Below are 110,466 nucleotides of genomic sequence, written 5' to 3'. Positions count from 1 at the left end.
CGCATATGCTCTATTCACTGCCCGCACTGCACATGCTCCGGTCACCGCCCGCACTGCACATGCTCCGGTCACCGCCCGCACTGCACATGCTCCGGTCACCGTCCGCACTGCACATGCTCCGGTCACCGTCCGCACTGCACATGCTCCAGTCACCGCACGCACTGCACATGCTCCCCTCACCGCCCGCACCGCACATGCTCTATTCACTGCCCGCACTGCACATGCTCCGGTCACTGCCCGCACTGCACATGTTCCAGTCACCGTCCGCACTGCCCATGCTCCAGTCACTGACCGCACTGCACATGTTCCAGTCACCGTCCGCACTGCCCATGCTCCAGTCACCGCCCGCACTGCACATGTTCCAGTCACCGTCCGCACTGCCCATGCTCCAGTCACCGCCCGCACAGCACATGCTCCAGTCATCGCCCGCACTTCCCATGCTCCAGTCACTACCCGTACTGCACATGCTCCAGTCACCGCTCGCTCTGCCCAAGCTCCAGTCACCGCCCGCACTGCACATGCTCCACTCACCGCCCGCACTGCACATGCTCCAGTCACCGCCCGCACTGCACATGCTCCATTCACTGTCTGCACTGCACATGCTCCTGTCACCGCCCGCACTGCCCAAGCTCCTGTCACCACCCGCACTGCACATGCTCCAGTCACCGCCCGCACTGCACATGCAGCAGTCACCGCCCGCACCGCACATGCTCCAGTCACCGCCCGCACTGCACATGCTCCACTCACCGCCCGCACTGCACATGCTCCAGTCACCGCCCGCACTGCACATGCTCCATTCACTGTCTGCACTGCACATGCTCCAGTCACCACCCGCACTGCACATGCTCCAGTCACCGTCCGCACTGCACATGCTCCAGTCACCACCCGCACTTGCCAAGCTCCTGTCACCACCCGCACTGCCCAAGTTCCTGTCACCACCCGCACTGCACATGCTCCAGTCACCGCCCGAACTGCACATGCTCCGGTCACCGCCCGCACTGCGCATGCTCCATTCACCGTCCACACTGCACATGCTCCAGTCACCGCCCGCACTGCACATGCTCCATTCACCGTCTGCACTGCACATGCTCCAGTCACCACCCACACTGCACATGCTCCAGTCACCGTCCGCACTGCACATGCTCCAGTCACCACCCGCACTGCACATGCTCCTGTCAGCACCCGCACTGCCCAAGCTCCTGTCAGCACCCGCACTGCCCAAGCTCCTGTCACCACCCGCACTGCACATGCTCCAGTCACCGCCCGAACTGCACATGCTCCGGTCACCGCCCGCACTGCACATGCTCCATTCACCGTCCACACTGCACATGCTCCAGTCACCGCCAGCACTGCACATGCTCCATTAACCGCCCGCACTGCACATGCTCCATTCACTGTCTGCACTGCACATGCTCCTGTCACCGCCCGCACTGCCCAAGCTCCTGTCACCACCCGCACTGCACATGCTCCAGTCACCGCCCGCACTGCACATGCAGCAGTCACCGCCCGCACCGCACATGCTCCAGTCACCGCCCGCACTGCACATGCTCCACTCACCGCCCGCACTGCACATGCTCCAGTCACCGCCCGCACTGCACATGCTCCATTCACTGTCTGCACTGCACATGCTCCAGTCACCACCCGCACTGCACATGCTCCAGTCACCGTCCGCACTGCACATGCTCCAGTCACCACCCGCACTTGCCAAGCTCCTGTCACCACCCGCACTGCCCAAGTTCCTGTCACCACCCGCACTGCACATGCTCCAGTCACCGCCCGAACTGCACATGCTCCGGTCACCGCCCGCTCTGCGCATGCTCCATTCACCGTCCACACTGCACATGCTCCAGTCACCGCCCGCACTGCACATGCTCCATTCACCGTCTGCACTGCACATGCTCCAGTCACCACCCACACTGCACATGCTCCAGTCACCGTCCGCACTGCACATGCTCCAGTCACCACCCGCACTGCACATGCTCCTGTCAGCACCCGCACTGCCCAAGCTCCTGTCAGCACCCGCACTGCCCAAGCTCCTGTCACCACCCGCACTGCACATGCTCCAGTCACCGCCCGAACTGCACATGCTCCGGTCACCGCCCGCACTGCACATGCTCCATTCACCGTCCACACTGCACATGCTCCAGTCACCGCCAGCACTGCACATGCTCCATTAACCGCCCGCACTGCGCATGCTCCATTCACCGTCCACACTGCACATGCTCCAGTCACCGCCTGCACTGCACATGCTCCAGTCACCACCCGCACTGCCCAAGCTCCTGTCACCACCCGCACTGCCCAAGCTCCTGTCACCACCCGCACTGCATATGCTCCAGTCACCACCCACACTGCACATGCTCCATTCACCGCCCACACTGCACATATTCCACTCACCGCCCACACTGCACATGCTCCATTCACTGCTCACACTGCACATGCTCCATTCACCACCCACACTGCACATGCTCCAGTCACCGCCCGCACTGCACATGCTCCATTCACCACCCACACTGCATATGCTCCACTCACCGCCCGCACTGCACATGCTCCATTCACCGCCCACACTGCATATGCTCCATTTACCACCCACACTGCATATGCTCCATTCACCACCCACACTGCACATGCTCCATTCACCACCCACACTGCACATGCTCCAGTCACCGTCCACACTGCACATGCTCCAGTCACCACCCGCACTGCACATGCTCCTGTCAGCACCCGCACTGCCCAAGCTCCTGTCACCACCCGCACTGCAAATGCTCCAGTCACCGCCCGAACTGCACATGCTCCGGTCACCGCCCGCACTGCACATGCTCCAGTCACCGCCCACACTGCACATACACCAGTCACCGCCAGCACTGCACATGCTCCATTCACCGTCCACACTGCACATGCTCCAGTCACCGCCAGCACTGCACATGCTCCATTAACCGCCCGCACTGCGCATGCTCCATTCACCGTCCACACTGCACATGCTCCAGTCACCGCCTGCACTGCACATGCTCCAGTCACCACCCGCACTGCCCAAGCTCCTGTCACCACCCGCACTGCCCAAGCTCCTGTCACCACCCGCACTGCATATGCTCCAGTCACCGCCCGAACTGCACATGCTCCGGTCACCGCCCGCACTGCGCATGCTCCATTCACCGTCCACACTGCACATGCTCCAGTCACCGCCCGCACTGCACATGCTCCATTCACCGTCCGCACTGCACATGCTCCAGTCACCGTCCGCACTGCACATGCTCCAGTCACCACCCGCACTGCACATGCTCCATTCACCACCCACACTGCATATGCTCCACTCACTGCCCGCACTGCCAATGCTCCATTCACCGCCCACACTGCATATGCTCCATTCACCACCCACACTGCACATGCTCCATTCACCGCCCACACTGCACATGCTCCATTCACCGCCCACACTGCACATGCTCCATTCACCGCCCACACTGCACATATTCCACTCACCGCCCACACTGCACATGCTCCATTCACTGCTCACACTGCACATGCTCCATTCACCACCCACACTGCACATGCTCCAGTCACCGCCCGCACTGCACATGCTCCATTCACCGCCCACACTGCATATGCTCCATTTACCACCCACACTGCATATGCTCCATTCACCACCCACACTGCACATGCTCCATTCACCACCCACACTGCACATGCTCCAGTCACCGCCCACACTGCACATACTCCATTCACCGCCCGCACTGCACATGCTCCATTCACCGCTCACACTGCACATGCTCCATTCACCACCCATACTGCACATGCTCCACTTACTGCCCGCACTGCACATGCTCCGGTGACTGCCCGCACTGCCTATGCTCCAGTGACCACCCGCACTGCCCATGCTCCAGTCGCTGCCCGCACTGCACATGCTCCATTCACCGCCCGCACTGCACATGCTCCAGTCACCGCCCGCGCTGCACATGCTCCAATCACCGCCCGAACTGCACATGCTCTATTCACCGCCCACACTGCACATGCTCCATTCACCGCCCACACTGCACACGCTCCACTCACCGCCCACACTGCACATGCTCCATTCACCGCTCACACTGCACATGCTCCATTCACCACCCACACTGCACATGCTCCACTTACCGCCCGCACTGCACATGCTCCGGTGACTGCCCGCACTGCCTATGCTCCAGTGACCACCCGCACTGCCCATGCTCCAGTCGCTGCCCGCACTGCACATGCTCCATTCACCGCCCGCACTGCACATGCTCCAGTCACCGCCCGCACTGCACATGCTCCAATCACCGCCCGAACTGCACATGCTCTATTCACCGCCCACACTGCACATGTTCTATTCACCGCCCGCACTGCACAAGCTCCAGTCACCACCCACACTGCACATGCTCCATTCACCACCCACATTGCACATGCTCCAGTTACTGCCCACAGTGCACATGCTCCAATAACCACCCACACTGCACATGCTCCATTCACCACCCACACTGCACATGCTCCAGTTACTGCCCACAGTGCACATGCTCCAATCAACACCAGCACGGCACATGCTCCATTCACCACCTGCACTGCACAAGCTCCAGTCACTGCCCGCACTGCACGTGCTCCAGTCACCGCTTGCTCTTCACATGCACCAATCAACGCCTGCACAGCACATGTTACAGTCACTGCCTAGAGTGCACATGCTCCAATCAATGCCTGCACGGCACGTGTTCCAGTCACCGCCTGCACTGCGCATGCTCAATTCACAGCCCACACTGTGCGTGCTCCATTCATGGCTCGCACTGCACATGCTCAATTCATCACCCACACTGCGCATGTTACAGTTACTGCCGGTGAGCTACTCAGAGACCATCATAGAAGTGGCCAACAGCAGAGGCCACCGCATTGGTCAGAGCACAACAGTGGTTCACTGTGGTTTATTTTACTTGTAAATGTGCACTTTGTTACTTTTTGCTAACACTGTAAATGTTGACACACAAGAGATAGAGAGGAGCACATCAGGAGCGTTGGTTTAAAAAGCACATCAAAAACCCAGAGTCGGAGACCGGAGACAGAGCAAGAGAGAGAGAGAGAGAGAAAGGAGCATGGCAGGAGTGGAGCAAGAAAAAATCGAAAAGTGGCAATAGAGTGATGTCACAGTCAACAAAGAGAGCAGGGAAGAAGCTACCTGTTTGGTGAGTATCTGGTAAGTGATTCAGGTCCATTCTAATCCTAATGTTTAACATAGTAAAGTAACTAGTGGTAAGCTTAATAAAATATATATAAAAAAGGAAAATAAAATAAATAATTGAATAAAATAATTAAGTAATTAATTAAAACACATTAAGGATGGCAGGACAGGTGATGTGTCACGGCTGCAGCATGTGGGAGCTCCTGGATGCCAGTGTGATCCAGGGCAAACACGTCTGCAGTAAGTGTCTGCGGCTCGAAGAGCTTCGGCTCAGAGTCATTGAACTGGAGTTCGAGCTGCAGACATTGCGACACATCAGGGAGAGGGAAAGTTACCTGGACATTTTGTACCAGGAGGTAGTCACATCCCTTAGGATAGGGTCTTCTGATTTGGAAGTGGTCAGGGACAGGAGAGTGTGGCTGCAGCTGAGGCAGGTAAGGGGACCCAGAGGGCAGGAGTGCAGGAGCCTCAGCCTTTGCGATTGTCCAACAGGTTTGAGGTTCTTTCAGCTTGTTTGCACGAGAGTGGGGGCTGCAGGATGGATGAGCAACCTGACCATGGTACCATGGTACAGGACGCCATTCAAGTGGAGGGAGAAAAAAGGAATGTAGTGGTAGTAGGGGACAGTATAGTGATGGGGATTGACACTGTTCTCTGCAGCAAAGAGCGAGAGTCCAGACGGCTGTGTTGTCTCCCCTGTGCCAGGGTTCGGGACATCCGCTCAGGGCTGGAGAGGAACTTACAGTGGGAGGGGGAAGATCCAGTCATCGTCGTCTATGTAGGCACTAACGACATAGGCAGGACAAGGAAAGAGGTTCTGCACAGTCACTGTGAGGAACTAGGCGCCAAATTAAGAAGCAGAACCACAAAGATAATAATCTCTGGATTATTACCTTAGCCAAGAGCAAATTGGCATAGGGCAAATAAGATTAGAGAAATTAATGCCTGGCTCAAAGACTGGTGCGATAGAAGTGGGTTCCAGTTTGTGGGGCACTGGCACCAGTACTGGGGAAAGTGGTGGCTGTACCGCTGGGACGGTCGACACCTGAACCATGCTGGGGCCGGTGTTCTAACGAGCCACATAACTAGGGAAGTAGAGAGGGTTTTAAACTGAATAGTGAGGGCAAGGGATCAAATTTGGGAAGATATGGTATATCAAGGAATAGAGGCAAGGTAAGAGAGAAAGGTATTAATATGGGAAATGATAAACAGACTGTGACAGGAAGGGACAGAGTGTACAAATGTAAGAGTAAATCAACAGATAAGGCTAGAGGTTATAAAAATAATAAAAGGACACAACTAATGGCTTTGTATCTGAATGCACATAGCATTTAAAACAAAACAGATGAATCGAGAGCGCAAATAGAAATAAAGTACGATCTGATAGCTATAACAGAGACATGGCTGCAGGACATATAAATGATGTGTTAGCAGAACACCTGGAAAGCATAAACGGGATTGGACAAAGTCAGCATGGGTTTATGAAAGGGAAATCATGCTTAACAAATCTACTGGCGTTTTTTGAGGATGTAACTCGTAGACTAGATACGGGAGAACCAGTGGATCTGGTGTATTTGGATTTTCAGAAGGCTTTTCATAAGGTCCCACATAAGATATTAGTGTGCAAAATTAAAGCACATGGGATTGGGGGTAATGTACTGGCATGGATTGAGAATTGGTTGACAGACAGGAAACAGAGAGTAGGAATTAACAGGTCTTTTTCCGGGTGGCAGGCAGTGACTAGTGGGGTACCATAGGGATCAGTGCTTGGAACCCAGCTATTCACAATATATATTAATGACTTGGGTGAGGGAACTAAATGTAACATTTCCGAGTTTGTATACGACACAAAGTTGGCGGGGAATGTGAGCTGTGGGAGGGATGCAGAGGGGCCCCAATGTGATTTGGACAAGTTGGGTGAGTGGACAAATGCATGACAGATGCAGTATAACGTGGATAAATGTGAAATAAAAACAAGAAATACTGGAAATACTCAGCAAGTCTACAGCATCTGTGGAGAGAGAAGCAGAGTTAACTTTTCAGGTCAGTGACCCTTCTTCAGAACACCATTGGATAAATATGAGGTTATCCACTTTGGTTGTAAAAACAGAAAGGCAGATTATTATCTGAATGCTGATATATTGGGAAAGGGGGAGGTGCAACGAGACCTGGGTGTCCTTGTACACCAGTCGCTGAAAGCAAGCATTCAGGTGCAGCAAGCATTTAGGAAGGCGAATGGTATGTTGGCCTTCATTGCAAGAGGATTTGAGTACAGGAGCAAGGATGTCTTACTGCAGTTATACAGGGCCTTGGTGAGACCACAGCTCGAGTATTGTGTGCAATTTTGGTCTCATTATCTGAGGAACGATGTTCTTGCCATGGAGGGAGTGCAAAGAAGATTTACTATGCTGATTCCTGGGATGGCAGGATTGACGTATGAGGAGAGATTGGGTTGACTAGGCCTATATTCAGCAGAGTTTAGAAGAATGATGAGGTGTCATAGAAGCATATAAAATTCTAACAGGACTAGACAGGCTAGATGCAGGGAGGATGTTCCCAATGGCTGGGGAGTCTAGAACCAGGGGTCACAGTCTCAGGATATGGGGTATGTCATTTAGAACTGAGATGAGGAGAAATTTCTTCACTCACAGGGTGGTGAACCTGTGGAATTCTCTACCACAGAAGGCAGTGGAGGCCAAGTCATTAAATATATTCAAGAAGGAGATAGATATATTTCTTACTGCCAAAGGGATCAAGGGATATGGGGAGAAAGCGGGAACAGGGTACTGAATTAGGTGATCAGCCAAGATCTTTTTTGAATGGCAGAGCATGCCCGAAGGGCCAAATGGCCTACTCCTGCTCCTCTTTTCTGTGTTTCTATGGGACCTGAATATTGAATAATGAATGACATTTAGGAAGGACAGGAAGCGAGGAAAAGGTGGAGGGGTAGCTCTGTTAATTAATGATGGTATTAGCGCAATAGAGAGGGATGACCCAAGTTCAGGAGACCAGGATGTAGAAGCAGTTTGGGCAGAGATGAGAAATCATAAAGGCAAGAAGTCACTTGTGGGAGTGGTGTACAGGCCACCTGACATTAACCACAGTGTTGGACGGGGTATAACGGAAGAAATAATGGCAGCTTGTCAGAAAGATACAGTGATAATTATGGGGAATTGTAGCAGATATTTTGCATCAGTCCTCACTATTGAGAATACCAGTAACATCCCAGTATTAGCTGTAAGTCAGGAAATGGAAAGGAGGGAGGGACTCAAGAAAATTACAATCACCAGGGAAGTGGTACTGAGCAAATTGTTGGAGCTGCGGGCTGGCAAGTCCCCGGGTCCTGATGGACTTCATCCTAGGGTGTTAAAAGAACTGGCTGGTGAGATAGTTGATGTGTTAGTTTTAATTTTCCAAAATTCCCTAGATTCGGGGAAGATTCCGTTAGAAAATAGCGAATTTAACTCCTTTATTCGAAAAGGGAGGGAGACAGAAAGCAGGAAACTACAGGCCAGTTAGCTTAACATCTGTCTTAGGAAAATGTTAGAAGCTATTATTAAAGTTGTTATAGCAGGGCATTTGGAAAAATTCAAGGTAATCAGGCAGAGTCAACAAGGTTTTGTGAAAGGGAAATCATGTTTAACCAATTGATTGGAGTTCTTTGAGGGAGTTACATGTGCTGTGAATAAAGGGGAACCAGTGGATGTATTGTACTTAGATTTCCAGAAGGCATTCGATAAGGTGCCACATCAAAGGTTATTGCAGAAAAGTAAAGCTCATGGTGTGGGGGGTAACATATTGGATAGAAGATTGGTTAGCTAACAGGAAACAGAGAGTAGGCATAAATGGGTCATTTTCTAGTTGGCAAGATGTAGTGAGTTGTGTGCCGCAGGGATCTGTGCTGAGGCCTCAACGTTTTACAATTTATATAAATGACTTAGATGAAGGGACCAAAGGTATGGTTGCTAAATTTGCTGATTATACAAAGATCGGTAGGAAAGTAACTTGTGAAGAAGACATAAGGAGGCTACAAAGGGATATAGATAGGTTAATTGAGTGGGCAAAGACATAGCAAAAGGAGTAAAATGAGGGAAAGTGTGAAATTGCCCACTTTGGCAGGAAGAATAAAAAAGAAGCATATTATCTAAATGGTGAGAGATTGCGAAGCTCTGAGATGCAGAGGGATCTGGGTGTCCTAGTGCATGAATCGCAAAAGGTTAGTATGCAGGTGCAGCAAGTAATTAGGAAAGCTAATAGAATGTTATCTTTTATCGTGAAGGGAATTGAATACAAAAGTAGGAGGTTATTCTTCAGCTATAAATGGCAATTGTGAGACCACAACTGGATTACGGTGTACAGTACTGGTCTCCTTATTTAACGAAGGATGTAAATGCGTTGGATGCAGTACAGAGAAGGTTTACTAGACTAATACCTGGAATGGGCGGGCTATCTCATGAGGAAAGATTGGACAGGCTAGGCTTGTATCCACTGAAATTTATAACAGTAACAGGCGACTTGATTGAAACCTATAAGGTCCTGAGCAGTCTTGACAGGGTGGATGTGGAAAGAATTCTCCCTTGTGGGAGAATCTAGAACTAGGGGTCACTATTTAAAAATAAGGGGTCGCCCATTGAAGACAGAGATGAGGAGAAGTCTTTTCTCTCAGAGGGTTGTGAGTCTTCGGAACTCTCTTCCTCAAAAGGCAGTTGAAGCAGTCTTTGAATATTTTTAAGGCACAGGTAGATAGATTCTTGATAAGTAAGGGGGTGGAAGGTTATTGGGGGTAGGTAGAAAAGTGGAGTAATCAGTTCTGCCTTGAACTTATTGAATGGCAGAGCTGGCTCGAAGGGCCGAGTGGCCTACTCCTGCTCTGAATTCGATTGATCGTATGTTCGTATGACACGTGACTCCAGATGTGTGAGCTTCCACTCTTTAATGACAAAACTGGAAAAGGGGAATGAAGTGGTGAAGGGAAAAAGGGATGTTTGAAGGGGGACAGAGAGACCGCTGGACCGTAAGAGTGGACCGATTCAAGGTTGTGTCTTCAATGGAAATGTTCTCACAGGCAGATCAGCTTAGCCTGCTGCGCCCTGAATAGTTTCACTCTCTAACACGGTCTGGATGAGAACATCCTAAGAGAGGAGCAGGTTTAGCTAAATGGCGTGCCTCAGGAACTGGAGCCGAGCGGTGCTGAGTCTGCACAGGAGACAGAGCTATTATTGGAGCATGGCTCACAATGCACAACTTTGCATAACGAGCTCCACCTCATGCCTCCACACTCCTCCATATGGAAAGCAGGAGACTCAGTCACTGATAATTTAAAAATCAAAAATGTCATTACAATTGTTAAATTGAGAAAAACTTTCAGTTCAAAACTTTAGTGAACTTTGTTTCTTGGTCACATTTTGTACAGCACATTTGTATTAAAAAATGTAACACATTATAAACAGGAGTGGTAAGATTTATTGAGAAATGTACATGTTCAAAAATGTACAACATTTATAAACTTTTAAAAAGTGCAAAATTGAAACCTTCCACAATTACTTAAAAAGTTTCAGTAAAGTGCATGAAATAAGCAATTATTCAAAGATGTTATAAATTTACAAACAACTCTTTGCCAACTCTACCCTTGGAAGGCAAGGAGGAAAAAGTGGAGGTAAGAGAGACCAGAAATAAAATCACTTCCTCTTGAAACTTTGAATGATTAATTTAAAATGGATTTCAATCAATTCGATAAATGCAGTTGTTACAACCAGGTGAGAAAGGGGTCTAGGTTTCTCTTATAGCCTTCACCTGGTCTTACCGTGACAGGGTTTCATTTTAAACACACTTTTTTTTTTAGTTCCCCCTTAGTGAATCCTTGTTCACTAACTTCCAATTATAATGCAAGAAACTAGCCAAACAGGTTTTCTTAGGTTTAAAAAAAGTTTGAACTTTATTAAACTCTAATTCGGTTAATGCCTATGGATACACGACGCGCCCAGGCTAGCATGCTAATGTGCAGATAGAGACTGAAAAGAGCAGAAGAAATAAAGTGGAAAAGTTTGAGGCTGAATGTGTTAGAGAACGGACCTTTGTCTCCACAAGCACTGTTTGTTAGTATGCAAATGTTTTTCAGCTAAGTGTCTAACAGCCCTTGTAACAGGCATTCTCTTCTTCCCAGCAACAGTTTAAAATCAATATTCATATGTCAAAATTAATATACCTCATTCTTGGCAGGTGGGGGCCTGCATGACACAGTTGTTAATTTACACATTGCTCAGATTAATAACTTAGGCGCTAATACATTTAAATTACACCCGGTTACTCTGTGCTGATTGGTGGGCAAATTTTACTTTTGGATTTTTGCAAATGAGTTTGGGCAGAAACTTGATCCATAAATTCAATTTGGAAACACAACGCGATTACAGGTATAAATTGAACTCAATTTCCCAATTATGCCAGAAGGGGTAGCCAGGCCCGGTTGTGTGTCACAGAGTCTTATCAACTGGACTGGCGTACTGTACAAGCCTGGCCTTTTGTCATTAAACTGCACAGAATGTACTTCCATTGCTGAACCAGAACAGTTTCCTGCTTTTCCCACTTGGAAGCATGTTTTACTGGAGCAACAAAAAAGATTTTCAACACTTATTTGGGGGTGAGGAGGAGAGTGAAATTATTTAGAATTTACAGCACAGAAACAGGCCATTCGGCCCAACTGGTCTGTTCTGGAATTTCTGCTCCACACAAGTCTCCTTCAACTAACCCCATCAGCATAACATTCTGTTCACTTCTGCCTCACTATAAAGTGCAGATATCAAACTTACATATCACCACATACTGAATGCGATTATCTCTCTCACTTCAGGTGCAACGAGGCAAATGACAGCCTCCCGTTAGTGTTTGACACTCAGGAACAAACACAATGCAAAACTAGCTGCTCTTATCTTAGAATTATTAAAGAAATCCTGAGTACACATAATCATGAATCATTGTAAACATCAGGTGATTTCACCTGCATAGTCCTGAAGGAATTCCAGTCAAAGCAAAATGTTGCCTCATACCCCTGAAAAAAGTTATTTGATCCAACCAGGATTCTCATCTGCCCTGGCTCAGTGGTACAATATCTAATTGCACAAATATAACCCTAATTTGGGCAGTGGAAGGACTTGCCAGAGTAACACAGCCCCTGCCAAACCTGGATTATCTTCAATGCAATGACCAAGATGTCTATCACTGGGCCATGTACTGACCATTGTCCTCCCACAGCAATGTTCACATATCAGACACTAACAAAGTAATTAATAAGGAACCCAAACCACAATCCATCTCACTCTAATTGTGTGGGAAGAGGCACCATTGCCAGTTTCATCCAATTTCCCCGAGGTTCCTGTTGGCTAAGTGAGAGCATTCATTTTGTATTAAAATACTTGAAACTGTATGCTGAAGAAATATAAAATATTAAGTAGCTATAGGTTTATAGTATCACCCTTACTCCTTCACCCAGTAATAAAATATCTAGATATATATCCATTTAGATTTAGGTTCATTTGCATAGATGTTACTTTTCTACATTTAATTGAGAAAACAATCAAAGCTGTCTAAAGTTTTAAAAACACCAAAAGGAAAAGTACTGAGATGACTAAGTGATCCCACATGATTGCAGCTCAATTACTGGAATATAACATATTTCACAGTTTTCACAGGAAATTCCCATTCTCTCTACTTGAAAAGCTTCATCTTGGGTCTGTGGCTACTGGCAAGGCAATGGAACTGGAGCTCATCTTTGGGATCAGAGTTGCCGCCCATCCTGTCAATAGATAAGAAAGTGAAACCATTAGTGCTGCTTTTTGGGAAGCAAGAATAATTATCATCTTGTTTAAACTTCACATCATAAAATGTCTTCATAAAATATTTTTGCATTTATAAGTCTTTCAGCCACCCAATGTGAGCACAAAATCCAGGCTGACACTTGCTCTGTTGGATTTGTCGTCTTTTGGATGAAATGGTAAACCGAGGCCCCATCTTCCCTCGCATATGGACAAAAAAAAATCCCGTGGCACTGGTCCGAAGAGGAGCAGTGGAATACTCCCTGGTTTGCTGTTCAGTATTTATCCCTCAACCAATATCATTATGAACAAATTATCACGTTGCTGTTTGCGGGGGCTTGCTATGCAAAACTGGCTGCCGCATTTCCTGCATTATAACAATGACACGTCATCAACCTGAAACGTTAAATCTATTTCTCTGTCCACAGCAGCTGGCAGACCTGCTGAGTATTTTCCATATATTCTGCTTGTATTTCAGATTTCCAGCATCTGCAGTATTTTGCTTTTGTATTACTGACACTTATTAATTAGTTTTCGCCATCCATTCATGACATAAAGACCCTGGGCCTTCAATTAGCATGGCTGTTACCAGGTGCTCTCAAGGTCCAGAGGCACTAATTGCCTTGTATTCTGTTCCCACACAATTCAAAAATTCCTTCATGAGGATCACCCAATCCCCCTTGAAAGGATAATGGATGAATTGAACAATTCGGTGACAGTTGCAGATAATTTCCTCTTCGGGCTATGTATAACAAAATTGTCAATGCATTGTGCATCCCTGCACCTCCCCCACTTCCCAAACCTCAACACTTTCCACCACCATTGGCGGCCATAACGTCAGCTGTCTCGGTCCAACGCTCTGAAATTCCCTGCCTAAATCCGTCGGCCTCATCACCTCCCACTCCTTAAAACCCAACTCTTTGTCTAAGCTTATGGTCACCCATCTTTAAGAAAGAGATATTTGGTTTGGTGTCTATTTTTGTCTGAATATATCAATGTAAAGCACCTCGAGATATTTATCTATGTTAAAGGTGCTGGAATAACACACACTGTCACTGTTGAGTGAACTTCCTTTATTAACATGATTTTGCTGCCTCCATTTAACATCACATCCAATGCACTGTAGCACAGCTTAAGTTACATGCTCAAGTGTCGAGTGGGATTAATCCATGACCTTCAGACTCACAGCTGAAGTATAGCTCTCATCAGATTGACATCGGAAGCATCGCAATGTGGTGAGCAAATGGAGGACAAACTCATGACAAGACAATCTCTTGCATCTACAACCGTGAGGTTCAATAGCAATAATGGAGATACGTAACACAAGCATGGAAAGAATGCAGCAAGTACAACCTGCCAGTGCTGTCTCCACCTTCCTACCTCGTTGTTAGTGAATCACCTGATTTCTGCACCACTCTTTAAAGTGTGCTGTGGCTACTTCCACAATCTGCTCATCGGTCTTCCTGCAGTATACTTGGATCAGCTGCTCTTCAAAACCTCTCCGGCAGCAGCTGAGATACCTGGATGGGCACGAGAGAAAAAGTTGATATCAACAAACTGACAGGGGTGAACTCTCTGGTACAATGGAGTGAGCTACAGCACCACATTACAGTGAGTTAGGGCTCTGTTAACATGATCTATGAAGTGATGCAACATCTCAAAAGGCAGAGACTACCAAGGAGCAAATCAAGAGCAAGAATATCCTCCAAACGGCTGCCCCGTAGCTGCACTAGGAGTCAGCCACATCCCTGGCCCCATGACTGGAGAGAGTTAACTTTTTAAAGTAACATTTGTTGCTTCTTCAGGTGTTATAGTATTTACCTGGTCTTTAGGGATTTTGATTGCCTTTGTGGGGTTGGCCTTGGAATAGAACCAGAAATTGTCAGTGGGATCTTGCCCCTTCATCCCGTAGCCCCAAAAGAAACAACCTAAAAAAGCAGAAACAGATGTTGAAATCTTTTAAACATTTCAATCCAGATAACTGCTGGTGCTTCATAAATGGACTATTCACATTTCCCGAGTGGGACTTGAACCCACAATCTTCGGACTCAGGTGAGAGAGCTACCCGCTAGGCCATAACTAAGACCACTGGACTGAAATGCACCATTGAGTACCAGCCCTGTAATGGTAACTTCCTGATGGCCAGACAAAGTAAAGTACTGCTTCTCCTGAGAGAAAGTACTGACGATTTGAGTTATCAAGAAGGTGTACCCATTTGTGAGAATAGCTGTGAAGAAATAAGGGAAAAAAATGCACGCCCCATACCACCTCACTTCTGATTGAAGGAAGATTTGAGAAGACATAACATTAGGGAGAGAGGATCAAATAAAAGACCTAAGATAAGCTTTAAATTTATACTGGACCAAATCATGAAACTTCTGAAAACAAAATAATGCAGCATTAGTTATTTTTTGATTTGTGGAGAGAGGCTGCCTTACAAATGTTTGAATCATACTCAAGAACAGACCTTAATGAGGACAAGGAAAGGCAAATAAAGTTTCAATTAAACAAGTAAAAAATTGAACTGCTGAGATCTCCAGAAAGGATGGGGTATGTATCTCTTTGGTCAGGTGTACCTTTATGTAAAACTACTTCACTTTGCCCAGAAGAGTAGAACCAGGGGACAAAGCCTGTGCTTGAAAGGGAGGTTAAATTTAAAACTAATTAGCAGAACATTATTTCTTTGGAACGTTCTCCTTAAGGAGATGATGCAATCAGTTAGTATTGATACAACAACAACAATGTTATACTTATGTAGCACTTTTAATGTAATAAAGCATGCCAAGATGCTTCACAGATGCGTTAGGGAACAAAATTTTTGTAAAGCCCTAGAAGTGTAAGCCTGGATCTATCTCTACAGAACTGCACAAGAACACAAGAAATAGGAGCAGAATGCTCAGCCATTCAATACGATCATAGCTGATCCTGGGCATCAATTCCACTTTCCTGCTCGCTCCCCATATCTCTTGATTCCCTGCGAGACAAAAAATCTAGCTATCCCAGCCTTAAATGTATTCAATGATGGAGAATCCACAACGCTCTGGGGTAGAGAATTCCAAAGATTCACAACCCATTGGCACCAACGACGTAGGAAGGAAGGGTGGCACAGATGTTAGAAGTGAGTTTAGGGAGTTAGGCTGGAAGCTGAAAGCTCGGACGGACAGAGTTGTTATCTCTGGTTTGTTGCCGGCGCCACGTGATAGTGAGGCTAGGAATAGGGAGAGAGCACAGCTGAACACGTGGCTGCAGGAATGGTGTAGGAGGGAGGGCTTCCAGTTCTTGGATAATTGGACTGCATTCTGGGGAAGATGGGACCTGTTCAAACAGGACGGGCTGCATCTGAACCAGAGGGGCACCAATATCCTGGGAGGGAGGTTTGCTAGTACTGTTCGGGAGGGTTTAAACTAGTTTGGGAGGGGGATGGGAACCGGACTTGTAATCCAGGGACCAGTGGGTCCACTCAGAAAGACAAAGAGTGTAGTGAGGTATTGGGGAAGGTAGCACTGTCACAGAGGACAGATGGGCACGGAGAAGGGTTAAAGTGCGTATACTTCAACGCAAGAAGCATCAGGAATAAGGTGAGTGAATTGAAGGCGTGGATGGGCACTTGGGACTACGATGTTGTGGCCATCACTGAAACGTGGATAGGTGAGGGGGAGGAATGGTTTTTGGAGGTACCTGGTTATAGATGTTTTCATAAGATTAGGAATGGTGGTAAAAGAGGTGGGGGGGTGGCATTGTTAGTTAGAAATAGTGTAACAACTGCTGAAAGAATTTTCGAGGAGGATCTGCCGACTGAGGCACTGTGGGTTGAGGTCAGGAACAGGAAAGGAGCAGTCACCTTGATGGGAGTTTTCTATAGGCCCCCCAATAGCAGCAGGGAGGTGGAAGAGCAGATTGGGAAACAGATTTTGGAAAGGAGCAGAAGTCACAGGGTAGTAATTATGGGGGATTTCAACTTCCCAAATATTGATTGGCAACTCTTTAGATCGAATAGTTTGGATGGGGTAGTGTTTGTGCAGTATGTCCAGGAAGCTTTTCTGACTCAGTATGTAGACTGCCCGACCAGAGGGGAGGCAATATTGGATTTGGTACTAGGTAATGAACCAGGGCAAGTGATAGAGCTGTTGGTGGGCGAGCACTTTGGAGATAGTGATCACAATTCTGTAGCATTCACTGTGGTAATGGAGAGGGATAGGTATGTGCAACAGGGCAAGGTTTACAATTGGGGGAAGGGTAGATATGATGCTGTCAGGCAGGAACTGAGGAGCATAAGTTGGGAGCATATGCTGGCAGGGAAGGGCACGGTCGAAATGTGGAACTTTTTCAAGGAGCAGATAGTAGGGGCCATTGATAAGCATGTCCCTGTCAGACAGGGAAGGGATGGTCATGTGAGGGAACCGTGGTTGACAAGAGAGGTTGAGAGTCTTGTTAGGAAGAAGAAGGATGCGTATATAAAGTTGAGGAAAAAGGGCACAGGCATAGCTCTGGAGGGATACAAGATGGCCAGGAAGGATCTGAAGAAAGGGATTAGGAGAGCTAAGAGAGGGCATGAAAAATGCTTGGCGGGTAGGATAAAAGAAAACCCCAAGGCCTTTTACGCGTATGTCAGAAATATGAGGATGACTAGGGGGACCATAGGTCCGGTCAAGGACAATAGCGGGAGACTGTGTGTTGAGCCGGAAGAGATAAGTGAGGTTTTGAATGAGTACTTCTCTTCGGTATTTACGAATGAGAAGGGGTGTATTACTGAAGAGGACGGTGTGAAACAGACTGGTAAGCTCGAGGAAGTGCTCGTTAGGAGGGAAGATGTGTTGGGGTTTTTGAATAACTTGAAGATAGACAAGTCTCCCGGGCCTGACGGGGTATATCCAAGGATGTTATGGGAAGCAAGGGATGAAATTGCAGAGCCGCTGGCAATGATCTTTTCATCTTCTCTGCTGACGGGGGTGGTACCAGGTGATTGGAGGGTGGCAAATGTTGTGCCCCTGTTCAAGAAAGGGAATAGGAACAACCCTGGGAATTACAGGCCAGTTAGTCTTACTTCGGTGGTAGGCAAGTTGATGGAAAAGGTGCTGAGGGATAGGATTTATGAGCATCTGGAAAGACACTGCTTGATTCGGGACAGTCAGCACGGTTTTGTGAGGGGTAGGTCTTGCCTCACAAGCCTGATTGAATTCTTTGAGCAGGTGACCAAGCAAGTGGATGAGGGTAAACCAGTGGATGTGGTGTACATGGATTTTAGTAAGGCATTTGATAAGGTCCCCCATGGTAGACTTATGGAGAAAGTCAGGAGGCATGGGATAGTGGGGAATGTGGCCAGTTGGATTAAGAATTGGCTAACTGATAGAAGGCAGAGAGTGGTCTTAGATGGTAAATACTCAGCCTGGAGCCCAGTTACCAGTGGCGTGCCGCAGGGATCAGTTCTGGGTCCTCTCCTGTTTGTGATTTTTATTAACGACTTGGATGAGGAAGTCGAAGGGTGGGTCAGTAAATTTGCAGATGATACAAAGGTTGGTGGAGTTGTGGATACCGAGGAGGGCTATTGTCGTCTGCAAAGGGACTTGGATAGGTTGCAGTGCTGGGCTGAAAAGTGGCAGATGGAGTTTAACCCTGAAAAGTGTGAGGTCGTCCATTTTGGAAGGACAAACATGAATGCAAAATACTGGGTTAACGGTAGGGTTCTTGGGCATGTGGAGGAGCAGAGAGACCTTGGGGTCTATGTGCATAGATCATTGAAAGTTGCAACTCAAGTGGATAGGGCTGTGAAGAAGGCATATGGGGTGTTAGCGTTCATTAGCAGAGGGATTGAATTTAAGAGCCGTGAGGTGATGATGCAGCTGTACAGGACCTTGGTAAGGCCTCATTTGGAGTACTGTGTGCAGTTCTGGTCGCCTCATTTTAGGAAGGATGTGGAAGCCTTGGAGAGGGTGCAGAGGAGATTTACCAGGATGTTGCCTGGAATGGAGAATAAGTCTTACGAGGAAAGGCTGAACATTCTAGGCCTCTTCTCATTAGAAAGGAGAAGGATGAGGGGTGACATGATAGAGGTTTATAAGATGATCAGGGGAATAGATAGGGTAGACAGTCAGAAACTCTTTCCCCGGGTGGAGCAAAGCGTTACAAGGGGTCATAAATTTAAGGTGAAGGGTGGGAGATATAAGGGGGATGTCAGGGGAAGGTTCTTTACCCAGAGAGTGGTCGAGGCATGGAATGCCTTGCCCGGGGAAGTTGTTGAGTCAGAAACTTTAGGGACTTTCAAAAGGCTTTTGGATAGGTATATGGATAAAGGAGAATGATGGGGTATAGATTAAATTGTCCTTGACAGAGGACAAAGGATCGGCACAACATTGTGGGCCGAAGGGCCTGTTCTGTGCTGTATGTTCTATGTTCTATGTTCTAACCCTCTGAGTGAAGTAATTTCTCCTCTTCTCAGTCCTGAATGACTGAACTCTTATCCTGAGACTGTGTCCCCTTGTTCTAGATTCCCTGACCAGTGGGAACAATCTCTCAGCTTCTACCCTATCAAGTCCTTTCAGAATCTTGTATGTCTCAATTAGATCGCCTCTCATTCTTCTAAACTCCAGAGAATATAGGCCCAATTTACTCAGCCTCTCATCATAGGACAACCCCCTCATCCCAGGGACCAATTTAGTAAATCTTCGCTGCACTCCCTCCAGTGCCAGTATATCCTTTCTTAAATGTGGAGACCAAAACGGCACGCAGTATTCCAGGTGCGGTCTCACCAAAGCCCTGTACAATTTTAGTAAGACTTCTTTATTCCTGTACTCCAATCCCCTTGCAATAAAGGCCAACATGCTATTTGCCTTCCTAATAGCCTGCTGCACCTGCATGTTAACTTTGTGTGTTCCTTGTACGAGTACCCCCAAGTCTCTGTGAAATTCAACACTCAGCAGTTTCACACCTTTTAAAATTATTCTGCTTTTCTATTTTTATGACCAAAGTGAACAACTTCTCACTCCCTACAATATACTCCATTTGCCATCTTGTTGCCCACTCACTTCACCTCTCTATATCCTCCCTGCAGCTTACCTTTCCATAGAGCTTTGTATCATGAGCAAACTTAGATCCATTGCTCTCTGTCTCTTCATCCAAGTCATGAATATAGAGTGTAAATAGCTGAGGCCCTAGCACTAATCCTTGCGGCACCCCGCTATTCACTGCCCGCCAACTTGAAAATGTCCCATTTATGCCCACTTTCTGCTTCCTGTCTGTTTCCCAATTCTCTACCCACATTAATATATTACCCCCAACACCATGAGCCCTTATCTTGCCTATTAATCTTTTATGTGGCACTTATCGAGTGCCTTTTGAAAATCCAAGTTTACTACATCTACTGGTTCCCCTTTATCTACCCTACTAGTTACATTCTCAAAAAATTGTAATAAATTTGTAAAACAGGATCTCCCTTTAGTGAAACAATGCTGACTTGTTCTAATCATACTATGCTTTTCCAGGTGCAATGTTAAAACTTATTTAATAATAGTTTCCAGCATCTTCCCAATGACTGATGTTAGGTTAACTGGCCTGCAGTTCCCTGTTTTCTCTCTGCCCCCTTTCTTGAAAAGTGGCATAACATTTGCCGACTTCCAATCTGACAGGACCATTCCTGAATCTGAGGAATTCTGGAAAATCATAGCCAGCGTATCCACTATCTCTGCAGCTATCTCTTTTAGAACCCTAGGATGTAGGCCATCTGGTCCAGGGGACTTGTCAGATTTTAGTCCCTCAAGTTTCTCCAATACTTTTTCTCGGCTGATATCGATATCCTTAATTTCTTCACTTTTTTAGCCCCTAGGTTACTGCCTATTTCTGGTATGGAACTTGTGTCTTCGACTGTGAAGACAGACACAAAATATTTGTTCAATGCCTCCGCCATTTTCTCATTCCCCATGATGATTTCTCCTGTCTCTGCCTCTCAGGGACCCAAGTCTAGTTTAGCTACTCTCTTCCTTTTAATATACTTATAAAAGCTCTTATAAAAAACTGCAGGGTTTTTATCCAGGAGAATCAAACGAATAAACCTGCATCCAAATGTCCTTATGAGATTTTGGTAAGAAAGAACTTGCATTTATATATATATAAAGAGAGAGAGAGAGAGAGAGCTATCCATATAGAATCATTGAATATATATACATCATGTCTCAAATCAATACACAGCTAAAAAGTTACTTTTGAAGAATTTTCACTATTAGAATATAGGAAACACAACAACAAATTTGCACATAGCAAGATCCCACAAACAGCAATGAGATGAACAACATTTTATATATATATATATATATATATATATATATATATATATATATATATATATATATATATATATATATATATATATATATATATATATAAGCACCTTTAATGTAAAAAAACATCCCAAGTTGTTTCACAGGAACCTTGTAAACCAAATTTGACACCAAGTTACATAGGCAATATTAGGTCAGATGGCCAAAAGCTTGGTCAAAGAGGGAGATTTTAAGGAGCATCTTTAAAGGATGAAAAAGCAGTATAAAGTCAGAGAAGTTTAGGGAGGATATTCCAGAGCTTAGTGCCCAGGCATCTGAAATTAAAATTAGCGATATTCAAGAAATATAGAAACATAGAAACATAGAGAATAGGAGCGGGAGTAGGCCATTTGGCCCCTCGAACCTGCTCCACCATTCATTATGATCATGGCTGATCATCCAACTCAGTAACCTGTTCCCACTTTCCCCCCAGACCCTTTGATCCCTTTCACCCAAACAGCTATATCTAACTCTTTCTTGAAAACATACAATGTTTTGGCCTCAACTGCTTTCTGTGGTAGCGAATTCCACAGGCTCGCTACTCTCTAGGTGAAGAAATTTCTCCTCATCTCAGTCCTGAAAGGTTTACCCCGAATCCTTAGACTATGATCCCTTGTTCTGGACTCCCCCACCATCTGGAACATCCTTCCTGCATCTACCCTGTCAAGTCCTGTTAGAATTTTATAGGTTTCTATGAGATCCCCCCTCACTCTTCTGAACTCCAGCGAATATAATCCTAACCGACGCAATCTCTCCTCCTACGTCAGTCCCGCCATCCCAGGAATCAGTCTGGTAAACCTTCTCTGCACTCCCTCTATAGCAAGAACCTCCTTCCTCAGATAAGGCGACAAAACTGCACACAATATTCCAGGTGTGGCCTCACCAAGGCCCTGTATAATTGCAGCAAGATATCCCTGCTCCTGTACTCTAATCCTCTCGTTATGAAGACCAACATACCATTTGCCTTTTTTACCGCCTGTTGGACCTGCATGCTTACCTTCAGCAACTGGTGTACGAGAACACCTCGGTCTCATTGCATATTCCCCTCTCTCAGTTTATAGCTGTTCAGATAATAATCTGCCTTCCCGTTTTTGCTACCAAAGTAGATAACTTCACATTTATCCACATTATACTGCATCTGCCATGCATTAGCCCACTCACTCAACTTGTCCAAATCACCCTGAAGCCTCTCTGCATTCTCCTCACAACTCACCGTCCCACACAGTTTTGTGTCATCTGCAAATTTGGAGATATTACATTTTGTTCCCTCATCTAAATCATTAATATGTATTGTGAATAGCTGGGGGCCTAGCACCGATCCCTGCGGTACCCCACTAGTCACTGCCTGCCATTCGGAAAAAGATCCATTTATCCCTACTCTTTGTTTCCTGTCCACCAACCAATTTTCTATCCTGTCCACCAACCAATTTTCTATCCATCGCAATACACTACCCACAATCCCATGCGCTTTAATTTTACATGCTAATCTCTTATGTGGGACTTTGTTGAAAGCCTTCTGAAAGTCCAAATAAACCACACCCACTGGCTGTCCCTCATCAACTCTACTAGTTACATCCTCGAAGAATTCTAGTAGATTTGTCAAACATGATTTCCCTTTCGTAAATCCATGCTGACTCTGTCCGATTCTACCACTGTTCTCCAAGTGCTCTGCTATAAAATCTTTGATAATGGACTCCAGAATTTTCCCCACGATGGACATCAGGCTGACTGGTCTATAATTCCCTGTTTTCTCTCTACCTCCCTTTTTAAATAGTGGGGTTACACTGCTATGTCCAGACTGGCCAAGAGAGTGTAGGAAAATGGCGCACTGACACAGAACACAAAAGTCTGAATGTATCAAGCCTGTGTCCTCAGTACCTTGCTCAACGGCAGCGAGGCCTGGACAACGTATGTCAGCCAAGAGCGACGTCTCAATTCATTCCATCTTCGCTGCCTCCTGAGAATCCTTGGCATCAGGTGGCAGGACCGTATCTCCAACACAGAAGTCCTCGAGGCAGCCAACATCCCCAGCTTATACACCCTAGTGAGCCAGCGGCGCTTGAGATGGCTTGGCCATGTGAGCCGCATGGAAGATGGCAGGATCCCCAAGGACACATTGTACAGCGAGCTCGCCACTGGTAGCAGACCCACCGGCCATCCAAGTCTCCGCTTTAAACCCTCTGCAAGTGCGACATGAAGTCCTGTGACATTGATCACAAGTCGTGGGAGTCAGTTGCCAGCGTTCGCCAGAGCTGGCGGGCAGCCATAAAGGCAGGACTAAAGTGTGGCGAGTCGAAGAGACTTAGTAGTTGGCAGGAAAAAAGACAGAAGCGCAAGGGGACAGCCAACTGCGTAACAGCCCTGACAACCAATTTTATCTGCAGCACCTGTGGAAGAGTCTGTCACTCTAGAATTGGCCTTTATAGCCACTCCAGGCGCTGCTTCACAAACCACTGACCACCTCCAGGCGCTTACCCATTGTCTCCCATGACAAGGAGGCCAAAGAAGAGAAGATGATTAGCTACCCTCCAATCTGTAGGAACTGTTCCAGAGTCTATAGAATTTTGGAAGATGACCACCAATGCATCCATTATTTCTAGGGCCACTTCCTTAAGTACGCTAGGATGTAGATTATCAGGCCCTGGGGATTTATCGGCCTTCAATCCCATCAATTTCCCCAACACCATTTCTCTACTAATACTGATTTCCTTCAGTTCCTCCCTCTCACTAAACCCTGTGTTCCCCAACATTTCTGGTATGATATTTGTGTCCTCCCAGAACCAAAGTATGCATTTAGTTGGTCAGCCATTTATTTGTTCCCCATAATAAATTCCCCTGTTTCTGACTGTAAGGGATCTACAATTGTCTTCACCAATCTTTTTCTCTTCACATACCTATAGAAATTTTTACAGTTAGTTTTTATGTTCCCCGCTTACTCTCGTACTCTATTTTCCCATTCTTAATCAATCCCTTGGTCCTCCTTTGCTGAATTCTAAACTGCTCCCAATCCTCAGGTCTGTTGCTTTTTTCTGGCAAATTTATATGCCTCTTCCTTGGATCTAATGCAATCTCTAATTTCCCTTGTAAGCCATGGTTTGGCTACCTTTCCTGTTTTACTTTTGCGCCAGACAGGAATAAACAATTGTTGCAGTTCATCCATGCGCTCTTTGAATGTTTGCCATTGCCTATCCACCGTCATCCCTTTAAGTAACGTTTCCCAATCCGTCATAGCCAACTCATGCCTCATACCTTTGTAGTTTCCTTTATTAAGATTCAGGACCCTAGTCTCAGAATCAACTACATCACTCTCCATCTTGATGAAGAATTCTACCATATTATGGCGCTCATCCCCAAGGAGTCTCACACAACTAGATTGTCAATTATTACTCTCTCATTACACAATACCCAGTCTAGGATGGCCTGTTCTCTAGTTGGTTCCTCAACGTATTGGTCCAGAAAACGATCCCATACACACTGCCTGAATTCCTCCCCTACGGTATTGTGACTAATTTGATTTGCCCACTCTTTTTGCAGATTAAAGTCGCCCATAATTACAGATGTTCCTTTATCGCATGCATCTCGAATTTCCTGTTTAATGCCATTCCCAGCATCACCACTACAGTTTGGGGGTCTATATACAACCCCCACTAACATTTTTTGCCCCTTAATGTTTCTCAGCTCTACCCATACAGATTCCACATCATCAGAGCTAATATCCTTCCTCACTATTGCGTTAATTTCCTCTTTAATCAGCAATGCAACTCCACCGCCTTTTACTTTTTGTCTGTCCTTCCTAAATACTGAATATCCCTGGATGTTCATTTCCCATCCCTGGTCACCTTGCAGCCACGTCACTGTAATCCCAACTATATCATACCTGTTTACATATATTTGCGCGATTAATTCATCTACTTTATTGTGAATGCGCGTTAAGGCACAAAGCCTTAAGGCTTGTCTTTTTAACATTACTTGTCCCCTTCCCACTAATTTTCTCTGTGGCCCTGTTTGATTCTGGCCCTTGATTTCTCTGCCTATCACTTTTCTTATTCCCCTTACTGTCTAGAAGAGGCTAGAATTAGATGAGTGCAGGTATCTCCAATGGTTGTAGGGCTGAAGGAGGTTACAGACACAGGGTGGGGCAAGGCCATGGAGGAACTTGAAAACAAGGATGACAATTTTAAAAATCAAGGCATGGTTTGACTGGGAGCTAATGTAAGTCAGCGAGCATAGGAGTGAAGTGAAACTGGTTCAAGTAAGTTGTTGTAGTATTGATTTATATACATGTAAATGAGATAGAGATTTTTCAGAAAACAGCATTTTGCAATATGCTATATATGTAATTGGAAAAATGGCCTGTAATAAGTGCAGCATGTTTGGGAGGAAAAAGTTAGCTTTGGATCAACATTACCATAGCTCTCCGCCACAGGATTTAGTGTCATTTTTGGGTCTGTTGCTGACTACTTGCTAGAGATTGACTGATGTGATTAGTTAACATCTCCATCATTATTACCGTTGTATTGTGTGACTATCAGGATGGGGGAATGTGAACTCGATGGATCTGCGTCTTTCTTCATCTAGCAGTTACTACAATAAAGTGCTCCTTTCTTATACTTACAACTGCAGCATCCCTGCACTGCAGCTGTGTGTGTGTATATGGTCTATTGGTCAGGTAGACCTCAAGGTGAACAACACCTCTTCGGTGTCAGCTTCATGGTGAAGAAGACCACTGCCACTAAACTTTCATGCCTACCAATCGGCCTTTCCGAATGCATCATGTCCCTGCACCTGCCCCTCCAAGACCAGCAGCATGCAACCTTCATCAGCGTCTTGCTCCAATCCTGAAGGCTAACCCAGTTGACAAAGGTAACTTCCAGACAGATCTCCATGAACTCATCCAGAATGCCCCTCCCAAGGACAAAATTGTCATCTTTGGTGATTTCAATGCCAGAATGGGCTATGACAGCCTGGCATGAAAGGGAGTGCTCGGAAACCATGGAGTTGGAAACTGTAATGAAAACGGACGTTTATTCTTGGAACTCTGTGCAGAAAAGCAGTTGTCCATAACCAACACCTTCTTTCAGCAAAAAAGATCGCTTCAAGACCATATGGAGGCATCCCCACTCTAAACATTGACACCTGATAGATTACATCTTGGTGTGCCAATGTGACCTAAAGGACGTCCTGCATACTACAGTCATGCCCAGTGCTGACTGTTGTACAGCCCACTGGCTCGTTCACTCAAAGCTGACTCTCCACGTCAAGCCTAAGCCCACGAACAGGCCTAGAGACAACCCATCAAAGAAATTTCGAGTCAGCAACCTGTAAACTTCATCTTGCAAAAATAGATATCAAGCAACCTTCGAGACTGGACTAGAACATCCTGATCTCACTGCTGATTCCACTCCAGAAGAACTCTGGGAACACATCAATGCTGTAGTACTGGATACTTCCAACGAGGTCATCAGACCCAGCACCAAGAAGAATAGAGACTGGTTTGATGAAAATGACAAGGAAATTCAAGATCTGCTAAAAATAAAAAGGTCAGCTCATCAGGCTCACCTGGATTAGCTGGCCAGCCAAGAGAAAAAGACAGCCTATCATCAAGCATGCAGCACCCTTCAATGTAAACTGAAGAACATCCAAAATGACTGGTGGATCGCACTTGCGGAAAAAACTAAACTGTACGCTGATACTGGTGACATAACAAGTTTCTATGAAGCACTAAAAATCTGTCTATGGACCAGCACATCAAACCAAAAACCCTCTGAGGATCGCTGATGGCAAGACCCTACACACGGACAAGGAGTCAGTCCTGGATCGCTGGTCAAAGCACTTTGAAACTCTCTTCAGCACCAAGTGCACAGTGCATGATACTGCCATCAATCGTATCCAGCAACAGCCTGTCAAAGAAGAACTGGATGAGAGCCCAATTCTGGAGGAAACTGTGACCGCCATCAACCAGATGAAGAACAACAAAGCCCCCGGAGTCGATGGAATTCCACTTGAAGCCTTGAAGCATGGTGGCCCTGCCCTATACACCAAGCTCCATGATTTTTTCATGGCCTGCAGGATTCCACGGGATCTTCGTGATGCCATTATCATCACCTTGTACAAAAACAAAGGAGAAAAATCAGACTGCTCCAACTACCGTGGGATCACCCTCCTTTCTTTTGCTGGGAAGATCCTGGCTAGACTATTTCTGAACAGGCTTGTGCCTACCATTGCGGAAGAAAACGTCCCAGAGAGTCAGTGTGGTTTCAGAGCAGACAGAGGCACCACAGACATGGTATTTGCAGTCAGACAATTTACAAGAAAAGTGTTGTGAGCAAAACAAAGGCCTGTACATCACTTTCGTAGACCTGACCAAGGCATTCAACACTGTGAGCAGAAATGGACTTTGGAAAACTCCTGAGAAATTTGGATGCCCACCCAGGTTCCTGGCACGGTGAAGCAATTTCATGAAAATCAGTACGGACAACTCAAGCAAAACAGTGACCCTTCTGTATCTCCAATGGCGTGAGGCAGGCTGTGTGCTGGCCCTGATCCTATTCACCATCTTTTTCAGCTGCAGCAGGCAACAGAAGACCTTAAGGAGGGAGTTTACGTATGCTTCCGGACTGATGGAAGCCTTTTCAGCCTCTGGCATCTTCAGGCTCACACAAAGACACAAGAAAAACTCATCCATGAACTTCTTTTCGCCGATGACTCTGCTCTCCTGACCCACTGTGAGTCAGACTTGCAACGTATAGCAACACATTTTTCCGAAGCGGTACAGCTCTTCCGACTAAAAATCAGTTTAAAGAAAACTGAAGTTTTGCATCAGCCTGCACCCCAAGAAGAATGTAGACGACCAAGCATAGTCATTGAGGGAACCAAGCTGAATGCTGTCAAGCAATTTACTTATTTGGGGAGTGACGCCACCATAGTTAAGAAAGTGGACAATAGGCTTTCAAAAGCAAACAGTACATTCGGCAGACTCTGCAAACGTGTGTGAAGCAACCACCGCCTCAGAGCACAGACCAAACTCAAAGTGTACGAAGCCGTAGTCCTCACCACTCTTCCGTATGGAGCCAAGTCAAGGGTCCTATACCGTCGTCATGTATGCCTTCTTCCATTAGCATTGCCTCCGCAGCATCATCAAGATCTGCTGGCTCCACCACATCACAAACATGGAGGTCCTGGAAACAGCCAACATCACCAGCATCGAGGCCATCCTCCTGCAAAGCCAACTACATTGGGCGGGTCACATTGCCCGGATGGACGACAGTCGCCTGCCCAAGATCGTGTTGTATGGAGAGCTGACCATGGGTAAAAGGAACAGAGGGGCCCCATACAAACGTTTCAGGGACTCCCTGAGGAAGTCCTTCTCTATGTGCCACATTGACCATCACCTGTGGGAAGTGCAGGCCATAGATTGTGATGCCTGGAGATGTTACATCAGGAGGACTACAGACACCTTTGAGATTGAGCGAAGAACCAGCATGAAAGAGAAATGGAGGAGAAGGATCGATCCATTTGCCCCCAGCAGTGACTACACCTTCACTTGTACACACTGTGGGAGAATGGATGGGCCTGACTAGCCACCAGCAGGCCTGCAACCAATGAGTACAACCTTCCCAAAATCTTAATTCGCAAAGAGATGCCAAGAGAGTGTGTATGGGTGTGTGTGGGTGCTGGTCTTATTTTGGAATGTACTGAAATAGTGTGACTAAGCTTCAACTGGTATTTTAAAGACTTGAAGTCAAACACAGCAGGATGAATTGAGTCAAATCGCCCGAGTGGCAATTCTGTTCCACTTGAATTGGAAGGGAGAATATTGGCAGATTATTCAGCTGCGTCTTAGACAAGCTAAACAGCTCTTCAGCCAACGCCCACATACATACATTATACAACAGAGATCAATGAGCCAGAAGAACCTGAGCTGATTTTCACTCTATCGAGCTCAGATGTACAGAAGTCAATCACAGTGCTTCAGTTGATACAATCAGCTGATTCATTTGAGCCCAGGGTTTGAACCACTGACCTTCTGGGCTGAAGCTTAGAAGCAGTGTCCATATGCACTGGCCAATTTTCTTGGGTGGTGCAGAGGGAAGAACTCTAATGCATCCTTAACCATCCAATACTTACATTTACTTTGAAATCTTCTGCATGCAAAGGTGTCGATGGGATTGCTGCGGCCAACTCTTCACACAGGAGCTCGATCTCGTGCTGAAAGGAAAAGCAGATTGTGACAGTTTGTCCTAAAATTGGTTTTATACAAAAATAAACCTGCCTTACAATAAAACATCTGTCACAATGTGTTGATAATAAAAAATTAACAATGCAAAAGTCAAGTTGTAAACGTTTTTTCAGGGTTTCCTTAATAGATTAGCAAACTGATCCATGGAGTACCTGAGCCATATAACAACATCCTACACTTAACATAGCACAATGTCACAGAAGTGTTAATAGGCAAGCTTTGACACCGAGCTACATAAGAAGATATTGGGACAGATGACCAAAAACTTGGTCAAAGAGGTAGGTTTTAAGAAGCATGTTAAAGGAGGAGAGAGATACAACAAGGCAGAGAGTTTTAGGGAGGGAGAGCACTACGAGAACAGCGTGGAAGGTCAAAGAGCACAGTGGGGATAAAACAGCGGTGGGGATATATATATATACATATATATACACTTAGAGAGAAAGAGCACTGAAAGGGGAAACCAAGAAAAAAAAATAAAGGAGTAACATCACAGGAAAGTAAGTCAGTGATTGGCTGGTGAGTATTTCTCTTTTTCTTTCTCTAGTCTGGGGCATTTTATTTTCAAATTAGGAGCCGGAAAATTAATAAACAGTGACTAACTTAATAAGAGTAGTAGCACAGAGCACATCTAGAAGTATTAATTAAAATTAATAGTTTAAACAAGGTACCAAATAGATTCCTGCGCCATGTGGGAACTCCATGTCTTGGGTGATCACATGTGTAGGAAGTGTCTCCAGCTGCTTCAACTTGAGCGCAGAATTTCCGAGCTTGAGGGGCAGCTGGAGTCACTGCGGAGCATCAGGGAGCAGGAGGGTTTCCTGGATCATACTTTCCAGGAGGTGGTCACCCCACAGGCAATAAGAGTTCTGGATACGATGTGGGTCTGGAAGACTAGGAAGAGACAGGAGGTGCAGGGGTCTTCAGGGTGTGTGCCACTGGAGACTGCTGAGAGTAACCATACCCTGAAGGAGTGCAGTCCAGACTATGGCACCAATGAGCAAGGGACTGTACAGGAGGGAGCAGCAAAGTATAGAAATGCAATTGTTATAGGTGATTCTGTAGTCAGGGGGACAGACAGGCATTTCTTAACCACCATTGTGAGTCCCGCATGGTGTATTGCCTCCCTGGTGCCAGGGTAAAGGATATAACAGAAAGGGTGCAGAATATCTTGCAGGGGGAAGGGAGCGTGTCAGAAGTTGTGGTACATATTGGTACCAGCGACATAGCAAAGGCAGGTATTGAGGTCATACAGTCAAATTTTCAGGAGCTAGTGAGGAAGTTAAAGAGTAGGACCTCAAAGGTAGTAATCTCTGGATTACTTCCTTTGCTATGCACTAGAGAGAGTAGAAATAGGAAGATAAGGAGGATCAATGGGTGTCTTGAAGCAAGGTGCAGGAGGGAGAGCTTCAGATTCTTCATGCAGTGGGATTAGTTCTGGGGCAGAAGGCACCTATTCAAAAGGAATGGGCTGCACTGTGTAGTTAGGGAGGGTTTAAACTAAATTGGCAGGGGGATAGACACCAGTATATAGAAGTAGAAAAGAGAAATAAGGTGTATAATCTGAGAGGGTTGGACAGTACTGGAGAAGGAAGCAGTTCCATATTAGGTAGGAGTAGACTGAGAAGGGCGACGAGGAATGCAAAAACAGGATTTTAATGCAGATATGTAAATGCACAAAGTGTAGTGAATAAGGTTGGTGAGCTACAAGCACAAATAGCAATAAGGGAATATGATGTAGTGACAATAATGGACACGTGGCTTAAAAATTGTGAGGACTCGGCGCTTAATATACAAGGATATAAAGTGTTCAGAAAAGATAAAGAAGGGAAAAATGGAGGTGGGGTGACTACTATAGTGTTGAAACGAGGAGATGTCCTTGAGGGGGCAAGGACAGAATCCATTTGGTTGGTGTTGAGAAGCAAAAAGGGTATAATTATGCTCCTAGTGGTATTATAGAGGCCTCCAAATAGTGAGGGAGAGAAAGAGAGAGAGAGAGGAGCAAATTTGCAGGGAAATCACAAAGATGTGCAAGAACTAAAGAGTGATCATAGTGGGGGACTTTAATTACCCAAATATCAATTGGGATAATTTTAGAGTAAAGGGAAAGGACGGGGAAGAATTTCTGGATTGTGTTCAGGAGAACTTCCTTGATCAGTATGTTCTCAGCCCAACTAGAAAAGGGGCATTGCTGGATCTGGTGCTGGGAAATGAGGAGGGCCAAGTGGACCAAGTATCTGTGGGGGAGCATTTGGGTTAAGAGTAATCATCTTATCATAAGGTTTAGAATCATAATGCAGAAAAGAAATGAATGATATGAGGTAGAATGACTAGATTGGAAGAGGGCTAATTTCAGTGTGATGAGAAGGGATCTAGTCAGGATAAAATGGAGTCAAAGACTGACAGGCAAAACTGTAGAGGAACAATGGATTATCTTTCAGGAAGAGATGCTTCAGGTACAAGTTAGGAACATTCCAACAAGCACAAATGGTAGGGAAACCAAAAACAAGGCTCTTTGGAGGATGAGGGAGATAGAGATTATGTTGAAACAAAAAAGACATTGTCTGGTGCATGCCAGGTGAATTCTTCAAGTGAAAACTAGGCCAAATAGGTTGAGAGGGGAGGTGAAGAGGAAAATAAAACTGGCAAAGAGAGAATATGAGAATAAAATGCCATTCAACATAAAAGGGAACCCAAAGATCTTCCACCGGCATGGAAGTGAGTAGTAAGAGGAGGAGTGGGGCCTATTAGGGACAAGCGGGTAATATATGCTTAGAAGCACAGGGCAAGGCTAGACAGCTTAATGAGTACTTTGCATCAGTGCTTACTAAGGAAGAGGAATCTGACAAAATATCGGCAGAAGCGGAGAGAGTAGAGGAAATGGATGGGGTAATATTGGCTCAAGGACAGAAACCAGCAAGTCATGGTAAATGGTTGCTTTTCAGGCTGGAGGATGATAGACAGTGGTGTTCCCCAAGTGTCAGTGCTAGGACCACTGCCTTTTTTGCTATATATAAATGACTTGGATCTTGGAATACAGAATAATACTTCAAAATTTGCCGATGATACTGTTATGAACACTGGACTTTGTAACATGATTATGTTTTAAAAATCGTGATTTAAGGTGAAGTCCAGAAGGTCAGGTGTCCTCACATCCACTCTGCTAAAGGACAAGACAGAAATCTTGGTTTTCAGGACAACAGAGAACACAGATCAAAGAATTTTTATGTAAAAACAGAGACCGCAGGGGTAACCCCTGAAGAACAATGGGTTTCACCCTCCCAGACCTTCGGATCGTAAACAAGGAGTCAGTATCTCCTGTACACGGGGGAATTGAAACCCTGGAAAAGACCAAGAGGAAACTCAATAGAGATCTTTAAAATGATGGAGGCGTTCAATAGGGTGGATATGGAGAAACAACTTCCAATTGTGGATCAGTCCAAAACGGGGCGGTGGGGGGGGGGGGGCATAAGTATAAAATAGCCACTAACAGATTAAGTAAAGAATTTAGTAGACTTTCCTTGCACAGGGAGTGAGGAGAATGTGAAACTTGCTGCCACATGGTGGTTGAAGCTGATTGCAATAAAGCATTTAAAAGGAAGGAGGGAATAAAGTAATTTTGTCAACTTGGGTTTGACCTATTCCTGAAGATTTGATCATGTAATATTTGATCACATGGCATTCAACTATATGATACCACTCATGGGATGCTTGCTCGCATGACATTTGATCATGTGACATTGCCCACTATTTACAAATGTCATTGCATTTACATTAGTTGAGTATCTCAGTAACACCAAGCCCTGAATAAAATAATTGATGTTTTGTTTCATAGTGAAATGAATAACATAATTTATAAATAAAGAACAGAAAAGAATAGAAAGATTGAAGTAATATATAAATAAAAACTATCATGTGTACAAGGATGTTTCCCCTGAGTTGCCAGCTGCAGATATCGGGAGACCAACCTTCCATTTTGCTAACTCCCGCCCAGGTGGGAGAGTTGGGAACCCCAGAATACCGGGGTCAGAGTGGGTGAGGTCATCACAGTGGAGGGAGACACGTGTGGAGTATAAACATCAGCATAGACCAGTTGGATCAAACAACTTGTTTCTGTGTTGTAAATACTGTATCATTCTATGTAATACTTACCTCTTGAATTGCATTTGCTGCTTTACGCCGAGTATGCCCGATGTATTTGTACAGCTTGCGACAAATGATTTTGTTCAGGATTTCCTGTGCGCGTTTCAAGTCAGGGTTAGATGAATCCAGGATCTGTTGAAAGATATTGTCTGGAAAAACAACCATGAAGCTCTGGTCAGCTAAAACTATAGGCCGTGAAATTGGGCTTCATATTGCCACTGGTGCAAGTACTACATTAGAACATAAGAAATTGGAGCAGGAGTAGACCATTTGGCCCCTCAAGCCTGCTCTGCCATTCAATATGATCATGGCTGATCTGATTGTGGCCTCAACTCCACTTTCCTGCCTGACCGCCACCACCACCAACCACCGCCCCCCCCGCACCCCCACCACCCTCACCACCCATAATCCTTGACTCCCTTGTCAAGCAAGAATTGGTCTAACTCAGCTTTGAATATGTTCAATGACCCAGCCTCCACCACTTTCTTGGGGAGAGAATTCCAAACACTAACGACCCTCTGAGAGAAAAAATTCCTCCTTATCTCTGCCTTAAATGGGAGTCCCCTTATTTTGAAACTGTGCCCCCTAGATCCAGATTCCCCAGTGAGTGGAAATATCCTCACAGCAACTACCCTGTCAACACCCTCAGAATCTTGTATGTCTCAATAAGATCACCTCTCATTCTACAAAAATAATTTAGGGAGCTAGGCAGCAGATTAAAAAGTAGGATCTCAAAGGTTGTAATCTCTGGGTTTCTTCCGGTGCCACAGGCTCGTGAGTGTATGAATAGGAGGTTAGAGCAGATGAATGCATGGTTGGGGAGATGGTGCAGGAGGGAGGGCTTTAGATTCTTGGATCACTGGGCCTGTTTCTGGCGAAGGTGGGATCTGTATAAGATGGATGGGTTGCATCAGAACCAGAACGGGACCAGCATCCTTGCTTGGAGGTTTGCTCGTGCTGTTGGGGAGGGGGAGGTGGGGGGTTAAACTAATTTGGCAGGGGGGTGGGATACAGAGTGGAGGTACAGTAGGGGGTGATGTACAATCAAAAATGTGAATCTAAGTCAGTCTGGAGGACAGAGTAAATGTAGACCTGTTAAGGCTCAGGCAAATAATGCAAGGCTGGATTGTATCTATTTTAATGCAAGGAGTATTACCAGTAAGCAGATGAATTTAGGATGTTTATTAACACATGGGAATATGATATTATTGCTATTACTGAGACATAGTTGAGGGAAGGGCAGGACTGGCAGTTTAATATCCCAGGGTATTGAATCTTCAGACGTGATAGGGGAGGGGGTAAAAGTGGAGGTGGCATTGCACTGTTGATTAAAGAGACAATTACTGCAGTAAGGAGGGATGATATCTTAGAAGGTTCCTCTAATGAGGCAATATGGGTAGAACTTAAAACAAAAAGGGGGCTATCACTTGGCTGGGAGTGTACTACAGGCCTCCAAACAGTCAGGCAGTGGTAGAGGAGCAGATAGGTAAGCAAATCCCAGAGAAGTGCAATAATAATAGGGTAATAATAGTAGGGGATTTCAACTTCTCCTATATTAGAGGGGATAGTATTAGTGCAAAAAGCTTAAAGGGGGCGAAAAATTGCATTCAGGAGAGCTTTTTGAGCCAGAGTCTGACAAGAGGAGGGGTGTTACTGGACTTAATCCTAGGGAATGAAGCCAGACAAGTGGTAGAAGTGGCATTTTGGGGATAGTGACCATAACTCTGTAAAATTTAAGGTTGTTATGGAAAAGGACATAGAGGGACTGGAAATAAGTACTGAATTGGGGGAAGGCAAATTCAGCAAATTGGATTCAAAATTGGCTTAGTGGAAGGAAGCAGAGTGTGATGGTAGAGGGTTGTTTTGTGAATGGAGGCCTGTGACCAATGGGGTACCGCAGGGATCAGTGCTGGGACCCTTACTGTTTTTCGTGTACATTAATGATTTAGACGTGAATATAGGAAGTATGATCAGTAAGTTCGCAGACGACACGAAAATTGGTGGTGTCGTAAATAGAGAGGAGGAAAGCCTTAGACTACAGGACGATATAGATGGGCTGGTAAGATGGGTGGAGCAGTGCCAAATGGAGTTTAATCCTGAGAAGTGTGAGGTGATGCACTTTGAGAGGTCTCACAAGACAAGGGAATATACAATGGATTGTAGGACCCTAGGGAGTACAGAGGATCAGAGGGACCTTGGGGTGCTTGTCCATAGATCATTGAAGGCAGCAGCACAGGTAGATAAGGTGGTTAGAAAGGCATACGGGATACTTGCCTTTATTAGCCGAGGCATAGAATATAAGAGCAGGGAGGTTATGATGGAGCTGTATAAAATGCTGGTTAGGCCACAGCTGGAGTACTGTGTACAGTTCTGGTCACCAGACTATAGGAAGGATGTGATTGCAGAGGAGATTCACTAGGATGTTGCCTGGGCTGGAGCATTGCAGTTATGAAGACGGGGTTGTTTTCCTTGGAGTGGAGAAGGCTGAGGGGAGACCTGATTGAGGTATACAAAATTATGAGGGGCATTGATAGAATAGATAGGAAGAAACTTTTTCCCTTAGCGGAGAGGGGCATAGATTTAAAGTAAGGGGCAGGAGGTTTAGAGGGGTGTTGAGGAAGACTTTTTTCACCCAGAGGGTGGTTGGAATCTGGAACACACTACCTGAAGAGGTGGTAGAGGCAGGAACACTCACGACGTTCAAGAAGTATTTAGATGAGCACTTGAAACGCCATAACATGCAAGGCTACGGACCAAGGGCAGGGAAAGGGGATTAGTTAGGATGGGTGCTTGATGGTCGGCGCAGGCACGTTGGGCCGAAGGGCCTGTTTCTGTGCTGTAAAACTGTATGACTATGAAACACCAATGATAATAGGTCCAACCTGCTCAACCTTTCCTCATAAGAAAAATCCCTCATCCCAGGAATCAACCTAGTGAACCTTTTCTGAACTGCTTCCAATGCAAGTTTATCCCTCCTTAAGTTAGGAGATCAAAACTCTATGTGTGGTCTCACCAGTGCCCTGCACATTTGTAGGAAGACTTCCCTATTTATATACTCCACCTCCTTTGCAATAAAGGCCAACATTGCATTTGCCTTCCTATTTACTTGCTGTACCTGCATGCTGACTTTTTATGAGTCATATATAAGGACACCCAAATCCCTCTGTACCACAGCATTCTGAACTCTCTCCATTTAAATAATATTCTGCGTTTCTATTCTTCCTGCCAAAGTGGACAACCTCACAATTTTCCACATTATATTCCATCTGCCAACTTTTTGCCCATTCACTTACCCTATCTATATCCCTTTGCAGACTCTTTGGCTGAATTTTAAGAGCCCGCACCAATCTTGACAGCGAGCTCAAAAATGGCCGCCCGCCCACCAAAGCGCCACTGCGCTCTCCCTGTGCGGCGGCTCATTTAACTAGCCGTGGCGGCCCATCCCCCCAATCACTTGGAGGGGGCAAGCTGTCCGTCCCCGGCAATGGTGTCAGCTGCCTGTGCACAGGTGCTGGCGCCGTTTTTAAAGGGCAGCCAGCTCTGCTAGCTCATTTAAATTTTTAAAGAAATATTCCCCCAAAATAAACTTCTCATGCCCCTTTCCTACCCCCAAAAACAATGACATTAACTATTTGTCCTCTCCCCCGCCCCACCCCCCCCACCAAAACACTTACCTTTTAGATGTGACCTTCCCCCCCCCCCCGCCTCCACCCCAGACTGCACAAAGTTTGAAGTTCACCCCTTCGCACCATCCCCTATACCCATTATGTTTGTTTGACCCCATCTCTGCAACCCCACCCCCCTACCCCCAGCACTGAAAATATTAACTCCCCTCCCCTCCCCACCAGTGTCATACTGCCTTTCCCCAGTCGGGGAATTGAAGGTGCAGGAGCGCCGGTCGCCCTGCCGAAGATCGCGGTGGGCCTGCAAGGTTGCAGGTAACTCCATTTAAATGTATTTGTTTTATTAATTTGATTATTTAAATTCAGGTCCCGTCGCTCAGCAGCGGGGTTGGGGGGGCGGCGGCGGGGGACGGCCACTGAGCCTCACCACTGCCGGGTATCGGGCCGGACCCTCCCAGCATCAAGGTCTGTGGCGGGCCTCTTCTGGACCCATCTTCAGGCTCCCCCAGTCACGGAACACGACGTCAAGAACTTGGTAAAATCGGCCCTTTGTATCCTCCTCACAGCTGGTTTCCTATCTATCTATAATTGTGGGGAGAAAAAGCAAGGAAGCTGTGCTCAACCTTTATAAATCACCAATCAGGCCTCAGCTGGAGTATTGTGCCCAATTCTGGGAACCACACTTTAGGAAGGAAGTCAAGGCCTTGGAGAGGGGATTTACAAGAATGGAAATACAGATGAAAGTCTTCAGTTATGTGGAAAGACTGGAGAAGCTGAGATTTTTCTCCTTACAGCAGAGAAGATTAAGAGGGGATATGATTGATGCATTCAAAATTGTCAAGGGTTTTGATAGAGCAAATGAGGAGAAACTGTTTACACTGGCAGGCGGTTCAGTAACCAGAAGAGACAGATTTATGTTAATTGGAAAAACAAACAGATGGAGATAAGAATATTTTTTTACACACAGCAGGTTATGATGATCTGGAATGCATTTCCTGAAAGAGTGGTGGAACTAGAATTAATAGTAACTTTCAAAAGGGAACAGAACATTTCCTTGGAAAAGAAAAATGTGCAGGGCTACGGGGAAAGAGCAGGGGAGTGGGACTAATTGGATAGATCTTTCAAAGAGCTGGCATAGGATTGATGGGCCGAATAGCCTGTTGGGCTATACAATTCTAGAAGTCAAAGAACAGCTTTAGATCGGAATGAATCATACAACAATACTCACCTGTGAGTTTGGTATAAGCCACCATGTCCTGAATTGCTGAGGAGATTGTATAAGATTCCCCATTTGCACCGCTTATTGTGATATGCCCATCTGCCAGCAGCAGTGCATCTGTGATCCTGAAGGATTAAACATTTTTAGAAATGTGTCAGCAGCATTTTTCGCACTGCGTCTTCAAAACAAGAGAACTTCTAAATTGTTTGCATAGTCATCTAATGGTTCAGTGGGTACATTCAGTACCACATGGGGACAGACTGAAGCCCAGGGAAGCTACCACAACAGCAATGGTCTGCAATTGGCCTGTGTCCTTAGGACAAGGAAGGGGAAAGTTAAAGAAACTACAATCTGCCAGGGTTCCTAAACTTGATCAACAACCAAGAAACTGTTGCTGCAATTTAACATGTCGCCATCAGACTTTGGCTTTGATTGTGATGGAATATAGATATAATTGGCTTAATTAGGTAAACTTTAGATATAGTTAATATATTATACCTTTTAGAATTAAAGATTGAATAAATGGTCAGTTTTCAAGACTCACTGACATTCCCCTTAATAACGTAGAGTTAAAAAAATTCAAGGTCCTTGTTATGAACCAGAAACAAGTTGGGAAATCCATTTGTGTCTCTGTTGCCAGGGACTTGAAAAATAAACACACACATTGAAATATCCTGTGTGACATCAGAAAGAGGTAGCAATAAACTTAATTAGTTTATGGGGTTGTTGATGCAGACAGATCAACTCAAAAGGTTGCTTTAAGGTACCATAAAAAAGGCATTTATAGATAATAAAACAATAAGTGGAATGGACTTACAGAAACAAGAGGTCAAGTAAACACAATTATAAACATTTTGACCAGATAAATGCTCACAACTTCAAGAATAGGAGATTTCCAGTAAAACATTAAGTAGAGAGTTATTTAATGATACTGCCAAATATGGATCTTGAAAGTAGGAAAAACACACAGAAAGGTAACACCTATATGCTAAGAGGTCATATGACAGCTTAGAAACAGTATAAACATGAGAGGTTTTGAAGCAAAAAATTAGAAGTGTTGAATTCCTCAAACAATACTTCTCACCCCATGGTTTACTCGGGGGGTTTAAGGTAAAAGTTTACTTTGAATTTTGATGGATATTCTAAGATATTTTGCACTAACATTAGCAAGGTTAAACTTTTGGATTCTATGTTAGAAATAAGATTATCTGTTACATCTCTTAGTAATATTTGATACTGTGATATACTTATCCACTTAGAAGTGTATTGCATGTTAAATGCTTTAATAAATATGTAAAAGTTAATAAATTATCTCATGTAGTATTCTGTATACTACAAGAAACCCCTCTCTGTGTCTTTTTAAGTGGAAAGATACGTATTGAAGAGAGTTTCCCAGACCCTTATAATATCTGGGATATTTATGACATAGCCATTATTAGCAAAAATAGGCTAGCCGAAAGATGGCAATATTCTCTGTTAGCTTTCTTTCTTTGAGGGAAAGCTAGTTCAATTCTTTGGACCCAAAGAAGTGTCTATAAGAATTTGCCTTGTTTAAACTTAATGAAAGGAGATTCGGAGGAATGAACTCCTGATTTGGTTTAGCCCCTATGAGGAGTTAAAGTCATAAATAATTTCACCATGTCTCTTGGGCAGAGTCAATGGGCTGCCAACACTTACTGTCTTGAGTTCACATCTAGGTTTAAGGTGCTAGAGGATGACTGAAAGCAGGGACTCGTACTTGGGCATGAGCCAGTACTTTCAGGAGAAAAGAAGAACAGATTACATGGGGTGAGAAAAAAAAAGTGAAAAATAACAGAGACAGTTCCCAGAGAGGCACGACTTCACTGCAGCAACACTCACATCCATTCGATGGCGTTGACCACAGCATGCTGGTAGGCTCTGCAATGCAGAGTGTAGCATGTGTGAAACATGTCATACAGGTTGACAGCTTCCTGCAAGGAAAGACAGAAAACTGGAATAAACCCTTGTTCATCACACTATACGTTAGGAACAAAGTCCTTGGACAGACAGCCTGCAGTGAGACATACCAACGAGTAATTCAGTTAAAATTGGATCACAAGATAATTACTGAGATGGAAGCTATTCAGTTTATTCAGTATTATGTTAAAGTCCACGCTGCTCCCATCACCCCCACCCCCACCAACCCCAAATCACAATTTCACAATTATTTCTCGGTTTTCCCCTCACTAAATTATCTTGGAGTCCATTTCATGTGTTGATCAATTAGAATTTCCTGACATCAGTCCTAAATTAACCTTTTACTCATTGTATATGTGGCCCCTTGTCCTACTCTTGCAATTTAACTTAGTGACTTTCTGCATTTGTCTTTTCCATACCATTTATAATGAAATAGACCTGCATAAAATCACCTCCTGGACTCTGCCAATCAGAGCTCGAAAATCCAAGTATCTCCAATGTTTTCCTGTAAGATAGACTGGAGAATTTTATTATGAGGAAAGATTGGATAGGCAAGGGTTCTTTTCTTTGGAACAGAGAAGGTTGAAGGGTGATTTAATTGAGGTGTATAATATGATGAGGGGTCGAGATAGAGTCGATACGAAAGGCTCAGTCCCTTTAGTTGAGGAGTCCATAACCAGAAGGCATAAATTTAGAGTTAAAGGTAGGAGGGTTGGAGAGGATTCGAGGGGAAGTTTTTCACCCAGAGGATGGTTGTGATATGGAACTCACTGCCTGACAGGGTGGGAGAGGCAGAAACCCACATAGCATTTAAAAAGTGTTTGGATGTGCAATTGAAGTACCAAAGCTGGAAATTGGGATTAGGCTGGATTTGTCCTTGTGGGCCACTGCAGACATGATGGGCCATATTACTTCCTTCTGTGCTCTAAATTTCTATGATTCTATGATTTTTACGATTCTATAACTTCTGACACCAACGATTAGCCTTGTGGCCCTTGCACTGTGCATCATTAGACGTGTTGCTTACATTCATTCGTGGGATGTGAGCGTCACCAGCAAGACCAGCATTTAATGCCCATCCCTAATTACCTTCAAGAAGGTGGTGCTGAGCCGCCTTCTTGAACTTCTGCAGTCTACGTGATGTAGGTGCACCCACAGTGCTGTTAGGGAGGGAGTTCCAGATTTTAACTCAGTGACAGTGAAGGAATGACAATATAGTTCCAATCTGAATGGCGTGTGACTTGGAGGGGATCTTGCAGGTGATGGTGCTCTCATGCATCTGCTGTCCTAGTTCTGCAAGATGGTAGAGGTTGCGGGTTTGAAAGGTGCTGTCGAAGGAGCCTTGGCAAGTTGCCGCAGTGTGTCTTATAGAGGGAACATACTGCTGCCACTGTGCGCCAGTGGTGGAGGGAGTGAATGTTTAAGGTCATGGAAGGGGTACCAATCGAACAGACTGCTTTGTCCTGGATGGTGTCGAGCTTCTTAAGTGTTGTTGGAACCGCACTCATCCAAACAATTGGAGAGTATTCCATCACACTCCTGACTTGTGCCTTGTAGATGGTGGACAGGCTTTGGAGAGTCAGGAGGTGAGTTACTCACCGCAGAATTCCCAGCCTCCAACCTGCTCTTGTAGCCACAGTATTTATATGGCTGGTCCAATTAAGTTTCTGGTCAATGGTAAGCCCAGGATGTTGATGGTGGGGGGGTTCAGTGATGGTAATGCCGTTGAATGTCAAGGGGAGATGGTTAGATTCTCTCCTGTTGGAGATGGTCTTTGCCTTGCACTTGTGTGGCGTGAATGTTACTTGCCACTTATCAGCTTGAGCCTGAATGTTGTCCAGGACATGCTGCATACAAGCATGGACTGCTTCAGTATCTGAGGAGTCGTGAATGGTGCTTAGCACTGTGCAATCATCAGTGAACATCCCCACTTCTGACCTTATGATTGAAAGAAGGTCATTGACGAAGCAGCTGAAGATGGTTCGGCCTAGGACACTACTCTGAGGAACTCCTGCAGTGCTGTCCTGGTGCTAAGATGATTGGCCTCCAACAACCACAGCCATCTTCCTTTGTGCTAGGTTTGACAATGTCGTGTTGCAAAAGTTATTAATCCTTCATTAGTGCATCGGAATGCAAAGCCCATCAGCATTCTTGATATAATGTGGACCCAATAGATACTTTGACATGCTCATGCAATACGAACGTAAGAACTGTAAATATGAACTTATGAAGTATAAACCCAAACGGACACTTTCCTGTAAAACAAATGGAGTTGAGAGGTCAGATGACCTTTCCTTTTCTACCAATAAACATGTAACTGCAAGAACCCCAAGCTAATTTTTATGTCTGGACAAGACTTGGCAAAGTCATTGAAATGCAAACGACCTTTCTGAACATATCCTTAAGAAGTCATTAAAATGCAAACAACCCTTCCTGTGGTAATGGCTACATTTCTCCAACTAATTAAAAAACATTGGGTTCACAATTCTGTTGCAGACTCTTCGACTCCAAACTTGAAATCCAGAAGCTGGGTATGAAAAGTTCTATTTTTATCAAGATGGTGTCCGGATACCAGGACTCCATTGTCTGACAATGGCTTAACCATCAGAAACTATTTATGAGGACAATGGAAAGCAATGCTCTGGTCATATGACAGAAACTAGGTTTCTGATAAGGGGTTTTTAATAAGGCATATTCTCAGCAGACAGAAACAGAAATATCTATGCCAATAAAGAGTAAAGATCATGCCCAAGACCACTGGCTTTAAGCCACATGTGGGCAAAAACTCGAGTTAGCCTTGAACTCTCCACCTGAGGAGTCATACCAGGGCTTTGCCATTGAATCTTGACTGGTGTATAACAAGAGAAGTCTGCCACTGCGAACATAAAACAACAGCAAATCCTAAACCTCTAGAGCTTTTCTTCAAGGGACAAAAAAGAATTATAGGCCTGCATCGTTTCAAGTCTTTACCCGGGGGGAAAGCAAGTGTAACAGAGAACTCTGGAAATCATAAGACCTTAATGCATGCTACTTTTATAATCTTGAGTGGGTGTATATCTGTATGAGTATGAGAGTGGGTAGAGTTGTGTATATTCAGGTGTTGAACAATAAACATTTATCTTTCTTTTAAAACTTACAAGAAAACATGTCAATTATTTGTTCCTGACAATTAAATCACTCAGGAGTAAAAACACTTTTTTTAAACACGACTTCTTCGGTCAGTGGAGAGATGGAAAAGGGAGAGCCATCCCTGTCATCGCTCTCATCCATAACAGTATATTCTCACACTCAATGCTAAACACCAGCACACATGGGTAAACTGGGCTCCTATGAACTGAAACTTGTGCATAAAATAATAAATAACAGACAACAAAAGCTTGCATTTATATAGCCCCTGTAACAAAGTGAAATGTCTCAAGGAGCTTCAGAGGAGTGTTATTGAACAAAATTTGACAGCAAGCCACAAAAGGACAGGTGACCAAAAGCCTGGCAAAGGAGGTATGATTTAAAGGGCGAGAGAGAATTAGAGAGGTGGAGAGGTTTAGGGAGGGGATTCCAGAGCTCAGCAGCTAGACAGCTGAAGGCACAACTGCCATTGTTGGAGCAATTGAAATCAGGGAGGTGCAAGAGGCCAGAATTTGGAGAAGTGCAGAGATCTTGCAGGATTTTAGGGCTGGAGGAGGTTACAGAGAAAGGGAGGAGGAAGTTCATGGTGGGATTTGAAAACAAGGATGAGAATTTTAAAATTCGGGTGCTGCCAGACTGTGAGCCAATGTAGGTCAGCAAGCACATGGGTGGTGGGTGATCGAGACTTGGTGGCGTATATGGCCTCTGGATTATATATGCGCTAAAATCACTTCAAATGTTGATCAATACTACTCACACCAAGCACTTTCATCATGAACTAAACTACCAGATAGGTTTATTCATCGACAGCAATTTATAGAAGCAGGTTATAACAGCAAACTACAAGATTTCAATCCAAATTTCATCAACCTTTACTCAAATTATGAAACTTTACATTTAATTTAGTCCCCATCCAAACAAAACATCTCAAAGTTCACACAGGACATGCCAGATTGGATATTTCACTGAGCAATCCTGGCTCATCAACTGCCTCATAAAATAGAAATTGACTAACAAGAGGCTAGATCCAGAACAATGGTTAACATGCATGCTCTGACTTGAAAGACAGGAACTACCATCTGTATCTTACACAATTAAAAAAAGTGGTCCATCAAAACTAAAGTTCAAAGAAAGAAACAAAAAAATGATTTGCATTTACATACTGCTTTTCACGACCACCAGACATCTCAAAGCATCTTATAGCCAATAAAGTACTTTTGAAGTGTAGTCACTGTTGTAACGTAGCAAAAAAATCACAGGAACAACAGAAACAATGCAACCAACACAAAATGTGATTGCCTTCCCTGCCTGGTGAACTGATCATTGATAGTAGACATAAATAAGTTCTGATGAAAGGTCACAGACCTGAAACGTTAACTCTGTTTCTCTCTCCACAGGTGCTGCCAGACCTGCTGAGGGTTTCCTGTATTTTCTGTTTTTATTTCAGATTTCCAGCATCCACAGCATTTAGCTTTTGTATTAATAGCAGACGTCTGTGATATTTGTTATAAACAATCTCTCTCATTCGAAGTGACTCATACCCCTGAGAAAAATCAGTGCCAAACGCCCGACCCTCCAGTCAAAATCAGTGCATTTAACTTGATAGAAGTTGCCCAGCAAGTAACCATTTTAAACTTGGCAAACCGTTTTGGATACTGTTGGGGGAGACGACTTACCAGGGGTAGGCAATGGGATACAGGTCTCTGGCGCAGAGTCTGTCCCTGTTGCTCAGAAGGGAAGGGGTAAGAGGAGCAGAGCATTAGTCATTGGGGACTCCATAGTTAGGGGAACAGATAGGAGGTTTTGTGGGAACGAGAGAGACTCACGGTTGGTGTGTTGCCTCCCAGGTGCCAGGGTACGTGATGTCTCGGATCGTGTTTTTGGGATCCTCAAGGGGGAGGGGGAGCAGCCCCAAGTCGTGGTACACATAGGCACCAACGACATAGGTAGGAAGAGAGATGGGGATTTAAGGCAGAAATTCAGGGAGCTAGGGTGGAAGCTTAGAGCGAGAACAAACAGAGTTGTTATCTCTGGGTTGTTGCCCGGGCCACGTGCTAGCGAAGTGAGGAATAGGGAGAGAGAGGAGTTGAACACGTGGCTGCAGGGATGGTGTAGGAGGGAGGGTTTTGGTTTCCTGGATAATTGGGGCTCTTTCTGGGGTAGGTGGGACCTCTACAAACAGGACGGTCTTCACCTGAACCAGAGGGGTACCAATATCCTGGGGGGGGGAGATTTGCGAGTGCTCTTCGGGGGGGTTTAAACTAATTCAGCAGGGGGATGGGAACCTAAATTGTAGTTCCAGTGTGCAGGATGTTGAGAGTAGTGAGGTCAGGGATAAGGTTATAAGGACACAAGAGGGCACTGGCAAGCAAGAGCTTTGTTTAAAATATGTGTACTTCAACGCCAGGAGCATCCGGAATAAGGTGGGTGAGCTTGCAGCATGGGTTGGTACCTGGGATCTCGATGTTGTGGCCATTTCAGAGACATGGGTAGAGCAGGGACAGGAATGGATGTTGCGGGTTCCGGGATTTAGATGTTTCACTAAGAACAGAGAAGATGGTAAAAGGGGGGGGGGTGTGGCATTGTTAATCAAGGAAAGTATTACAGCGGCAGAAAGGACGTTTGAGGACTCGTCTACTGAGGTAGTCTGGGCCGAGGTTAGAAACAGGAGAGGAGAGGTCACCCTGTTGGGAGTTTTCTATAGACCTCCAAATAGTTCCAGAGATGTAGAGGAAAGGATAGCAAAGATGATTCTTGACAGGAGCGAGAGTAACAGGGTAGTGGTTATGGGGGACTTTAACTTTCCAAATATTGACTGGAAATACTATAGTTCGAGTACTTTAGATGGGTCTGTTTTTGTCCAGTGTGTGCAGGAGGGTTTTCTGACACAGTATGTAGACAGGCCAACCAGGGGCGATGCCACATTGGATTTGGTACTGGGTAATGAACCCGGCCAGGTGTTAGATTTAGAAGTTGGTGAGCACTTTGGTGATAGTGATCACAATTCGGTTAGGTTTACCTTAGCGATGGGCAGGGACAGGCATATACAGCAGGGCAAGAATTATAGCTGGGGGAAAGGAAATTATGATGCGATTAGGCAAGATTTAGGATGCGTAGGATGGGGAAGGAAACTGCAGGGGATGGGCACAATCGAAATGTGGAGATTATTCAAGGAGCAGCTACTGCGTGTCCTTGATAAGTATGTACCTGTCAGGCAGGGAGGAAGTTGTCGAGCGAGGGAGCCGTGATTTACTAAAGAAGTTGAAGAGCTTGTCAAGAGGAAGAAGAAGGCTTATGTTAGGATGAGACGTGAAGGCTCAGTTAGGGCGCTTGAGAGTTACAAGCTAGCCAGGAAGGATCTAAAGGGAGAGATAAGAAGAGCAAGGAGAGGACACGAGAAGTCATTGGCGGATAGGATCAAAGAAAACCCTAAGGCTTTCTATAGGTATATCAGGAATAAAAGAATGACTAGAGATAGGTTAGGGCCAATCAAGGATAGTAGTGGGAAGTTGTGTGTGGAATCGGAGGAGATAGGGGAAGTGTTAAATGAATATTTTTCGTCAGTATTTACAGTGGAGAAAGAAAATGTTGTTGAGGAGAATACTGAGATACAGACTACTAGGCTAGATGGGATTGAGGTTCACAAGGAGGAGGTGTTAGCAATTTTGGAAAGTGTGAAAATAGATAAGTCCCCTGGGCCAGATTGGATTTATCCTAGGATTCTCTGGGAAGCCAGGGAGGAGATTGCAGAGTCTTTGTCCTTGATTTTTATGTCGTCATTGTCGACAGGAATAGTGCCGGAAGACTGGAGGATAGCAAATGTTGTCCCCTTGTTCAAGAAGGGGAGTAGAGACAGCCCTGGTAATTATAGACCTGTGAGCCTTACTTCGGTTGTGGGTAAAATGTTGCAAAAGGTTATAAGAGATAGGATTTATAATCATCTTGAAAAGAATAAGTTCATTAAAGATAGTCAGCACGGTTTTGTGAAGGGTAGGTCGTGCCTCACAAACCTTATTGAGTTTTTTGACAAGGTGACCAAACAGGTGGATGAGGGTAAAGCTGTGGATGTGGTGTATATGGATTTCAGTAAGGCGTTTGATAAAGTTCCCCACGGTAGGCTATTGCAGAAAATACAGAAGTATGGGATTGAAGGTGAATTAGTGCTTTGGATCAGAAATTGGCTAGCTGAAAGAAGACAGAGGGTGGTGGTTGATGGTAAATGTTCATCCTGGAGTATAGTTTCTAGTGGTGTACCGCAAGGATCTGTTTTGGGGCCACTGCTGTTTGTCATTTTTATAAATGACCTGGATGAAGGTGTAGAAGGGTGGGTTAGTAAATTTGCGGATGACACGAAGGTCGGTGGAGTTGTGGATAGTGCCGAAGGATGTTGTAGGTTACAGAGGGACATAGATAGGCTGCAGAGCTGGGCTGAGAGATGGCAAATGGAGTTTAATGCGGAAAAGTGTGAGGTGCTTCACTTCGGAAGGAGTAACAGGATTGCAGAATACTGGGCTAATGGGAAGATTCTTGGTAGTGTAGATGAGCAGAGAGATCTTGGTGTCCAGGTACATAAATCCCTGAAAGTTGCCACCCAGGTTAATAGAGCTGTTAAGAAGGCATATGGTGTGTTAGCTTTTATTAGTAGGGGGATCGAGTTTAGGAGCCACGAGGTCATGCTGCAGCTGTACAGAACTCTGGTGCGGCCGCACCTGGAGTATTGCGTGCAGTTCTGGTCACCGCATTATAGGAAGGATGTGGAAGATTTGGAAAAGGTGCAGAGGAGATTTACTAGGATGTTGCCTGGTATGGAGGGAAGGTCTTACGAGGAAAGGCTGAGGGACTTCAGGTTGTTTTCATTAGAGAGAAGGAGGAGAGGTGACTTAATAGAGACATATAATCAGAGGGTTGGACAGGGTGGATAGTGAGAGCCTTTTTCCTCGGATGGTGATGGCAAACACGAGGGGACATAGCTTTAAGTTGAGGGGTGATAGATATAGGACAGATGTCAGAGGTAGTTTCTTTACACAGAGAGTAGTAGGGGCGTGGAACGCCCTGCCTGCAACAGTAGTAGACTCGCCAACTTTAAGGGCATTTAAGTGGTCATTGGATAGACATATGGATGAAAATGGAATAGTGTAGGTCAGATGGTTTCACAGGTCGGCGCAACATCGAGGGCTGAAGGGCCTGTACTGCGCTGTAATGTTCTATGTTCTATGTTCACTTTCCATAACAAAATATTAAAAGTAGAGCATTTCAGGATTTGCAATGAGATAGATCTCTGAACCATTCTAGCTGCCATCAATATGCATCAGAGCAGCCATCGCCAACCTCAGCCACAAGAGCTATAGATAATCTCCAAAAGGTTTTAAAACCATTCTCCGATGTACCCACTATATATGGGTTCAGTAAGATATAAAACAGCCCAGACAAATCAATTTAAAATCTCACAGCAGGATTCATATGGTTCATTTTCTAGTCCATGGCATCAGCTCATGATGACCTTGCAACTACTCACAGTATCTATTATTTATCTCTCTATGTAGATACACATCTGTATCCTCAATTAGATCACAGTTGTGATAACCCACAACCTCTACCACCCAGAAGGATAAGGGCAGAAAATGCATGGAAGCACCACCACCTCCAAGTCACACACCATCCTGACTTGGACATATATCAACATTACTTCATCATTACTGGGTCAGAACCCTCTACGCAACAGCACTGTGAAAGTACCTTCATCATACAGACTGCAGCAATTCAAGAAGGTGGCTCACCACCACCTTCCCAAAGGCAATTGAGGCTGGGTAATAACTGCTGATCTTGTCAGCAATGGCTACATCCCAAAAATGAATATAAATAAAAATACAATATGCCGGGAAGTTGTAGATCACTAATTCTGGCCCACCATTCCTTATGCTATGATGGGCCATGCCTTCCAAGAGGTTCCCAGAGGCAGGTTGATGGGAGGAAAATAATTGAGAGTGTTGTATTGAATTGCTTAATATCAGTAGAGGTGCTACAATAGACTTTAGTATACCTGAGCTAAGATGGTGAAAATCAGGCAGGGTTTATTACTGAACAAAAAACAAACTAAACAAGACTTTCCATTCAATCTCACAACGCACATCACCTTATCTCGAGTGCAAATCAGCTTCATTCCATTAACTTCACAAACTCGAGCAAACTTGATGAAGCGTTCAGAGTCAAAGCTATTCCAGATTCCCAGGTGGTAGCAGTCCCTTCAGAAACAAGACAGGATACCATCAAGCCCAACCTTCACACCATTGAGTCACAGAATCATTTACAGCACAGAAGGAGATCATTCGGCCCATCAAGTTCATGCCGGCTCTCCGCAGAGCATCTTAATTAACATGGCGACACATTCTGCTGAATCATCACGTGATCCCCAAATGAAGAGACCTATCAATGGCTTGCAATTCAAAATTGTAAACAAGCTGCCCAGAAGAAAAAAAAATACATCCTGATTTCACTCCTGATTTTGGGGGAGGCGGTGGCGGAGTGGTATTGTCACTGGACTAGTAACCCAGAGACCCAGGGTATTGCTCTGGGGACATGGGTTCAAATCCCACCACAGCAGAAGGTGGAATTTGAATTCAATTAATAAAAATCTGGAATTAAAAGCTAGTCTAATGATGGCCATGAAACCATTGTCGATTGTTATAAAAACCCATCTGGTTCACTAATGTCCTTTGGGCAGCACAGTGGCGCAGTGGTTAGCACCGCAGCCTCACAGCTCCAGTGACCTGGGTTTGATTCTGGGTACTGGCTGTATGGAGTTTGCAAGTTCTCCCTGTGTCTGCATGGGTTTTCGCCGGGTGCTCTGGTTTCCTCCCACAGCCAAAGACTTGCAGGTTGATAGGTAAATTGGCCATTATAAATTGCCCCTAGTATAGGTAGGTGGTAGGGGAATTGAGGGATGGTGGGGATGTGAGAGGGTAATGGGATTAATGTAGGATTAGTATAAATGGGTGGTTGATGGTCGGCACAGACTCGGTGGGCCGAAGGGCCTGTTTCAGTGCTGTATCTCTAAACAATAAACTCCTAAATGGCCTACATATAATTTTATTATGCCCCCATGTACTTGATTTCCCCACCAGAGGAATTAATTTCTCTGCACAAAGAAAGACTTGCATTTATATAGCACCTTTCACTACCTCAGGGCATCCCAAAGCACTTTCCAGCCAATGAAGTTCTTTTAAAGTGTAGGCACTGTTGTAACTTAGGAAATGCAGCAGCCAATTTGTGCACAGCAAGATCCCACAAACAGCAATGTGATAATGACCAGATAATTTGTTTTGAATGATGTTGATTGAGGGATAAATATTGGCTAGGACATTGGGGATAACTCCCCTGCTCTTCTTCGAAATGGTGCCATGGGATCTTTTATGTCCACGTGAGAAGGCAAATGGGGCCTCAGTTTAAAGTCTCATTCGTGAGTCAGCACCTCCGACAATGCAGCACCCCCTCAGTATTGCACTGGAGTGTCATCTTTGATTTTTGTACTCAAGTCCTGGAGTGGGACTTGAACCCCCAATATCGATCCTATCCAATCATTATCATTTTGAACACTTTGATTAGATTAACCCTCAATATTCTAAACTTAAGGAAATGCAAACAAGGTTTATGCAACCTGTCCTCATAACTTAACCCTTTGAGTCCTGATATCATCCTGCTGAGAAGTGGACGAAGGTGCTGAACCAGATTCAAATATATTCACAGCAGCCTCATGCGGTACTAAGCCATACAGACCAGATGGGCACAGGTTGGATCACCAATTCATGCTCAATTAATTGATCTTAGCCAAGGCAACAGTTCAGGCAAAGTTTCCCCTTCCTGGCATTTCAGCTGGTGGGAAGTGCACATGTACACATAGCCAAAGAGTTCAGTGTCAAGCTGAGCTGTGATGCTCTGTATAGTCAAATAGTCTGCCAATATTCACACAGACTACTTAAGCGAGACACCAGAGGGTTACCAACGCCTATAAAAACTGCACTCCAGTGAGAGTCAAAACACCTTCAGGAGAAGGAGGGAGAAAATTTGAACAAAAGTATAATTTTTAAAAATTATTTATATATTTTTTTATTACTTATATGGCAGGAGAGTTAATAAACAAGGAAACAGATTTAAATTAATTGACAAGAAAGCCAGGTGGTTAGGATTGTCAACTCAGGAGTATTTCTTTACTCTGCGAGTTCTGATGATTTGGAATGTATTGACTGAAAGTGTAGCGAAGGAAGAGTCAATAATCATTTTCAAAAGAAAATTGGATTAATTCTTCAAGAGAAAAAAAGTTCAAGGCTATGAGGAAAGAGCAGGAGATTAGGAATAATTGGCAGCATTTTCAGAGAGTTGGCGCAGGCACAATGGGCCGAATGGCCTCCTTTTGTGCTGTATGATTCTGAGGACCTTAAACACGGAGTACTAGCATCCAGAAACTTCCACACTTATGTTAAATTAACTTTGTAATGAACCTGGTGAGCTCTTGCTGAAAAGAGACATGGATTAAAGAATGTTCAAACCCTAATTGATCAGAGAAACTGAGAGACCAGGCTTACCTGGCAAAGTAATCCCACTTATCAACATCAATCCCATTTCTTTCATTGGCAACGATTTCGTACAGAAAGCCCTTCTCTTTGGGCCGGCCTTTGTATGGCCACTGAAAAGGCAAGATACCAGAGTTAGCTATAAAATGCAGCTCACAGGACAGAGTGAACATTGAGAGACATCACTTGGCCTCTTCTTGCTCTTTCCCTCTTCCTTCAATCTCCACACAATGTACAAGTGTAGCTGAAATGAGATAGCTCGCCCAGTAGGCGGGGCTGCTGGGTCAGGATGCGGCACAGCATTTCACCTAACAGATTGTCAACAGCTGCTCCATTATCCCATCATACAAACCAATCACCAGCCCTTCTGTCCTCCAAGTTTACCAGTTTCTTCCCTTCCACATTTTCGCCGAATAGTGAAAATATGTGTTGGGGCATAATCTCCGGACACTGGCCCCCTCACACCTGAGTAACAAGCCTTCACATAAACTTTGACAACTGTAGGAACTAAAGGATTAACTGCGGCCATGTTTATCTGTTAGGGTGAATCTGTAAGTTATGATCTGATAAAACTCACATGAGATGCTATGTTTTAAATTAGAATGTTTTGAAGTGATGTGTTTATGCTCGGGAATAGTTACACTTTGTGTGTGTATATATATATATATATATATATATATTTATATACATATATATATAAATGTATTAGATTAGAATTAAGTTGTGGACTTTGTCTTTAGAATCATGTTGTTAAATGTGAAATGTATATTGATATACTATAGTGGGGAGATGGTGGGAGACGTTGTTTATTCTAACAACCATCGCAGAAGTAGCATTGCTATGAGACTGGATACCCATTCTGCACTTCGACTAAGACAGACTCAGTCACAATAAGGGATAGATTTGTAGGCCTCATGAAGGATGATGATGCAAATAAAGATATCCAGAGACCATTCAAGACTTGAACTGACAGCAAACATTCCCCATTGTGTGACAATGACTCGGGCCATCAAGCAGTCTGCAGAGATGATGTACAGAGGGTAGAGTCATATCTGCTGTAATCTGATTACTATAAACTAATCACGAAGGGACAATGTACAGAAGGTGAGGTCTTACATGACCAAAGGGTTAAGGTGGACTATAACCTAATATGGAAGGAAGGAATCCGCGGAGGGGGCCATCAATGGCAGGTGCTGGGACACCTTGGGGCACACGGATTCAAGAAGAAACCAACCTACAGTCAACAGAACACCTCAAGCAAGAAGACGCCACTGCAGCAGCTCGGAAGGCAAGGACCGAGGACACTCTATATTCTGCTGTAAACTATTGCCCGTTGGTTAAGTATTGTTGTATATTCTTGCTGTACTTAATAAACTCTCTATCTTGATTAAGAAATCAGAGTTTGTATCTTGTGGGTCAAAAGCTAGTCAACATCCCACCTAAACACAGAAATCTTACACAAGCACCAGCAGACTATTGAAGTGAAAGGCATCAGAGCAAAGCTTGTTCATGTCTTCACCTAACATCACGCATGCATACTTTCAACCAAGAGTTACTGGTTAGCAAACAGGTGCTAGAATTGGGCTAATCTTTCTCCTGCTGTGAAAGTGGTTGTGTAACAACCAATCAGCTTGCTCTGCCACTTCTGAGGGCAGTTAAGAGTCAACCACATTGTTTTGGGACTGTAGTTACATATAGGTCCAGACCAGGTAAGGGCAACAGGTTTCCCTCCCTAAAGGACATTAATGAAACAGTTGGATTTTTCCAACATTCTGACAGCTTTACAGTCACTCTTTCTGTTAGCAATTTTTTAATATCTAAATTTGTTACACTACTCTCTTAGAAGTAGATCAGCTATAATCTCATTGAATGACAGAGCAGGCTTGAAGGGCTGAATGGCCTACATGTGCTCCTATTTCTCATGCTATGTTCCTTCCATTTCATTTGTTTTCAAATTATTACTTAGACTACTTTTTCTACCTGAGCCCTCCCCTCCACTCCCTGTTTACTGCCATGGTGGGATTTAGAACTCTCATTCTCTGCATTAATGGTCTAGTAACATAACTATTACACCACCAAACCCCTTCATCCCAATTGCTGATGGAATTTTTTTAATATTGTTTCATGGGATGTGAGCATCACTGGCAAGACCAACATTTGTTGTCATCCCTAATTGCCCTTGAAAAGTGGCTAATTCAGGACGGAACAGAGACTGAATCTATGACCTCCCAATTCTGTATGTCTCAGTTCCATGAATTAGATTCACCATCTGGGCCTTTCCACTTCTATTTGTAAATAATGCCTAGACCCAATAATGTACAAAACAAAAGCAGCCAATAGTGTGGGTTATTATTTTTAAAGCAGTTATCTCTCACAGACCATTCTTCCTCTTTCCATTGGCTGAAAGTTGTTGCTTACCTTTGAGTCCTTTGCCTCAGTTTCAGGGCCTCTGATCAGCTCCTTGATAAATGTAAGGTCATTGTAAAGCAAGCCCCCCTCCTGCCAAGAATGAGGAAAATTAATTTCGCCACATGAACATTGATTTTAAACATTTGTTGGTGAAGAAAGAACTTGCTTAAAAAAAACAATTGGAGACTTTGGCTGGAGAGAGACATTAACATATCCAGAGACAGTATTTCAAAGGACAAAGGGCTATTCCCTGCTCCAATTTAATCCACAATGGACTTTTGATTACCAGACCTTGAAGGTGAAAGGTTAGCATTCCAGGTGAACTGCTAAGATGGCCGAATACACAAACAGACGTGGTCGGACCAGTTTGGTCACATGACTGGCTGACTGTTGGAGTTTTTTTGAATTTGAACTACCAACAGGAAATTTAAAATCAGAAAGCTGTTTTCGCCTGGACTGAGAACACCTCTCTCCTGTCTGCTCTCATCTTACTCTCACCAGCTTCGGAAACACATGAACCCCACGAGAGAAAAGTCTCCTAGAGTGAACAAGGTTTAAGAGGAATACTGGGCCCCAACGAAACATAAGACTACTTACAAAAGGACTACAGTGAACTTGAAGCACAGTAAACAAGAAACTCTTCCTATATTGCCTCAAACTTCTCCATTTTCATTTTTCTTCTGTTCTTTTCTGTCCCTATTTGCATGTGTGTATCGCGTATGCTTGCTAGCGTGAGTGCGTCATATATCCGTAGGCATTAACCGTATTAGAGTTTAAGTTTAAGCTTTAATAAATTTCACTTTTCTTCTTTAAACCTAAGAAAGCCTGTTTATGCTCATTTCTTTGCCTTATAATTGGAAAGTGGTGAAAAAGGATTCACCAAGGGGGAGTTCAAAACACAGTGTGTTTAAAATTAAACCCTGTTACAACAAGACCAGGTGAAGACAGTAAAAGACCCCTAGACACCTTTCTCACCTTGCCATCTTCTAACACTAGATCATGGTTCCTGAGTTCATCTTCCAGATGATTGGATGAGATCAAGTGAAGAAACATATCCACTGAAGCATCCTCGTGCTATATACAATATAGAAGAAAGATTGGGTCATTATTCTATGCAGATGAAGAACGAATGAAATCCACAGAAACTGATCCTATCCAACAGGTACAATGCACTTTCTATCTGTCAGCCTAAAAACAAAGACTGTTGGAAGGACAGCCAGAATGCTAATCATGGCATCTTGGCTCAGGAGGCTGTCCAAAGGTGGGGAGGAGGAGAGGGGAAGCATAATGTAGTGGATTCAATAATTAGGGGCACAGATAGCATCCTTTGTAAGGAGAATCAAGAGTCCCACATGAATGTTGCCCATCTGGTGCCAGGCTGAGGGACATCTTGAATCAGCGTAACAAGATATTGGACAGAGAATTGGAGGATCCAGTCATTGTGATCCATGTCAGGACCAACACCATGGGGAGAGTAGACAAGAGGTCCTGTTTGGAGAGTACCCGGAAGTAGCTAAATTAAAGAAAAGGACCTCCAGAGTTATAATTTTTGGATTATTGCCCAAGATACATCATAGAGTCATAGAGTTATACAGCACAGAAACAGGCCCTTCGGCCCATCGTGTCTGTGCCAGCCATCAAGCACCTAACTATTCTAATCCCATTTTCCAGCACTTAGCCCACAGCCTTGTATGCTATGGCATTTCAAGTGCTCATCTAAATACTTCTTAAATGTTGTGAGGGTTCCTGCCTCTACCACCACTTCAGGCAGTGCATTCCAGATTCCAACCATCCTTTGGGTGAAAAAATGTTTCCTCAAATCCCCTCTGAACCTCCTGCACCTTACCTTAAATCTATGCCCCCTGATTATTGACCCCTCTGCTAAGGGAAAACGTTTCTTCCTATCTAACCTATCAATACCCCTCATAATTTTGTATACCTCAATCATATCTCCCCTCAGCCTTCTCTGCTCTAAGGAAAACAACCCGAGCCTTTTCAGTCTCTCTTCATAGCTGAAAATAGTGAAAATTGGTGTAGGGATAAGCAGATTAGAGAGGTGAACACGTGGCTGAAGGAATGGTATGAGAAAGAAAGGTTCCATTTCATGAGACACTGACACCAGTATTGGGAGAGGAAGGAACTGTATCGTTGGGGTGGGCACTACCAGAACTGGGCGAGGACCAGGGTCCTAGTGAAAAGGATAAATCGGGCAGTTACAAGGATTTTATACTAGTAAACAGGGAGTGGAGGGGAGGGCTCAGTTGGAAAAAGTAGTATAAATAATAATGTGAAAATAAATGAAACGGAAGGAACATAGCATAAGAAACAGGAGCACAAGTCGGCCATTCAGTCCTTTGAGCCTGCTCCGCCATTCAATGATATCATGGCTCATCTTCTACTTTTAAGAGAGTAGTGTAAGAGTCAGAAATAGTGCTTTAGGCATTACAGGTAAAGAGAAAACTTGCAAAGGATATCAAAATCAACACAAAACATTTTTTGCAATTGTATAAGGAAAAAGAGGGTGATCAGGAGCAATGTGGGCCCTCTGAAAACTGATAACAGTGATATCGTCAATGGAACTAAGGAAATGGTGGACATGTTGAACATACAAAAAAACAAATTAGGAGCAGAAGTAGGCCATTCAATATGATCATGCCTGATCTGATCTGTTTGTGTTTCGAATTCCACACTCCCATCTACCCCCAATAACCTTTGAATCCCTTGCCGAACAAGAATCTATCTACCTCTGCCTTAAAATTATTCAATGACCCCGCCTCCACCACCTTCTGAGGCAGAGAGTTCCAAAGTCGCACAACCCTCTGAGAGAAAAAAATTCTCCTCATCTCTGTCCTAAAAGGGCGGCCCCTAATTTTAAAACAGTGCCTCCTCGTTCTGGACTCACCCACAAGAGGAAACATCCTTTCCACATTCACCTTGTCAAGACCGTTCAGGATCTTATAAACTTCAATCAAGTCTCCCCTCACTCTTCTAAACTCCAGTGAAAACAAGCCCAGTCTGTCCAACCTTTCCTCATAAAACAACCTGCTCATTCCAGGCATCAATCTAGTAAACCCCCTCTGAACTGCCTCCGACGCATTTACATCATTCCTTAAATAAGGAGACCAAAACTGCACACAGTATTCGAGATGTGGTCTCACCAATGCCCTGTATAACTGAAGCATAACATCCTTGCTTTTATTTTTAATTCCTCTCATAATAAAGGATAGCATTCCATTAGCCTTCTTTATTACATGCTGTACCTGCATACTAACTTTTTGTGACTCATGCACGAGAACACCTAAATCCCTCTGCACCTCGGAATTCTGCAGGCTTCTCTATTTAAGTAGTACTCTGCTTTTTTATTCTTCCTACCAAAGTGAACAACTTCACATTTTCCAATATTATGCCGCGTCTGCCAGATTTTTGCCCACTCACTCAACCTATCTATATCGGTCTGCAACTTCCTTATGTTCTCTTCACAATATATTTTCCTACCTAGCTTTGTATCATCTGCTACCATGCCATCACTCCCCTCATCTAAGTCATTGATATAAGTTGTTAGAAGTTGAGACCCCAGCACAGACCCCTATGGGACTCCACTCATCACATCCTGCTAATTTGAAAAGGATTCATTTATGCATATTCTCTGTTTTCTGCCAGCCAGCCAATTTTCTATCCATGCTAATATGTTACCTCCAACACCATGAGCTCCTACTTTGCACTATAACCTTTTATGTGGCACCTTGTCAAATGCCTTCTGGAAAGCCAAGTACAGTACGTCAACGGGCTCCCCTTTATCCACAGCGCATGTTACCCCTTCAAAGAACTCCAATATTCCCAATTACCTTGAGTTTTTCTAAGTGCCCAGCTATACCTTCCTTAATGATCAATTCTAACACCTTCTCCACGACAGACATCAAGCTAACCAGCCTATAGTTAACTGTTTTCTGCCTCCTCACCCCCCACACCCACCCCCCCCCCCCCCACCCCCCGCCTTCTTGTATTTGCTACTTTCCAGTCTGATGGAACCTTTCCAAAACCTAGCGAATTTTGAAAAATTAACACCAATGCATCTACTACCTCATTAGCCACCTCTTTTAAGACCCTAGGATGAAGTCCATCAGGACCCGGGGACTTGTCAGCCGGCAGCTCCATCAGTTTGGTCAGTATTTGTCTGAATAATTATTGTGCATCAGTATTTACACAAGAGAAATAGGTCAGCATGCCAAGGAAACTGATAGTGAATCAGGGACAGGAGACAGGATTTTGTTTCTGGGGTCAGGAACCCTACTTTGGAACCATTTCCGGGTCCTGACCCCACACTTTGTGGGGAGTGGGGGAGGGGTTGGATGTAATCACAACCCACAATTTTCACCCATGTCAGCTGGAAAGTGGCTGCAGGGCAGGTTTGGGGGCCAATTAGCAGTGGCCGGTGCAGGATGGAGGCGGGACTTGTAAAGTGCTGGCCTGATTCAAAGGCATGAGATCAGCCATTAGTATGGGAGCCATTTACATTCATCATGCAAACTTGGTTCGCGGATGCATCCCTGGAGATGCTATTGGAGGCAGTGAGAGAGAGAGAGTGTTTTCAGAGGGTGGCAGGAGAAGACTACCCAACTAAACAAACCACTCCCTGGCTGGAGTGTCCCTTGTCCCATAAAATCCATCCACGGAGTTTGTGGGGTGGAATGAAGAGCTGCAGCACCCTGGACTGCCCGAGGATGAAGGCATCATAGCAGTTGCCAGGATAGTGAGCGCACACATGTATGAAGCTCTTGTTGTGGTCGCAGACAAGCTGAACATTGAGGGAGAGGAAGCCCTTCCTATTGATGCATCTCAATGGCCACTCACTTGGCGCCTTGATGGCCACATGGGTGCAATTGATGACTGCGCTTTGTGCCTGCAAGGCCCCATCTATTTGAAATTGTATGTATTGCCCAGCATCCGTAAATAGGGCATCAGTGACCTGCGAGATGCAATGATGTGCTGCCACTTGAGAGAGGCCACCAAGGTCTGCTGCTTGGAAAGAGCCATAGGTGAAGACGCTCAAGGTCACAATGACTATCATGGCTATTGGCCAGCCATGGTGAGCAATGCTACGAGGTCTAAGGTCTTCCTCAATGAGGACGCAAATCTCAGTGGCCATCTGCCCAGATAGGTGCAGTATCCTGCGGCACTGATTTTCTGACATGCCCAAGTTACTTCTTCTTCAGCAGTAAACTCGATGCTGAGGGTATGACTCCATTGCCTTCCCAGCCTTTCATTCTTCTCCTCTGTCTTCTTCATGCCAATGCTCTGCATCTGCCCCTAAGGATGTTGATCCTCATTGCTACTCAACCCCATCACCGAGCACCTGAACAATGTAGGCAAATGTGAGGTCATCTACTTGGACCTAAAAATGATAGAACAGGGTACTTTCTAAATGCTGAAAAGCTAGAAACAGTGATGGTCCAAAGGGACTTGGGGTCCAGGTGCATAGATCATTAAAACGTCATGAACGGGTACAGAAAATAACCAAGAAAACTCATGAAAAGCTGGTCTTTATATCCAGAGGGCTAGAATTTAAGGGGTAGTAATCATGCTTCAGCTATAAAAAGCCCTGATTAGATCACACCTGGAATACCATGAGCAGTTCTGGACACCACACCTAAGGAAGAATATATCGGCGGGAGTGCAGCATAGGTTTACCAGAATGATTCCTGGACCCCAATGGTTAAATTATGAGGAGTGATTAAGCAAACTAGGGTTGTATTCCCTGGAATTTAAAAAGTTAAGGCATATGTAAGGGGAAGAGATAGGGTAAATAGAGAGAAACTATTACCGCTTGTTGGGGCGTCTAGGACTGCGGGCATAGTCTAATAATTAGAGTCAGACCTTTCAGGAGTGAAATTTAGTTTAAAAAAACTTCTATGCACAAGGAATGGTAGAAATTTGGAACTCATTGACTTTCAACTCAATGACATCCAACGAGATTATGGCTGATCTATGACCTAACTCCATAGACCCATCTTTGCCCATATCTTTTTGTTAACAAAGGTCTATCAATCTCAGATTTAAAGATAACAACTGATATGGACAAAAGTAGGTCTATGGAGTTAGTTCACAGATTAGCCATAATCTCGTTGGATGTCTAGCCAGTTCAGAAAATGGCCTAGTCAGATATTGGTACTGCACATACCTTGGAAACTAGTTTAGAGTTGAGATCAGCACTTGGTGAGTCATCTGGACATGAGTGGTCAGGGTAGCAGTGAAGGATGCTTTGTGTTGCTAGCTCACTGGAGGGCAAGGTTGCAGATGAGTATTGTTGCAGAGGACATGGATGAGGACCTCAATGGAGCAGCATACAGAGAGCGCTGATGGGCATGCACACCGAGATGCTGGATGCAATGGTTGGCCTGCCAGACAGCCTCCTGTCACTGTCAATGAGCATGGAGGGGTTCACTCCAACTTGGCAGAGCTTCACCTCTCCGTAAACTCTGCTCCATCTCTCTATCATCCTACAAACTAGAGGCACTGCCACTGCCACTGCCGCCCTCACACCTGTTGCAACCTAGAGAACAGTGCAATCACATTGACAGTGCTGACGTGTGTGCATATAGAACAGTGCAATCACACTGATAGTTGCAACTTTTATGTGGACAAGTCATCTACCCCTCTTCCTCCATGCCTCCACTGTGAGGATACAGCAACACTCCATGAATTCAGCACAGCACCTCCAGAAACAGTCCACAGTCTTTCTAGACATTTCGCAATAGAAAAAATTCCCAAAAAATTACCTTACTTGCAATTTGGGTGCCTGGCCCTTTAAGTAACCCAACTGCAGGACCCATCTTGCCCAAGTTTGGAATCCTGGCATCAAATCAGCCAGTTGGGCTGTGCGATGTCATAATAGCATCGATTCAAAATCTTCCAGCGTATGCAGGGAATGGACCTGCATGCACCCTTCTCCCCCAGAAATAACACACAGGCCATGCAGATAACAGCCAGCGGTGCCTCGCGCCTGGGAAATGGCTGTAGGCCTCCGTAGCTTCACTTGAGGCAAACAAATTTCTACTCCCATAGGTTTTGCTAAAATGTTCACATTGAGTTGAAAGCCAATGAGTATGACATGTGCTTAGGATTGCAATGTTTTCCTAAATTTTGCACCCAGCATTTTTTAAGTCACACAACATTGTGTATTTATATGGGGCTTTTAACATGGTAAAACATTCCAAGGTGCTTACAGGAGAGTTACCAGACAAAATACTGAGCCACATACAGGCAAAGAGTTGGTTGTAAAGAGCAACTTAAAAGGAGGAGAGATAGGTCGAGAAGGAAAAAAGGTTTAGGGAGACAATTCCAAAGCTTAACAGCTTAGAAAGCTGAAAGCACAGACACCAGTGGTGGAGCAAAGGAAATTAGGGATGTGCAACAGGCAAGAATTGAAGAAGTGAAGAGATCTCAAAGCATTTCAGGACTGGAGGAGGCTATAGTGATAAAGAGGGGTGAGGCTACGCAGGGATTTGAACACAAGGATGAGAATTTTAAAATTGAGATGATGACGGACCAGTAGGTCAGCAAGCACAGGGGTGATGGGTGAGCAGGCATTGTAAGTTAGGATACGAGCCACAGAGTTTTGGACAAGTGATCTAATTTCCATCAAACTTCTTCAAAGATATTACCCTGTTTATATGATAATGACTTCCAGCTAAATCCATCATTTCTTGTAATACTCAGCGTTACCCAGACTCTACAGGTAGCATTACCTTCCATTGTGAACCATTTGTAGCATGGGGGATAAATAATCTATCAAACACGTGTGAAAATGGCCCGTGACCTGGGAAAATAAAATATGTGTCAATATTGATAGTTTAATAAGTTAATTATGTGCTATCTAGACTGACTTTAGAAGTTCATATTCTGATGTATCACCTTATGTTGATTTCATCCTAGCTATGTAGGAATGTTGCTATTGCTAAGCACAAGATCCAAGTTTAAACCTCATTCTTATTTTAACTGCTCCAACTATACACTTTTCACACATTTCTTGGGATGATCTAGCCAGGTTTTGGATGGCAGGTTAAATAGAGACATTCCTTTACACTGCATTTGAGCATCTAAGATTGAAATTTTCATGTCAATACCCAGCTTGAGACCAAAGTTTCACTTGTCGACTTATCAAAGGGCTGCCGACATTGCTTTTTTATTCATTTATTTATTTTTATTTAGCGATACAGCACTGAAACAGGCCCTTTGGCCCACCGAGTCTGTGCGACCAACAACCACCCATTTGTACTCATCCTACATTCATCCCATATTCCCTACCACATCCACACCATTCTCCTACCTACACTAGGGACAATTTACAATGGCCAATTGACCTATCAACCTGCAAGTCTTTGGCTGTGGGAGGAAACTGGAGCACCCAGCGGAAACCCACATTGTCACAGGGAGAACTTGCAAACTCCGTACAGGCAGTACCCAGGTCGCTGGAGCTGTGAGGCTGTGGTGCTAACCATTGCACCACTGTGGGTACATTAAAAGGGATATGGCCATTTAAAAAGGAAAATGGCCACATACATGGGGATAATAACTGCAAAATCATCTAAAATAAATATGCATTTGGAAAAACCAGTGGCTGCTATGGATATGTAGAAGCAGGAAATGAAATCTGTGGCCAAGTGCGGTAGTAGGCCAGTATGCAATTCCCTGCTTGATGCTTGGCAAGGTGGATGGTCAGAACCTTTTGTTGTTTGAGGGTTTTATACAAATCAAATAGTCAATGTTCCTCTTATTGTGAGGTCTTGCAACTCACATAGAATGTATGCTCGGAATGGTCATATAATCTTTGGCATTTAAAGTGACATTGTACAAAAACTGGGAGAATCGACTGTTTGAATTCTTGTTACAACAAGCACTCAATTTTCTCAGTCATGAAAAGAGATACAAACAAGGATCAGACACTGGGCTGGATTTTAAAGGGCCCCCGACATCGGGCGTTGTGGCAGGGGGGCCCGGAAAATGCCTCTGGGAGAGGCCCAGCCTGAAATTGCTGGCAGCAGCGAGGCCTTGTGGTGGGAGGAAGCACAGGTTGTGGGGGGGGTGGGGGGAGGGTGGCGATGAAGCGTTGTGACCTGGAGCGAGTGGCCAACGAGGGCCGGGAGGGGGGTTTGAAGTGGTGAGCGGAATGAGCAGCTGATGGGGATGAAGCAGCAAGGGAGAGCGAGTGATGAACAGGTAGTGTGAGGGGGTTGAGGCCAGGAGCAAATGGCGAGCAGATGGGCATGGAAGGCAGCGCCGGGGAGAGAAGCGGGATATTGTTGGGGGTGGTGTGGGATTGCAGCAAATGAATTTCATTTTTTGTGATAAATTGAGCAGAACCATCTTTAGTCCTGGCAGCTGCTAAAAACTTTGCAGTCAGTGACATTACAGTGCATTAGGCTGCATTTGTGCATGTACAAGTGCTGCGCCACCTAGTGGTTGAATTGTCAGCAAATGCAGCCAAAAGTTAATGAACTTTGTGGGGGAGGGGGGGGGGTACAGAAGATAAGGATTATGGGGGGGTTAGAGGACAAGGAATTAACTAAGTGGATTTGGGTGGGGAGTGGGAGAGCGGATAGAAACATTGCTTTAATTTTTTTACATTAAATCTAAAATTCCTACTCCTTTAAAAATTTAAAGTAAATGTTAGGGTTGGAAGCCCTTTAAAAATGTTGTCGGCGCCTGCATAGCGGCACCGGATGCTGTTGCTGGGGACGGACTGCCCACCCCCTTCGTGGAGTAAAGCCCGCGCGTGCGGCTGCCATTTCTTACGACCGTTGCCAATTATGGCAGAGGCAACATAAAATTCAGCCCTAAGGGTAGGCTGGAAGGTCAGTCCAACTGGTGGAGGGGAGGGGGATAGCCCTACAGGTTAATAATCTGTTAGATTTTGCTAAGCTTGAAGTCAGTCCTAATATAGAATCGCACATTGTAAAAGGACGAGGCTGTCCAATGAATCAACATTTCACAATGCTCCACAAAACCATAGAGGAATGGACAGTGATTTGATTCTACGTCCCTTCTCCCTCTTCATTTCCCAAAGCTACTAATTCTTACTGGGATACTGAAGAAACCAGCAGACCTACAATCTTCTGACAGTAGTCTCTAGATATCAGTCATGAGTCCTGGATGAATATTACGCAGGAAAACTGAAGCCTCCACAGACAGGAAATCAAACCTAGAACGTTTTCTTTAAAATTCTTTTATGGCCATTGCAGGCTAGGCCACCATTTGATGCCCATTTCTAATTGCCCTTGAGAAGGTGGTGGTGAGCCACCTTCTTGAACCACTGCAGTCCTTGTTGTGTAGGTACACCCACAGTGCTGTTACAGAGGTAGTTCCAGGATTTTGACCCTGGAAGGAACAGTGATATAGTTCCAAGTCAGGATAGTGTGTGGCTTGGAGGGGAACTTGAAGGTGGTGGTGTTCCCATGCACCTACTGTCCTTGTCCTTCTAGGCAATAGAAGTTGTGGATTTGGAAGGTGCTATCAAAGGAGCCTTGGTGAGTTGCTGCAGTGCATCTTGTAGATGGTACACACTGCTGCCATTCTGTGCTGGTGGTGGAGGGAGTGAATTTTTGTGGATGGTGTGCCAATCAAGCAGGCTGCTTTGTCTCGCATGGTGTCGAGCTTCTTGAGTGTTGTTGGAGCTGCACCCATCCAGGCAAGTGGAGAGTATTCCATCACACTCCTGACTTGTGCCTTGTAGATGGTGGACAGGCTTTGGGGAGTCAGGAGGTGAGTTACTCGCCACAGAATTCCTAGCCTCTGACCTATTCTTGTAGCTATGGTATTTATATGGCTACTCCAGTTCAGTTTCTGTTCAATGGTAATGCCCAGGATGTTGATAGTAGGGGATTCAGTGATCGTAATGCCATTGAATGTCAAGGGAAGATGGTCAGATTCTCTCTTGTTTGAGATAGTCATTGCCTGGCACTTGTGTGGCACGACTGTTACTTGCCACTCATCAGCCCAAGCCTGGATATTGTCCAGGTCTTGCTACATGTGGACACAAACTGTTTCAGTATCTGAGGAATTACAAATGGTACTGAACACTGATTAGTGCACATCCCCACTTCTGAATTAATGATGGAGGGAAGTCATTGATGAAGAATTTGAAGATGGACACTCCCCTGAGGAACTCCCGCAGCAATGTTCTGGGGCTGAGATCATTGGCCTCTAACAACCACAACCATCTTCCTTTCTGCTAGGTATGACTCCACCAGTGGAGATTTTCCCCTGATTCCCTTTGACTTCAGTTTTGCTAGGGTTCCTTGATGCCATACTCAGTCAAATGCTGCCTTGATGTCAAGAGCAGTCACTCTCACCTCACCTCTTGAATTCAGCTCTTCTGTCCATGTTTAGACCAAGGCTGTAATGAGATCTGGGGCTGAGTGACCCTGGCAGAACTTGCTGTGTAAGTGTTGCTTGATAGCACTGTCGATGACACCTTTCATCACTTTTCTGATGATGGAGAGTAGACTGACAGGACGGTAATTAACCAGTTTGAATTTGTTCTACTTTTTGTGGACAGGATATATCTGGGCAGTTTTACACATTTTCGGGTAGATGCCAGTGTTGTAGCTGTTCTGGAGCACAGGTCTTCAGTACTATTGCCAGAATATTGTCTGGGCTCATAGCCTTTGCTGTATGCAATACCTTCAGCTGTTTCTTGATATCTTGTGGTGTGAATAAAATTGGCTGAACACTGGCATCTGGGATGCTGTGGACCTCAGGAGGTGGCCGAGAGGGATTATCCACTTGGTATTTCTGACCAAAGATAGTTACAAATGCTTCAGCCTTGTCCTTTGCATGAATGTGCTGGGCTCCCCCGTCATTGAGGATGGGTATGTTTGTGGAGTCTCCTCCTCCTCTGGTTAGCTGTTTAACAGTCCACCACATGACTGGATGTTGCAGGACTGTAGAGCTTTGATCTGATCCATTAGTTGTGGGATTGCTCAGCTCTGCCCATCATATGCTGCTTCTGCTGTTTAAAACGCATGCAGTCTTGTGTTGTAGCTTCACCAAGTTGGCACCTCATTTTTAGGTATGCCTGAGCTGCTCCTGGCATGCTCTCCTGCACTCCTCATTGAACTAGTGTTGATCCCTGGCTTGATAGTAATGGTAGAGTGAGGGATATGCTGGGCCATGAGGTTACAAGTTGAATACAATTCTGCTGCTGCTGATAACCCTCAGTGCCTCATAGATGCCCAGTTTTGAGCTGCTAGATCTGTTCTGCATCTATCCCATTTAACACGGTGGCAGTGCCACACAACACGACAGACAGTATCCTCAGTGTGAAGTCAGGACTTGGTCTCCAAAATGTTTGTGTGGTGGTCACTCCTACCAATACTGTCATGGACAGATGTATCTACACAGGTAGATTGGTAAGGGTGAGATCAAGCAGGTTTTTCCCTCTTGTTGGTTCCCTCACCACCTGCCACAGGCCCAGTCTGGTAGTTATGTCCCTCATGACTTGGCCAGCTTGGTCAGTAGTAGTTCTACCAAGACACTCTTAGTGATTGGCATTGAAGTCCCTCACCCAAAGTTCATTCTGTGCCCTTGCTACCCTCAGTGCTTCCTGCAAGTAATGATCAACATGGAAGTCATCAGTAGGAGGTTTCCTTGCCCATGTTTCACCTGATGCCATGTGACCTCATGGGGTCAGGAGTCAATGATAAAGACTCCAAGGGCAACTCCCTCCTGACTGTATACCACTGTGTTGCCACCTCTGGTGGGTCTGTACCCAGGAATAATGATGGAAGCGTCTGGGACATTGGCTATAAGGTATGATTCAGTAGTATGACTATGTCAGGCTGTTGTTTCAATCTGATACAACTTACTGTTACACTGGGTGATGCCTTCACTTATTGGGCACTTTGGATAAGAAACTTTCATCCAAGTTCATTTTAAACCCAAGTCTTGAAGCAAATAAATGTTGTGATAATCTTGCTTTAAAACCACATACATGGAGGATTCTGCTCTACCAGCTCTTACAGATTTGCTCACTCACCCAGATCATGGCAAAGTCCTGCAATCTGCACACACAGTATGTCTCGTTGGTCAATCTTCAGTTCCAGTTTTCGGTCCCTCTCCCGCTCAGCTAGAGCTCGTATCAACAGGTATGCCACACTGCAGGGCAAGAAGAGAGAATTTAAACAAGGATGCCCATTCTGATGAAAGATCACAGACCTGAAACATTAATTCTGTTTCTCTCTCCACAGATGCTGCCAGACCTGCTGAGCATTTCCAGTACTTTCTGCTTTTATTTCAGATTTCCAGCATCTGCAGTATTTTGCTTCTATCTTTATACATCACCTGTCATAGAGTTTTTAATACAGTAAAAATATGTAGATTTTACTGGTGAAAATCATCTAATTACAAACAGCTCCAAATTTTCAACACCCAATTTCTTGCAAACATAGAAACATGGAAACTTTATGGCACAAAAGTAGGTCAATCAGCCCATTGTGTCTGTTGGCCAATAAAACAGCAATCCAGCTGAATCCCACTTTCCAGCTGTTGGTCCATGACCCTGTAGGTTATTTCACTTAAAGTGCATATCCAAGTACTTCCTTAAATACGATGAGGATTTCTGCTCTATCACCCTTTCAGGCAGTGAGTTCTAGACACCCACCACCAGTTCTGGTATAATTGTTCAGCTGTAGCTCAGTGGGCAGCTCTCCCACATCTGAGTCAGAAGGCTTTGAGTTCAAATCCCACTCTGGAGAATTTTGCATGAAAATCTAAGTGCCAACAGTGTTGCACTGTTGGAGGTGCCATCTTTCGGATAAAATATTACATCAAGGCCCCGCTTGCCCTTGAAGATGGATTTAACAGGTCACGTGACACTATTTTGAAGTGAATCGAAGGAGAGAGGTAATGCAGGATAGGTGAGACAGTGATTGAGAGTCAGAGAGAGAGCGGTCAGGCGAGATAGTGTGAGAGGGTGTGGGGGATGTGAAGCATCTGAAGATGTCCAGGCAACAGAGGGAGTACGAGAGAGGGAGAGAGTGTGGCACAAGGCACAGCAAGTGAGACAGTTATTGGGAGGCTGAAAGAGAGTGGGACAGGTGAGCCATTCCAGGCGGGATATAGAGAAAGAGATGAGGCAGGTTAGGCAACAGTGTAAGAGAGAGAGACACAAGCCAGGCGAGAGAGTCAATGAAAGGAAAAGAAAGAAAGAAGTGAGAGTGTAATGGAGAGAGAGGTGAGCCAGTCCAGGTGAGAGACTAAGTGTAAAAGAGAGAGAGGTGAAGGAAACCAGACAGGTGAGTTATTTTGTGAGTCAAAGAGAGAGCGTGTGAGAGTTGAGGCAGTCCAGCCAAGAGAGAGCGAGAGAGAGATGTGAAGCAGGCCAGGCAAATGAGTGAGTGGTTTTTAGAGAGAGGAAGAGAGATGCAGGCAAAGATGTTGCCAGGAATGGAAATTTTAGCTATGAGGAAAGATTGGATAGGCTGGGTACTTGTTTTCTTTGGAACAGAAGAGGCTGAGGGATGATTTAATTGAGATGCATAAAACTTTGAGGGGCCTAGATAGAGTGGATAGGAAGGGCCTATTTCTGTTAGTAAAGAGGTCAATAACCATGGGTCATAGATTTAAAGTAATTGTTGGAAGGATTAGAGGGGAGTGAGGAGTAATGTTATCACCCAGAAGGTGGTGGGTGTCTGGAACTCTAGAACAAATGTGGGTCCATTACAGGCAGGGTCAGGAGAATTTATAATGGGGAACTGAGAAATAGCAGAGAAGCTAAATGATTACTTTGTGTCTGTCTTCACTGAGGAAGATACAAGAAATCTTCCAGAATTAGAGATCCAAGGGATTAGGGGGAATAAGGAATTGGAGGAAAGTAATATTAGTAAGAAGGTTGTATTGGAGAAATTAATGGAGCTGAAGGTTGATAAATCCCCAGAACCTGATATTCTACATCCCAGTGTGTTGGAAAGAGGTAGCTATGGAGATAGTGGACGCATTGATGAACATCTTCCAAAATTCTATAGATGCTGGAGTGGTTCCTGCAGATTGGAAGGTTGCAAATGTCACCCCACTATTTAAGAAGGGAGGGAGAGAGAAAACAGTGAATTACAGACCTGTTAGCCTTACATCAGTCGTTGGGAAAATGCTAGAATCTATTCTAAATAATGTGATAAATGGACACTTGGATAATAATGATCTGATTGGGCATAGTCAACATGGATTTATGAATGGGAAATCATGTTTGACGAACCTGTTGGAGTTTTTTGAGGATGTTACTAATAGAATTGATAAAGGGGAGTTGGTGGACATGGTATACTTGGATTTTTCAGATGGCTTTTGATAAAGTCTCCCGCAGGAGGTTCATTCGCAAAACTAAAGCACATGGGATAGGAGGTAATATACTGGCATGGATTAAAGATTGGTTAATAGGCAGAAAGCAGAGAGTCAGAATAAATGGGTCATTCACGCATTGGCAGGCTGTGACGACTGGGGTACCACAGGGATCAGTGCTTGGGCCCCAGCTGTTCACAATATATATCAATGATTTGGATGTGGGGACCAAATGTAATATTTCCAAGTTCACAGATGAGACAAAACTAGGTGGGAATGTGTGTTGTGAAGAAGATGCAAAGCGGCTTCAAGGGGATTTGGACAGACTTAGTGAGTGGGCAAGAACGTGGAAGATGGAATATAATGTGGAAAAATATGAGGTTATCCACTTTGGTAGGTGGAATAGATGTGCAGAGTATTTCTTAAATGGTAAGAGATTAGAAAGTGTAGATGTACAAAGGGACCTGGATGTCCTTGTCGATAAGGCACTGAAAGCTAGCATGCGGGTGCAGCAAGCAATTAGAAAGGCTAATGGTATGTTAGCCCTCATTCCAAGAGGATTTGAGTACAAGAGTAGTGAAGTCTTGCTTCAGTTGTATAGAAATAAAAACAAGAAATGCTGGAAATACTCAGCAGGCCTGGCAGCATCGGTGGAGAGAGAAGCAGAGCCAAAGTTTCAGGTTAGTGACCCTTCTTCAGAACTGACCTGAAACGTTGGCTCTGCTTCTCTCTCCACAGATGCTGCCAGGCCTGCTGAGTATTTCCAGTATTTCTTGTTTTTATTTCGGATTTCCAGCATCTGCAGTATTTTGTTTTTATTCAATTGTATAGAACCTTGTTTAGACTGCATTTGGAGTACTGTGTGCAGTTTTGGTCCCCTTACCTTAGGAAGGATATTATTGCCATAGAGGGAGTGCAACGAAGGTTCACCAGACTTGTTCCCAAGATGGTGGGACTGTCCTACAAAGAGAGATTGGGGAAACTGGGCCTGTATTCTCTAGAGTTTCAAAGAATGAGAGGTGATCTCATTGAAACCTACAAAATACTTAAAGGGATAGTCAGGGTAGATGCAGCTAAGTTGTTTCCCCTAGAACCAAGGGACACAATTTCAAAATAAGGGGAAAGCCACTTAGGACAGAGATGAGGAGAAATTTCTTTACTCAGAGGGTTGTGAATCTTTGGAATTCTCAACCACCAGAGGGCTGTGGAAGCTCAGTCATTCAGTATGTTTAAAGCAGAGATTGACAGATTTCTAAATACAAATGACATAAGGGAATATGAGGATAATGCGGGAAAAAGGCATTGAAGTGGATGATCAGCCATAATCATATTGAATGGTGGGGCAGGCTCGGCAGGCTGAATGGCCTACTCCTGCTCCTATGTTCCTAACTCACTGCCTGAAAGGGTGGTAGAGACAGGAACCCTCATCGCATTTAAAAAATACTTGGATATGTACCTGAGGTGCCGTAAACTATAGGACTAAAGACAAAGAGTTGGAAAGTGGGTTTTGACTGGATAGCTCTTTCTGGGCTGGCACAGACTTGATGGGCTGAATGGTCTCTTTCTGTGCCGTATATTATTCTGTGTTTCTATCTTCCAACTTTCAGTTTCCTGGTCAATATTTATCCCTCAACCAACATCAAAAACACATTGCTGCATTGCTATTTGTGGGTAACTTGCTGGGCTGGATTTGATGGAGCTGGCAGGGGTACTGACACCAGGCCCAAAAGGCGAGGGGAACCACGTCTTGGCCTTTTGGAGATGCTCCCTCGGTTCTATTTAGCGGATCTCAGGCATTTAACTGCTCAGCACCAGGGTTCCCATCGCTTTAAGGATGGGAATCTCGCCTCCACGTGCTGCCGGCCATTCAGAGGGCCAGCAGCTCAGTAGTATTGGCAGCACCACTGTGAGTGATGGCCACTGCCGGCATTACAAGAGGCCCAGGACCAGGCCCAGCGCTGGAGACCTGGACCCAAGGTAAGTGTGATGAGGTTGCTAGGGTCAGTCCAGAAGGACAGCGGAGGGGCACCCTTTGACACCAGGGGTCCTCCATGGGCCACAGATTGTCCATGGAGGACACCTGATATGTCCGCAGGGAGGCCACCTTGTTTTACTCAATTCCAAGGCATTAGGAAGGCGACAGGCACTCCACCCCCCACCTTCCCACACAATTTTATGGGCCCCACCCCATTGTGTGATTGCCTTTAAGAGTGATGTCCCTTTAAAATCTTAGTATGCTAATGAGCTAAGTGCCAGGACACAGTCATGTGACTCGCAGCCCGAGTCACTCTGCTACTGTAATACCAGGAGGCTGTAAATAGTTAGCTCTGTTCTGTATATAATAGTTGGCTGTTTCATAAACCTGTTTGAGATCTTCAACTAACTGGACTCCACACATCTCATTCATGTTGCATCAGACAACATAAAGGCTTCTAATTACAGCCCCCACCTCTGTTCCCGTCCCTAGGGGGGGTCCATAAAATTCAGCCCGCCATGTTCAAATTAGCTGTCACATTTTCAACTTTCAAAAGTGATTACATTTCAAAAGTACTTAATTGGCTGTAAAGCGCTTTGGGACGTCCTGAGGTGAAAGGCCCTATATAAATGCAAGTCTATTTTTTATTTCTTTTGCCAATGAGATATGAAAGCTTGTAAACTGGCTACAATACAGACAGCTTGAAAGATGGCTGCATGGAAAACCATTACATCTGATCTGACAGTTAAATGTATATTTTTGTAAAGCACTTGAAGTGTAGGCCTGGATCTACCTTTACAGAAATTCAGGGTTTTAATCCAGGAGAATCAAAATAATAAATCTGTATCCAAACTTCCTCATAAGATTTTGATAAGAAAGAACCTGTATTTATACAGAGAGCTTTCCATCTACACACCATGTCCCAAATCATTTCACAGCTAAAAAGTTACATTTGAAGAATTTTCACTACTGGAATGCCGGAAATGCAGCAACAAATTCGCACATAGCATGATCCCACAAACAGCAATGAGATGAACATATATATATATAAGCACCTTTAATGTAATAAAACATCCCAAGGTGCTTCACAGGAGCCTTGTAAAGCAAAATTTGACACCAAGCCACATAAGGCAATATTATGGCAGCTGGCCAAAAGTTTGGTCAAAGAGATAGGTTCAAAGGAGAGTCTTAAAAGAGGTAAGAAAGGTAGTGAGGCGGAGAGGTGCAGGGAGGGAATTCTAGAGCTTAAGGCCCAAGCAATTGAAGGCACAGCCACCAATGGTGGCGCAATTAAAATCCATTCAAGTCTGCATCCCTTGGACTTAAGGGACTGGAGATGAGGGCTGTTCCTGAGGAACAACCAAGGTGAGAGAGAATAATGGTTTTAGTGAGGACTATGGCATCAAAGGTGGAGGTGAGGGTGCAGTTGAGAAAATCAGTAGCTGCAGAAATGTCGAGCTGAGCAGAGGGCCAAAGGCTAGATACTTCCACTTCTCGCAACTCCTCCCCCATTGCTGAATTATCAGATAGCTTATCCAACATCCGGTACTAGATGCACAGAAATTAACTCCAGTTAAATATTGGGAAGACTGAAGACATTATCTTTAGTCCCCACTCCAAATTCTGTTCCCTAGCTACCGACTCCATCCCTCTCCTTGACAACAGTCTAAAACTAAACCAGAGTGTTTGCGACCTTGGTGTCATAATTGACTGCAAGATGAGCTTCCAACCACATATCGATCAATCAATAAGACCGCCTATTTCCACCACTGTAACATCACCAAACTCCACCTCTGCCTCAGTTCATCTGCTGCTGAAACCTTCAATCATGCCTTTGTTACATCTAGACTTGACTATTTCAATGCACTCCTGGTTGGTCTCCCACATTCTACCCTCTGTAAACTTGAGGTCATCCAAAACTATGTTGCACATGTCTTAACTCACACCAAGTCCTGTTCACCTGGATGTGAGATTAAATTAGACGGCTTTCAAAGAACTGGCACAGACACAACAGGCTGAATGGTCTCTTTCTGTGCTGTAGGATTTTATGATTCTAAGCCTCAACTGGAGTATTGTGTACAATTCTAGGCACCACACTTAAAGAACGACGTCAAGGGTGTAGAAGAGATTTACTCGAATAGTACCAGAGATAAGTGACTTCAGTTATGTGGAGAAACTAGAGACTCTGGGGTTGTTCTCCTTAGAGCAGAGAAGGTTAAGAGATTTGATAGAGGTGTTCAAAATCATGAACAGATTTGGCAGAGTAAATACGGAGAAACTGTTTCCAGTGACAGAAGGGTCAGTAACCAAAGGATACAGATTTATGGTGATGGCGAAAGAATTAGATGCAAGAGGAAACTTCTTAAAAAGAAACACAGCGAGTTGTGATGATCGGGAATACACTGCCTAAAAGGGCAGTAGGAGCAGTTTTAATATAATGGAAAAGAGCAAAATACTGCAGGCACAGGAAATCTGAAATAAAAACAGAAAATGCTGGAAATACCCAACCGCTCAGGCAGCATCTGAGGAGGGAGAAGCAGAATTAATGTTTCAGGTCCATGACCTTTCGTCACAATAAAAGGGAATTAGATAAATACTTGAATGGAAATCATTAACAGGGCTATGGGGAAAGGGCAGGAAATGGAACTAATTGGATAGCTCTACCAAAGATCTGGCACAGGCTCGTTGGGCTGTATAATTTTTTGATTCTATGAAATCAATATGAGATTGTGGATTCACTCAGACCCATTCTAGTAGACCGCACCAGAAAATGTGAAGTGTGCATCAGCAACTTGAATTTAGATAGTGCCTTCAATGTAGTAAAATGTCCCAAGATGCTTCACAGGAGAGTGATAGTAACATACAGGAATATAGGAACAGTTGTCGACCACGTAGCCTCTTCCACCATTCAATGAGATCATTGCTGATTGGTGATAGAATTCCATATACCCATCTTTGCTCCATATTCCTTAATACATTTGAGTAAGAAAAATCTATCAATCTCAGATTTAAAATTAACAATTGATCTGGCACCAATTGCCATTTGAATAAAAGAGTTCTAAACTCCTACCAACCTTTGAAGTGTTGCATAACTTCATGCCAGAAAAACCTGGCTCTAATTTTTAGACTATGTCCCCTAGTCCTAGACTCTCCAACCAGTGGAAATATTTTCTCTCCATCTATCCTGTTTGTTCCTCTTAATGCTCCTCTTAAGGCTTCCACTGCTATGTCCAGACTGGCCAAGAGAGTGTGGGAAAATGGCGCACTGACACGGAACACAAAAGTCCGAGTGTATCAGGCTTGTGTCCTCAGTACCTTGCTCTATGGCAGCGAGGCCTGGACAACATATGTCAGCCAAGAGCGACGTCTCAATTCATTCCATCTTCGCTGCCTCCGGAGAATACTTGGCATCAGGTGGCAGGACCGTATCTCCAACACAGAAGTCCTCGAGGCGGCCAACATCCCCAGCTTGTACACACTACTGAGTCAGCGGCGCTTGAGATGGCTTGGCCATGTGAGCCACATGGAAGATGGCAGGATCCCCAAAGACACATTGTACAGCGAGCTCGCCACTGGTATCAGACCCACCGGCCGTCCATGTCTCCGCTTCATGTCTGCAAACGCAACATGAAATCCTGTGACGTTGATCACAAGTCATGGGAGTCAGTTGCCAGCGTTCGCCAGAGCTGGCGGGCAGCCATAAAGACAGGGCTAAAATGTGGCGAGTCGAAGAGACTTAGTAGTTGGCAGGAAAAAAGACAGAGGCGCAAGGGGAGAGCCAACTGTGTAACAGCCCCGACAAACAAATTTCTCTGCAGCACCTGTGGAAGAGCCTGTCACTCTAGAATTGGCCTTTATAGCCACTCCAGGCGCTGCTTCACAAACCACTGACCACCTCCAGGCACGTATCCATTGTCTCTCGAGATAAGGAGGCCCAAAAGAAGAAAAAAAGAATGTCTTGAAAACTTTAATAAAATCACCCCTTAACCTTCTAAATCTGGGGAATACAACTCTAGTTTGTGTAATCTCGCCTCGTAAGTTTAACCCTTGGAGTTCAGGTATCATTCTGATAAATCTATATAGCACTCACCCCAAGGTGAATATAGCCTTCCCAATGTGTGGTGCCCAGAATAGGAATAAATAGGGCATTTTATACCTGTTGTATAACTTCTACCCCCTGTATTCTATTCCTCCAGATATAAAAGCCAACATTCCATTAGCCTTTTTGATTATTTTCTGTACCTATTCATGACATTTTAAGAATCTATGTACATGGGCGATGAAGTCTCTTTGGATCATCATTGCTTCTAGCTTTTAACCATTAAGAAAGTACTCTGTCCTATCCTTGTAGGTCTAAAGTGAATGAGCTCATACCTGTCTACATTGAAATCCATTTGCCAGTTTTGCCCATTCACTTAATCTATTAATATAATTTTGTCAGACAAAATTTAATACCTAGAAAACATTTTTTTGTTGTTTCTTGGGATGTGGGCGGTGCTGGCAAGGCCAGCAATAGTTGCCCATCCCCTTGGAGGTATTAGGACAGGTGACCAAAAGCTTGGTCAAAGAGATAGATTAAAAGAAGAATCTTAAAAGAGGGAGATAGAGAGGATGAGAGGTTTAGGGAGGGAATTCTATATCTTAGGGTACAGGCAGCTGAAGGTGGGGTAAAGGAAAATCAGAGATGCACAAGAGGCCAGAATTGGAGAAGCACCGAATTCCAGGATCGTTGTAGGACTGGAGGAGGTTACAGAGATAGGAAGGGGGAGGTCATGGAGCAATTTGAACCTAAGGATGAGAACTTTAAAGCCAGACTGGGAGCCAATGTAGGTCTATGAGCACAGGGGTCAGGGGGTGGGGTGGGAACAAGACTTGATCCAAGTTAGGACATGGACAGCAAAGATTTGGATGAGCTGAAGTTTACAGAGGGTGGAGATGGGAGGCCAGCCTGGAGGACACTGGAATAGTCAAGTCTGGGTGTGGCTTTGAGCACCAGATCAGTCTATAATATACTGTAAGCCCCATGGTAATATGGCAATATGTATATTGTCATTACAATTTCAAGCAGCAAGTTATAACTCATCAGGCCTCAGTGGAGAGGTTAAAGCTCCAAGACATGGTCAAATACCCAGTGGCCTGACTGGAGGAGGAACAAATTTTACCCAATGAATAAAGCAACCTTAAAGTCCAAAAGGAAATGTCATGGATCAACTCAGATTGCTGGAGCTAATCAACAATCCTCCGCTCAATAAAAGTCCATTGATAATCCAAAGTCCGTGAATGCTTTGGAGACATCACTGAGCTGGGTCAAAAATTCATCTTACTCTGTTCCTAGCCCTCTCACAACACTTAAGCTTAATCCTAATACAGTCTGCTACACAATTCAGTCTGGTCAGTGAACATCAGTCCCATTCCAATAAAAATGAGTCACTGTATGGAAGTCAAACAATATATTTTCAGTTAATGCATCTCTTTTGAAACTAGAACCAGCACATAATGGATAGCACTAAGCAACACAGAAAGGAAGATTTCATGCTCAATTCCTGTTCAGAGTTCAGTTAGCATATCACACACAAAATACAGGAAGCCAGTGCAATTCGATTCAGTGTCCTTTGGCCTGATCACTTTTCAGTAACCTCTGTTGCAAACGCACAGGTGAACACTGGGCGAGGATTTGGCAGCAATGCTCCCACAGTCCAGAAGTCCACCTTCATCACATGAGCTCACTTGGTGAATGACTATTGAGGTGCAAGGAACTGGAGGGCCATCAACAACTGTGTTACGGTGAACCCTGCACTGGAGGAAGAATCGCTGGGGGATAAAATTTAACAGAAGAACTGACCTCAATCTGCTTCCAAACTCAATTTTTAGAATTCCTTTCCGAGTCCTTACCCTATGGAATGTTCAAATCGGTTGTGGGAAGCCCCAGGATACACAAAATACGCCCCACCGAGCTGTTTGATGAAGCGAAGCCGCTGGAATTGCGGTGTGTCAATGATCCGGACGAGGAGTGGATGCATCTCAATGTGTCCGTGGATTGGATCATTGAAAATCTAAACAAAAATTTAAAGATGCTTTCTCACATTACATGATAGGGTTGCAAGTGTGAACATATTCATTACATCTCACACACTGTTTATCTCAATTCATTAATTAGTAATTTGTAGTCACATGATCATGAAATTTTAGGCATTTGCTTATTCCCAACAGTGTCCATCAACAAAACATTGAGATATATCAAGTCAACAGCACAGCATCAGGCCATTCGGCCCAACTGATCTGTGCTGGCATTTATGCTCCACAGAAGTACCCTCCTACCCCTTTTTCTCTAAACCTATCAGCATATTCTTCTCCCTCATGAGCTTCTCCTTAAATGCATCTATGCTATTTTCCTTAACAACACCCTATGGTAGCATGTTCCACATTCTTACCAGAATTTGGGTAAAGGAATTTCTCCTGAATTCCCTACTGGATTTATTAGTAAATACCTTATTCATGATTCATGACTCCTATTTTTGAATCCAATGCAAGTGAAACATCTTCCTATCAAACCAGTTCATACTTCTAAATACCTTTATCAGGTCACCTTTCGGCCTAGCTTTTCAGCCAAAAAAGTTTCAGCCTGTTCAGACTTTACTGACAGGGATAACTTCTCATTTCTGGTATCATCCTTGTAAATTTTTTTTGCACCTTCACCAATGCCTCTATATCCCTTTTGTATATTTGGGGACCTGAATTGTGCAGAGTACTCTAAGTGTGGTCTAACCAAGGTTTTATACAAATTTAATACGACTTCCCTGATTTTCAATCGCTGTAGTGAGTGCATGGTTTGCTTTTATTTATTTTAAGGTTTGCCTTATTTACCTGTGTCACTACATTTAGTAATTAGTGTATCTGATTACGCAGGTATTTCTACTACATAATTAGCAACTTGCAGCCACAGGTCATGAAATTATTGGCACACCTTCTTTCACAACAGAGTACAGCAACTGAACAATGCAGTACAACAGTCTTTTAATTCATCCCCACCTCTTCCATCTTTTATTGTTTTTCCAACTTTTTTTATTCTTTCATGGGATGTGGGTGTCACTGGCAAGGCCAACATTTGTTGCACATCCCGAATTGCCCTTGACAACCAAGTGGCTTTCTAAGTCATTTCAGAGGGTAGTTAAGAGTCAACCACATTGCTGTGGGTCTGGAGTCACATGTAGGCCAGACCAGGTAAGGACAGAAGTTTTCCTTCCCTAAAGGACATTAGTGAACTAGATGGGCTTTTAAACAACAAATTGCTGATAATTTCATGGCACCATCTAGATTTTTTTTATTAATTAATTGGGGTTGGAATTGAAATTAGGTGCCAAAAAAGCAGAGATAATTGACATAATCGCCCAACATCTGGAATTAGAAGAAGAAGATGGTAATGATGATGAAAGGGAATATGAGAGACAAGAAAGTAGTAGGTCAGAGAGTGATGCAGTGGTATTGGCTAGGATTCAGTTAGAAACGAAAAAACTTGAGGCAGAGAAAGAATTAAGAAAACTCGAGTTAGAAAAAGAGGAAAGAAAAAGAAAAAGCTATAGCAATAAGAAAACTTGAATTGGAAAAAGCGGAAAGGGAGAAAGAGAGCGCATTTCAGAAAGAGAAGAGAGGGAATTTGAGTTAAAAGAGATGGAACTAAGACAAAAGGGTAGTCTTGAATCCAGGGAAAATTTGGGTCAGGAAGAATCTGAATTTAGCCCAGGATCCAGCGAAAAGTTATTTTAATTTATACAGGCTCTTCCTAAGTTCGAGGAAAGGGACATAGAGGCATTTTTCATATCTTTTGAATAAATAGCCAAACAGATGAATTGGTCGAAAGAAAGCTGGACACTGTTTATGCAAAACAGGCTGGTAGGCAGAGATCATGAGGTTTATGCCATGCTTCCTGAAGAAGTTTCTGCAGATTATGAGATGGCAAAAAAAGCCTATTCTGGCTGTATATGAGTTAGTCTCTGAAGCTTACCGTCGGAAGTTTCGGAATTTACGGAGATTGACTGGGAGGACATATTTAGAATTTGAGAGGGTGAAGCAAATTAATTTTGACAGTTGGATATGGGCATTAAAGATAGAAACCACATATGAGAACCTTTGAGAATTGATTTTCTTAGAAGAGTTTAAAAATTCCATTCATTCAGTAGTGCAAACTCATATAGAGAACCTGAAAGTTTTGAAAGCTGGGCAAGCAGCAGAGATTGCTGATGATTTTGAGCTTGTGAATAAGCCAACCTATTTTGTCTGTCACCCCCTAAACCCGAGAAGGATAGAAAGTGGAAGAGTGAAAGGAAGGCAAGTAGCTGGGGACAAGAAGGAACAGCTGGGAATGCCCCTGGATCACCTCCTCAGGTCAGAAAGGAAGGTGCTGAGGGTAAAAGTGAGGTTCGCAAGCCAAAGTGTTATCATTGCAACAAAATGGGTCATCTTCGTTCAGAGTGCTGGGAATTGCGAGGTAAACTCATAGGACTTGTTGGGGTACGCAAAGTTAGTGCAGAGGAAAAGACTCTGACTGAGAGTATAGTAGACCAGGCTATAACTTTAATGACAGCTGTGAACAAGATACTAAAACTAAAAGGAGTGTAGTGGTTAAGAATAAAATACCTGAGAGTTATAATGAATTTCTGTCAAAGGGGAGAGTAACTCCGTATCCTGTAAGTGAGGCAGGAAAACCTATCATTGTACTCAGGGACACAGGAGCAACCCAAACACTCTTGCTGGGGAAAGATATAATGTTTCCACTAGAGAGCGCCTTGAACACTAAAGTTTTAGTTAATGGAATTGGCGGGGAGTATAAACCCATACCTCTGCATATAGTATGCCTAGAGAGTGACTTAATATCTGGGATAGTAACAGTAGGAGTTGTCCACAGTTTGCCAGTAAAGGAAATTGATCTACTCCTAGAAAATGATCCGGCTGGATCGAAAATATCAGTTTCTCCTATAATTACAGAGGAACCAAGTGAAATTAAGGAAATGGAGCAACTACAGAAACAAGTTCTGGGAATATTTCCTGCGTGTCTAGTCACCCGAGCAATGGCTAAACAGGATCCATTGTCAGAGGTAAAAGGGGCACCACAAATAGATAGCCAAGTATCTTAAACATTATTTGGGGATTTAGATAATCCAAATGAGATGTTCAACAGATCATCTATCATTGCAGCACAGCAAGCTGATCTATTGATATACCAAATAGCACAGGTGGCTCTGTCAGAAGCTGAGGCGAATGGAGATCCAGAAGGCTATTATATGGCAAATGGGGTTTTGAGATGGAAATGGAGACTGCCTCATAGACCTGCTAACGAAGACTGGATAATTGTTGAACAGATAGCGTACCACCTAAATATCAACAAGGATTATAAAGGTTAGCACACAACATTCCTTTTGCAGGACATAGGGGAATTTGGAAGACCCAAATCATGCATAAGCCAACATTATTACTGGCCAGGTCTTACAAAGGATGTGAGACAATTTTGTAGGACATGCCATACCTGTTAAATGGGATGGAAACCACAACCTACCATAAAACCAGTGGATGAAGTATTAATGTTGTTACCATTACAGGGCAGACCATTAAAAGCATGGTTCAGTGGGCCATATAGAGTGATCAAAAGAGTGGGTAAGGTAGATCACTTGATTGACACCCCTGAGCACCGGAAGAAGAACCGGTTGTGTCACATTAATATGCTCAAACTATATTATCGCAGAGAGGAGAATAAGCCGGTACAGGTATGTCAAGTAATCGGGACTGTTGAGAGGGAAAAGGATAGTGAGGATGAGGCAGAAGCAGGCCTAGGAAATTCTCAGATTGAACCTCCAACTGTCAGATTAGCGAGTACAGAATGGCTAGGAAAATTAGACAATATTCTTTTGCACTTAGACGCAAAACAGCATGAAGACTTAACCAGGCTTTTCATAACGTTTCAAATGGTTTGTAGGGATAAGCGGGATGTACAACCTTAGCCACACATGATGTGGGTATAGGGGGAACCATTCCTTTAAAACAACATCCTTGCTGCTTAAATCCAGACATACAGGCCCAAGTGGAAGCAGAGGTCCAATGCATACTGAAGGGTAGCTTAGTTGAACTTAGTCAGGACAGCTGGAATTCGCAGGTGGTCGTGATGCCTAAACCTGATTGGTCGGCTCAAACTTGCATAGACTCCAGAAAAGTAACCGCAGTAAAGAAGGCAGGCTCCTACTCAAATTCTCATTTAAAGGACTGTAAGGACAGAGTGGGCAACACCATTTGTCTTCAAGAGACAGATGTGTTGGAAGGATACTGTCAAATTCCTTTGACACCCCAGGGTAAGAAAAAGTCAGCTTCTGTTAGGCCGGACATGGTTTTCCAATGTCAAGTGACTCCACATAGGGTTAAGGGGTACTTGAGAAACCTCTCACAGAATAGTGAACCCAGTAGTGGTCAGTGCTCCTAGCTGTGCAGTTCACCTGGCTGAGGTGATGGACAATAGGAACACGTGGAAGGAAAACATGAAACAACTGGAAGACTAAGCTTGGAAATTTGAAATGGGTTAATTAGGACAACCTTTTGAAAATTTAAAGCCAAAAATGTTCTGGTTGAACTTGTGCTGTAGTCATAATATTTTTGAAAAAGTGTATGCCTGTAAATGCAGGAAAAAAAGTTAACTTTTTTTTCAATTTGTACTTTTTACACATTGTAATGAAATGCATTCCAGGAATGGTGATTCATTCCACCAGGGACAGAGGTGTTATGATCCTGGTTTTTCTTTTTTGGGAAGTATGCAGTGTGTCTTTAAGTCAGCAAAGGATCAGTAGTGCTTTAAGAGCAAGCCAGCCTCAGAAGTTAGCAGGAGTTATACAGAAGGTGCATGCTGGTTGCCACTGGATACAACCCTCCAGAGAGGGAACCAACCAATTTCAACTAGTGCATCGCGGTTGCCTTGGACACAGCCACTCAGAAACTAAGGTTTGAGATACAATGTTGCAATTAAATTTTGAACTGGCTTATAGTGGAGACAGACTATTCTAACAGACAGATGGCTGGACGAGTATGAACGGAACAGAGATCTCTGATAATTTAAACTCAAGGAAGGGAAGTTAGACTGTGACAATCTTTTATCCCTCAAAAATTCTAATGCCATATTGATTCATTGAGAAGGGTTTGGGAGTGGTTGATTTACAGTGGTGATCACTGGATGAACGAGGAGTTAAAGCTTTTTGGATGTTGGACATTTTTTTATTCCCATCGGACGACTGTGAGGACTTCAAGCAACCTTGGACTGTTCCACATTGGAAGATTCCACTTTTGCAGGAGCATGAATCGGCACAGACTTTATTGTATTTACTATTTTTTTAAATGTTGTCTATATCTTAGTAGTGTTTAAGAATTAAATTTTTCTAATTAAACAGTTAATTTGTTGATCTAAAGACACCTGGTTTAGTTCACCTCATTTGGGGGTTAATAGATGAATCAATTTGGCTTTGGTTTTCTTTAATTTGGAAACTTTAAAGTGATATGTTAAGTGATCTATGGAGGGACAGGAATGTATCAACAGTGCGTTTCTCCCACCGCAATCAGAATCATATATATTGATTGGGGGCTTTGTCGTGAGTGATCAGTCTTAACAATAGTTTTATTTCACCTCTGTTAAAATTAGAAAAAAGGAAATATCTAAATCTAGGGCTTAAGTTACAGTTAGAAGTCTTGCTATCTTCAGGTTTCATAGGTTGCATCATCAGCTGTGAAAACGGAAAAAAACTTGTTCGAAGGCTAAAAGCAGATCAGGGAGGCCTAAGGCCTATGCCAGGACACAGAATTTGTTACACTTATGATTAGATGGATTTTTCCACAGTTGCAGTTTTTGGGATATATTCTAGGGGTGTGGGTCATTCTCAATGTAGAAGGGTGAAGACATGTGAACAAGTGTATGTGAGTAGTAGGTATGGGGAAAGGACCACACCTTCTATCCAAGAATTAGTAAAGTAATTCTCAATAGTTCCCTGTAAGTTGCTGCTTAAACATTATAATGCTGTAATTCTCACTTATGCTTAAATAAATATCATAACTGTTACCAATATCAGGTCAGCTTCAAAACAGCCTATAGTGACGTCAAATTTATTATAATACATGTAATAACCCCACCCCTGCCTCATCCTCAGTTTCTCTTTTAAAAACGTTCCCTTGAGAAATATGAAATTCTCCTAAAATAAGAGGGAAATGAGAAACAGTATCCGATCACCTACAGTCAGAGCAGCACAGTGTTCTTTTAAACAAACACAATTAATGAACAGTACATGTTGAAACAGCTCAAAGAACATTAGTTCAATGGTGGAATGAATTAACGCAAGTCGACTTATGTGGCAGTCACTTGGAATCTCCCTGATACAAGGAAATGTAAATAAGGAGAAATGTGTAAAACTTGGGACTGTTTTCACTACATCGTGATTTGATAAAGATGTTTGAAGGACTGGCAGAGCCAATTCATCCCCACCTCTTCCATCTTTTATTGTATTTCCAACTTTTTATTATTCTTTCATGAGATGTGGGAGTCAACATTTGTTGTCCATCCCAAAAGGGAGAGGAGAAGGTCATTCAGCCTCTCCGGCCTGTTTCATCAAAGTGGGTTATAACATAACCCAGCCTGATGGGTGGAAAGAGGTAATAGCCACAAGGAATCTCTCTCAACCCCACACCCCAACCCCCTGGCCAGAGATCAGCGATACCACGAACATAAGGGGGACCTGGAAAACTGCGTATAAATATAGGCTTATGAGGGTATTTAGAGGGATTTGGCAATGCAAGAGTTAAATGCCCCTCAGCTTGTTGCTAGACCTACTATTCTGCAAAGATATCCTATTTGTGGTCTGTTTGTTGAATCCAGGCAGGTGCAGTATCACAAATTATTGCAAAAATGAATTTTTACTGCTAGCAGAGAGGAGAAAGAACAGAGTGAGACTTAAGACTTACTTTAGGGATATCTCTTATCTCTTGGGATGTCTGTGGGAATGTGCTCAGAACTTGTGATATTTGTTGCGATATAATCAATAATAACTCCTTTTACTTGACAACTGAGTAACTTGCTAAGTCATTTCAGAGGGTAGTTAAGAGGCAACCACATTACTGTGAGTCTGGAGTCGCACGTAGGTCAGACCAGATAAGGACATTAGTGAATCAGGTAGGCTTTTAACAACAATTGATGATAATTTCATAGCACCATCCAGATTTTTTTTATCAATTAATTGAAATTATTAATTGAATTTAAAGTCCACGAGCTGCCGTGGTGGGATTTGAACCCATGACCCCAGGGCATTAGCCTGGGCCTCTGGTTTACTAGCTCTGTGATACTTAGTGCCACTACACCACCATTTCCCCATAACCGGCAACCTACACCAAACTCTCAACATTGTTGTGAGCCAGACAGTGCAATGGACACCCAGAGATTATTCAATTTCTGCTTCAAATGTATTCTCCTACCTTCATCATAGGGTTCATTTTCAAAGAGTCCTGGAAAGAAGCAAATAAAACAGGAACTGTAAAAGTCATCTCATAACTAATCTTTGCTGACAAAATAGGAGAAGCTGATACTTGGCAAAACTTGGCCACTCACAACATTCATTTGGAATCGATTACATTGGCCACAAATTATGTCTGCTTGCCGCTTCCTTCTCCCCAGCCCTCAAAATCGTACAGCTGCAGTGACTGACAAGAAACTAGGGAGTAAAATTCATGCTCACTGCATTACAAAACATCTCAGCTACAAGAGACTGGACATTGCAACAATGCACTTTCATCCCTTTAAAAGGGAGAGGAGAAGGTCATTCAGTCTCTCTGGCCTGTTTCATCAAAGTGGGTTATAACATAACCCAGTCTGATGGGTGGAAAGAGCTAATGGCGACAAAGAATCTCTCTCAACCTCACACCCCAGCCCGTTGGCCCAGAGATCAGCGATACCACTAAAATAAAGGGGAACTGGAAGTCTGTATGAAAATATAGGCTTATGAGGGTATTTAGAGAGAGTTGGCATTGCAAGAGTTAAATGACCCTCAGCTTGTTGCTAGACCTACTATTATGCAAAGATACCCTTTTTGTGGACTGTTTGTTGAATCCAGGCAGGTGCAGTATCACAAATTATTTCAAAACTAATTTTTACTGCTAGGAGAGAGGGGAAAGAAGAGTGAGACTTAATACGTTCTATCAGGATATCTCTTATCTCTTGGGATCTCTGTGGGCATGTGATGAGAACTTGTGATATTTGTTGTGATATAATCAATAATAACTCCTTTTACTATTAATTAGTTTTAAGATTACAGTTTAATACTAAGATTGTTAGTCTATAGTTTTATTTCTTCTCTTCTAGAATTAGGAAAAAGGAAATATCTAAATCTAGAGTATAAATTATAGATAGAAGTCTTCTTGTCTTCAAGTTTCATTGGTTACATCATCAGCTATCAAAACAGAAAAGGTTTGTTCTAAGGCTAAAAGTGGATAAGGGAGGCCTAAGGCCGATGCCTGGACACAGAACTTGTTATGCCTATGGTTGGATTGATTTTTCCACAGTTGCAGTTTTGGGGTATATTCTAGGGGTTTGGGTCATTTTCAGTATAGAAGGCGAAGACATGTGAACAGGTGTATGTGTGTGGTAGGTACGGGATAGAATTGGTAAAGTAATTCTCAATAGTTCCCTTTGAGTTGCTGCTGAAACATTATAATGCTGTAATTCTCATTATGCTTAAATAAATATCTTAACTGTTACTAATATCAACTCAGCTTCGAACTAGCATATAGGGACTTCAAATATTTTATAATACATGTAATAACCCCACCCCTGCCCCATCTTCAGCTTCTCTTTTAAAAACGTTACCTCAAAACAGATAAAATTCCCCTAAAATAAGAGGGAAATGAGAAACTGTATCTGATCACCTACAGTCAGAGCAGCACAGTGTTCTTTTAAACAAACACAATTAATGAACAGCATATGTTGAAACAGCTCAAAGAACATAACAAGTTCAGGCAAAATACTGCGGATGCTGGAAATCTGAAACACTAACAAGAAATGTTGGAAATACTCAGCAGGTCTGGCAGCATCTGTGGAGAGAGAAGCAGAGTTAACGTTTCAGGTCAGTGACCCTTCATCAGAACTGGCAGATATTAGAAATCTAAAAGGTTTTAAGCAAGTAAAGTGGGGGTGGGGCAAGAGATAACAAAAGAGAAGGTGTTGATAGTAAAGGACAAGGTCACAGAAGATAACTGACCAGAAGGTCATGGAGCAAAGGCAAACGGTATGTTAATGGTGTGCTGAAAGACAAAGCGTTAGTACAGAGAGGGTGTTAATGGACTGAAAACTGAGCAGCCTGGTCTCAAGAACATACATGAAAAAATAGTGGGTAGACACAGTAGAAACAAACTAAAATAAAATAAACACAAAAAAGAAAAAATAACTAAAAATAAAAATAAAAAGGGGGGCCGGTCATGCTGTGAAATTACTGAACTCAATGTTCAGTCCGGCAGGCTGTAGTGTGCCTAATTGGTAAATGAGATGCTGTTCCTCAAGCTTGTGTTGATGTTCACTGGAACACTGCAGCAATCCCAGGACAGAGATGTGAGCATGAGAGCAGGGGGGAGTGTTGAAATGGCAAGCAACCGGAAGCTCAGGGTCCTGCTTTCATGCTCCCACATCTACCTCAACATATCAGAAGCGCTGTCATGGAAGGTTGCATCATCAGAGCAGATGCGTCGGAGACTGAGAAACTGGGACAATGGAATGGAGTCCTTACAGGAGGCAGGGTGTGAAGAAATGTAGTCAAGGTAGTCAAGGTCAAGTGTAGGAGTCGGTGGGCTTATAATGAATATTAGTAGACAGCCTATCCCCAGAGATGGAGACAGAGAAGTCGAGGAAGGGAAGGGAAGTGTCCCCAAACACTCCTTTCAGGTGAAGCAGCGATTTACATGTACTTCTTTCAAGGTAGTATACTGTATTCGCTGCTCGCAATGTTGTCTCCTCTACACCGGAGAGGCGAAACGCAGACTGGGTGACCGCTTTGTGGAACACCTTCGCTCATTTCGAAAGCAGGACCCCGAGCTTCCGTTTGCTGGCCATTTCAACACTCTCCCCTGCTCTCATCTCTGTCCTGGGATTGCTGTATTGTTCCAGTGATCATCAACGCAAACTCAAGGAACAGCATCTCATTTACTGATTAGGCATGCTACAGCCTATTGGACTGAACATTGAGTTCAATAATTTCAGAGCATGACAGGCCCCCCTTTTCATTTTTATTTTTTGTGTTTATTTTATTTTAGTTTGTTTCTCCTGTCCCTACCCATTGTTTTTTTCATATTGTGCTTGAGACCAGGCTGCTCAGTTTTCAGTCCATTAACACCCTCTCTGTACTAATGCTTTGTCTTTCAGCACACCATTAACATACCGTTTGCCTTTGCTCCATGGCCTTCTGGTCAGTTATTCTCTGTGACCTTGTCCTATCAACACTTTCTCTTTTGTTATCTCTTGCCCCACCCCCGCTTTACTTGCTTAAAACCTTTTACATTTCTAATATCTGCCAGTTCTGATGAAGGGTCACAGACCTGAAATGTTAACTCTGCTTCTGTCTCCACAGATGCTGCCAGACCTGCTGAGTATTTCCAGCACTTCTTGAGTATAACAAGTTCAATGTTGGAATGAATTAGTGCAAGTTGATTTATGGGGCAGTCACTTGGAAACTCCCTGATATGAGGAATTGTAAATAAGGTGAAACGTGTAAAACTGGGACTGTTTTCACTATACTGTGACTTGATAGAGATGTTTAATGTTTTATGTTTTAGAGATACAGCACTGAAACAGGCCCTTCAGCTCACCGAGTCTGTGCCGACCATCAACCACCCATTTATACTAATCCTACTTTAATCCCATATTCCTACCACATCCCCACCTGTCCTTATATTTCCCTACCACCTACCTATACTAGGGGCAATTTATAATGGCAAATTTACCTACCAACCTGCAAGTCTTTTGGCTTGTGGGAGGAAACCGGAGCACCCGGAGGAAACCCACGCAGACACAGGGAGAACTTGCAAACTCCACACAGGCAGTACCCAGAATTGAACCCGGGTCGCTGGAGCTGCGAGGCTACAGTGCTAACCACTGCGCCACTGTGTCGTGAAGGGATGGCAGAGCACAGGCAGAAACAACATTGTTTACCATGACTAAGAGGATGGGATAAATATTCAACTTACAATCGAATCTGAGAATTCCAGATTTCTGCAATTCTGTGGAAATAACAATCTTCACATACAGACAATCACACAGCGCCCCGGGTCCATAGAGAATATTCTCCGTTACTACAGCATTGCTGCACTTACCTCACTTCTAGTTCTTCCAAATCAGGTTCCGTCAGATATGGCAAAGTGGTAGCTTTTTATCTAGAGAATGGGGAAGGAAAGTGAAACATGAAGCAATATTCCGTGGAACTGATCTTTGCCCACCTATCAGCCCCTACCAAGTGTGCCATTGACAGATTCTAGTAAATTATCAAGGGGAAATGATGGCATTGAGGGCAAAATATTGAGGGAGGCAGAGATTTGGTTGGGGAACATTCAGACTGCCCAAGGGTTGGTTATAGCCGTCACTGCGGACAAAACGAACCACCTGAGACACCAACAAAACAAGAGAATAGGGAGCAGCAAGAGTAGGGTGTGGAGGAGGGTTGTCCAACATACAGCTTACAGGCCAGAATCCGGCCCACCAAGGGTTTCTATCTGGCCCTTCAATCCTGTGTGACTGACAGTGAGCAGCCCCGGCAGGGTGAGTGCTTAGTGGAGTTCATGGTGCAAGTGCGCTGGGATCGGCTGCCCCTGCTGTTTTAGGGTGCTTCAGAGAGTGAGCAAGTGAATGAGATTGACTGCTGCAGGCAGAGGAAGAGAGGCTGAGGGGAGAGTAGGAAGCGGGTCAGCACACATCCAGAGGTGGGGGGAGGAGCGACGCTGAAGGAGAACAGAGAGAGTCAGGCAGCCCTTTAAACCAGCACTGGACCGGGCAGCAGAAGGCTGGGGGATGGGGGCAGAGAGAGGGGGAGAGGGGAGGGAGATGGGGGAGAGAGGTGGGGAGAGGGCCGGGGGGAGAGAGAGTGAGAGAGGGCAAGGGGGGGGGGGGGGAGAGAAGGTGGGGAGAGGGGGCTGACTGGGAGAGCGATAAATACAGAGGGATGGAGAGAGATAGACGGGGGGGAGAGAGATAGAGAGAGGGGAGAAATAGAGAGGGAAGGCAGATAGAGAGGGAGGGGGAGAGAGAGGGGAAAGAGAGTGGGAAGAAAGATAGAGAGAGAGAAAGGGGAGAGAAAGAGAGGTAGAGAGGATAGAGAATGAAAAGTGTCAAGACAAGATCAAGATCACTCCTGACAGATGACCATCTATCCAGAATACTCCACATCTCTATATCAAATGTGCGAGCAGACATTGATTACTTGTGCAAGCAAAAACAATGCTATGTACCTCACTAAATCAGTGTTCAGAATAGTGACAAGAAAGTATGTTAACAAATTAGCCTTCTCATTTAAAGCTTGTTCAGAAAAATGTCCTTTATTTTATTGTTTTGATTAATAGTAAGATAAATTTCTAATGCCTTTATCTTTCTCAAATTTGCTCACTGGCCCCCTATGTAGGACAAAAATTGTGATGTGACCATCCCGTGAAAAAGTTGGACACCCCTGGTGTGGATGAACAAGGAGAACTATCAGAAGGAGAGAGAGCAGGCTTTGGTGGAAGAAAGGCTAGGAAACAGTCAAGTTGAAAAAAATAATTAAGTTTTTAAATGTTTGTTATATAATATAAATAGTATTTAACTTGTGTGTGGTCAGCTGGCGAAGAGAAAAAATAGTTTATTTTGTACCATTATTAATAAATACTAGCAAATCTCCCAGCAATGGACATTGTGAGTTAAAGTTTACACTGTAAATGTCAACATGTGCATCCTTCTATTCTTTATATCGTATATTTGATAATAGGTTTGAGCTGCAAGTTTTACTCAAAATGCGCAAATTCATCTTCCAGCTGGTTCTTGAATCGTTTGCAAAAACTGAGAAACACAGGGAGGCATTGGGTAGCAGTATTGATTAGGGAAGAAATTGTAGTGTTGGAATGAGAGGATGCCTTTGAGGGGGCAAGGACAGAATCCATTTGGTTAGAGTTGAGAAGCAAAAAAGGTATGATTATACTACCAGGGGTATTCTATAGTCCTCCAAACAGTGAGGGGGTTAGAGGAGATACCTCTGTATCTAAGGAGGATTGGTAGATTATGGCCAGTGCCTCCACAATTTCCACCATAACTTCCCTCAGTATCCTTGGATGCATTACAGCTCGTCCTGGTGACTTATCAACTCTAAGTACAGCCAACCTATCTAATACATACTCTTCATCAATTTTTAGCCCATCCAGTGTCTCAACTACTTCCTCTTTCACTATGACTTGGACAGCATCTTCTTCCTTGGTAAAGACAGATGCAAAGTACTCACATTTTACTTCAACCATGCTGCCTGCCTTCATGTGTACATCCCCTTTATATCCCTAATCGTTGCCACTCCTCCTTTTACCACCCGTTCATTATTTATATGCCTATAGAAGACTTTTGATTCCATTTTATGTTAGCTGCCAGTCTCTTCTTATACTATCGCTTTGCTTCTCTTATTTGTTTTTTCATTTTCTCTCTGAACCTTGATCTCAATGGTATTATCTACCTTACATCTGTCATATGCAACCTTTTTCAGCTTCATCTTACTGTCTATACCTTTTGTCATCCAGGGAGCCCTGGATTTGTTTACCTTACTTTTCCTTCTCTTGGAAGTGTACCTTGATTGTACCCAAACTACCCTCTTTAAAGGCAGCCCATTGTTGCATTATGCTTGTGCCTGCCAATCTTTGATTTCAGTTTACCTGGGCCAGATCCGTTCTCTCCCTGCTGAAGTCAGCCCTCTCCCAGTTAATTATTTTTACTGTGCATTGCTCCTTGTCCTTTTCCATAGCCAATGTTAACCTTATGATTAGCATCCTATGAAATTTACAGCCATGAAATCTCGGGTCCTCCATGAAATCAGCCATTTTGCCAACAATGTGTATTTTACTGATTGACACAAGACTCAACTCACTGATTGGTGGATGAGGGAGGGCTTCCGATGGGTGCAGTTTTGAGAGTAGCAGTCTCAAGTGTTAGCAGACAAGTGAAAATGCCAGGATGAGCAAATCCAAAATGGCCACAATCATTACTGCAGCACATAGCATGAAAGAATTTCAAAGCCAAATAGGAGGAAAGGTTCCAAATTGGGAGAAGGCAACTTTACGAAACTGAGAGGTGACCTGGCAAAAGTGGTCTGGATACAGCTACTTGAAGGAAAATCAGTGGCAAACCAGTGGGAAGCATTCAAAAGCGAGATACTGCAGGCACAGCGTAGGCATATCCCCACAAAGATTAAGGGTGGTACTGCCAAATCTAGAGCCCCCTGGTTATTCAGAAGCTTATCGGGTAAGTTAAAACAGAAAAAGAAAGCTTATGACGATCACAAATATCGTAATACTTTAGAAAGCCCAGAGGAGTATAGAAAGTGCAGGGGTAAAGTAAAAATGGAAATTAGAAAAGCAAAGAGAGAACATGAAAAATTATTGGCAAGCAAAATCAAGGAAAGCCCAAAGATGTTTTATCAGTACATTCAGAGCAAAAGGATAACTAAGGAAAGCGTAGAACCTATCAGAGATGTACAAGGGAACTTATGCGTAGATGCAGAAGATGTGGGCAGGGTTCTTAATGAGTTTTTTGTTTCTGCCTTCACAAAGGAGAAGGTTGATGCAGACATTGTAGTTACAGAGGAGGAGTGTGAAATATTAGATATGATAAGCAAAATGAGAGAGGAAGTACTAGAGGATCTGACATCCTTGACAGTGGATAAATTGCCAGGTCCGGATCGATTGTATCCCATGTTGTTAAAGGAAGCCAGGGAGGAAATAGCGGATGCACTGAGGATCATCTTCAAATCATCACTACAGGCGAGGTACCAGATGATTGGAGGACAGCGAATGTTGTAGCATTGTTTGAAAAGGGTGCAAGGGACAAGCCAAATAATTATAGGTCAGTCAGTCTGACCTCAGTGGTGGGTAAATTGTTGACGGACAGGATAAACTGCCACTTAGAAAGGCACAGATTGATCAGGGATAGTCAGCATGAATTTGCTAGGGAAAAGTCATGTCTTACTAACTTGATTGAGTTTTTTTGAAGAGGAGTGATGAGGGTAGTGCAGTGTATGTGGTTTACATGGATTTTATTAAGGCATCTGACAAGGTCCTTCATGGCAGACTGTTCAGTAAAATGAAAGCCCGTGGGATACAGGGGAATGTGGCAGGTTGGATCCAGAATTGGTTCAGGGACAGGTAACAAAGGGTCGTGGTCAACGGATGTTTCTGCGAATAGAAAGCCCTTTCCAGTGGCATTTCACAGGTCTCAGTGTTGGGTCCCTTGCTGTTTGTGGTATATATTAATGATTTGGACTTAAATGTGGGAGGCATGATTGGGAAATTTGCTTATGACACAAAAATTGGCCATGTAGTTAGTAGTGAAAAGGATAGCTGTGGACTCCAGAATTATATCAATGGTTTGGTTGAGTGGGCGGAAAAGTGGCAAATGGAATTCAATCCAGAGAAGTGTGAGGTAATGCATTTGGGGCGGGCAAATAAAGTGAGGGAATACACAATAAAGAGGAGGGGTAGAAGAAGTGAGAGACCTTGGAGTGGCAGGACACGTAGATAGAGTGGTGAAGAAGGCATATGGAATGCTTTCCTTTATTAGCCAAGATATAGAATTCAAAAGCAAGGATGTGATGCTGGAATTGTATAAAACTATGATTAGGCCACAGCGGGAGTATTGCTGGTATTCTGGTCACCACATTACAGAAAGGACACAATTGCTCTGGAGAGAATACAGAGGAAATTTACAAGAATGTTGCCAGGGTTTGAAGGTTGCAGCTCTGAGGGAAGATTGGATAGGCTAGGGTTGTTTTCCCTGGAAATGAGGAGGCTGAGGGCAGACTTAATTGAGGTGTACAAAATTATGAGGGGCCTAGTTAGAGTGGACAGGAAGGACCTGTTTCCCCTAGTGGAGAGGTCAATTACCAGGGGACACAGATTTAAGGTGATTGGTAGAAGGATTAGATGGGACATGAGGAAAATCTTTTTCACCCAGAGGGTGGTGGGTGTCTGGAATTCACTGCCAGGAATGGTGGTGGAGGCAGAAACCCTCAATTGTTTACAAGGTACCTGGGCATATACCTGAAGTGCTGTAACCTGCAAAGCTATGGACCAGGAGCTGGCATAGATTGGGTAGCTAGTTAGTTTTTCGGCCGGCACGGACACAATGGGCTGAATGGCTTCCTTCTGTGCTGTAATTGTTCTATGGTTCTATATTTTCACACTCATGCCCCTCATTAACTCTACTGGTAGTTAACACAATTTTGCTTTGTACCATTTTTACTCATGTAACTCAACAAAGTTAAATTTGTGACGAAGCATCTGCAACAACATTTTTTTTTCCCGAAATGTGTACAATCTTTAAGGGATAAGGCTATAACAATAAACTCCATTGGAATATTCCAGCATTTTGGGTTTTAAGTTTTTCCATAAAGGTTAATGGATTATGGTCAGTGTATATCAGTGTTTCATTGTATTCGTGGTGGACATATACTTCAAGAGCTAAGCAATAAGCTTAATGCTTCTTCTTCCATGGTGGAATTTTTTTTTGGTGGCGATTTGTTTTTTTAGAAAAGTATCCTCCTGGTTTTTCCATGCCCAATTTGTCATCTTGTAATAGGACTGCACCAATCCCCAGGTCACTAGCATCAATTGCTACCTTGAAGGGCTCAGTAAAATATGGAGCAGCCAACACTGGTTCATTCGTCAAAATTGCCTAGAGCTATTCAAAAGATGCCTGGCACACCCATGACCACTCTATCTTGGTTTTCATTTTCTGTAGCAAATCGATTAGTGGGGCAGCTACAGTACTAAAATTTGGTCCAAACTTTCTGTAGAAATGAGACATCCCCAAAAAGCTCATGATTTCGCAATTTTAGGGATGTTAACTGAAATGTTTTACTTAACTCTTATTATCTAAAAATCTTACATTATAATTTACTGAAAAATTCTGAACCCTTTAGTGTTATTATCCCTTATTATTTAATTTTAACTTTATCCCCCCGATCTGATGAACTAATTGAGCACAGATTGCAATTATATGATAAATTATAAAATTGGCTTTAGTCTTTATACGAACTAATTGATCAACTTAGTTTATAGTTAATTTAGATTAAATTAAAAGCTTACCAGAAAACTTACCCCTGTGATCCCTTGTCATGTGACATCACTTCATAATTTTTATTTTCCTATTTGGTTCAAACTCACAGCCCAATCCGTTCCAATAGCAGCCTGCTTCAACACTCTTAAAGGCTCCTCTCTCCCGCTGTGCTTTGTTGCTCCGTTCAATCATCCCTAATAGGTACAGCCTCTCATTTAAGGTATCATCCTCATAAATCTTTTTTGCACTTTTTCGAATGCCTCTATGTCCTTTTTATAATAGGGAGGCCAGAACAGTGCACAGTACTCTAAGCGTGGTCTAAGCTTCTTTACAAGTTTAACAGAACATTCTGTACAAGTTAGCTTCGGAAATCATTTGTTGACCACAGTTGCTTAACAAAATAGTACCTTTACCTTTTCTAGGTACACTATGTACTGCATTTCACATTGTACCAGATGCTTCCCATTATTGTTCCTGTATGCTTATCTTGTAACAATTCAGCCCTGTGTATTGCGATCATTTAAATTCTCATTCCTTCGAAATTTGTGTTATGTAAATTTTAAAAACCATGGTTTGTCACTGTTCCTTCTCCCTCTCAAGTCTCACATCAAATTCAATCATCGTACAGTTAATATTGTAAGAGGCTCCCTCCTTAACATCAGATTGTGCAGCTACATGTGTGGCTTTGAGGGTGCATTTCCTCACCACATTCCCCTCTGCACCGCTGTATTTTCATCAGAGGTCCCAATAACAAAGTCAATGGACGCGGAGAGAGCTGTGTCTAAATGCGGACAGGCATTCACAGCGCAGAGACAGGGATTGAAGAAAGAGACAGTTGAAGGTTGCTCCATGCTCACATTCAACCATTGACTTCAATGAGTAAAGAATGTGACCTGTTTATTGTCAGCTTTTTACAATAGTTTTTGAGTAGCAAGTAAATACTATTTCAAACCAGAAACCTCCCATGTCTTTATTTTTTGTTTTAAATAGATCATTTTCATAGTTTGTTGCGGTACTGTGAAATGTACAATTTAATATGGGAAATGGTGAAAGTCACGATTCTTAAAATGCCATGACCGTGAAATTTGTCAAATTTGACCATGAATTTGGTAGGGCCCGACTTATGATACTATGATCACAATACCATAAATATTCCCCTACCGCCACTTGTTCCATTTGGCCCACCTCATTCCCCAGAAACAGATCTAGCAATGCCTCCTCACTCATTGGACTGAAAACATACTGATGTAGAAAATTGTCCTGAACACACTGTTGAAACTTTTCCCTTGTCTTCCCTTTACATTATTACTATCCCAGACATATTAGGTTGATTAAAGTTCCCCCATTATAACTACTTTATAAGTCGTCCACCTCTCTGTAATTTCCTTGCAAATTTGTTCCTCTATATCTTTCAAACTAGTTGATGGCCTAAAGAATACATCCAGCAACGTAATGTCACCTCTATTATTTTTAGCTCTAACCAAATAGATTTTGTCCTTGACCCCTCTGGGATATCCTCTCTCTCCAGCACTGTAATTTTGTCCTTAATACTGCTATCCCTCCTTCTTTCTTTGCTTCCCCATCTTTCTGGAACAGCTTGTATCCAGGAATATTTAGTACCCAGTCCTGCCCATTTTTGAGCCAGGTCTCCATTACCACCACATCATATTCCCATGTGGGTATCTGAGCCTGCAGCTCACAGCTCCAGGGACCCGGGTTCAATTCTGGGTACTGCCTGTGCGGAGTTTGCAAGTTCTCCCTGTGACCGCATGGGTTTTCGCCGGGTGCTCCGGTTTCCTCCCACAGCCAAAAACTTGCAGGCGATAGGTAAATTGGCCATTCTAAATTGCCCCTAGTGTAGGTAGGTGGTAGGGAATATGGGATTACTGTAGGGTTAGTATAAATGGGTGGTTGTTGGTCGGCACAGACTCGGTGGGCCGAAGGGCCCGTTTCAGTGCTGTATCTCTAAATAAAATAAATAAACTTATTTACTACACTCTGCACATTCACATACATGCACAGTAAACCAAATTTAAATCTTATTACATTCTCTCTTACTCTGACCCCATCTACTGCCTTACTATTTCCTACTCTAGTGCCATCTGTCTCTCCCAATTCTCTGTGCACCTTGGTTATCCTCTCTAATATTACCTCCTGGTTCACACACCCCTGCCAAGTTAGTTTGAACCCTCCCCTATAGCACTAGCAAATCGCCCAGCAAGGACATTAGTCCTGGGTCTGCTCAGGAGCAACCCACCAGGCCTGTACAGTTCCCATCTCCACTAGAACCAAACCCAATGTCTCACGAATCTAAAGTCCTCCCCCCTGTGCCTCTCTCCGAGTACAAACTCATCCGCTGTATTCTACTGTTTCTATAGTCAGAGTGCTCTGCAGCTGCTCAGTTACATCCTTGACCTTGGCACCAGAGAGGCAACATACCATCCTGGATTCACGTTTGTGGTTGCAGCAATGCCTGTCTCTGCCCCTAACTATAGGATCCCCTATCAATAATGCATTTCCAATCTTCCTCCTGCACCCCCTGTACAGCTCAGACAGCTGTAGTACCATTGACTTGACTGGATCTGCACACCTCAGAGGAAACATCACTCTCACCAGTATTCAGAATGAAATACTGGTTGGAGAGTGAATGCACTCAGGGGCCTTCTGCACCACCTGCCTGGTCTTCCTTGACAGCCTAACGGTCACCAATTCCCTAACTACTTGCTTAACTTTAAGCTGCGGCGTGACCACATTTATGAACGTGCTATCCAAGAAACTTTCAACTCAGCGGGTGCACAGCAGTGACGCCAGCTGCTGCTCAAGCTACGAAACCCAGAGCTCCACTTGCTACAGCTGATGACACTTCCAGGACCTGTGCTTGCCCAGGACATGTGAAGTATCCTGGAGTTCCCGTAAGGAACAGCATGTGCACTCCACGGAACCAAGCTGCCCTGCCATGCCTCTACGTATTAGATCATTAAATATACGACTTAAATAAATAAATGCTCACCAGCCACTCTTGTGCTAATGTCACTTTATTTTATATGGAGGTTAACTGAAATTAACTCTTATTATCCAAAAAACTTTCTCTAGTGTCTCGATGTCCTTTTTATAATAGGGAGGCCAGAACAGTGCACAGTACTCCAAGTGTGGTCTAAGCTTCTTTACAAGTTTAACAGAACATTCTATACAAGTTAGCTTGAGGCATCATTTGTTGACCACAGTTGCTTAACAACAAAATAGTACCTTTACCTTTTATAGGTACACTATGTACTGCATTTCACATTGTACCAAATGCTTCTCCTTCTTGTTCCTGTATATTTATCTTGTAACAATTCAGTCCTGTGTATTGCGATCATTAAAATTTTCATTCCTTCAAACTTTTCATTATGTAAATTAAAAAAAACATGGTTTGTCACTGTCCCTTCTCCCTCTCAAATCTCACATCAAATTCAATCATCGTAGAGTTGATATTGTAAGAGGCTCCCTCCTTAACATCAGATTGTGCAGCTACATGTGTGGCTTTGAGGGTGCATTTCCTCACCACATTCCCCTCTGCACCGCTGTATTTTCATCAGAGGTCCCAATAACATACACAAATAGGGTTTTCACCTGAAGCCATACCACCCCATCCCCAACCCCACAAGAGTTGCCGGGGCTCAGCGTGCGAAGCCCAAAAGAAAAGATTCGCCTATGTGTCACAGAATGGTGATGCCCAAGTAAGGAGTCCACAACACACAGAGTACATTCAATATGTTTCTAATATTAAACAAGCCACATCTAAATCAGAATGCAGATGTGGACCACCGGGGAAGAAATTACAATTATTTAATTGCCCAAGAATGAGGTGGACGATCTCTTGCACACTTTGCAGAGGCACCTCTGGAACAAGATCCTCAAATAGTAATAGACCCCAATTCTTGCTTTGGATGTGTTTAATTGACCAAAATTAAATAGCAAAGGGATTAGGTACATCTCAGAGGAATTGTGTCCCTCTCCCTGCCTGCAGTTTGCTTTACGCAAGTGAATTTGCAGGACTATAGGGAAACAGCTTGCACAGGCAGGATGGACCGAATGGGCTCCTTCTGTGTTCTATCCTTTTTGTTCTTTCCTTGTCATAACTTCACAAACGCTTTAAGCGCCTGACCTCCTCCACATCCCAAACTGGGTAATTGGAAACGCTCTCTTTGGGGGTCTTACCGTTAACTGTCTTGGTTTTGGTTCTGGCTGATCTTCCTCTGTGTGGGACCACTGGGCTGCTCCAGCTGTGAATGTGATGAAGCTTCGCTCTCACTCACTCTCCGCTGACAGCTCGGAGATTGACAAGATATTCTAGCCAGCAGCCCATCCCTCACCGCTGATTGCTTGATTGTATCCATTCTCGATGTCAATCAAACTCTGCCCCACCCTGTTTAAAGACCCTACAATTGGGACATTGAATTTACAGACAGTACCCAGAATCGAACCCGGGTCCCTGGAGCTATGAGGCTGTGGTGCTAACCACTGCGCCACTGTGCCGTTTAAAAAAGCCAGTAGCAGTAATGGTGAACACAAAACTACAAATTCTCTTTTAAAAAAAAAACATCTGGTTTACTCATGTCCTTTAGGGAATATATATATTTGTATGGCTGGGGAAGCAGTTATATTTCGATTTCGAGGTTAACAATCCATTCCTGGTGGCATTTTAACTATTCCTTTCGGGAGGAAAAATCAGCCATCCTTACTCGCTCTGGCCTATATGTGGCACCAGATCCACAGCAATGTGGTGGGGTCTTAACTGTCCTCTGAAATAGCCTAGCAAGACACTCAGTTGTATCAGGATGGATAAGAAACTCCGGCCACATCCTGTGAATGAATGGAAAAAAAAAAGGTTTGCTCGAATGGTTCCAGTGATGAGGGTATTGTGGATAAACTGAGAAGTTGGGGTTTTCTCCTTAAAGCAGAGAAGGCTCAGAGGAGATTAGATAGAGATGTTTAAAACCACGAAGGGTTCAGAAGTAAATAAAGGGAAACTTTTTCCAGTGACTGAAGGGTGAATAAGTGGAGGGCACAGATTTAAGGTGATTTGCTGAAGAACCAGAGGCAACATGAGGAAATACTTTTTTATGCAACAAGTGGTTAGAATTTGGAATAAACGACTTGATAGAATAACAGATACAGATTCAATAGCAACCTTCAAAAGGGAATTGGATAAATAATTGAAGGAGAAAATATTGCAGGCCTACGAAGAAAAAGAGGCAACATAGACTCAGTAGACTGAATGGTCTCCTTCCATTCTGTACTTTAAAAAAAAAATTTATTTGTTCGGGGTATGTGGGGGTCACTGGCTATGCCAGCTTTTATTGCCCATCTATAATTGCCCTTTATTCTCTAAATCATCTAAAATTAATAAATGCTTTTCCCAATATTAAAAATCTATTCCCTACGATTTTTCCAATTGTTCTAAAGTTAATACACCATTTTGATAGAAAATTGAAAAATTATCCATGAGAAGATGACTCTAGAACCAAAAAGGTAATAATCTCCAGATTACGACCTGAGCCACGAGCAAACTGGCAAAGGGTCAATAAGATTAAAGAGGTAAATGTGTGGCTCGAAGGTTGGTGTGGGAGGAATGAGTTCGAATTTGTGGGACATTGGCACCAGCACTGGGGAAGGAGGGAGCTGTTCCGATGGGACGGGCTCCACCGGACTCATGCTGGGACCAGAGTCCTGGCAAATCACACAACTCGGGCTGTAGATAGGGCTTTAAACTAAATAGTGGGGGGAGGGTTCAGTTGCATGGAAAAATAGGAAGTTAAAGGAGAAGGTAGGAGTGCAGGTTAGTGGTGAGGCTGATTGTTACCAGAAAATAAAAGGAAGGGACAGAATGTGTGAACATCATATTGCACCAAGGAATCGTACAAGAGTAGGAAAATTTAATAATCGAACAAACTTAAAAGGCTTTGTATCTGAATGCACAAAACATTCGGAATAAAATAAATCAGTTAACAGCACAAATAGAGACAAATTGGGTGGCACAGTGGTTAGCACTGCAGCCTCACAGCTCCAGTGACCCGGGTTCAGTTCTGGGTACTGCCTGTGCGGAGTTTACAAGTTCTCCCCATGACTGTGTGGGTTTCTGCCAGGTGCTCTGGTTTCATCCCACAGCCAAAGACTTGCAGGTTTATAGGTAAATTGGCCATGGTAAATTTCCCCTAGTGTAGGTAGGTGGTAGGAGAATGGTGGGGATGTGGTAGGGAATATGGGATAAATGTAGGATTAGTATAAATAGGTGGTTGTTGGTCGGCACAGACTCGGTGGGCCATAGGGACTGTTTCAGCGCTGTATCTCTATCTATCTATCTAAATGGGTATGATTTAGTGGCGATTGCAGGGAAACCAGGTTTAGGAATTGAATATCCAAAGGTACTCAGTATTTCAGAAGGATAGACAGGAAGAAAAAGGAGGTGGTGTAGCTTTGTTAGTGAAGGAAGAGATCAGTGCTGTAGTGAGGAAACAATATAGGCACTGGAGATCAAGGTGTAGAATCAGTCTGGGTAGAAATAAGAAATAGCAAGGGAAAGAAGTCACTGGTGGGAGTAATCTATAGGTTCCCAAACAGTAGTCCCAAAGTGGGGCACAGTATAAACCAGGAAATACTGGGAGCTTGTAGAAAGGTATGGCAATAATCATGGGTGATTTTAATATGCATATAGACTGGATTAGTCAAATTGGCAAGGGTAGCCTCGAGGGACAGTTCATTGAATGCATTAGAGATTGTTATTTGGAGTAATATGTTGTGGAACCAACCAGGGAGCAGGCTATTCTAGATTTCGTGTTGTGTAATGAGGTGGGATTAATGAATGATCTCGTAGTTAAGGATCCTCTAGGGAAAAGTGATCATAGCATACTCGAATTTCAAATTCAGTTTGAGGGCGAGAAGCTGGAGTCCCACGTGAGCATTCTGGAGTTAAACAAAGGTAATTATATAGGCATGAGGACAGATTTGGCCCTAGTGGACTGGGCAGGAAGACTACAAGGTAGGACAGTTGACAAGCAGTGGCAGATGTTTAAGGAGATATTCAATTTATCCCAACTAAAATATATTTCAGAGAGGAAGAAAGATTCTAGGAGGGGGAGAAAACATCCATGGCTAAGCAAGGAAGTTAAGGATAACATAAAGACAAAGACTAAGGCATACCATATTGCAAAGGCCAGTGGCAGGCTGGAAGATTGGGAAACTTTTAAAGATCAACCAGATCTTTAAAAAAGTAATAAAAAGAACAAAGGTAAATTATGAAAGAAAACTAGTGCAAAATATAAAAACGGATAGCAAAAGCTTCTATAAGTATATAAAAGGGAAGAGAGTTACTAAAATGAATATTGGTCCATTGGAGGATGAGACTGGGGAGTTAATAGAAGGGAACACAAAAATGGCAGAGACACTAAATCAGTATTTTGCTTCAGTTTTCACGGTGGAGGACACTCGTACCATCCCAATAGTACCAGGTAATGCAAAGGTTATAGAAAGGGAGGAACTTAGAACAATCACCACCACTAGGGAAAAAGTACTGAGCAAACTATTGGGGTTGAAGACAGACAAGTCCCCAGGGCCTGATGGCCTACATCCTAGGGTCTTAAAGGAAGTGGCAGTGGAGATAGTGGATCCATTGGTTATAATATTCCAAAATTCTCTGGATACGGGTAAGGTTCCAGTGGATTGGAAAAAATCTAATGTAATGCCCTTATTCAAAAAGGGAGGGAGGCAGAAAATAGGAAACTATAGACCAGTTAGTTTAACATCTGTCATTGGAAAATTGTTAGAATCCATTATTAAGGAAGTAATAACAGGATACCTAGAAAGTCAAAATGCAATCTATCAGAGTCAGCATGGTTTTATGAAGGGTAAATAGTGTTTGACTAATTTGCTAGAGCTCTTCGAAGCTGCAACAAGCAAAGTGGATAATGGGGATCCTGTAGATGTAGTTTATCTTGGCTTCCAGAAGGCATTTGATAAGGTGCCGCACAAAAGGTTAATACACATGGGGTTAGGGGCAATTTATTAGCTTGGATAGAGGATTGGCTAACCAACAGAAAACAAAGAGTCGGGATAAATGGGTCTTTTTCTGGTTGGCAAGATGTAACTAGTGGGGCGCCACAGGGTTCGGTCCTCGGGCCTCAACTATTTACAATCTATATTAATGACTTGGATGCAGGGATAGAAGGTACTATAGCCAAATTTGCAGATGACACTAAAATAGGTGGGACAGTAAGTTGCAATAAAGAAATAAGAAATCTACAAATGGATATGGATAGATTAGGCAAATGGGCCAAAATTTGTCAGATGGATTTTAACATGGATAAGTGTAAAGTTATCTATTTTGGTCGGAAGAATAGAAAGGCAAATTATCTAAATGGAGAGAAACTTCAGAGTGCTTCGGTGCAGAGGGATCTGGATGTCCTCATGCATGAATCGCAGAAAACTAGTATGTAGGTACAGCAGGTGATAAGGAAGGCAAATGGAATTTTGGCATTTATTGCTAAAGGAATAGAGTGTAAAAGTAGGGAAATGTTGCTGCAACTGTACAAGGCATTGGTGAGGCCGCAACTGGATATTGTGTACAGTTTTGGTCCCCTTACTTGAGAAAGGATGTAGTTGCACTGGAGGCAGTTCAGAGGATGTTCACTAGATTGATTCCAGAGATGAGGGGTTTGTCTTATGAAGAGAGATTGAGCAGTTTAGGTCTTTACTCTCTGGAGTTTAGAAGAATGAGAGGAGATCTAACTGAGGTATACAAGATGATTAAGGGGATTGACAAAGTAGACGTAGAGAGGATGTTTCCTCTTGTGGGGCAATCTAGAACGAGAGGTCATAGTTTTAGGATAAGGGGTAGCAGATTTAAAACAGAGATGAGGAGAAATTACTTCTCTCAAAGGGTCGTGAATCTGTGGAATTCACTACCCCTGCTTGCGGTGGATGCCAGGACATTGGGTAAATTTAAGGAGGAGATAGACAGATTTTAATTAATAAAGGGTTGAAGGTTATGGAGAACGGGCAGGAAAGTGGAGTTGAGGCCAAGATGAGATCAGCCATGATCGTATTGAATGGCGGAGCAGGCTCGAGGGGCTGAATTGCCTACTCCTGCTCCTAGTTCTTGTGTTATGTTCTTAGACCTCCCTGGGAATATTCGTGTTAGCATGTACTAAACATGATGCTATTTGGAATGCATGGTTACAATTTAAAACATGTTGCCTACACACCTGACAAGGATTGTATGTAGGAAATAATTGCAGCTTAAATTGTGACCAGCAGATGGCCTGCTCGATGTTCAATATAACCATGTCAGTCATAAGATTCTGCACTGTCAGAGGTGGTGCCTTCACACGGATGTAAAACATCCCATCACCATAGCATAGAATTTCACCTGGTGTGCTGGCCAATGTTTATGCTTCAAGTTCTTTTTCTTTTTGGGCCTCCTTATCTCGAGAGACAATGGATACGCGCCTGGAGGTGGTCAGTGGTTTGTGAAGCAGCGCCTGGAGTGGCTATAAAGGCCAATTCTGGAGTGACAGGCTCTTCCACAGGTGCTGCAGAGAAATTTGTTTGTTGGGGCTGTTGCACAGTTGGCTCTCCCCTTGCGCCTCTGTCTTTTTTCCTGCCAACTACTAAGTCTCTTCGACTCGCCACAATTTAGCCCTGTCTTTATGGCTGCCCGCCAGCTCTGGCGAATGCTGGCAACTGACTCCCACGACTTGTGATCAATGTCACACGATTTCATGTCGCGTTTGCAGACGTCTTTATAACGGAGACATGGACGGCCGGTGGGTCTGATACCAGTGGCGAGCTCGCTGTACAATGTGTCTTTGGGGATCCTGCCATCTTCCATGCGGCTCACATGGCCAAGCCATCTCAAGCGCCGCTGACTCAGTAGTGTGTATAAGCTGGGGGTGTTGGCCGCTTCAAGGACTTCTGTGTTGGAGATATAGTCCTGCCACCTGATGCCAAGTATTCTCCGAAGGCAGCGAAGATGGAATGAATTGAGACGTCGCTCTTGGCTGGCATACGTTGTCCAGGCCTCGCTGCCGTAGAGCAAGGTACTGAGGACACAGGCCTGATACACTCGGACTTTTGTGTTCCGTGTCAGTGCGCCATTTTCCCACACTCTCTTGGCCAGTCTGGACATAGCAGTGGAAGCCTTACCCATGCGCTTGTTGATTTCTGCATCTAGAGACAGGTTACTGGTGATAGTTGAGCCTAGGTAGGTGAACTCTTGAACCACTTCCAGAGCGTGGTCGCCAATATTGATGGATGGAGCATTTCTGACATCCTGCCCCATGATGTTCGTTTTCTTGAGGCTGATGGTTAGGCCAAATTCATTGCAGGCAGACGCAAACCTGTCGATGAGACTCTGCAGGCATTCTTCAGTGTGAGATGTTAAAGCAACATCGTCAGCAAAGAGGAGTTCTCTGATGAGGACTTTCCGTACTTTGGACTTCGCTCTTAGAAGGGCAAGGTTGAACAACCTGCCCCCTGATCTTGTGTGGAGGAAAATTCCTTCTTCAGAGGATTTGAACGCATGTGAAAGCAGCAGGGAGAAGAAAATCCCAAAAAGTGTGGGTGCGAGAACACAGCCCTGTTTCACACCACTCAGGATAGGAAAGGGCTCTGATGAGGAGCCACCATGTTGAATTGTGCCTTTCATATTGTCATGGAATGAGGTGATGATACTTAGTAGCTTTGGTGGACATCCGATCTTTTCTAGTAGTCTGAAGAGACCACGTCTGCTGACGAGGTCAAAGGCTTTGGTGAGATCAATGAAAGCAATGTAGAGGGGCATCTGTTGTTCACGGCATTTCTCCTGTATCTGACGAAGGGAGAACAGCATGTCAATAGTCGATCTCTCTGCACGAAAGCCACACTGTGCCTCAGGGTAGACGCGCTCGGCCAGCTTCTGGAGCCTGTTCAGAGCGACTCGAGCAAAGACTTTCCCCACTATGCTGAGCAGGGAGATTCCACGGTAGTTGTTGCAGTCACCGCGGTCACCTTTGTTTTTATAGAGGGTGATGATGTTGGCATCGCGCATGTCCTGGGGTACTGCTCCCTCGTCCCAGCACAGGCATAGCAGTTCATGTAGTGCTGAGAGTATAGCAGGCTTGGCACTCTTGATTATTTCAGGGGTAATGCTGTCCTTCCCAGGGGCTTTTCCGCTGGCTAGGGAATCAATGGCATCACTGAGTTCCGATTTGGTTGGCTGTATGTCCAGCTCATCCATGACTGGTAGAGGCTGGGCTGCATTGAGGGCAGTCTCAGTGACAGCATTCTCCCTGGAGTACAGTTCTAGGTAGTGCTCAACCCAGCGGTCCATCTGTTTGCGTTGGTCAGTGATTATGTCCCCCGATTTAGATTTGAGGGGGGTGATCTTCTTGATGGTTGGCCCAAGAGCTCTCTTCATGCCATCATACATTCCTCTGATGTTTCCGGTGTCTGAGGCCAGCTGAATATGGCTGCATAGGTGTTGCCAGTAGTCGTTTGCGCAACGCCTAGCTGTTCTTTGTGCAGTACTTCTGGCTGCTTTAAGTGCTGCGGATGTTAAATCGCTGGGGGCTTTCTTGTAGTTCAAAAGTGCAATGCGCTTAGCGGCTATGACAGGTTCCAGCTCTTCATTATGAGATTGAAACCAGTCTGCATTATTAATACTATAAAACAGACTACTAAGTCATTTATCTCACTGTTGAATGTGAGACCTTCTTGAAAACATTGATAAGCAAACTTACGTTGTCTTTTTTGGCAACTGTAGTTGAAGATCAACAAAGCAGCAAATCTCTGTTACATTGCCCAACTCCGCTCCCAACCAAGCTCATCTGCAGCTGAAACCTCACCCATGCCTTGGTTTCTTCTAGGCCTGACCATTCCAATGCTCTCCTGGCCAGCTTCCCATCTTCCACCCCAACATAAACTTGAGCTCATCCACAACTCTGCTGCCCAGTACACAGACACGTGGCAAGTCGTGGTCACCCATCACCCAGTGTTTACTCACCTACATTGGCTCCGGGTCCAGCAACATCTCAATTTTAAAATTCTCATCCTCATTCCCTCCCTACCTTAGTAATCTCCTCCAGCTCCAAACCTTTTAAGATTTCTGCACTCCTACTATCCTGGCCTCTTGCACATCCCTGATTTTAATCACTCCACCTTTGGAGGCTATGCTTTAAGCTGCCTAGACCCAAAGATCTGGAATTCCCTCCCTAAACCTCTCCTTCTATAAGACAGTCCGTAAAAACCACCTGTTTGACCAAGCTGTCCTAATATCTCACATGGCTCAGTATCAAATTTTGTTTGGTAACACCCATGTGAAGCACTTTGGAACATTTTAGGTGCTATACAAATGCAAGTTGTATACCTGGGTAAGAATGGGTGAAAAACAGATCAGTACCACATTCATCAGATTCAACATGCAGTGCTATTTTGAGCAATTTGCAGTGTCTTTTGGTTGTCTGATAACTATTCACTTTTAAGTTTATATAAATGTATATTGTGTTGTCATGATGTCAATCGAGTAGGAAGCCACGTGAGCTGGTACAGCATGTGATGGCTAGTAATGTGGGGCTCATCACTGTCCAGTGTACATTGGGACTCTTATGAGATCCAACATTATTTTTTCCTCTTAGCATGGAAACTTAAACTATATACTGAGCAATTCAAGTTCCAACGTCCAACTCAGAGCAAAATAAAAGAACACTGCTACCTTTTCACCCTAGTACCAGGGATTAGAAGACCCTCATCATCCCCTGAAGTTGCAATGGGCAAAGATAATCCTTGCTCTCTCGCAACAGGTTGCTGTATTTTCCTACAGAGCAGCAAGTCCATTGGTTGTGAAGTGCTTTGGGCTACCCTGAGCAAGTGAAGAGTTCTATAAAAATACAAGTCTTTCATACAGACCAAGAAATCCCAGGGCAATGTCGAGTTGTCCCTCAGTCAGAATGGCAGGTGGCAGACTAATTGGGTGATTTGAGGAGGTGGACATGGGGGTAGGAGGTAATCACCAGAGTTCTCCTTCCTGATCACTAACCAGTGTTATGGCCCGGGCAATGGATTTTAAGTGACGACAGGATCAGGCCAAGAGACAGGGTTGCCAACTGTGACTGGATGTATTCCTGGCGATTTCATTACATGAGCTCCAGCATCCAACTTCATGCTCCTGCCATTGGGCAAATGACATGTCCATCTTGGCAGGTGCCCCACTTTCACATGATAATAGGTAAAAGACTTTGGTACCTGATTGACTGACTGTCAAGAATCATCCAAACAGCCTTTTATTCATCTCCAATATTCTTATAACTTATAAAAAATGTTCAAAGAAAATGAATTTTTTTTAATGGCATGATTTTTTTCCCCCCTGGATTGCTCACAGCAACATCCAGGAGATTAATCTTTTAATTCAATTCCTGGAGATGGAAAAGTCACATAACTAATCAGAGAGGCACCATTTTTAAGAACATTATTTATTAACCAATTGCATACCTTACAACACAAAAAAAAACTGTCTATAATTTCACAAATGCTGACCAATATATCTGAACAGCATAACAGGTTATATAATAAAAGGCACGGTGTAATTAAATGCATAGATGGGAATTCCTGTCTACAACAATGCGTTGCTGCTTTCAATTCACATCATGCAGCCTACAGGAATCGTGCTGGGAATAACCATCAAGATATCTGCAATTGCCCCCTCGCCAAGCTACTGTTTTTTTAAGTAGTTATTATTCACTTAGAGCTGGGTTCTAATTAAAATGAGGAAGGGGGATGGTCAGGATGAATGGAGGTACATTTTTTGAACAGAATTTAAAGAGCATCATACCCTCCCCTTCTACATTATATAGAACAGTTCCAGGGAAGCAGCACACCCAGACCCATGATATCCCTGTGCTATGCTCTCCAGTGTAACTTTACTTCCAGTTGCTGCTTCAAGTCAAGCCCAGAGCCCCACTACTATTAAAAAGGAGGGAATCTGGCTCTGTGCGCTCATCGTCAACAAGAGAGCAGCCAGAAGAGCCAGAGACCAAAGAAACATTGCAGGCCGAATTTTCGAAAAGGGGCCGGAAACCCACCACCCCAATAATTTCCAGGTCCCGACCCCCCACCTCAACTGCATGGCTCATGTGGTTATGATGCGAGCATCTCAGGGAGCTGCCTGCAGAGCGCGAGCAGCCAAGGCAGACACCATGCTGCCTTGCCGAAGAGAGCAGATAGCTCCTGTAGAAGGCCAGCAGCATAAAACAACAAGACGGTTTCCAAACATCCAAACCGGAGATAATGCGCGTGATGTGGCGCCAGATCACAGAGAGCCTCATCATTTTTAACCTAAAAAAATGTTTGTCTTCGTCCCCGTTGTGAACCGGACAGCTGATCACCAACGTGCGCCAGTCCCAACCGCACTGGCCCTTTAACAAGCTCCTCTAGAAGCTTTCTTTTTCTTTCTTTTGGGCCTCCTTATCTCGAGAGACAATGGATACGCGCCTGGAGGTGGTCAGTGGTTTGTGAAGCAGCGCCTGGAGTGGCTATAAAGGCCAATTCTGGAGTGACAGGCTCTTCCACAGGTGCTGCAGAGAAATTTGTTTGTTGGGGCTGTTGCACAGTTGGCTCTCCCCTTGCGCCTCTGTCTTTTTTCCTGCCAACTACTAAGTCTCTTCGACTCGCCACAATTTAGCCCTGTCTTTATGGCTGCCCGCCAGCTCTGGCGAATGCTGGCAACTGACTCCCACGACTTGTGATCAATGTCACACGATTTCATGTCGCGTTTGCAGACGTCTTTATAACGGAGACATGGACGGCCGGTGGGTCTGATACCAGTGGCGAGCTCGCTGTACAATGTGTCTTTGGGGATCCTGCCATCTTCCATGCGGCTCACATGGCCAAGCCATCTCAAGCGCCGCTGACTCAGTAGTGTGTATAAGCTGGGGGTGTTGGCCGCTTCAAGGACTTCTGTGTTGGAGATATAGTCCTGCCACCTGATGCCAAGTATTCTCCGAAGGCAGCGAAGATGGAATGAATTGAGACGTCGCTCTTGGCTGGCATACGTTGTCCAGGTCTCGCTGCCGTAGAGCAAGGTACTGAGGACACAGGCCTGATACACTCGGACTTTTGTGTTCCGTGTCAGTGCGCCATTTTCCCACACTCTCTTGGCCAGTCTGGACATAGCAGTGGAAGCCTTACCCATGCGCTTGTTGATTTCTGCATCTAGAGACAGGTTACTGGTGATAGTTGAGCCTAGGTAGGTGAACTCTTGAACCACTTCCAGAGCGTGGTCG

At 44.1% G+C, this 110,466-nt stretch overlaps 2 protein-coding genes across 2 annotated transcripts; one reads left to right on the top strand and one right to left on the bottom strand.

Annotated features, from left to right (window-relative positions):
* The first annotated feature begins 1,625 nt into the window (after positions 1-1,625).
* Positions 1,626-4,445, top strand: LOC137378321 (mucin-6-like). Its single transcript, XM_068048581.1, has 3 exons — positions 1,626-1,882; positions 1,990-4,057; positions 4,200-4,445. Exons 1-3 carry the CDS (start codon positions 1,626-1,628, stop codon positions 4,443-4,445), a joined length of 2,571 nt encoding a protein of 856 aa, XP_067904682.1.
* A 23,888-nt stretch (positions 4,446-28,333) lies between these two features.
* LOC137378320 (deoxynucleoside triphosphate triphosphohydrolase SAMHD1-like) lies at positions 28,334-91,941 on the bottom strand. Its single transcript, XM_068048580.1, has 16 exons — positions 91,777-91,941; positions 85,333-85,362; positions 83,931-84,059; positions 80,683-80,817; positions 77,740-77,900; positions 67,579-67,697; positions 62,291-62,361; positions 55,521-55,619; positions 54,555-54,632; positions 52,149-52,249; positions 49,703-49,811; positions 40,366-40,457; positions 38,515-38,630; positions 33,673-33,812; positions 29,412-29,492; positions 28,334-28,513 (listed from the first exon to the last, which is right to left on the bottom strand). Exons 1-16 carry the CDS (start codon positions 91,939-91,941, stop codon positions 28,334-28,336), a joined length of 1,806 nt encoding a protein of 601 aa, XP_067904681.1.
* Between the last annotated feature and the right edge of the window lie 18,525 nt (positions 91,942-110,466).

The sequence above is a fragment of the Heterodontus francisci genome, chromosome 16, assembly GCF_036365525.1.
Source record: "Heterodontus francisci isolate sHetFra1 chromosome 16, sHetFra1.hap1, whole genome shotgun sequence".
NCBI lineage: Eukaryota > Metazoa > Chordata > Chondrichthyes > Heterodontiformes > Heterodontidae > Heterodontus > Heterodontus francisci.
This window is presented reverse-complemented; position numbering and strand designations above follow the sequence as displayed.

What these genes read in the sequence shown, in the direction of transcription:
- LOC137378321 (XM_068048581.1), top strand. Translation starts at nt 1,626, where the DNA reads ATGCTCCAGTCACCACCCGCACTGCACATGCTCCAGTCACCGTCCGCA. An exon ending in CTGCACATGCTCCATTCACC is followed by an intron (nt 1,883 to 1,989) that starts GTCTGCACTGCA and finishes TGCTCCTGTCAG; the next exon opens with CACCCGCACTGCCCAAGCTC. An exon ending in TCACCGCCCACACTGCACAT is followed by an intron (nt 4,058 to 4,199) that starts GCTCCATTCACC and finishes CCCATGCTCCAG; the next exon opens with TCGCTGCCCGCACTGCACAT.
- LOC137378320 (XM_068048580.1), bottom strand. Translation starts at nt 91,941, where the DNA reads ATGGCTGATTTCATGGAGGACCCGAGATTTCATGGCTGTAAATTTCAT. An exon ending in CGATTTGAACATTCCATAGG is followed by an intron (nt 67,698 to 77,739) that starts GTAAGGACTCGG and finishes CTTGCCCTGCAG; the next exon opens with TGTGGCATACCTGTTGATAC. An exon ending in AAGTGGGATTACTTTGCCAG is followed by an intron (nt 49,812 to 52,148) that starts GTAAGCCTGGTC and finishes TTGTTTCTGAAG; the next exon opens with GGACTGCTACCACCTGGGAA.